Source organism: Diorhabda sublineata, chromosome X (assembly GCF_026230105.1).
Source record: "Diorhabda sublineata isolate icDioSubl1.1 chromosome X, icDioSubl1.1, whole genome shotgun sequence".
Lineage (NCBI taxonomy): Eukaryota > Metazoa > Arthropoda > Insecta > Coleoptera > Chrysomelidae > Diorhabda > Diorhabda sublineata.
Window position 1 is genome coordinate 7,251,605 of NC_079485.1, and position 144,179 is coordinate 7,395,783.

Consider the following 144,179-nt stretch of genomic DNA (forward strand, 5'->3'; position numbering starts at 1 on the left):
CTGTTCACATGTGATCGTGTTATGACTATACACGCACTAGGATAACAACAAATAAAATCCAATTCACAAAATAAATTTTCATAAAGGCTAAAAATAAATGTAAGAAGGAGTAAAAATATTATACATACGAGGTGTGATTAGTAAATATGATGAATTATTTAATTACAAAGTGAAGAGGTAATATAAAATTTGAATTAATCTCCTACAAATTAATGGATTTTTCTAACAACAAATTCATTCCAATCTCAAATACATGAATGGAAGCATTTTTGGAATGGCTCACATATGCTGGGTTGAGAATGGTGCCAAAACGTTTCCCAGTTAGCGCATTTTTTATTTTCTGAAAGAACCTAAATCTGGTGAGCAAAGTAGATGTGGACAAACAAAATTACTTTTAGCGACGAAAAAGTTGTCATTATTAGCAAACTATTGACCAATTTTCCGGATTCTTTCTTCATAAAAGTTCTAGTATCACAATTGCCTATTTGAACGAACAAGCTTGTCCACTTTTTGCACATTTATTTATGAGGTCGAAGGCCGAGGTTTCTCGTCTTCATACTCCGAACCATTTAGATCACGTCATGTTCAATTTTCGGTTGAAATTTCAAATTTTGAACATTATCTACAAGAACTTTTGATTCTTATTACTTTTTGGTGCGTTTATTCTTAGATGATATTAATTTAGTTGTATAATAGATTCTAGATATTTAATAATTGTTATTATCTAAGCAGTTTGTTTATGCTGAAATGTCGAAAACTATAAAATTCGTAAGCCTCAGTAACCTATCAGTAAATATCATGAAAATTGATAGAAGTTCAAAAAGCTATAGACAAATGAAAGAACCCGTCAAATTTACCCATTGGTTTACTAGGGTAGAAAGGATCACATCATATGACCACAACCCGATTAATTTGATTAGTTTCCAAACAACAATGAACGTAATCCAGGTCAGTTTCCGAACATTCAGATCATGATTAGGTTAATCCGATCATTGTTTCTTGAACGTCCTTAAGTGTTGTTTAGGATCCTTGATTCAAGACAAATACTACAAAAACTATTTGACTAAAGTGGTTTTTAGTTTTAGTAAAATGAAAAGCAGGAAAAAGGTAAAGCTTGTCACTGCTTGTCTCAATACTAGTTTCTGAGTAATAAGCAGTGGCTGCTAAAAACATTAATTCTATTTCATTTTTTATATTTACAAGCCCTATATGAAAATTTTTAACAATTTAAAATACCTGGGACGTGTCAAAAATAGGTTCCTAACAAAGAGAAAGATAACAAAAGAAATGAAAATATTTTTTAAAAAGAAGTCACTCCTATACTTGTTTTCGTGGCAGAAACATGAACCACAATACAAAGCCTAAGAAATAAGTTAGATATTATGGAGTTCAGATATTTAAAGAAGATAGAAGGTAAAACAAGATTGATGGACTGGATTAGAAATTAATACATACCGAAAAATCTGAGAACCATCTATAGATTCTAAGATAGAACAAGCACAGCTAACATGGTTTGGTTCTGGCAGAAAGAAAAATTGGTAGAAGAGTAAACGCTGCAAGAACAGCAAAAAGAACACTGCATGGAATCGTATAAGACTGTGAAACCTACACCCACAAGGGTAGAAAAGCTTAGGGTTCAGCGAAGTATATGAAAATTCCATTGAAATACGATATTTCGTGTGTAAGTATAAATGAAGATTTATAAACTTGATGTTCCGTTCGCTGTCCACCGTCGCACTTGCCTACAATTATTCGCCATCCGTACGTACATAGAATACTCCACTTTTTTATTTATTTTTAAATATGTACGTGTTTTGTCTTCAAAAATAAAAAGGGGAAACCTAATATTTTATTGGTGGGGGATTAACTAACTCTTAACCCCGTAAACCCCCAAAAAGAAAACACAATAATTAACTTATGGTATGTATCATTTGAGTAGTGGAAACAAAATTGTGGCAACGCTATATATGTAAGCTTCCACGCATTCCAATTATTTTGATTTTGACAGTAAACGCAATCAGCAACGCCGAGCGGAACGTCAAATTTCTATGAAAGAAAAAGAGCATTTCAATTTAAATTATTTCTTAAGTTTAAAAGAAAATAATAAATTTTGCTTTGGATATTTCTCATTTTTTATGTATCGAACCATTTTATATATAGTCTTTGTTTCTGTTATTTTATAGTGTTTAAGAATTTAATATCAAAATTACAAAAAAGTATTCAATTTTGCGTATCTAACAAAAATACCATCCCAATGCGCAATCGCGGAATTTGCGTGTCAGATGCCTCGTTGGCCTTAAGCATAGTGGCATTACGTGTTTGGTTGGTCACAATGAAGAATAACAGGTCAGTTGTTTGTTTATGTTTGTATGTATCCAGAAGACATTACAAGTGCTTTCTACGCTTTAAAAACAAAGAGACTTGTTGTTTATGTTTGTACGGATCCAGAAAACATTACAAGTGCTTTCTATGCTTAAAAAAACAAAGAGACTTGCAGACTGCAATAATAACAATTTGGCTTGATAAATGTTTGAGTTTAAATAAAATTGGCACTTCTTCCCATTACTTCTCTAGGTGATCAATTCAAATGACATAAATGTTGACCAAATTGTCTTTCACTATATTGAACCAGAATACATCTACTGACAGATTTCTTCATCAGGTAGATCTGTCGATGCAACAGCAAAGGAAATGTATTAGATGCAGAAATTGTAAATGTGATAGCATGAGCAAATAAAGGTGTAGTCGATACAAAAAATAAGCAATTTCAGTATTTTTTACTTCGAAGTCATGTCCCTTCTTCAATTATTTCTGCTGTAATAAATATTATCATTCATTTGTTCATTACAATGTTTCTATAGGAAATGAAAAATAATTTGTTTATTCTTAATGTGGTATTAATCATTTTTTCGAAATAATTATGATTTTCTCTTGATGCCGTTTTCGCTTTTTCAAAAGTTATTCATGTAGTTTCAAATTCTGAGTATCGAATGCAATTTAGAGAAAGACCGGAGGAATGTCTTAACGTTAAAAAACATGGTATTAATATGTTATTTAATGAAATATATGAATATATACATATAACATAATTTATTCATTAACATAAATTTGAAGTAGGAAAATGAAGATATTATATACGTAATATGTAATTTTTTTACTAAATTTTAGTAATTTGTATTTTGTAATGATTCTAATACTTAAAATCAAGATCTTGATGCACTAATTATAATAAACAAAATAATTTGGTATATTGCTTACGTTACAAAGATAGTAATTTATAATACTAAAATGTATTGTGAAACATCGATCATTCCACCTACATTTGAAATATAACTTTTGTAGCTTTTTTATGTACGAAAATAATCTTTTTCAAAAAAAAATTCTATTCAAACCATAAAATGACCATCGATAGCAGTCTTTTTTAGAAAAGAGATCTATGAAGAAACCAATAATTTTTAAAGTACAAAAAGGTCGCTCGTGACTATACCAGCCAATAAATAAAATATCAGTGACAATCCGAGATTCGAGGCCCTTTTGTAATGGGCATGTGTGCTGAGTAGCCAGGTGCCCCTTATTTGCCGCGTGGACACTGGTCTTTCTTTATTTTGGCACCGTTTTTTTTTATTCGTCGTTTTTGCCTGAATTGACCCCATTCTGTATTTGCAGTACTGATTGATTATTTTCTTCACTGCGGCTTATATGAATCGTCTTAACCATTGTAATCCATCGAAGAAATGAATAATATTTAACGAAAACTTTTAAATCCAAACCGTTTACGGACTAATTGATAATTTTAATAAAATAAGACCATTTCGCGTATTTAAGAATGTTTTATTAGCGTTACGGTGTTAAAATTAAATAGTATACAAAAACTAAAACACACACGCATTTTGAGATGATTAGAAATTTTTATATTAGAATGCTTTGTCAATGTTGTGAGATTAATATGTAATATAAAATTCAGGAAATGAGTGTCCTCATAAAATCATGAAGAGTCCTTTCTCTAACAAAATTTTCTTTGAAGATGGACACTTAAATTTTGTAAATTCCGTTCATTCGCCAAAGTCTAACCAGTGGTATTTTTTCAACAGTTGTGTTATATAATAAAAAGGTGGAATTACCTTTTTTAGGGCACCAAAGGAACAGATTCGCTTCCTGGACAGTGCTTACTGAGATGTACGGAAACACCCGACATGGAACAAGCTAAGGGACATATAGTTACGCTTTCTTCTTGTCTTACCAATCAACTACTCCGTTAAGACAAGCAGGAAATACGACTAATGAAACGCACACGTGCGGGACTCAAGCACATGGACAAACCTTATAGTTTGATCAGTGACGTTGAAAGGCTCAAGTCAAGGTGTCTGATAAGCTGGGACACGACGAGCCAATCAGAAGACCTATGTGCGCAACTTGACAGCACACTAGCTTAACTACGATCGACTACCTTATATATAACCCAATCTATTTTTCCAGATAATTAAAATATTACTTAAATTGCCTATTTATCTGAAACCAAAATGTGATCCTTAAATTTTTTTCCTGGAGCCAATAGATGCGGTGAAACAACTACGTGATAGCGTGTTTCAATTACAATGTAATTATTTTTTCTCCGAATCTGTTGGTTCTAAGAAAACTTTTACATATTAGTATATGGCCTTTTTTCCGTCCATCTGTCTGTAGTAGCGTATCTCCTCACAGGAAGCATGTAGCGAACTCGGGTGTTTCGCATTTAATTCCTGTATAACTGTAAAACTGAAGAAATTTTGGGAATTATTAGTAAAAAATTAATCAAATCAACCAAAATGAGATTTTTTCCATACAAAAGATCTCAACAACCACCAAATTGGAAAATTTTTTGAAAACAACATATATCATCGATCAAGTATCTTCACAGAAGCTACACAAACGCAAACATAACAACACGATGGAGTCTTTGCTAAATTAAGCACTTACAACATTTAAAATTTTATTAAACTAAGTATTATGAGAATTGACAAAAAAATAATGAGAACAAAATTATTACATAACTGAATACAATTATCATTTTAAGTTATATAGTCTAATCAATAAAAACTTTCATTTCTGCGTTATCAATAATTTTAATTTAGTGCTATAAATAGGGATTAACGTGACTGTTTATACATTGTTGCGACGCCGTTAAAGAGGGTACATCGAATAAAATAATTTTTATAGCATATAATGTTAATTTAAAAATTTGAGAAAAATATGGTATTATATAGGCACTTAAAAGAGTAAATTCTCGTTAAAAAAAATTGATATCTATTTATATACGAATAGGGTTGTCTGAAGAAATGTTCATTATAGAAAATCATAATTTATAGGAGCAATCGTATATGAATTGTCGCATTTAGAAATACCCTGTGTGTTAATAATATAAACTGAAATCAAAGTCTGAAAATCCCATTTCCACTTACTAAACTTTCTACTTGATTAAATTAATTATTAATTGAAAAAAAAGATAGTGTTTCCATGTATGGCAGGGGGTCTATTATCTTGATGTATAACTATTTTTACATTACGAAAATATGTATGACAACTTCCACTTGACCTCCAAAGATTCGTTGTTTTGATTAATGGTTGTAATAATCTCCACAAATAAATTCCTTAAAATTGTTCAAACGATCTTTATTGAATTTTACATTAATCGAATAATGCAAATATCTGAAAAACAATTCCCATTACCAATAACTGGAAATGACATTTTTTGTCCATTAATCCTCATGTATTATCAAATAATTTTGATTAACAAAAAGAAATCCTATAATAAATACGTTAACTCTATCGACAAAAGCTCTTTCTGATAAACTGAGACTTATTTACCCTTACTACTCAAGATCTTACAAGTCTGAAGTAGTCTTAAACCTCTTTGTGTGGATCTTTGTAAACTTATTCCGCCTCATGTAAGTGAATGGTAATTAGAAAGAGACAAGGAATTTAACAGATTTATTAGTTCAACGAGTTAACTTATATGCCAAAACTCTTGTAGTGTACCATGAAAAGTTTTACTTTAAAAAAGTTTTTGTAGATTGAATTGTAAATTTCAAATTTCCACCGAAAACCGAACACCGCGTTCTGAAATTGGTCAAAAGCTCGTTTTGGTTTAGGATCCGCAATCAACTGATAGGTACTCTACATGATCCCGGACCATAAGTTCCGAAGAGCCCTATAATATCGATTGGTGTAATACTAAATCTAACCAGCATCTAAACCGAAAGAAATGTTATCTAATTGACTACAAAATAAAATGAACTCTCTAATCAATAGCAACTAGTCAGAAAAATGAACGAACTTACTTACAAACAAATCATGGAATGATGACGAAGTAAAATAAGAGTAGTTAAAAACAGTATTTATTCTATTAAATATCTATTTTAGTTTAATCTCGTGAAAAATATTTTGAATGACATCAATTACAGCTGAACAATTGCTTTATTTTTTTTAACATACACTTTTGAGAAAGATTACCATGTCCAATAAATCCGCATTTATGATTAGCATCCCCATTTCTTTCAATGAATGTTTTTAATAGTACTTAAAGGTCGTTTAGCAATTGAAAATAATCAATCAAAAATGTTGAACAAATATCTATTTCGGCCCATTATTAAAAAACTATTCTTTACACCTCTCAATCTCCACAATTTTGTGTCAAATAATCTTTGAAAATTTTTTACGCAAGTCATACATTGAGGACCCACAAGATACGTTTCTTTAGAAAACTCATCAATCGCAAGTGCAGATGAATTTCGTGATTTTAATGCAACGTTTTGCTCATTCAATACATGAATAGAAGAACTAACGACATTGTGAAAAGATACGGCAAAAATCTACCTCAAGATTGTTTTTTAAGAGACAGCCAGTGATTGATTACTTTTTTGTACTTTTCCAGTTTTTATATACCTTTTACTTCAAATAGCGGGTGTTTATTTCAGTAGCGCCTCGTCGATGTGCAAGTCATTATAACAACAAAACTTTTTTGTATCATCTATTTATATACAAGAAAACACATAAATTCCAAATTGTTTGTATAAAACGGTTCCTTATACAAAAGACAGTTCTCATTTTTTAATTTTTAATTTCAACTCTTCTTTCGTTGTAAAGAAATTGTTTCGTAAAATTTGAATTTATTTGTATCTTTAGGAGTGATTTAAATAATAGATGCTGATGATGACGAAGATGAAAAAGTATATTGTCAACATATAGGTGCAGAAATTTAAACGTACGTTGATCATAGGAACCTTTATCTTATAATAATACTATAGTAATACCATAAGGTGTGGGTGTTTTAAACTGTATCCCATTGCTCCCGAACTTATATATACATCAAACTTTCACACAAACATCATACCTTATGGTATAAACATTACAACAATTTTTTTAATAATGTCAACTTTGTCACATTATGCATTAATGAATTTTAATTTTACTCAATAATGGACTTCTTAACTAATTCACGGCCATTGAGCTATTAAAGTTATTAGATTCACACTTAATTCAATTAATAATATTTAACAGTCAATAAAAAATAATTTTTTTCGTAGTTTTCATTTTTAAATATCACTTTGAAAGTAACGCTGTCTTTTGGTATAATTTTGAATCTCATTTGATTCTTGTAGTGCCTTTTTTGAGGTTAACAAGGCATGTCATAAGCAAATTAAATTGAAAAAAACAATTGAGTCATTTTACAATAAAGACTTATAAATAGATCATACATCATAAATGAATAATAAATTCCAACAGTATACCACATAAAAAAAAAGAAAAACAAAACCATAATTATGGCTTGAATGACTTCTGGCTTTGATTTTTCGCAACATCTTGACCATATTTAAAACAGGCTCTGATAACAATATCAAAGTTTTATCTTTGACCGTGTAATCAAAAAGGAACTAGTTTTTTCATAGAAACCTGTTTACAAAAAACGAAAAGTACAAATGTTGCGAGTTCATCCTCTTTAGTTAACTGCGAGAAACTAACTCAATTTCGAAAACGTCCATATTATTTTCATGTTGTACTTTTGTCATGGGTAGAATTGTGGCATATCCAAATAAAGGTTTATTCTATGGCGAAATTACCTGACGTATTAACTTAACTGTACTGCAATAATGATCATGCGTGTACGGGTAGAAGCAGATAAAAGATCACGAAGATAGAGGCAACCACTAAGCGACAAAATATTAAATTCAAACTATCTCTAAGAGACTGTTTTGCTACTACACATCAAATTGCTAGTTTAGAGAGGAAGGTAGACCTGTTACTATATCTACATTATATCGCCGCATCCGAGCGTTTGATCTCTTTTCATACCGTCCACGGTTATTACTTCCTTTGAATGCGGATCACTGCCATCAACATTTACGCTGGTGCAAAAGCCGGCAGCAGTAGGAGCTGGTGTAACGCGATTCTGTTCAGGTTCACATGACGGCTATAGAAGAGTAAGACGTCGTCATGAGGAGCTACGTAATATTAGATTTGCTATTGACAAGTATGTGGACTGGACTGTTGTAGTAACGGTTTGGGGGGTTATTAATTATAATAGCAGATCACAAATTGTGTTTATTCGAGGAAGTATGACATCTGAGCGTTATGTTGATAAAGTGCTACAAACCATAAGTCATTTTTAAGCAATACAACACACGTCGAATTATTGAGTTTCTCTAAAAGGCTGTTTTGACGTGACCAGCCCAGTAACCAGATTTGAATCACATTAAAAATAATAGGGAAGAAGCACTGTCTAATTTACATCACCCTACACAGACTCTAGAACACTTACTCTACGAAGTTAAATTTACATCCATCACTTCCTTTTGTCTATACCTAGACCATTGACTTACGGGTTGGAAATGTGGGGAGTGGTCTCGGTTTCACCCTAGAGTACCAAACTTCTTTGCGAGTGTAGTGATTACCAGACCATCGTAAATGTAACGATAACTAATATTGAAACAATTTCTTCAGTTTGAAGTAGTTTAATCAGTTTAAGTTATTGTTTTTTATTAGCTTAGACATATTGATATATTTATTGCAAAAAATCAGTCTGTCGCGCAATGCATACAACAATTAGCGCGATACTCACCGCATATGGCTCTTTACTCATTTCTAGCATAAAATTTCTACGCCAAATTGGTTTATTGTTTACCTTATGACTGTTGAAGTTATAAAATACGAAAGAGTTGATTGCAGCAAAATTTAACATATTGTAAAAAATTCTCAATGGCCAGCATCTATTCATCCTATTACAATTCATATTTGAACATAATTGGTCAAATGTGTCAACACCACTTTTGTCAGCGTTATAGGAATGTATAATCTCTGGTTTATTTGTTGTTGGATTTAATACTGCATCTTCATGCATAGTCGACAGTAGCAGTAGCAATTTATTCCTCTTCGGCATAAATGAGACAAACGTTTTACTTTTTTCAAAAAAACATAGATGTACCAGATACGATTTTTTGCATTCAACATTTCCCGAAGTATCTGCCTTTTGTTTTTCCTTATAGTGCCTAATATAGTTAAATTATAAGGCTCGTCCATCAGCTCTTCCGCTAATTCAACAGACGTAAACCAGTTGTCGATGGTTATATGTCTTTTGGTACCGTGAACAGATGTAATTACTATGTGTAAAACATTTAGAAGCATGTTATACATAGTAATTAGCTAAAGGTAGACATCCGTGATAGTTTTCTTTCCTAAATATGGCGCGATATTTATCATATATTTTGTTGAGGAATCACATTCAGAATACACATCGACCACAGAAACATAACAATTGTTCATCAATTGTAATGTAGGATGTTTGTGTGTATGGAGTTTTGCAAGTATATATCAAAATATACCAAATTTCTAAAACTGGCGCAAATGTATCGTTTTGTAATCTTTCTAGTAATTTTGCTCTCAAACCGTAAGCAATCTAAGAGAAACCGAAATCGAGAGCTACTCATTGTTGCCCTTTACAAACTTCCCGAAAGATTGCGATCAAATAACTGCTTGGCATTCATATGATTGTTTCTCATAGAATCAATAAATCCAAAAGAGCCAGAATTTCTTCTTTAGATGTTTCTGAAGTCGTTGAATCTTTTGTTTTGTTTTTGACTGCTTTATAGGAAATTCCTTTATTTGTAAATTCAATTATTTTTTCAACTATGCCATCATTTATAAAATGTATAAAACTTTCTTTAGGATGCAGTAGATTCTTAGCCGCACCCTTCGGCCCTTGGATAAAATGAATTATATATCTTTTAGATACCCTCTTTGATTGTAACGGTGGTATTGTTGACCATCTATGCTTATTTTTGCCCTTCAATTGTGTTTTGTCAGGTTTTATTATCGTAGAAACAGTGGAATATTATCCTCCTCATCTCCATTAGACTTTACAATTTCATTATTTGAATCAATAATTTCATCTACATCTTGAATAAAATCACCCACGTCCATAAGATTTGATCTAATATTATTGTCTTATAGATCATTACTATCCTCAGAATCATCATCAACCCTACCATTCATTATTTTTTCGACTTCTGTCGCAATTTCTGCATATTTTGATGTGAATGCCATTTTTTGCATCTCACTTAGAAAATAAAAATATTATACTCCTCACGCTAAAATACAAAAGAAACACTCACCTTTCACAAAACAACTAAAAAAATAGTGTTCCCTAAACACCTGACCGTCGTAATATTTACGAGGAAAAGTCAATCACCCTAAACTCAAGAAACAATTTAATAGGGGTGGGCAAAATAATCGATTAATCGAAAAATAATCGATTAATCGGGTGATCGATTAAGTTGCAGTTAATTGAACAATCCATTGGATATTTTGCGCAAATGGCGCCAGTTCACATTGGTTTTGAGCTAAATCCCTCAAAGGAACTTAAATAAGGGATAATTTTGATTGTTTCGACCAATAAATTATTTTTAACTGAGGTAAAATTAAAAAATAATTGTTGAGCATAAAAACAAAGAATACTTACATTAAAAAGGAGATGCTTGAACCATCTATATAAGGAGAAGGCAAAATTGGGGCCAACAAATAATTCTGCGTATAAATGAAATAGCTATATTATTTGATATACGAGCTACTCTAACTAATTATGGATAATAAATCAGGTATAAACCGGTATAAAATAGAATCACTAATAAATGCTTTTGTTTTTAGAATGTCAAGTTATAAAGAGGAAATGGAAGATCTTTTGTCGCCAAGCAATATGATCCAAACTACTGATGTAGACGAAATCTCAGTAGTATCGACAGAATCGACTTCTTCTTCATCATAATACAAATCCCTTCAACTTCCAAACTTATTTTATTAAAAAAAGCAAATAATTTCATAAAAAATGAAAACAATCTTAAAAGAAAAACCTACAAATGAAGTTATTTTCCATCAAACATTCTGCCTTGTCCTGTTGTGAAAGAATAAAAATAAACTACTAATCATCTAAATTATTTTTAATATTTTATGCTTATGATTATATTTCCTTGGAATATAACATAAGAGTAAATTGGCCATAAAATCAGAACATAACTCTACCAGACTGCAAAATTCTGAAAATGTTGGAAAGAAGTACTCAATATGAAATGATATGTCTAAGTATCTTTTTCCCTTCCATTATCTAAAGTTTTCATCCTCTACTAGTCCACTTCTATTATTACTTCCATATCTTTCCCTATTAGGTAAATATGATTCAGGATTTGGTTTTAGCTGAACAATCTCCTCATATTGTTCTTAAAATTTGCCATCATTTTAGTTCTATTTTCTACCTAATGAAAAAACTGTATATTAATTTAAGAAATTCCAAAAAGAAAATTATACATGTAAACAGTTCTAAGATTAAAAAATGTAGGAAAAAAGTATTTTGTGTTTTGGCATTGCCATTTTGTTTTTTATCATATAGATGCCTTCTCAATATCTTTTCCATATATAGGAATGTCTGTATATTTCTAAAATAATTATTTTATTGAGTTTCAATATATAATACAATGGGAACTTGATTATAAACATAATTTATACCTTTAAATGACAATTATAACATAGTTTAAAGCTTGATACTAAATTAAAATTACCAAATATTTTAATAAGATTAAACTATATAGTAGTACAGATATAAAAACTCTTCTCCATCCCTTTCTTCAACCTCATTTACTATTAAATGAATGCTCAACAAGGCTCTACTATAATATATATTCTCTGTTAGATAGATAGCTTGGAATAAAATGAAATAAAAGTAATTTCAGCAGATATCAATTTTAATACAAAATTCCATTGTTTACCTGTGAACTAATATTTGGAGATTGTTGCCAATCGAATTACAGCTCTCCTGCTTTCCCGATTTTCTCATTTCATCGATTAAATCTGCAGCTACATTCTTTCAATATGATTAAATAGTAGTTCTTGTATCAAATATTAATCCACAGCAAGAATTGTAGGGTTTTATAACTAGAATTAACTTTTTTATTAAGTTTTGGAACTCCTCTTTATTTTTATTTTCTTACTATTGAAGATACTTTAATATAATACACTTCTAAGTATCAAAGCTATTTTGATGTTTGGTTGATGCTTTCTTTTTCATTTTTTTCAATTTCCATTGATTATGTATTACCACCAATATTTTTAGTTAAAAAAAATTCTTGGTATTTTCTTTTTCAAGTATTCTTAATAACATTTGTTCCTACCCTTACTACAGGTTATTATTTTTGGATAGTGTTTTTCATTTTCAACTATCACCATTCGAGTATATAATCTTTGACTATCACAAGCATGAATATCTGGGGTTAAGTAACATTTTAAATGATAAATCTTCTTTTTAGGTGAATTCATTACCATATAGCATGAAAACCTGCAGCTACAAGTTTGTATTTTTTAAATATAGTAATGAGTTCGAAGTGCTGTGTGATATACTTCCATATACTGTATTTATTATTTTCCTCCAGCCATGTAGTCTTGTTGACTAATGACCCTATAACACATCGTATATAATTCATCTATTGATGTACATTAAACCAGAAGAAGAATGTATTCGAATCGAAGTATATCCAAAAATAAATAAAATTGTGTATAATACTAAGGGAATGTAATGTACGGATTTTTAAAAAAACGACACCAAATTGTAGCTTTTGTAGTATTAGCTTTCATTTTGGGCTGTATGTTTACGATAGCAATCATGCCAATAGATCGTTCGTGCAAAATAGAACAGACGGATAAGGAATTTAACATAATGAAAAATTCAAAATTCAAAAGCCCTGAAGTTATAATACTTATATTGTCAGCTCCAAATAATTATAATAAAAGAAAGACTGTAAGAGAAACTTGGCTCAAACTTGAAGATAATTCAGAAAATATCAATAAACGATTCAACTATAAACATTATTTTGTTATAGGAACACTTTTTTTGCCCACTAGAGAAAGTAAGAAAATTGAAGAAGAGCAACTCTTACACAAAGATATTTTATTGTTACCAATTCAGGATTCATATAAAAATCTAATTGAAAAGATTAAATATAGCTTCCATTGGTTAGACACACAATTTAATTATGGATTAAATTTTAAATATGTTTTGAAATGTGATGATGACAGTTTCGTAAATTTGAACAAATTAATGTTAGAACTTACACATATAGAAAACAATTATCTAAAAATTTCATCAACCATGAACGATTTAAAAACTAACATTATTTCCACAAATTATCAAATGGGTAATAAGAAACCCATTGACCTATATTGGGGATATTTTAATGGAAATGCTAGAATAAAAACCAAAGGAAAATGGAAAGAAACAAATTGGATAGCATGTGATAGATATGTGCCATATGCATTAGGTGGAGGATATATGCTTTCCAAAGGGCTTATTTCATATATTTCAAAAAACATGGAAGATTTAAAGTAAGAATACTTATTTTGAATATAAAATTATATTTATTTGCATTATACAAAGGGTTTTGGATTGCCCATTTAACTGACATGTAAAGAAAATTATTGACTGATTTAATTTCTTTTAATTCATTTTTTTCTGAATTTTTTCATTATAGTAATAACTATGGCCAACATTTAATATATAACTTAACATTTGACAGCATTTAGGATATGAATTTAGTTAAGAGATATAAATAACATTCTACATTAGGTTCGATGGATTTATAATGTTTCGTATGTTTTAAAAAATTGTATATCCAGTTGAAAAGTCTCAATTAACTATTTTGATATTACAGGTCATTTAACTCTGAAGATATAAGTGTTGGATTCTGGTTATCGCCAGTTGCTAATATTCTCAGAATACATGATATTAGATTTGATACAGAGTGGACTTCACGAGGATGCAAGAATCACCACCTTATTACTCACAATATTTCTCCTAATGAAATGAAAATATTATACAATAACTTGTTACAAACCAATCAGATGTGTATTCATGAAAGTACAAAAAGACATGATTACATTTACGATTGGAATGTACCACCTAGCCTATGTTGTAAAACCAGTCAAGAAAAAGTAATAAAACTTGAGAAAATTTGAAGCTGAGTTTACTAATACTGTGTAATCCAACATTATGTAAAATTCGATTTTTTGAAAATTGAACAGATTATATCTGTACTTGCTTAAAAATAATCAGACTTGAATTAGTTTAATCATAGAATGAATTTCTCTCTGATTATGACAAAATTCAAATCATGCATGAAAATACACGACCAAGTGATGTTTCAATTGAGTAAAAAAAATTATAGAGACCAATACCCATTTAGTAAGCATGAAAGTATGATCATCAAATTGTATAAAATCTCTTTTAAAGGACTAACATGCTCAAACTAATACTTACCATCTAAATATATGTGGAAATGAACCTGAAAGGAAACTCAGAAATATGAGATTTTTTCGTTCTGATAATAAGCAGATACAAATCCTAAATACCTTCCTTACCAGTTACTACCTCATAAAATTATCTAGCTGAAATTGAAGTATAAATTATGTGGAAAGGAATAAAAAGCTCATCATATGGTTCTAGAATGCTTCGCCATTACAAACACACAAAAAGAGTATTTGACAAGAATGTGTAAGAACAAAGATAATGGGGGCATAATAAACCTTAATGTTGTACATCTTCAAAATAATACCATGCTGGATCCCCATTTCAGTCTAATTACTCTTATAGCTGACAATTACATAAAACTGTTTTTATATAAAAAAAATGAATGAAAAAAATGAAATTATTCATCAACAATATACAAATTATCAAAGAACAAATACGATTTATTTTTTTATTTTAAAAATTAGTTTCTAACAGTGCAGCTTCATTCACTAGTCACTTGGGGAGGGTTACCATGGTCACAAATATCTGGTTATCAATTTCGATATTTGAAGACATGAATTATTAAAAAATGATAAACTTTTGTTGTTTATTTTAGAATGTAATTTTTACCATGATTATGTTATATTTTAGAATATTTCCATTTTTATTATTTTTTTATAATTCTATTGATTTTTATATTTGCATAGAAGACTAGTAGATCTATCACGCCTAGAGCTTATATAGACACTAAGTTCTAGTAATTGACTTTTTATAAAAAATTTTATTTAAATTAATTCATGTATAATACAAAACTAACACTAGTATTTTGTCAAAAAGTGAACAATAACTAATGGCTCTTCTGAAAACATAAAGTAAGTAAAGAAAAAACAACTATATTCATAGATACAATGTAGTATCTTTATTGTCCCAATCACTTTTTCTAGCCTTGGCCTTATTTTTGTCCATATGCCTTGGAGGTGTATTCTCACATTGTACTTGATCTTTAGCATTACCTTTTCTTGATTTAAACACTGGAATTTTACTAACAACGTAATCAGATCTGGGTTTGTCACTAACTTTCAACTTTTGTGTAGATTTAGCTATAAATTCATTACCATTTCTATTTTTTAAAGGTGATCTTTCCATATTTTCTCTCAATTGTACAATTCTAGGACATACAACAAAATCATCTTCATATATAAGATTTGTCAATTTTTTATCCAACTCCTTGACATCTGCAGTTATATTAATCAATGGTTTTGAAGGTTGTGACTTTATTTCTTCATGACATACACTTGAGCTTGTAAATATACCAGCTGGAGCTTCACGTACTTCTACTTTTACTGGTGCATCTTGTTCTGCTTCAGTTTCAGCGACTATTTGCATACTTTCAAAATTGGTGTTAATGTTTTCCATTATTTGTGGCATTTCATCAAGCACATCTTTTGAAGAATCAACAGAATTATATATATCAATCTTATCTTCCTTAGCTATGTATTCATCATCTAAATGTTTATATTGATCATTCTCTTCAATTCTATATTTTTCTTGCAATATTGAATCTAAATCAGTTTCTGTATAATCTATATTTGTTTCTAATAGACCTACTAAAGAACGTCTTTTGTGTGAATCTAGACGGACTCTTATGGGACTACTTTCAAGAAGTTTTGGAGGAATACTGGAAGATTGTGTATCTATTAATTCTGCTAAATTAGCTTTGTCCAAATTTTTATTGTGTAGTTTTCTACGGGAATCAGAAATTTTAGAACCTATTATAATGGGTGTTCTTTCAAAATCTGTTGTGGGAGACCTCGGATCTACTTCTAAGAGAATATTTTTATTCCTTATAGGCATTCTTGGTTCAAGAGTTTCAGTGGATGAAGTTAGTAACTACAACAAAAAAGAAAAGGTTGATGCTTTTTTCAAATCTGTCTCAAGTCTTCTAAGAATGGAAAAGAAAAAACAAAAATACAACATTATATACATCATTACATACAATACAATGAAGTACAATTAATCAACAAATGCAAGTAAAAATATCTGAAAAATTTTCTTAAACCAAACTATTCAATTCTCAATATATCTTTCATTATAGAGAGAAGTAAACTTATACTTTACGTTACTGTTGCATATTTGCTTTCATTGTGGCTACATTGCTGTAGAAATAATTTGACAAGATATTGAAAAGGTGAATGATTTACAAGTATATTAATGTATAATTGAGAGTTGCTTTACCTCTAAAGGTGTCCTAACTATATTCAAACTTGGAGAACGAGGATCTAATTCTTGAATATGGGTAATTTTGTTTGACAATTTTGGAGTAGATGGTACATTTTCTTCAAGTAATTCATCAGCAGGAATTTCCGCATCAAATTTGCTATTAAGTATACCCATTGTAATGAATTTTATCAAACAATACTTATAACAACAGGTCCATTTAAAAGTACATTTAAGTGAATTTACCAGATCAAAACCGTTAAACGACTTTGACTTTTAAAACAGAATATCATATAACAATTTTCTTAGCACGGAACTATAAAACTTAAAACCAACCATGTGAGACCTCTATGTTCTATGATATAACTGTGATAGTACGAACATAGATGATTATGATTTGTAATTGGGTAATGATCCGATAATTCAGCATCCAAAGTAATTGAAAATGCAGAAATTTGATGATGGCAGTGAAATTATTATTTCTTAATGAAAATTATTGAGCATTTATTAGTAAGACAAACTGTTTTATTTGAAAGTTAATTCGTAGTACGGGGCAGTATATGAAAGATTATATTACAATTCAATAGAATTTTAGTAGTGCGCATATAACCTATCAATATATTTATTTGTATAAGAAAAGTATATGGATGCCACTTTTCTACTAAGTAAAAAACTTCAATGAACATAAGTAAACAGAAGACTGAATAACCCTCACAGAACGTACCCTAATGTTCTGTGATAATCCTTTCATTATCTAAGCCTTGATTTTATATGAAAATACTGATTTGACATTTAAATACGTTTAAAAGAGAAAACTAATGTTTATTCTTCCCCATACCATATGACATTTATGTATTTTACACGTAATTTAAAACGTGTGTAATTAGATTTATAAAACTCTGTTATTCGCCGTGCAAATTGAATATTTTATACTTATAGGAATAAATTGTATATTAGAATTTTACGTTAAATCTTGAAATTACATTCAATTTATAAATATAATGAAAGTGAAAGTTGGTGTTATAAACCACAACTGGATCAACTAAAAAATGGATCTTGCTGCCACGTTACTTTTGGAATTAACTATATTAGTTTCAAGTTTTATCGGATTAACTGTGCCTCAAGACATATCGAGAACTATACCATGGTATGAAAATTTACCTGCTGTTGCAATGGACTATAAAGTTTATATAAATCCTGGAAAAGAAGACTGCTATTTTCAATATGTTAATCCAGGGGCAACATTTTATGTCAGTTTCCAAGTAGTTAGAGGCGGTGATGGAATGGTTGGATTTGCAGGCAAGTAACTACATATAATCCGAATCTCACTCCAAAACTGCTTTGTTAAAAAATTAGGACAGTTTTTGTTCTGCTCATAATATTTTCTACTTGCACCATAATAATTATTTATATTTCATATAATTTCCATATTATTGATACTAAGTAAAATATCAGTTAATATTTTTTGTACCTGTATAAATAACTACACAACTAACAAAAACATTGAAAACCAAACAAAAGTTCAATAAAAATTACATCTTTGAATTTGACATTATTGGTGAACATAAAACTTTTTTACTGAAAATGTATGATCGACAAATTGAACAATACTAAAAATATAAATATTAACATTAGATCTAAGGGATTTCTTCATATGCATTGGTGTAAAACTGGAACTATTGCTTAATAAACCAACTGGCAATTACAACACCTGATTTATTTAATTAAAGTCCATATAAGGGCTTTTTGGAACTCGATCATGATCTGAAAGTTCAAGAATTAATCTGGTTCATTTTTATTGTTATTGGGAAACTGAAGTAATTGGCACAATTCATATGATAAGATTCTTTCTATCTCAGAATATCAGTAGGTAAATCCAATTAGCTGATAGATTTTTAAGTTTTAAATTACCAACTCCATATCTGACTGAAGGTATTTAACACAGTAAAACTGTAGAGTTATCAACATGAATTGTGTTGGAACTATTTACTCAAGTAACTAAAATAATAAAGATCTCATTCTGGCTTAGGTGTATAATCAGCTGATACGTAATCTATTTGATTCATGATCATAGTTCCCAAAAAGTTCTATAATATGATTAGTGTTAGTTTGATATGATTATTTGATAATTTAGCAAGTATAATGAATTTTTCTAATAGTGTTTGTTTTTTTAGTTAGACACCCAAGTGGACAAATTGTTCACCCTTACCAATGGCAAGCAAATAGTGATTATCAAGATCAACACTCTGTAGGTGGATATTACTCAGTATGTATTGATAATCAGTTCTCAAGATTTGCTGGTAAACTTGTCAATATCTACATGAGTGTAGTTCGTTATGATTTGTGGGAATCATACACAAAAGAAATTGAATCCCTTAATATGAACATGGAAAATTTTACTTCCTCTATTATTCAAATTGAGATGAATATAAATAACATGCGTCAATATCAACATCATTCAAGAGCAAGAGAGTCATGGGATTATAACTTGCTCAAAGATAACAATACTTATGTTGTCAGATGGTCAATTATACAAATACTTGTTGTTTTAGTTACAACATGTGTTCAGGTTTATTTTGTACGTAAATTATTTGATATTAAGACTGGGGGAAATAGATCAAGAATTTAAAATCGCTTATTCATTTCCAAGGACAATATTTTTGGTGGCATAACACAAATTTTTTTTTAAATCTTTATTTCGGACCCCTAATAGTACAATGCTACTGGCACCAGTGCCTAAAATTTAACAAAACAACTAAAATATTTTAAATATAATAAATAAAAATCAAATTGAAAAATTTCTTATAATTTTGTAAATAAATATTCAGTCTATTTTTAGGAAACTTTTTAGGTCACAGCACATTCTATTCACAACATCTTGTTCTGTTATTGCCAGCAGTTTTAAAATTGAATTCTGTTAAAAGTATAAAGTATATATATATATATATATATATATATATATATATATATATATATATATATATAGGGGCTTCTTCAATTTTTTTGTTTTCAGCCAATATTTAATCATTTCTTTAATCTAACTCATACTTCTACTAGAATCTGAAACTATTAGCTTGTATTATTGCTACTGGCATTTTTTTAATGAAATGATCTATAACTAGTCTTTTATCTATAGCAAAATTCAGTATATATGCCAGTATTATTGGTATATGTATAACCATTACAGGAAGAAGTGATTATACATCTGATTGTGATATTCTATTTTTCTAAATTTTAATTACATTATTTACAGTGTGGTCCAAAATTATGTATGTATATTAATTCATAGAACTAAGTACTTCCAATAATGAGGGTACATTCTTTTTATACACTTTTTCTTTAAACTTAATAATAGTAGAAATGCATTTTTTTTTTCGAAGGGGGGGTGGATTGAGAATAATATTTCTTCAAATAGTTAGAATTATAAGATTCATGTTTTGGGAGTGATTATCTATATTACACATTAATATTACTCCCAAAATTAGATAATAAATGTAATATATATATATATATATATATATATATATATATATATATTTAAGAAAGATTTTTTACAATGTTTTATACATTTTTTATATAAATTAGTATGAATATGTGCAAATTTTATGTACCTAGTTTTAAAATGTTTTATAAAAATTTTAAGACTACATATTTGAAGGCATATATGTAGGTGCCTATGTCATCCAATGGTGGGCAATAACTCAATAAAATTGGTGTTTCAAATATGATTAAATCCTCATTCCTGAAGATAATCCCATTAGATAATTGTTACACAAGTTAAATCAGGTTTACATATACAAGATGGTCCAGAGTTATATCCATCAATTTCTATAGCTCGAAAATAAGAGTAATTAATAAAGAAGGTACAACTTTTGTTAACTTAATTCTTTCCCTCAAAAGGTTATGGCTGTAGGTTGATATTTGGAGAATTATTATAAAATATGGGGATAATTGATTTAATGTCCTATATAAACACGGGTATTTTCGAAGGGTATTAAAATGCGGTTGGGTAGAAGGTGACACGAAATTAATTATTATATCTGATAATCGCTTCCAAAGTATGAACTTTTGAAGAAGAGGGATTCAAAGGGATGTATTTCAGTTTTAAATAAGTTAACATAAAGCTGTACTTTTATTTTGGACGTAAACTAACAGATCTAGAAATTATTGTACATTTCTGGACCACCTTGTATATATCAACGGCTTATGCTTTTTTGTTTCTTTTATGTAAAATTTTAATGGATTCTTCTATGTACAATTTTAGAATCTATAATCTGGCTGCTATTGTTGCTTTAAAAAATATTCACTATGCCAGAAGAAATTTTTATTTCAAGTTGAGTACAACAAAAATTTACTGTGTCAATTGTACCACAGTATTCTGACATAATTAACGCACTTATGGTCAAATTATTGACTACTCAAACATACATTGTAAATCCTACATAGATCAAATTATTGCTGACCTATATATGAGCATATAACATTTTCATAAATTTATTGTTAAGTATTAAAATATGTCTAAATTATTTGATGTGATTTTATTGAAATCTCATATAAAAAGCATTTATATTCAGTAGATGGTTTATTTTTTATAAAAAATTATATACTTTTATTTTTTTAACTGTCTTCACGAACCTATTGTTCAAAAATTGTAATAAATATTTTATTAATATAATTTTGTTATTAAAAACGTTTTATATTGAAACCTCAAAATTATTGTTACACGTAGGACCTCTAGTTTCCAGAGCATACGCTAAATGGCACAGATTCCTGGCCAGTCAGAAAGAGCTCTTTCCTCGCTGATACGAACTTTAACCGAGAACGGCCAAGAAATTGAAAGATATATCGCATTTTTCCTAACTGACTTTGTTTCTAGAATTTAGTTTTTTTTGCAAATGCAATTTTTGCTTATTTTAGCCGCATAAAACGTTTATGTCATTTAATTTATGATATAATGAGTTTTTCAATCCCTTAGAAACATTTTAAAAGATTTTATTTTAATTGTTTATCCTATCATTGAGGAAGCAAAATCATGGATCTAGAGAGGTATGTAGTGGTTAAATTATTAAGAGGGTGGTAGGAACGTTTAATTATTGTAAAGAAATAATTAGGATAATACAAGGTAATAATACTTGTCTGTTTTCTTATGCTATTTTTAATAAAGGCAACTAGCTTCAAATTTTGCAAAAGAAAAGGGAAACATGGACATTCAACAAAGAATTTTTGATCACCAGTACTTGAAATAAACACTTGTTAAAAACAATGATTCGCTCAATAAGTGTAGCAAAATAATCAAAAAATCTGTTTTTCATTTTAGGAACTTCAAAGAATTGGAAACATAGAGATCACATAATCACATAGAGAATTAGAATATACATGTAAAAGGAAAAATAAATTAGGCAATGGAAATTAATTTTATACCAGTATTCCTCAAAAATTAGATCCAAAAGTTGCAGGTAGTATTTATATATATATATATATATATATATATATATATATATATATATATATATATGCATGGAACATAAAAATGAATTCAGGAGTAAGGACTCTTCAAATTAGATTAGAAAGATAAATCAAAGCAAGAAATTTCACTAAAGATACTACAATGCATGGACCAAGATTATGTGCGAATAAACAAAATAATATAAGAATCAAAATAAGAAAAGAAATGAAGACTATGATGAGAAGCATATCAAAGGAGACGAATATTAACAAATTTATGGAACTGAAAGATGATTATTTTGAATGGGTGCTTAGAAGATATATATAAGTATTAACCTACCTCTTTTAGAGATGATAACAATATACATTTTTTTAGTTTTTTAGTTGTTGTTCTTTTTATAGTGAAAAAGAAATATTATATGGACCCATTGATACAGAAATCATGCAGGAATCAATACCAATATCGCAATAAAAAAATAGATAGTAGTCAAAATATGATACATTAAGTGGAAAACTTAATTTCAGGTACTTAGGTTATTATATCAGATACGAACCATAAAAATTATTCAATTGATTTGTTTTTATAGGGTTGTTAAATGTACTGGAAGAACTTATACCAGATGTTCCGGGACTTGCTGCAAAAAATTCGGGAACGTGTAGATGTGGCATGAAAATAATGCTGTGATAAAAGAAAAAAATTTCTTATACATACAACCCCTCATTTCTGGTTAATAGGCCTTTGAAGTTGCAAAATCAGAATTTATATTTTCTAAATTATACATTCAAACATCATGAATTTTTGATGGATGATTACAAACGTCCATGTATTGTGTTTGACGGAATAAATAATTCTACACTACTATCTGAAAGCCAGGGGCGACTCATACACAATGATTAAGTCCGGTTTCCTTGGCATGTACAATGATCTAAAGACTACTTACCTTGTAAACCATAAATTTTAACGAGTTAAACATAGTACCTTCTTGTGGGAAAAAGCAATGAAAAATGTATTTTTGCTATCTTTAGATTGTACAGGTTGTCCCTGTAAAAGTTACGAATTATTAACCATTGGACTTAAGCCGCCCTTGGCCTTCAGAGATTAGTGTAGAATTATTTATTCCATCAAACACACTACATGGACGTACGTAATCATACATTAAAAATTCCTAATATTCGAATGTATACTTTAGAAAATATAAGTTCTAATTTTGCAACTTCAAAGGCCTATAATTCAGAAACGAGGTGTCGTATGAGAAAATATTTTTGTCACAGCATTATTTTCCACTCGTTCCCGAATTTTTTGCATAAAATCCCAGAACACTCTGTGGATGAAAATATGTGGAAGATTATTGATCGAAAGACCAAATACCAATATCACAGAAAAGATACTATGGAAATACAGAACAAAGTTGAAGATATTACAGATAACTAATAAATAATTGAGATGGGGAAATTTAGGGTAAAAGGTATGGTAATGTACCGACAAAGAAGATTTAAGAATAGATAAGCCTTTGAAAATTTTCACTACAAAGATTATACAGGGTGATTCATTAAGAATGTCCAATCTCTGAACTGTAGATTCTAGACCTCAAAATATGGTGATTCTGCTCAACATGCCTTATGCAAATATTGCTAGTTTCCGAGATACGGGGTGTTCAAAGTTAATTATTATAATATAATAATTAATAAAAGATCTTTACGAAAGCGGATCATAAAGTGTATTGAAGTAAACGGCGGGCATATAACAAAGCAAATAACTCTATAACAGATTGAGTTACACGAATCAAAGAAGAGTAACTTTTTTGGTAGAATTTAACGCTTTTTAATATTTTTTCATTATTTTAGTTTTTTATCCCAAAAAAAGTTTACTTTGATTTAATTAACACAAACAAATGTAACTAGCGCCATCTATTAGCAATGTTAAAATAACGTGAATTTTCCAATTTTCAAAGAGAAATTGTGAAAACATAAACAATTATTGCGAAAATCAAAACACCCCGTATCACGGAAACTAGCAATATTTGCATAAGGCATGTTGAGCAGAATCATCATATTTTGAGGTCTAGAATCTACAGTCAGAGATTGGACATTCTTAATGAATCACCCTGTATTAAATATTTCAAGAAGAAACGAGGAGTAATCATAAGAAAAGAGTTTTAATATTTTAGTAATTTCTTCATATATATTGTGATTTGTAGAAGATATGAATTAGAAACTTAGAAATGTGCAAGCCGCGAACTTTAATGGTTTTATCGAGCATATTAAAAATTTTGACTGGGGTTCCTCTAACAATACCGAACCCAGTAAAAAAAGAGAAATGTATTACCCGAATAAAAAGTTAGTAAGAGTTATAATATATTTTTTTAATTACTATATAATTAAATATATTTTTTTAGAAATCCACCTAGTATAAACATGCTAAAACACCACTCAATTTGTGTTAATTAATTTTTTAAATTCGCCAAATGAGAAAAGTGCGAAGGAAAATTAACATAAGTGTAAATTTTTAGTGTGAACTAATTAAAATTTTTATTTATTTTTAGTCTTTCATTAACCTCATAGCATAGAGAATAAATTAATTTTTATCATTATTCATTTGAATGAAAAGTGCTGCAACAGTTGAAGTTTTGTTCTCAATTCAGAAGTTTTTCACTTATATATCACAGTACACCTGCAAGAAGTAGCGACTACCCAAAATATTTTTCATTCAGGGGAAACCAAAAAAAATTACACTTGACAGTTTATTTTAAACAGCCACTACATCTGGTTATCTGTTGATATTAACTTACTAGATGGGTCATTTGAACTACTTCCAAACAAGCTGAATACTATTGATGTTGACTTATAAAGTGATTGGTATGAGCTACATTGAACCATGTTTCACGCCATAATTGATGTTGGTTTATAAAATGGTTTAATTGAACTACTGCCATCAAGTCTCATAACATAATTGATGTTAACTTAGGAGATCGTTCATTTGAACAAATTCCAAACAAGCTGAATACTATAGTTAATGTTGACTTATAAAGTGGTTGGTATGAACTACATTGTACCATGTTTTACACTATAATTGATGTTGATTTATAAAATGGTTCAATTGAACTACTTCCAACAATTCTCATACCATAATTGATGAATATATTGGTGCGACTTTCTGCTAAACCTGGAATGTGTGCCATTTAGCATGTGCTAGTTTCCAGGCTACTGTGACCGTTATTGTGGGCTCTGCATATTCAACATAGTATATTTGTCACATATATTATTCAGCCTGTGTTTCTGTCTCCAATTATCGAGTTGATCCACTAAGTCTTTATTTTATATCAAAAATGTAATTTTCTAAAATATTTCAATGTACATAATTCTATTCTGTAACAAAATTATTAAATAATTTTTCCTTTTATATTATCATATAATTCAAGATCTGATGTGATTCTTTCTATTCAATCTTAATTACAATTTTTTGTACTTTTCGATTCCAACATACATGACTTTTAGTCCACAGGAGCTAAATTTTCCAATAAGGGGGGATTTTTGTATCTTGCCTTTTTGGTGGACAAAATTAACAAATCAGTTTTGAGAAATATACTGAATATAGTGCTCATTACCACTACACCAACTTTCACCCAGGTTCATTATACCAGATATTAACCAGTGACTTATAGAAAGATCCAAGTACAAACAGTAATTTTGATCGTTAGTGCAATGGTAGTAAAAATTAAGAATATTACCAACTGTTCCTATTTGAGAAGCTTCTTTTTGTAATAGGTAATAAAAATACATTTAATTACATTTTTTATTAACAATGTTTCAAATTCATCCATATACAATAATTCAATGTGGTTATTTACTATCTAAAATTTTTACATAAAATTTATTTATTAACTACCCATCCCCTAGTAATATAAATACCACTATTTGGTCAGCTATTTATGAATTATGGAACAAATATTCGTCAGCTTAGGTCGCAAACCACGTAATTCCGTTTTTTCTTATATCAACATTTTGATACCATTAGACACATAATTTCTGAACGCATCTAACAAAAAAACTCGTGAAGGCTCAAGAAAATATACAATTTAAAAGTCGAAATAGAGAACATCAACTCAAAACCCCTATTTTGTTTAAAGCTAACTGCAATCCTTGTTAATCAACCTGTACCTTTTTCCTTCAATTATTTTATTGAAATATGATATATGACCACTATTTCTGTCCTTTATTAAGATAAAAACAGGTCAAATCTTCAAGCGATTTTTTCCATTAATAAGTTTTTATGTCTACTGTAAAATTTAATGCTATAGAGTTTCGAGATTTGTGAATTAAACAGACAATATGTTCAGTTACTTTTTCAATAGGAATTCATCCAAATTATCTAAACCTGAGTTACTAAGGGCAGCAATAGTTTCAAACATCTCAACTCAGAAATTCGTTACTGGAGTGATATTAAGTATGTTCTGGTAAATGTTGAAAACTACATCCAGAGCAATGAAGCTACCTAAGATTTTAAACCAGATTAGAGAATACCTTGAGCTGAAAAAAAATATGAAGGTTGTTACATATCTGGATATCATTTCATGTTAAAGACACCTGACTCAGAATTTAGAAAGCTAACTGAAGGAAACTTGCACCATTAAATGATAAATAAATCAACTCATTTATCAACAAATGGAGCTAAATATTCAAAATGTGAAAATTGGGTTATACTACATCTTCAAAGAACCCAAGCACAATTTTGCAAGGCACATCATAACTCATAAAATACAATTTGTAATATATTTTGTATTAAAAAACTCCGATATAGTTAGAGACTAAGATCAGAATACTTAAAGACAATTTGGAATCAATCCTGAATGTTATTTAATTGGAGGGGATAATAGATTGAAAAAATTACTTTAACCATAATCACTCTAAATAAATACAAAAATGTGCATACTTGAAATTGCATTTAGTCATCATCAGAGTCATTCTTTTTAGTATCGCTTTCTTCTTCTTGTTTGTAATGCCTATATTCAGGTTTGAGTTCCCACATATTCTTATGAGGATTCTTCAAATTATAATTGCAGACTTCTTTTAATATTTCTTTCAAATAGGTGATAGGTTGTTTCGTAATTTTTACTAAGTCTTTTATGTTGTAATACTGATGTTTCTCAAATGCCGCAAACAACATTTCAAGAACTGCATCCTTATCATCACGAGCCTTTTTGCCTTCTGCTTTTTTTCTTTCCATGTATTCAATCTAAAACCAAATTAATCATGAAGTTGCAAACATAATTTTTAAGGAAATTATAAATGTGAAACTTATTAATTAGATATATATGTATATATATACTAACATTATTTTTATGATCAGACACAGGTTTGTACGTTTGCACCACTCTGTCCAATTGTTTAACTTGCCTTGCTGGTAGTGAAGCTTTTCTTATTGACTCTAACTTTAGTTTCATGTAACAATTGTCTGCATATGGTCTACATTCCAGTTTTTGTACTATCTTGCCTTCCATATACAATTTCTCTGTTTCTGGTATAACAGCATCTGTGTTTACAGCTAAAAGTAAAACAATGAGTATTCTTTCCTCCGTACACCATTTCCCCATGTCTCTTATTCACTAAAACTGTTAATCAAATCTAATTTGATCAATTGAGTATTATAATGAATTTAAAATTATGTACTTACGTATAACATGTGAAAATACTCCCAAAGTTTGTTGTGTAACTGTGGACACATCAAGTCTGTGATCTTTGGGAATACTTTCTTGACCAGGTTCGTTGAGGTTAAGAATAGCTGAAGACAGTGTAAGGGAAACTTGTGCCTTTTGTCCAACGGGTCTAAACAAGACAATTATTTTAAAATGAGTAATTCTCTAATATAATTCATTGAAAAGAATAACCACTTTTGCCAAAAATAGATACTTTTATCGATATAAATCATCGTAATAAAACATAAATATTATTTATTTACTTAAATATACATACTTAGCAATTTTAAGTTTACCAACTTCCATATCTCCAGGGGCCTTTTCCCATCGTTCAGAAACATATTTGGGGACTTTGACAAGCCAGACACCTCTATTAGCATTAGAGAGATCTAAATCTCGATCCATATGAGTCTCTTTCGACATACTGGAAAAAATTGTAACTATTTACACGTTAAGCAAATAGAGTTTAAATAAACCTTATAAGTACAAATGTTTATATTGTAACTATTTTATTTAAATCACGAATCTATATTTTCTCACAATTCATAATAGTTTTTTTTTGATAAAAATACTACGTTTTTATTCGCATCCTAAAATTTTAAAAACTACTTATATTAAAGTTCAGGGTATCGGTATTGTCACCTATCATTCTTACTGACATTTCCATCCTTCAAAATAATCGATTGTTCCGTGAACGAAATAATGAAAGGTATAGAATGGTACCACAAAAATTTGGTACCACCACTGCTGCAGGTTACCTGTATGGTACAAAGTGCGCAGACTGGGTAATATATCTAGTTATATAGCAGTTGAAGACATTAGTTGGAAATGTAATTTAGCTTTATTGTTCAATAGTATGGTATACACTGTATAGAATAAATATGGCAAAAGAAAGCAGTTGTAAAGGTTGTAGTGGAGCTTCTAAATATCTGATTGCTTATAATAGTTTACAAACATTAGGGTAAGTATTACCTATTTCATTTTATTCAAACATTGTTATTGTAAAACTACATCAGCAAATTAATTCATGCATTCATTCAATTAATATATTTTACGCAAATAACCAATAAACTTTAGTTATGTCGATTGTGTTAGTAGCCCGAACCAGAAGCAGTATTAACATTTCATGCGGTGTACTTCTTTTTTCAAAATAATTTCTCTATTCATTCCTTGAGAATTATATGTAATATATTATTAATCCTCGTAATAATAATGCATATCTCTGTTATTCTATTGCCCCAAAGTTTTTCATTTCAGATTATGCTACATGTCTCATATTACTTGAGTATGAGTTTATATTATATTTTTTCATTCCTAGTTCTTGTCATGGTGATCTATTGACTCATATTTTTTAAGGTTCAATAATGTAATCTAATCCCTCTAATATTTTTTATGTTATGTGTTTATCTACTTTTTATAAAAATAGCACTAGTTATGTCTTCTGATCTCGAACCATAACTTTAATCTTCCCTTAGAACAATGTAGATTAAGCAGCTTCATGTAGTTTGTTTTGAGGACTAGAAGTGAACTTAATAAACTATAATATGTGTTGATACAACAAAATATTTTTGAGTGAAGCAATCACCTGAAGAAATAACAGATTAAGCAGCCACCAGACAATGTAATGGTGCAATGGGGCAAAACTATATCAAAGTCCACAGAGATGAGATGAACTATTGCAGACATGCTGCCAAAATTTTGATATTTCATAGTTAGATTAATTTTAAGAAATTATGAAATATCTAGTGATTATAGATGTATAGAAGTTATTTAGGTAGTATAGTATAGGTATGTCGAACAAAAGGCAGAATGTAAAATGTTTAATTTGACACTACAAGGATATCCAACAAAGAGATTTAAAATAAGGTTTTGAATATACAGACATCAAAGAAATTTGTAGACCAATATATTTTCTTTTGTGTGTATATTCTTAGTTTTACTAGCATTAAAAAACCTTCTGCACAAATAACTCTAGAGGACCTCACAAATGCTTAGTATTATTATTTTATTATATTATTTGTATGTTTATCAGTACATAGTGTAATGTTTTTTGATAAGATTATCATAAAAGTGCTTTATATAAAGTGATTTATTTCCGACTATGCTACTTATAATTATATACAGGGTGCGGCAGCATAACTTCCTTTTTTCAAAAGTTAATAAAACTTATTGTATGAATCAGAAAATTTTTATTCGTTTTTTATAATACAGGCACATACATAAAGTTTTGTTTTACTAAGTTTTGAAGATCAAATCAGTTAGGTGACGTCCCCCATTCTCCATACACTGAGTAAACCGATTTCTGGCGTTTGTCATGACTCTTGCCAGCATAGCAGGCGTTATGTTGGCAATTTCTTCCTGGATGTTCGTCTTCAAATCTTGTAGGGTCCTTGGACGGTTCACATACACACGGGATTTCAAAAAACCCCATAGGAAATAATCACAAGGGGTCAAATCGGGAGAGCGGGCTGGCCACTCCAAATCGCCCCTAATTGAGATAAGGCGCTCTGGGAAGTGTTCCCTCAAAACAGCCATCGATGTTCTTGAAGTGTGTGCCGTTGCTCCGTCTTGTTGGAACCAAGTGTCCCCTAAGTCCAACTCATCTAGCCGTGGGAAAAAAAATTCCTGTAACATGTTTACATACCGGTGCGAATTCACTGTCACTGTGACTTCATTTTCCTCAAAGAACCAGGGACCAATAATTCCACGTGAGTAAATTGCACACCACACTGTGACTTTAGGTGAATGCAAAGGCCGTTGATGCAATTGTCGAGGATTGGTATCAGCCCAGTAGCGCATGTTTTGTTTGTTTATGGATCCACACAAATGAAAATGGGCTTCATCACTAAAAAAAACAATAGCGTCCTCAGGAACGACTTCCAGAAAAACCTCACACGCGTTCCTCCGAGAATTGAAGTCACGTTCAGAAAGTTCCTGCACAATTGCCATCTTGTATGGATGAAAATGAAGATCATCATGAAGTATTCTCCTCACAGAACGATCGGAAAGTCCAAGGGCAGACGCATGTTTGCGCGCAGAACGCCGTGGTGATCGCAACACTGAAGTTCTAACTAACTCAATGTTCTCCGGTGATCTAATGGGCCGAGGGACTCCAGTTCTTCGTCTTGTCACACTTGCAGTTTGTCTGAACGTAGTGACCCACGTAACAATTGATTTCCGGTCCGGGACAGGGGCCAAGGGGGCTAAATTAAAGCGATTCCGAAAGGCGCGCTGGGTTGCGATCACAGAACATCCGCTCGAAAAGTAAACCTCAACGGCAAACGCACGCTCCTCACTGTTCCAACGCATGATGGCGACTGAACTGTGCCGGGACAAAACTTTATAGTCCCCCCTCTCGAACGAGACCACTAGCACTCCGTTACGACATCTACCGACTAAATGGCGAACTTTTTAAAAAAGGAAGTTATGCTGCCGCACCCTGTATTTACTTTGTATTGATTATACCTACTTTCTTATGTCCTATATCAATGTCTTTAGCACTGTGATATCACCCTGTAATTGAGCATTATAAATATTTTGTTTTATTTTTGGCATAGTTCAACAAAGCTTTGACTAAACCAGCATTAAAAATTATATAGCTATGTAAAATCTTATATTACAAACTGTAAGGGATTTAATATCAAGGAATAGTTCAAATCATTCAATCAGAAAATAAAAATAATGAAGAAATATTGGAAAATTTGTAGCTCATTAATAACGAAAGTATTGTTGACCATTGCTATAATAAAACAAGAGTGGAATGAACACTTTTTTTACACTATGATAACACCATGAGGCCCAGGGCGAAAAAAGAATTTATAATCCTTTTCAAAAATTGGTTCAAGTTAGTTTTTATCAAAAATTTTCTATGGAATTTACACTAAAAAAACAAAATCTAAAGAAAAATCTTGAACCAAGAAATTTTTCTTGGTTTGAATGAATTATTTTTAGTTTAAGTATCTTTTCTTTTTCAAAATGGTTTTTTTGGTTCAAGATTTCTCTCTTTGAATGAAGTTAACTGTTTTTCAGTGTATTACAATTTATTTCATTATTTCACTTCTTAAGATGTTAATTTTTCAATAGATGAATATGGTCTTTATCGAGTAATACTTTTTACATCTTTGATAGGATCATGTGCAGTTGCATCTGTAACAGAAGCATTTGACTTATAAAAAGTATACAATTTCTTCACTATATTCACACATCGTTGGGAGAGTTAAGAGTTTTTCTCAAACTCGTTGGTTTCCACGACTTGATGTATGTTACGCATTAGAAATAGAGTGGTCTGTAATAATTGATGCGATTTCATTGATGCTACGGGATTGCAGCGAAAATTATAACATTCAGAACTAGTAATTCTAGTCATTGTTTGGCTTGTAATTCTTTTTTGTTTTAATGCTGCTAGTAAGAAGTTTCGAGAATCTCTAGCCAAGACATTAGAGACAGACAATTTTCTGAATATGAAGAAAAAGCTAAAACACTATATGAAGTTCACGATTATTATAGTTTTGATAATTGTCGCAAAAAAAGAACAGAAAAATTCTGACAGATGACTCAGAGTAAAAGAAAGATCACCTTCCTCTGGACAAGAAAGTTTTCATACAAATGTTTATTACCCTATTCCAGACACTATGTTGAAAACACAAGTTGAAAAATCTTGCCAATAAACTAGTCATAAGTATTCTGATGATTTGGAAGAGACGTTAGGCAATGAATGTATTCATTTCCATTATCAACTCAGAGATTCCTTAGCAAAAACGAAAAATAGAGTCTTCGAGATGTTTAACTGAATGTGGAAATTGCTTTTCAAATTTTTTCTAGTATTCCACCTACAAATTGCTCAGGAGAAAGATCTTTTTCCACTGTAAAAATAGTAAAAACATATTTACGCACAAGCTTGGGCCAAGATAGACGATAGACTTAATGCATTACTGTCGGGGCCGGATCAAGATTTATAAGGCCCGGGGCTGAAGTAATGATGGGGCCCCCTTAAGGAATTCGGAAACCCGGAAAAATTCACAAAATAATATCAATACGTTAGATTTGTGGTATCAACACATCAAAAAATACAGAATGATTTCCTAATGATGGGGCCCTCTTGGACCTGGGGCCCGGGACTATAGTCCCCCCCCCCAGCCCCTGGCTTAATCCGGCACTGATTACTGTCTATTGTCGCTCAATTAGTCCAAGAAACTAATTATGACGATATAATATAATATAAATTTATCATATCCCTATCTAAGGCTTATAACTTTTATTTTGAAATAAAAATTTTAGATTAAAGTTGATGCAAACCATTTTATTAAAAAAGCGGCGCATCGAACAGGATCTAGGGCGGCAGCAAGCCTAAATCCGACTCTTATGTATGTATTGAACTAAATAAAGCATAAAACGAATGAGTGATAGCAATATGTGTTGTATAATTCGTGAATACAAAACAATTATTTACCAAATTTAGTAAAATATTGCAATCATTTGAAGCCAAAAGTTCATCAATTTGTCACTACTATATTCAACTTAATAGTAAGTGCTGTTAAGTCCAAGTGAGGTAGAATCGGCGAGAAAAACTATAGTTACTATTACAACTGAATGTTGGAAAATTTAGTTAATCATAAATGCTAATTTCGCTGTTGGTCAGTAACTTATAGAATAGATCAATATTTTTTTAATAATAAAAACTTCTCAATTTCACTAGTTATAATATATTTTTGTCCTATTTATTTCACAATAATTAGAATATACAATTTTATATGTAATATATCTATTTACTTGTGAGTAGAAATTATTGTCGGTTTGCAGGTAATAAGTCTGGTAATTTATCTGTTGGATTGAAACTTAATATCACAGAATGTTGAGTGAATAAGACAAATTTTGCAAACGTCTCAATGCAATGTTACTACTTCAATATAAACATTAATTTGAATCAATATTTGCTTTTAGATTTTTTATATTGATAGAAATGTTTTTTAGGTGGTCCTATCTTTTACTACAACTTCTGTATTACTATCTATTTGCACATAATGAGTCTCTTTATGAAACTGTGAAATGGAGTTTGATAATATTCCAAAATGCTGCAGTTTTAGAAGTATTACATGCGGCACTTAAATTAGTGAAATCCAGTCCAATTATAACAGCAGTTCAAGTTGCATCTAGAGTCATAATTGTATGCGGAGTCCTTATGGCAACAGAAACACCACGGAGTTCAATTGGATTCACTTTATGCCTTGTGGCATGGTCAATCACAGAAATTATTAGATACAGTATGTATGCTCTCTCGTTGGTAGATGCAGCACCTTATGCTTTGACGTGGTTAAGGTAAATTTGATTTGTTAATAACGAGCATTATGTGAAACTTTGAAAAATTTATAATACATATGCATTTAATTACTTACTAGAAATCAGAAATAATCTTAATTTTTTTAAATAGGTTTTTATATAAGATGTTAAACAATGAGACAAGGATTTCAAATCTCGAGTTTCACATACTATAATTTGGTAACCCCTCTCATAACAATACGTTTTAATAATAGTTAAAACTATTTTTTAAATATATATTACAACACTATCAGTATCTAATATTTTAATAGAGCAATAGCAATAGAGAAACTCATATTTACGTCTTAATAAATTGATTGATTTTAACAATTCACAAAATTTTATTTCAAATATTTACATATTTCTTTAATAAATGTGTAAAAATAAACACATCCAAAATATGTTCTGTGTAATTTATAATAGGACTTCAGAGGTAGTCAAGCCATGCATTTAATCTCGTGAAGATTGCTTCATTGCATTGCATAATAACAAAATGTAGGCCTATACTATAACAATACTCCATAATGAGTTTGATGTACTTCTTACCATTTAATCTTAAAAACTGCTACAAGATCAGTTTTTTCATCATGATTAATTCCAGCTAAACCATCACCAAATTTGCAACTATCATGATGAAATCATGATTCATTCATTATGAGTTTTGGTAATCTTAGTCAAAGCTACTAAAAACACAATGTCATGTATTTAAGAGTCAACACAAGTTTTCATAAGAATATTTTTTGCTTTAGTGTGACTTAGTTTATTCCCAACTTTCTGGTCTATTAAATGAAAATATTTATATTTGTTGCTTGGTTGAGACTAGAGAATTTTTTGTTCTAAAATTTAAAAATCTTACACCAGACATTCCAAATTTATTTTTAAGATCATAATATAAATCATTTCATGGTCTTTCGTTCCCAGATTGACAGTATTTTCAGTTCACTAAGTAATTATGTGTAGTTTTAATCATTATGTATACAGTTTATATACTAGATAGTGCCAATTATAGAAAAGAGATATTCAGACTAGCTGGTTTCAACAATACTTGTGTCATACAATAAATAATAATTGGAGTTAATTGAGTTTGTAATTACGTTTTAATTATCAATTGAAACCATTCAATATAATATTGATAATTTTCATGTGAATATTTATTACATTTCGTAAAATTCCAATGGGGTCATGATATGTACAAATAATGATTTCAAATATTGTATATTGATTAACATATCATTAGCGTTTAATGGTTTTTTGGAACAATAGGTATACATTTGGAATATTTACATACAAAGACAAATTAAGAAGTTTAACGTTTGTTTTTCAACTTTGAACTTGCAGTGAAATACAAAAGAATCATAAATTGTCAGAATATACAGTTTTCTTTAAAAAATTTAACCATAAATAAGTCTCAAGACTAAATATGTATTGAAAAACATGATTATTAAGGTAAATGTCGATCACGTGTTGAAAAACGATCAAATCTATTTATGTTAGCAAAAGGTTAAACACAAAAATACTCTGCACCAGTTAGTCCTTGGCAAATTAAAAATTTTAAATTATAATAAGTAGATTTGTCCGCCTCATGTATGAAATTTATTTTGATGTTATTATTTCATTTTTTGCTTTGTAATTCAGAAATTGATTGATTCTAGTGATCAATAATCTCCAATTGTAGTTTAACGTTTCATTCAGAGAATTATGTATCTTATTTATAGAGCCAACAGCTTGTCTAAAAATAGAGGATACTGCTTTACAACTGGAGGGGCCAATTGAGAACCTTGTTTTTTCATATTTCTGCCAAGCAGTTTTGATTATAGTGCTCACTCTTTGGGAGTAATTGTGAAAAATAAAGATAATTGATTTCATGATACCAACTACCTCATCCCACATAAATCAATATTAGTTTTCGATGCTATATTAGGGTTATAACATTACCTTTTTCTCTAATTTTTCATTTTGTAAAAAAGTTGTTAGGCTTCCCTATGCGAACAAGATTTCTTGTAATAATTTGATAGATATCACTAGTTTCAGTTCAATCATTCCTAAAATAAATAAACCTGATATATGAAACGATAAGGTTATTCAACATTTGTATTTCTTTGATTTTTGTGTGTGAACAAGAAGAAACTTGAATTATTAAACCTAATACATTTTTGGAATTCAGAAGCTGAATATAGAAAAATTTATATCATTTCAAGTAAAATGAATTCTATTACTAATGTACGATTGCCATTGTTGTTTTCTTTTGTAAAATCCAGTTTGGGCATTTTTCATTTTCAGATATTCTACATTTATTTTATTATATCCAATAGGCATTACGGGAGAGTTGTTCTGCTTGTACTGGGCTCAAAAAGAAGTTGGAGAAAATAACTTATACTCTTTCAAAATGCCAAATGAATTGAACTTTATTTTCAATTATCAACATGTTCTGGTTTTCTTGATGCTGTTATACCTACCCAGTAAGTATTTTCTTTTATATTAAGAGATGTAGAAAATGGTATAATGAAAAGTAACTAGTAGTGCTAAATACATCAAATGGACTATAAATATCAGTCAAAAATACACTGAATTATGTTAGTTTACTGTTCAAACATTATTGCACAACATGTAAAATAGGAATCATTTACAGGTTTAAACTGAATAAAAATATTTTCATTGAACTCAGATAATTGTATTTCATATTCCCTTTTTAATAGATTCCCGTATCTTCTAGGATGGCTCCAAGAGATTATATCCTTGATCCTACAAATTTTTAGTCCAAAGCATTTTTTTAGTTTGTTATAGCAGGGTAACTTGAAACTAGGTAATTTGGAGTTTCTTTCTCTTATTGCTTATATCTTTCAGTCCAGAAGGAACTTTTTGGTTATGACCAGTACTGGATTCTTCCTTTTCCCGAAACTTTCTAAAAATGCAGTCCTTTACCACAGCAGGTTTATTGTTCTCCTTGATTCCTAAAACCATAAAGACATTATTGTTGCAGAGTTAATGATTTTTCTATAACATTCCCCAATCAATTTTGAATCGATGATGTGGAGCTCAATGCTTCAATAGCAACTGAACTGCCAGAATGGATTGTTATGTTGCATTTATAATAATTTCTTTCCACTAATTTCTTAATGATAAATATTTCTGCCTGAATGGTGCTCGCATAGTACCCTAATGGTAGTTTGCATTAGGTGCCAGTTCTAATACTTCAACGTCAGCTGCCGTTGCTGCTTGAAATAACGTTCTTATTGAAGATAATATTTTTTTTTTCAAACCGCCCTTCTATTTAAGTACAGAGCATAAAATTGGTTAAAATATTTTATTTTCCATTAAATATGTTAATATAGTAAATATCAACTTTGTAATTTTTTCTTATTAATACTTGGACATTTTTCAGTCTTTCCACCACTTTATGGGCACATGTTTGAGCAAAGAAGAAAAGTTCTTGGAGGAAAGAAAAAAGAATAACTCTTTAAAGATGTTGATGTTCTTTTGATATTTCAAATATTTTCTACAATATCAATTTTGTTGGACTATAAATAAAATATAGTTTATATTCAAAGTAGTTCTATTTTTACATTACATATAATTTACAAGAAAATTAGAGCATATGTTGTTGATAATTTTTAGAACTGAGGAAAGGTTTAGAGATTAAGGAACTAGTCCATACTAGTTCCTTAATCTCTGTCATGCATCCTGGTGAGGAAATTGATGGAAACGAAAATAATATGCCACAACAGAAACAGAAGTATTATTTACTACAAAATTCAAACTTTATACCAGGTAAGCCTTCAAATATCAACTCACGCATTTCCTAGCCAATCATGAAAAGATGAAGATCCAGTAGTACATTTTGACTGAAAGTTAGGACATAGTTCACCTAGAATAAGCATTCTTTTTTCAATTTATAACCCAACGTAAACCGAAAATCTTAACAAACTACTTGATTTGAGGTCGGTTCTTAATAAGCACATTTAGTGCAAATGTCACGAACGCCATTGTGTTTTCTAGGTTATTGGATGTTAACAAACTGCTTTGTAGTATGTTTTAAGCATTTATGTAATACTCCTATATAGACAGTTGGTATGAGAAAAAACGGTGCCAACAATGTTTATTTTCGTTTTCGTTCGAGACACTTTATCTTTACTGCGCATGCTTTATGCGCGCAAAAGATGCGAACAAATAGAACACTATTTGTTTCACTTAGTCGGAACATCTTCCACTTATATAAACTGTTCATTACACATATGGTTTTAAGCAAAAGATCTATATTAGTACATTTTTTTTATCCAAAATATCATCTAATGTATATTTTAGTTTAGATTATGGCAATTATTTGTTGAGTTTTAAATTGTGCCAAAATAATGGAAAAAACGTATGCAAAATCAGTCTTTAAAATGCTAAGTTGAAAAATGGATGAATTGATACTTGTGGAATTTTGTCATTTTATCTATACAACAAATATTTTACATATTTGTAAATTTATTGTAGAAAGTACTTGTGAGACTTTGAAAAATATGCCCCGAAAACAATATAAAATTTGTTACTGTTATAAAGAATAGATTTGTTAAACTAAATTTCATACAAATACTATAGAAATACAGAAGAAAAATATCTAGATCAAGGGGTCTTTTACATTCAATAAATTAAAAAAATATTAGTGTTACTCGAAATTTGAGCTTTTCTCTCATTGTATTCTATCGAATTATTTAATTCCTGTATTCTACTAAGCGTTGAGACCACGGAATCGGATCACTTCTTACCACTGAATGAATAACCACCCTATCCTAACCCCTCTCTTGATAATGGCTTTAAAGCAGGAGTCGAGACTTGGAGAATTTTCAAATTCCAAGGCGGCTCAACCCGTGAACCTAGTCCTGTTGTTCATAATCCTGACCGCGGAAACCTATCTGGACATGGTTATGGTTGTGCACTATACTAATTAAATATAAATTCTTTTCACAAGACGAAACAGATATCTGAAATATCCATAAAATAAAGTTGGCATTATGTAAACTGGGCCATTCTGGTATAAAGAATTTCTATAAATAGATATGAACTTGAAGCAAACATTATAATAAAATCGCATAAAAATATCTAAATACAATCCAAATTTGGAATGGACACCCTGTTTACTATTGAATATTTTAGAAGATACTTTCTATCCGGTTTTATATTTATCCTCAGAAACGGCCATTCCTATGTTCTCGACTGTCGGCTTTCAACAGATGACGTTACACGTAGATCAGACGGGCCACCTACCCTCTACCAACTTTGACCACCATCCATCTATTTTATATAAGTAATCTGTTAAAATACCTGACTACATAGAACATACCCCTAAGAATACTGGCACAAAATATGGTATCCACTCAGTGGAATCGAATTAAAACTAAAGAGCACAGCAAATAATTTTCTGTATTAATCTGAACTACTAATTTTTTGTCTGGTGAACTTCGGAAATTCAAAAAATAACATACAAATTAACGAAATAATCATAAATTATATTACAAAATAATAATCAACAATTATTAATGGAACTAATTAAACTCAAAATAAAGGTATACATTCTAATATACTAAAGGAACAAAAGACTGAGAATTAATTACTTATAGTGATACTCCCAAAAAACAAGCACATGATGAGAGTTTGGATGTATTTTTAATGCAATTATTGCTAATAGAACTCAGAGAACGTAATCTTTCAGCACTCTTATTCATATCACTTTTTTAATGCTTCCACAACAATCAATGTGATAAAAATTCTATGGATTCACTCGTAATACCCTCAAGTATAAATTATTTAAATACTTTTTTAGTTTCACTTGGTCAGTCATTATAAGAATAGAATCTCACAATAATTAATAATAAATATTATATGCTATTGAACGTACTTTTCACAATCCAATATGAAATTGTCTCCTGAATCTAAATTACTGTTTGTTTTATTGAGTAATTTTTGTAATGCTGGCATTACTTGAAATGGTGATTTCTCTAAAATGTAATTCAACGACTTGGATAGTTCATTGATAATAAATTTCCCTGCGGAGATTACTTGTTCCCTGTCTGTCCTTATAGTTCTCATGTTCGAATTATTACCTGCGTTATTTTGATTAGGAACTTGATGTTTACCGTCAGCATTTATGATTATTTCATCACCATTGTGTATAATCTCCAATTTTAATACCTCTTTTCCTACAACTATTATTTCTTCAATAACTCTTGATCTGTTCTGTATGTTGTTTTCTTGATCATTTACATTATCTTTTGAAATGATTACAGACGTTTGATGTTCGGGTTCTACAGATGCTCTCTTACCAGTAGCAGTTTGATAGAAAATTTCTTTGAGATCAGCATCTTCAATTTTATTTTGAAAAGGTGGAGGTGATGGTAGGAGCCACCCAATATGATAGCAAATGTATCCAGTATTATTTTTGAGACATGTACATGATAAAATTTCTGTATTAACAGCATAATTTGTATTTCCAGCCTTAAGACTAGGAACAAAATATAAATATTCGTTTATTTGTTGTATTGTTTCTTTGTCTATATTTACTGGTATATTTCTTGACATATTTCTTAATGCGCGATCTTTTACTATATCCAGTAGTCTTCCTGTATTATAGTCAACAAATTTTGTTAAAATAAAATCAAACAATTGGATTACATTAAATGATCTCATTCTATGAAAGATAGACTGCTTTATCAAGCACGATGATGTCTCAGAATCATCCAGTGAGAGTATATTTTGATAATTATGATTCAAATAAACGTGTCGATAAGCGTTAGTCCACATATCTTTTCTCTGCCAATATGCTTTCAAAACTTTCAAATAATTATCGTACTTATCAGCAAATATAATTGCTTCTTTAAACAACTGATCACAAGTTTCTTTGGTAGGAGCAATCATGATTTGCCTGAATTGATTGAAATAAGTCAATGCTTCATCTCTGTTAATACCGTTTTTTGAACAAAGTAGGTATTTCCAAAGTGACTTCAATATATGTAACATGCAGAAAAATACTTTCGATTGAGGCCATAAAGTATTCAGAGCTGTTTCTGCTGCTTCACAGTCATCAATGACAAATAGTTGGGGGCCTTCCCTATTACCGTAAAACATTGTGTCGCCTACTAATGATTGTAATATTTTTAGACCTCTAAGAATCAAATCAGACCTCTCTAAACTAGTAATAATAACACCAAGAGGTAAATAACCGCATGCGCTATTAGTTGACATAAAAAAAGTTTTGCTGTCATCATTATCTCCAGGATTAACGGATTCCATATATACAATTTCAGATGAAACTTTTATAAATTGATGAACTCTTTTGAATAACGGAGGACATAGCCTAAAAAACATTCAAAATTAAAAAAAGATTATTTATCAAGTTAGATTTCAATTTAATAAAAATTTTCCACACAAAAAAGTTTATCGATTAGTTTATAAGGCAAAAAATTTTTCTATCTGTACACTGCAATAAAATGTATATAGATGTAACATAGAAGTAAGAAACTATGAAATATGTAATTTTCAATGTGAAATTATAAAAATTTATGAATATGCCTGTATCAAACGGTTTTTTCCAATTATTAGTTTTTCCTAAACAATATTTGGTGTGATAATTAAAATAAAAAAATATTCATTTTTCTCAAAACAGTTTGTTCTCTATTCTATACGTCAAGCTTTCGAAATTCATTTACCCAAAGATTAGATATAAGGACTAGACTAATTGAGTTCCCAATACTCTCTTCTTTATTTTCTTGTAATTTGAAATGAGAAAATTTTAAGTGAAATAATAAGAAACTAATCTACCTACAGCACTTCAAATTTAGTTAATTACCTAAAAAAGTGTAAGTTTTTAACATAAAATGAAAATTTGAGGTTTATACATGAAACGTATTCAATTAATTCAAAATACGGAAAACTTATTTTCATTATAATTAAGTATAATTAATGATAATAATACACGATAGCATTTTATGATGATAATTTCACTTTTAGTCATAATAAAACACCTAAAATACTTACACAATAACAAAAGACTCTTGATCTATTTCAATCATTGCACATTTCTCCCCCATTTCAATATTATATTGTTCCACTCTTGTGATTAAAAATGTTTTGTCAGTATAGTCAATTGAGCCATGTTCTCTTGTGAAGAAATTATACGATCTATGGCAGAAATTCCTATCAGGGCAGATACTGCGATTTACTACAAAATATTTTTATTGTAATCGCATTTGTTAATAAATTTTATGAGAAAAAATACTCATCTGAGCAGTTTGTTTGTCTACATATACATTAGACTGGGCCAAAAAACGACTATATTTTATCAGAAATATCAATTTTTTACGGTTCAAAATACTTATTTTCAAAAAAAATTGAATACTTCACGTCTACAAAAAAGGTTTCTTAGCACTTTTAGTTAAATTCTCTCCAATAAAAGTCATTCGATGTTGAGATTAAAAAGTAATTTATTCTTGTTTTTGTTGGAGCATTAAATTTTTTTATAAAATAATTTTTCAATGTATTATTTCACTTTTTAATATTTGGTTATCTACTCTTATTCATTTTTAATGCATTTAAGTAACTCCAATATTAAAAAAATTCGGCTTCTCAATTAATCAAATTATTTATTTGAGTGGGGATATACTTTTTTTTATAAACTTGCACCTTTAAACTTCCGTTTTGAGCTCTCATATTGTTCTGTCCTTCTTAATCTCAATACTGACGCAGTTTAATGTACTAGTCGAATAAATAACTTATTTTTTTACTATTGAAGTTAGTTAAATACCGTGATAATGAATTTTCCTACGACCACTTATGAAAATGATAAATTGCACACTCATTTTTACCTATTAAAGTAGCTTATTTCACCCATGTACTGAACGATAGAGGGAATACGGAGGTTGGAAATCCTCTACCGTGGCTGAGCAGTACATAGTTGACTCTGCAACTAATAGATTAATGACTGCTAATAAAATAATGAAAGCCATTAGCAACACAAGCACATCAAACAAAGAAATTGCAAATAGAAACATTGGACATAGTCTTGAACGAAATGCTGAACAACATACTGACCCTGCACAACCCAAAAAGAATGCAAATTTGTGTATTTCATCTATACAGCAACAAGAGGAAATAAACACATATGTTAGGGATATCACCAATAATGCAACATTACAAAATCCACTGCAATTTAGTACTTGTTATAATAACAACTTCACATTCAACTTTTATAACGTCTCAGAAAAAAAGTAAAACAAAATTATTGATAATTATTTAGTTCTTGTTAGGTATCTAATATAATTACAAAAAATTATTGTTCTATTGGTTCTTTTTTGTTCTTTAGTTATAAAATATTTCATAATTATTCTTTACGTTTTTGTCATCTCTACTATTACAAAAAAAAATTTTTGTAGGTTTTTTCAACTTTTCAGCACACGTGTTTATATACTTTTTAACACATGTGTAATATTGTTTAATTGACTTTCTTATTTAAAAAATAAGTTTTTTGAAGAATTTTTTACGTGGTCGTAGGGAAAATAGTGTACACAACTCGTTGGAAAGTGTATTTCGCACTAGTTATGTTTCAGAGCTCGTCGCTACGCGGCTCGGCAGTAACTAGTGCGAAATGTATCACCTTCCAAACTCGTTATGTAATATACCAGGGGTCTCCAAACTAGAGGCTAGAGGGCCACGTCCGGCCCGCGGAGAGCTAGCATACTTGAAAACTCCTTTTAGAGAACATATTTTTTATAGCAAATTAAATTTAGTTTAATAAGTATTCTAATTTTATGTTAAATAATTATTAATATGACATCTACATTGATATGGTCATGGGCTAACTACTCATAAAATTGTTGTAGGCTAGATTGTTATTGTTTTTGTGATAAATTGGATAAAGAAACACATAATTGTAATGAGTAAAGACATGTATAATATGAAGAAAATTTAACTTCAGTATATAATAACTAACAAATTATTGAAATGAATCCAACTAACATTTTATACAATTTAAATAAAAACAATAAAAATTTATAACAAGCATAATGATATATGAAATACTAATGAGATATGTAATTGAGATTTTCCACTGACAATAGTTTGTAGTTGTGGACTAATTTTACTTGTACCAATTATTAAAAGAGATTTAAGATGCTCATCAGATAATTTAGATCTGTAAACATTTTTTGTGTACTTCATTTTGGAGAAGGTCTTATTCTCACATAAATAAGTAGTACCAAAAACAGAAAACAGCCCACGAGCAAATTTATGCAAATTATCAAATTTTGTCAGTGGAAGACTCTTATAAAATTCCAACAAAGATGAGTTTTGATATTTGTTCTTAATTATATCACTGCACTGTAGATCAATCATTTCCATTTGAAGTTCCGGGGCTAGGATTTCAATGTCAGTATTAAAAGGATTCTGAAAAATCTTAATTTGATTCACTATGGCATCAAAGTCCGAGAAAAGAGTATCAAAATTTATTTTCAAAGTTCTCAAAGTTTCGATTGCAAAATCGATAGGAAACTCAGTCTCAGTGATGAGGCTGAATATTTCACATGTTTTAAAATGTGAAAAACATTTACTTCGTGGTTGTGATTGAAACAGTATCAATTTTTTCCGAAATGATTTGATATTAGTGTATAAATCAGGAAGATGCTGGTTTTCTCCTTGCAATCTCAAATTCAGTTCGTTCACATGTTTTGTCAAATCAACATAGAATGCTAACTTCCACATCCATGCTTTGTTTTGTAATTCAGTAAGAGGGCGATGCTTTTCATTCAAAAAAATTTCGATCATTGCTCGAAGTTCAAAAAAGCCCTGAAGGACTTTCCCACAACTAAGCCAACGTACGGAAGAATGATAAGGTAAGTCATTTTCTCCAATCTCTTTAATAAATTGTCGGAATTGTCGGTGATTCAGCCCAAAAGATCTGATAAAAATAATAGTTGATATGATATGGTTTCAGAACTTCAGACATATCCAAACATTTTCCGTACTGTTGATGAATGATACAATGGTTTAATGGACTAATGGTTTAGAACCAGCGTCATTTTCTACAGCCTTTGACACAAGAGCGACCACTCCTTTATCTTTCCCACTCATGTTTTTGCCTCCATCAGTTCTAATACATTTAAAATTTTTCCATCGAAGGTTCTTTTGATTAATGGCCATTTCAACTCCTTTAAAAATATCTGTACCAGTAGTTTTGCCATGAATACTATACATATCAAGATCTTCATGCACTTCATAGCTTTTATCTACTCCTCGAATATAAATCAACACCTTAGCAGTATCTGACACATCCGTTGACTCATCCAAAGCCAAAGAAAACCACTCAACATGTCCATTTTTGTCGATCAGTTGAGAGGATATATTTTCAGCGATGTTTTCTACCCTTCGAGCCAGTGTTTGCTGACATACTCACAGTTTTTAATAAATTTACCTTTTCAGGGCATATTTCTTCGGTTACTGCAATTATGCATTCTTTGATCATTTCTCCATCGGTGAATGGTTTTCCACGTTTTTCAATTTCAAGAGCCACACGAAAGCTGGCACGAGTTGCAGCCTCTTGTTCATTTTTGAGTTTTGTAAACGAAGATTGCTGCGATTTCAATCCGCGCTTTATAGCTTCGAATTTTTCTGTCCGCAAACTTCCTGTATATTTTGAGAAATTTGGAAATTTTTTTTTTCATAATGACGTTTAATGTTATATTCTTTGAGAACAGCTATGTTTTAAATGCAAATCAAACATAGCGCCTTTTTACTGGACTCAATTACGAAATACTGAATGTCCCATTGATCTTTGAATTTTCTGCATTCACTATCAATTTTTCGCTTCTTTTCCATACTACTAAATCACACACAAAAGCAACAATTCAAATCAAAATACTGTTACAAAGATGTCTTAAACTTAAACACGTAAAAAGCACGTTTTAAGGAGGTACGCACTATTTTATTTCACAACAGTGTCATAGGAACTGACTTGTGGTTGCGCCACTAACCTTCTTATATATTCCAATTACTGCCATCTAGAAGTGAGTGGAAGACACCAGAACTTTCTCGAACCAACGAGATTATTCTGTACGTGCTATTAGCAATAGAATATTTCCGCTTGTGTTCATCAGATATTGTGTCACGTTACTCTTGATGGCTCGTACTCTACGACTAATCTAGAATTTACAGATAATGGCAGGAAAATTAATAAGATGCAGTGTTGCCGTTTTGTGGACTTTAGTCCGATTTGCAGCCTTTTATAAACGTTGAGTACTTTTTCGGACTTTTTTGTTCATCAGTGGACTATTTCACTTTTTACCACCAGCAACTATGATATGGTTTTGGCCCTCGGAACTTACTGGAGTAATCAGTATGGCCCTAAGGCTGGAAACTTTGGAGACCCCTGTAATATACTATTACATCGATAACCAATCGTTGAAAAGTACAATAATACTAGGATAAATTATGTTTTTATAACAAAATTAGTGATCCAACAAAAAAAGTTATTCCCAATATTTAAGTCATAAATTTTTCAAACAAGTGGAAAAAATCATGTGTAACTACTTTTGAGTTTAACTTCAACGTTGAATAACTTTGAAACGAGTGAATTTATTCAAAAATGTTAAGAAAACTTTTTTGTATTGTATTGAGTATTGAATTTCCTTTGAGACCAAGTATTTTGAACCATAAAAATATTGATATTTCTGGTAGTTACAAAACTCCAAAATCGAAACGCAAAATTGAAAAAATAAATTAATGTTTAAGGTACGATTACAAGGAAACGGCCTGTTTTACATTAATTTACCAAAAAAACTTTTTTCTAGGAAATTTCATATAATATAAAAATTTTCTGATTGATAATTGATGATTTTTGAATAAAAAATGCAATTACTGTTAAAAAATCGTAACGATACATCCCTTAATTTTATTATTAAGGACTTAAACTATCACGATAATTTTTTATATTATGAATGATATTTTCACAGTATCCCTTAGATAACATGTTTTTTCTTGGCCCATTCTAATATGCATTAATTTAAAAGTAATCAAACAAATTCTACTTAATTGAAAATAAATCACCCAGCAAAAGATAGGTATCTATTTTAATAATCTTAAAATATATTGCAATGAATCTGAGGAAGAAATCACTTTTGTCCTACCCTGGCATCAACTAGGCATACTTCAATTTCACCTTTCTGATTTCCATTTGATTAAAAGCATTTTATCTAAAAGATAGTTCAATTGTGCAGCGGATTTAATAAAAAAAAAATAAGTGACTATCAAATATGTCCCAAAGAGGTTCTACTGGATTGAGATCAAGGGGCTAGCTGGCTTAACTATAATATAGATTTTGGCCTCTTGAAGATAATTTTGCATTATGTATGGAGATCAATTTTTCTCCTGCAAAACGAGCATATCATTACTTATCTACCACCATATGCATTCTTTGGTTATATAAAGCATTGCACAAATCTTTCATTCATTCTTCTGTATATTGGGACGCTCTAAACTATATAATATGTTCTATCTTATAGCTGGAAGTCACAAAAATACGTCTCAATTTGCATCAACTATAAGCCCATGACCCTGATCTGGTTTCTTACAGGCTTTTGAAACTTTCTAATGCTTTCAAAATCGATTAGTGTGTCATATGGAATCTTTATGTTACATGCATTTGTTAGAACCTTCTACTTTCACTCAATAGCCACAACCCATTCTTTAAAGGTTAGCAAACAGTTATCAATCTTGAAAAATAAATTTATTCCATGCAAAAATACTAGGTGATATAGAAGAAGGAAGAGCAGAAACAATATATTTTATTTAAAGTTTTAGCCAAATAACAATTTATGCATAGATTTGGGCGGGGAGTGTAGATATATGGTTGTTCCCAAGAATTTAAACAGGCCATACCTATTTGTATGATACTTAAATATGATCTTAAAATATTAAAATTTATAATATGGTACCTACCAAATAATTCCTCATAATTAAGTGGATTATTTATTTGCAATTCTATTTTAATGTACTCATGAGCTGTTGATGCATTATATCCAACAGAAAACAGGTCCCTCAACTTATTTTGCACACTCTTACTAACCCTTCTATAACGTACTGAAAGAGTTGAGGAATGATTATGGGTGATCACATAATCAATTATACAAGGCATATCTGGGTCAGGAGGGTCCTTCCCTCTATATTTTTTTTGTATTCTCATTAAAGATATTGATATCCTAGAGGGGCAATTTGTATTTCTTGTACCTGTTTTTAGATTAGGATAAGTACTTTTGTTTCCTGTTTTATGCTGACAAGTTAGACGCCTTTTAAAAATAACTTTTTCCCCAGCACATTTTCTTGTATTAGATATGGAATAACTACATTGTACTTTTTCTTCCAAGGCTTCCATCCAAGCTTCAATTTCTTTAATTGAAAATAAAGCTACTTTAATGCATATCTCTATTTTTTTAGGTGAACCATACATAACTTTTTTGAGAAGTTTGTATTTCCATTCTGATGGGAGAGCATTCTGAAATTGAAAAGAATCAAAATAAATATTTATATTATAAACAACAGATGTTATATTTTTAACAGTGAAACAAGGAACATGTAAAAAGTGGCATATATTTCTTGAAATTTTATCCTAGTAATAACTCTTAATACTTAAGCCATTTTCATTTTAAATCAACTATTATTTTGCATTAGTAAATAATTACAACAGTATATGAACTAACAAATATTGTACGAAGGATATATTGTCTATCAAACAGAAATCTAACAAAACTGTTAATAGTCAAATTAATGTTCAGTGGTATTACATCTGAAAGGTTAGTAATTAAATATAATCTTGAATATTTTTTGGAAAACATAATGGTCTTGAAATAGTAATTTAGTGGTGGATTACTTAATTCATTAATTTCATTTTTGACAAAATTTAATAATTAAATTGGTAAGGCGCCTTACATATAAATATTTTTCGGAATATATTTTGTTTTAAAATATCAAATTACCTTGATTTCGTCATTAATGGAGCTACTTGAATCTGATTCACTCATGTTCAATATTTAAAAAGTTAGAGTTTAAAAAGTTATTTTGTGTGTAATAACTTCCTTAACAGTATTTGAATTTGAAATAAGAGCATCCGACGAGATTCAATATAACTTAAACTTATGTTATGGGAAAACTAATTGACATGTAGCGACTGTGAAAACAGGAATACGAATGTCAAAATCAGTATGACCAGATAACCATGATTATGATCAATAAGAAACAGTTGAAAATCACAAACTCGTTTATGTCTACTTTATAAGAAAATATATACTCTGAAATATTCATAAAGTCAAATGGTATATTTGAAATTCTTTATTATTTTTTATTTTTATATTTGTTTTTCGGTCACCGAATATGATTATTTTGAAATTTCGAGTTCTATGGCTACGACACATGTCAAATCATCAAAACAAAATATAAATGAGAATAACAAAATATCACGTTCATGTACGTACTTATAGGTATTGTTATTATCAAATAAATATTGAATAAAGAATACCATATAAAGTAATTATTTCATAAAAATGTTAATTTCTTTAAAGAAAACCCATAAAGAACATTTACATTTTCTGACACTTCAACAAGTTAAAAGTAGGTATTTTTCATTAAGATTATATTATATTTATTTAAGTTTTTTCTAGTTGTTGAAGACTTCTGTACTTTAGCAATAGATTTTGTAGACAATGGCCCTAATTTAGAAAATTATACTGCATTATCGAAGAAATTAGAAGTGGAAACAGATGTTATACAAAATTGCATTTATGGTATTACACAGTTATTATTACTCAGTTGTAAACATAAGGTTAGAACGTATTGTATTCTCTTGAAATAAAACAAAATTAAAATGATGCAATACATAATATATAACATATTTTCAGTTGAGTGATGCAGATTTTAGAGATTCGATTCTCACATTAGGATTTTCTTCAGACCAACAGGTCGTATTAAGTAATTTGTACAGTGCAAAACAAGATGAAATACATGCAGTTCTTGAAGTTTCTATTCCAGAACCACACTATGATGACCTACGATGGAGATTTGAGGCTCAAGTATCATCAAGATCACTTCTAAATCATGTAGTGCCAGTTATAACTATTGAACTTACAACTAAAACAAATGTTGATGGAACAGTAGAAACGGAAAAGTGTAATCTTCAAACTGATCAGAATAATTTATTACATATTATTAATGAGTTAGAAAGAGCACTTTCTGAATCTAAAAGCAGACATTCTAGAAAGATTCAGAGAGCTCTGAAAAATTAATATTTTGAATTATAAAGAGCATAATAAAATCTTTGTTGTTTATTTCTAAATACTCTCTTGATTATTAGTATAAAAGATAATTTTCACTAATTATGAAAAAGTAAATGTTAGAAACTGGAAGTGAGCTCCATCTAATTTAATTCAGAAGATATTTGGAACAACTTTTATGGACATTAATAGAGGGATATGATTTAAAATGCTTTGAAAGAATTGGTAAATTGCCAAACTTCTCGACTGTCGTTAATCCATTACCAGATTTATCAAGTCATACATGAGGTTAGAGAAATATTAAATGAGTAAATTCATGTGCAAATTTTACAAAACGTCTAAATTTAAACACCATTACTAGAAACATTACCAAGTGACAATTTATAAACTGCATATTTTTGCTGAAAACTCAATAGTTTCTTTATTCCTACATATTATCATACACATACATAATTATTTTGAGTTGCTATAATATAAACTATAATATAATACAAACAAACAATATTTGACATCAGATTAAATGAAATTTTTCCTACCAGAAATTAGGAGCATGCTATTTGTAAATTATTACATATTAAACCTAGGTAAGTAGAACTATCTGGAAACCAGTAATAATATTTTAATCTTCTATTTCTAATTTATTTAAAATACCCCACACCTGACACCAATGCAATGTTTTTCTTCTTATACTTTAAACTATTTCCAGCAGTGAGGTGGATTTCTACACACTTTACTTACTCAATTTAAACAGTTGAAACAATAAAATACATACTGAACACTAGACTACTCACTATTTATAATAATTATACACTAATATTTAACTATTCACAACTTATAATTTATTTAAATTCACTGGTTACTTTTTACTATTTCCATCCGTTCAATATGACATTCAATAATTTACTTACTTCCTCGCTAATAAATAAGCCAGTATTTATACCAAAAGAATTTCACGAATAATTCGATTCTGAAAAGTAAACAAACAAATAAAAAGGCCTTCCTTGAAATTGATTTTTTCAAAACAATATATTATAAACAAATTAATTAAAAAAATGGATGCTGCGAATAAAAATATGTGAAAAAAAATATCAACCGCTCCATCGCCAAACTTTGGACTATTCCTTTGTAACCGAACAGGACTGGCTTCATAGCCCATGTAGTTGACGAGTTCGTAACAATATGTTTATCAATTTTGCTATATCGGCTAATGTTGAATTACCTAAAACGATACGAACGACACAACTGACATACAAATTATTTTCGACCATACTACAACCATTAACAGAAAAATTACTAGTAGAAAAACTTTATACTAATAGTAATAGCATTGCATAAAGAATAGGATAGTAGGTTAACCTTATGGGGATATCATTTGACGAGGTAGACGCCACCAATAGATGGCAGTGGAGAGTTGGCGTCCATAGCACGTCTTTTCTTACTGTACGTCTAGCTTGAATTACCTGTTTTCTTAGCTTTGGATGCCGAATTACCCCAATAACAGATGGCGCCAAAATTATTTACAATATTATATTCAACCCTTAGCTGTGTTGTAAAGTTTCTTATTTTGGATGCCTATAGCAAAGTTGCAATGTGAGTTCATTATTGTATTGTGTTCATTGTGTAATTGTTGAGTTTCGTTGGTTGTGCATTTGGATTATTTTTTTATTTGAGAATCTGTGAACTTGGATATATATTTCATTGTTAAGGTAAGTGGATATTATTGCAATTAATATACACCACTACTCTCTTAGTTAATATATTCAAATTATAAGAAGCGCTAAATGTATAAATGCTACAGCTTAAAATTTCGAAAAAAATCTGTATATTTATCGAACTACCTACTAAAATGTATTTATATAACAAATAATCACTTCTTCTTTTAAATTTTTTAGAAATGGCTGGAAATAAGTGTGTTTACTTCAAGTGTGGACTAAGTAAGAGATCAGATCCTACAATTAATTAAAATGTACCAATTTCCTGTGAATGACCTTACCAGATGTCAAAAATGGCTAAGCACATAATAATTAAGGCTGGGCAATTATCAAAAAATATAATCGATAAATCGGAAATAATCGATTAATCGAAAATAATCAATTTTCGATTATTCCGAAATCGGAAATAAAGCTTCAAAAGAACGATTGTGGTTTGATTCCTACAAAAAACAAGATAAAGAGCGAGTATACCACTAGAAACATACAGAAGACATTATGGTTTGATTCCCAATAAAAACAAACCAAATAATTAATCTACAGATGATATTTGGAAGTAAGATTCTGATATTGAATTATGTTGGAATAATTATTCAGAAAATTAATTTTTTAATCGTTAAAATGATTATTATATTATTTGATTATTTTAACGATTGTACAAAAAATAGTGTGTATGCCATAGCCGCGAAACTTTTTAACGACCTCAAGATTATCTTGCCTCGGCCGTAAGCGGTCTCGGCGATAACTGTTCTTTCGATACGTTAAAAAGATATTTCGCGGTCTAAATATACAAATAACTATTCCAGTCTTCCACTTTGTAATAAAGCCACTTAAAAACTCTCTTTTAAATTCAATTAAACTGTACCAAAACCATTATGCATTTTAACATTGTATTTTATAAAACCAAATTCTCACAGGATGTTGTTCACAAGCTCCACCTTACACAACAATCTCTTTTGTATATTAATAATTAAAAGTTATAATTTGTCACTAGCTCTTAATGGGCTTGTTTCAAAATAAACTCTTTAGTCTTAGATTTAGGCTTGCAACTAAAAGCAAAACAAAAAATTATTGTCTTCAAAGATGTTTATTATAAATTTTTAGGAATGTTAACGTCTTATTCATATATATATATATATATATATATATATATATATATATATATATATATATATATATATATATATATATATACATTGGGAAAGAAAAGGAAATACATATGCGTTATATTTCCACCATATCAGTGGATCTTCTTCAACATCAATGACTGGTATATTCATATATTGTTCGATTTCATTTTTAATTTTTACATTTAAACTCACAGCAATACTACGTTCAACTTCTTTCATAGATTTAAAAATTGATGAAAGTTCGCTTTTCTTTTTTCTTGATGACGTAGCTCTATTCTCAGAAACTGGAATTATTTCTAATTCGCTACTAAGTTGTAATATTATATCTTCAATTATCTGGTTTTCTGCAAAACTAAAAAAGGATCCTTTAAAACGTGGGTCCATGAAGGTGGCAGTCTGCAATAGTTTATGAGTTTTCTCGTTGCTTTCATATCTGTTTTTAAAAGTGTGTTTAAAATTAATGAAGCTATTTCTCTTTTTAGTTCTACAATGTCTTCATCAATTTCAGTTTCATCGTATTCATCTACCAATGTTTTACCTAATTCCAAAGAAATAGGTAGAATGGTAGATCCTGTTACATAATTTTCTCCAGACAGAGTTTCTGAAATGTTTTGAATTGGAGTTAGTAATTCCAGGATATCATTCAGGAGTTTCAAATCATCAACGTTTAGTATCAGCTTTTTGTAATGTCCATTATTATAGGTTTGTAAAAAATTTAAGAGATTTCCTGTCGAACAATTATCTTGATTAAATTTAAAAGATACCACCATCCCGTTTTAGAAAAGGAAGGAATTTTTGTTTCCTTAGTGTTGTATTTTTTCCAACAGCTTTCAAACTATGTGCAAAAATATTCTGAATTTTTTTAATTTTACCTATAGTTTCGCTTAATTTTGCATTTTCAAAACATTTATTTACTGCAATAATAATTACATGTCCAAAACAACATATATGGGCTATTCCCATATCCTTAATAGCTTTTAATACATTACTTCCGAAATCTGTGGTAAACGATGTATTTGCTTTTTCTTCAATACTCCACTCGTTTAAAATAAGATTTATATTATTACATAAATTTTCAGCAGTATGATCTTCATCCAACTTTTTCTACTATATTATAAGGCATCATTTCTGTACCTACGAAAAAAGCCAAAGCCATGTCGGTTTTGGTTTGTAACTTTTTTGTCATTTTAAAGCTTGTTACGGACTGCTTAGATTTCGTCTACATCAGTAGTTTGGATCACGATATTGCTTCACGACAAAAGATCTTCCATTTCCTCTTTATAACTCGATATTATAAAAACAAAAGCATTTACTAGTGATTTTATTTTATACCGGTTTACACCTGATTTATTATCCATAATTAGTTAGATTAGCTCGTATATCAAATAATATAGCTATTTCGTTTATACGCAGAATTATTTGTTGGCCTCAATTTTGCCTTCTTCTTATATAGATGGTTCAAGCATCTCCTTTTTAATGTAAGTATTCTTTGTTTTTATGCTCAACAATTATTTTTTAATTTTACCTCAGTATTGGCTGAAAAAATCAAAATTATCCCTTATTTTCCTTCCCCTGAGGGATTTTGCTCAAAATCAATGCAGGTTTCATCTTTCGCCGACACCTATATTAAATAAAATAAAAAACTTAGAAAGACGCGGCCCGCTGGACACTATCTAACATCAAAGAAAATAATGATATTTTCTATTTTTTTTAAGGTAAATGCCATTTGTAAAGAGCTTTTTAAGAATAATTTTTGTACCTAGTCAACTAAATAAGTTTAAATTTTATATCTCTAATTATAAATATGTAGGTATTTGTATTTGGTTGAAGCAATTAATTAAATGGGAGTGTGCTCTTACTTAATTTTATGTAATTGATTAATATAATCAATAATTGTGATACATTTAATACAATGTGGGCCAAAGAGATCGAAAACTCAAAACAAATATTTCTTGATTACAGCAGCTATAAAGTTGAATAATAACATTGTCATTTGATTCCCACCAAAATAAAATTGAACAATAGAAATATTTCTTATTATTCATTTCTACGAGAGAAGATTTTATTCTTAATAGGTAAGTTTTTGCAAAGAAAAAAAAAAAGAAGTTGACGATGTCAAGTTTTGGATCCAGTATACCTACAGAACAGAATATTGAGTTACAGGTTACAGGACCACAAAAAAGTACAAAAGTGTGAAAATTATGAAACAGAATCCATCTTTGATAAATTGATTATTTTCGATTATCGAGTATTTCCGAATATTCGATTTTTTCGATTAATCGATATTTTTCGATTATTTGATTATTACCGATTATTTTTAAAAATATATATTGATTAATCGATCACCCGATTATTTTTCGATTAATCGATTATTTTGCCCACTTCTAATACTATTAAGGTTATTGTTATTTTTTTATGTTTATGAACTAAGCACATAATAATAATGTAGTGTGTCTGTGTGTTTATATTTGGAAATTATCCTATCAATGAGGCAAAAATTTCACCTGTTCAAATGTATATGTATATGTTTTTTATCACATATTATAATATGGTTATAATACTATATTGTATGCCATAACAGATTGACAAAATAGTAACAATTAGTGAGAAAATTATAATTTCCTCCATTCTCAAGTTATACATGAAAAGTATGCTTTTGTTTTATCCAACATAGAATGTTTGAATGAAATAATATCAAATACTAGTTTTATTTGAATACAAATTTACTATAGATATGTACCAACAAATCTTCGATACGACGTTTCGTGCCTTCACGAGGCAAACATATAGGTTTTTAATGAGAATATGGTTATTTATTATAATTATTAGTCAATTTAAGCGATACCGCACACTGTTATCTCGAATAATTAACATCACTAATGATTATGCTTAAATACGTTTCTGTCGTAGATACTCGTTTTGATTTTGTCAAAAAATGTACTGAGAGCTTTACTTTAAACATTACCTGGTGTTTTCGATATAAAAAACAACTTTTTTAACCAATGTAATGTCCCTCCATAATATAACCACCATTTTTGTCCATTGTTCATTTTTGTTCTTCTATCTATTAAGGGTAAGAATATAGTAATGCCATATACCATCTTATGATTGTTGAATACTTTCAATAAAAACAAATTTGAGTTTCAATTTTATTATATATATTGCAAAAAACACATTTAACAAGAGATAATTTTATTTGTTAGTAAGTACCCGCTTTTATGACCATACTTACTTGGTTTAGACAATTAGACCTTTTGCATGCTTATATTATACCATTAAACAAACAGATGGTTTTGTAAGCATTTATGGTCTAATTGTAAAATATAATTTCTGAAACTTGAAGGTAGCAACAAGCTCCTCAAGTACATTTTTCCAGTCGCACATTATGAATGAATTTATCATCCCAACAATAGAAGCCTATTTAAAACTATAGAACAAATTAATTATTTTAAAAAAATGTTACGTATAAAAAATCCTGGAGGAGAGCGATTTATATTTTCAATTGTAGTAGTTGGTGTCTTTTTTGTAACTTTATAACTATATTAAATATGACGCCTTGGATATATTTTATATATTTTGGTATTGCACTTTAATGGCTATAATTTCAAAAATATATGACTCATGCTTGATTTACCTATAACAGATTTGTGAATAAAATCATTTTGTTAAATTAGTACCAGTAGTAATATAAATATATTTAACTCAACAAGGAGCTCAGTTTTAACATTTCTATATTATTTTGTGGTCAATTCAAAAAGTATAAATAGATAATACAATAAATAATATTTTCGATTATTATAACTTTTGGCTCTCCAATGTGAAACCAAGACCGGTCCTGGGTTAGTTGGTACACTTATCGGTAAGGATAAGGCCATTGTATAAATATCTTAACACCATGATAAAACTGACAAAATGATTATAAGTAGGTATTTTAGTAGTCGTTGATAGGAGAAATTTTTTTTCTTTATTAGAAAGAGTTTTTTTATTTATTGGTCTTATCCAAATTTTCGCATTGATCCTTAACTTTCAATACAAAGCCAATGAATATAATATTTATATTAAAAACAGATTATTTAAATATCTTTGGTACGTATATACTTATTTGTATATTTTTTATTTCTGTTTTTGTTACAATTCTTTTGAATGGTCTTTTTTGTTTGATTTTAAAAACCATTATTAAAGATAAGTATGAGAGTGTTTTTACCGTTGTTTTGAGCATACCAAGAAATTTCAATGATGTGTAGTTGTTTTTGAGAATGATACACAGGTATGGAATTATCTTAACACAATTCGGGAAAATTCTGTCATTCCGACGATGATATAAGATAGAATTAGGGAAATTCCAAATAAGAGTACTACTAGTCGTTATTCCATTTATGCCCGTTAAAAAAATACTACTTTACCATAACCATTACAATAAATATGAATGTCAACATTGATGTTCCTTATTTCAGGTAATGCTGTTTTGGCAAACCTAAGCCAGAAATCACTAAGCAATAAGCTGATCTGCAGCAAACATTTCAGTAAAAATATTAGTCAATCTGAAACATTAACTACTATTGCTGTACCATTCCGTTACAAAAATGATGAAGGTTCAGAAAGTGAATCGGATAGGGAAAATTTGGATGAACAAATAATCCAATTGAATGTTTCCTCACATCCACAAACATATTCAAATAGTGATTTTATTACCCCGATTCATTCCAAAAACATTGACATGATAGATAGTTCTATCAGTAACCACGAAGATGAAGAGTTGAAAGAGTTACAAAACCTTTCATCTTGTTCTTTGGGAATTGGAGGTAGGAAGCAGTCATTGCAAGAAAATGAACGGTTGAGAAAGAAACTAACCAATGCTAGGAAAAAAGTCAATAACCTGAATACTCAATTGAGAGCTAAGAAAAAAGGATTATGAAAACGCAACTCTCTGCGAACGTTTTGTAAGGAGAAGAAACTCTCACGAATTTTACAAAATCTCTTGTGAATATGCAATTACGATATAAGATGAAATTCCCATGGTTATTATCTGAAAAGAAAACTGCCCTGTCATTATTTTATAAAGGACCTAAGACATACAGATATTTGCGACAAAAAGGGTTTATTTTTCCAGCAATATCAAGAGTAATATCATGGGTTGCCAATTTCTGTTGCAAACCTGGATTCAATAAAAAAAATTTTATTCACCTTACTTTAAAGGCGGATACGATGCTGCCTTACGAGAAGAAATGTATTCTGATGTTCGACAAAATGTCTATTAAGAGGAATCTTGAGTACAACATGAAAACAGATTTAATTGAGGGTTTCGAAGATCTGGGCGAGTTTGGAAGAAAGCCTTTCCCTGCCAATGAAGCTCTAGTTCTCATGATCAGAGGAATCTATAGCAACTGGAAAATTCCTATTGCATACTTTGTATCGAATGATGGGGTGTCATATGCTTCTTTATGGTGTATAATTACCAAGGCATTGGAAAAACTTAGTGAGACAAAACTAGACACTATAGGCATAGTAAGTGATTTATCAACTACCAATCAGAAACTCATAAAGCATTTGGGGGTTAACAAAAACCAACCTTATTTTTTTCATAATGAGAAAAGATATTATGCTTTTTTTGATGCTCCCCATCTGTTGAAATGAGTTAGGAACAATATTTTTATATTTAATAGGCAGTTCATATGTTTTTCGTACATTCGAAAAGTTTATGATCTTGATAAAAGGAGCAAAACAGGAAAAACCTTATTGAAACTGAATGATAAGCACATCAATCCGAATTTTTTCGAAAAAATGAAGGTTAAATTAGCTGCCCAATTGTTGAGTCACAGTGTTTATTCTGCCATAATGACATCTTCGGAAACTGGTGAACTTAATTCAAGTACAGCTAAAAAGAAGGCTAACTTTGTTCTAACCATGAACAACTTATTTGATGCCCTGAATAGTACACGTTTACATTCAACAAAACCCTATAATCATGTTCTGAGCGATACGAATCCAGAAGTGCCAGCAGCTTTAAGCTCAGGATATGATTTATTGGAAAATCTATACAAAGTTGAAAAAAAGGGGAATTTGACCAGACCTGATAGCTTTGATGGTTTTCTTCTCACCATTAACTCCGTTAAACAATTTGTAAGTGATAAAAAAATTATAATAATAATTCAGCATAACTGAACAACCAATATATTTTGTATGTTTCTTATGGTATATTCTTTCTGTTTTTTTTTTGGTAAATCAATACACAACCTTTTTTATTATGTCAACGTTTCGGTAACGATGATCCAGCTACCGTTATGAAGAATAATGTTTTATAAAATTGTTGGCCCCTAGCTGACATTAATGAAAAAATTCGAAAACTAGAACATCAATAATATTATATATAATAAGATGGTTTAAGACTGATGCAAAAAATTGTACATTTTTCAAGGTCCATTCACATTAGATTATATTTTCGATAAAAGGTGAATATTGAAATATTTGTGTGGATTGTGGTTTAATTTCCAATATTCAACAACAAAAAGAATAATGAATAACCAATCATAATCAATGTTTTTATTTATAGTAGGTGTTTCAATAGTAAATGTGTTTACTTGACCCAAGAATATCTAGAGGTCATCGCGAGTAGATTCTACATGTACTACATTTTTGGGGTTTTACATTTTTCTTAACGGAGATTCAGGTTGTTTAGTGGATTTTGTCCATTTCTTTCTGTGGTCAAAATTAAGAGCTACTTTGTATATATTGTCTTGATAACACATAGTCCAAATGGATCGGGTACTGGTTATAAAAAATAATTTCCAGAAAACAAAAATATTAGAATTTGAATAATGTTCCGAAGCAACAGTATCATACTTTTTAACAAACATTTTTGAAATTTGAAAAAGTTTTAAAATTACAATAAATTTACTCAAATTGTTGGTCATTCGATTTTCCCACTAATAGGAATATATACAGGACCGTACTACTTGTAGTTTCTGATAATTTTTTCAAACGCTCTGTCTATGATTATAATTTTATATGAACAATTTCATAAAAAGTGTAGTTATTATTGTTACTTAATTAAATATTTCTTTTCGATATTTTCTAATAAATTCATTTACTAAAACTTTGAGTGTTTTATTTAGTTATCTAATATGAAGGATGCAATTACCTCAGAGCAAAAATCCGTGATTCCTGACGTTTATGCCAAAATCTAACTTTTTTTTAATTTATATTCATTTATTTCAATTTATTCATAATGTACTTCATAGCTTCACATTGTATTGAACATACAAAATTTTAACTCATCCTATTCTATTTATATTGAAATCCGTCTGTTTACAATTTAACTGAAAGTCCAAGCATTAGGTAATGCCATAAGATGTTTATTGTCCAACCGACCTCTGACCTGTTAGAACCTTCATGCTAAAAAATTATCATCTAGGTATCTTTAGAATTATAAGCAACAAATAGATTTAGTAAGTTCAGAATATCGACGACGGAATTCACATTTAGTTGGGATCTTTCCAAAAAAATTTAGTTGTTGAAAATAGTGATGTTTATTTCATATGGCACTAAGCTACGGGTCATTTTTGTGAAGAACTAGCGTAAAAGTAACTAGATGGCGTGCAAAATTGCCTCAAATGGTTTGATCATTGTCACTGTTCTACTATCCTATTCGTTATACAATGGTAATAGTGTCAATAATCGTAATAATAATTTGACGATATTAAAATGTACTGCTTGGAAAAGGTGACATAACACAGACAATATTACTGATAGCTTTGGATAGATCGGTTGATTGAAAAGACGTATTCATTTACTGTTGATGTTTACAAAAAAAAAAAAAGAAAATAGATACATTTCCAAAAGTTATATTAATGATTTCAATTTATATTCAATACTTTAATCAATTCTTATATATTCTTATATACCACTTCTTTTCTCCACAGTTCAGTATCTTAAGAAATTTCTTGACTTTAAAAATAAATTCCATAATTCTGAGCTTATTTTTTTCTGGTTCACGGACTCAATCTGTGTTACCCCTAACACAATTCAACACTAATCGAGACCTGACCACTATAAAATTTAGTAAATATCCAACACCACTCCCCATATTGATATTACATTTAAAAAACATTCGAGATTAATATCAGTTTTCATTCTATTCATATTCATCGTTGATCCCTAATAATACCTATTTTCAATATTGTCCAATACCTATTTACTTATTACGTTCAACCTATCTAAGATGAGCTGAGGTAAATCCACGTGCAATAATATGACACATCTTTTTGGTGAACGTTGTCTAACATGAGTTAGGCTTTTCAGTATTGTTATCTTCATACGCATGGTCTAAAAAACCAATTCTACACAATCCTTTACATTTTTGTTTATAACAGGAGTTCCCAACCAGGGGGGCGTAGAGAGAAGTCAATGAGGGCGGAAGGCGATTGTAATTCCTTTTTTTATACCAATGAGGTGGCAAGCAGATGTAAAATTTCGGTAAGAGGATAATTGTATCGTTTCATTGCGAAGTTCCTAATGTCACCTTCTAGCTCCATCATCAGATCAGTACCGTGGTGATAAGTCATCATAATATTGCATTGTCACGCGATTGACACATAAAAAACACCATGGTTGTTGTTATGCAATGTTGTGACTACAAGGTGTGCTATAGCGCACCGGCTGGGAAGCAGCCAATGAGAATTCGCGAAGAGATGCGCAGAACGAGTCGAAAATGAGCCTTTGGGAAGAACACACCTTGTAGTTTTTACATCATATTGTGATGCCCTTTCTCAAGCTTTGTACTACGCATGCGCGCACAAACATATTAACACACATTTTACTGTCGCTTGTTTCATCGATCACAACCATGCACAAACCAGTTTTCATTTCAAAAAATGAACAAATAACATTTCAATGTAATGTTTGTGACAAAAAAATAATTTGAATTGTGTTATTCATAGGCAAGTTTTGACTTCCAAAACTTTGCTACAGAAATTACGCCAGACTTTGGACTCAGCTATAAAAATTGTCAACTACATCAAGAACAGCGCTTTGAACATTCTGTTATTTACATTACTCTGCGAGAATTTCGATTCTGATCACAAAGTTCTTTTGTTCCTTCCTTTCCAAAGGCAACATGTTTGCTCGCCTTTATGAATTGAAAGAAGAGATAATTATTTTTCTCGAGTTCAAAGAAAAACACGATTTCCTTACAATGTTCAAAGATGACATATTTCAATGGAAGTTGGCGTATTTAACTGACATATTTTGTGCCTTGAATGAGCTAAACTTGAAACGGCAGAAAGAAAGGGCAGAAACAGTACTATAATAAACAATTATGATTCTATTCAGGGGTTCATAGCAAAGCTTCAATTTTGGAATCAAAAATTATCTTCTGAAAATGTTATATCTTTTTCTCGGCTGTTCGAAGCAACTAAAAATAACACACTGAACGCAAATTTGAAAGCTGACATAAAAGCTTATTTGCAAGCGCAGGAAGACGAATTTTGCCGATTCCGAGCCACTAATATGGCACATGACAAGAAATCCATTTGTTGTCGATGTGTTACAGTTACTAGAAGAATTTTTAGAAATGAATGCTGATTCGTTCATGAAAGATGACTTCCATCTTTTTACACTGAAGCAATTTTGGATCAAAAGATTGCCTGTTAATTCGAAACTTGCCTTTTTTGCTTAACGAGTACTAGTTCCTTTTTCTTCAACTTACTTGTGTGAGACAGGCTAGCAGTATTAATAAAATAAACAGCGAAATCGTTTTGATGTCGATAGCGACCTAATGATAGTTCGGACAAAAACAGAACCTAAAATTAACCAACTGGTTCTGAACATGCAATCTCAAGTGTCTCATTAGTACCTACTTTTATTTTATTTTTTTGATGAAACACTTATTATTTTAACTTCAAATTTTAAAAATTTTTATTATAATGAAAATAAAAGGCTTTTAAGTACATAATGTACGTTTTTTTGTATTTATTGAAAATGTAAAGGGAGTGGGGCATGAAAAAATTATTCTGAGGAGCCTCAACAAAACAAAGGTTTATAAGGACAAGTATTAAATAATAAATTCTAACAAGGCTTTGCTGTCAAAGTTGAAATGGGATTTATTAATAATTAATATTCGGGGCCATTTTTCTTTCTAAACGAAAGATATCTTCATTTCCTAGTTTCTATACATGTACCTTTTATAACGTAGTTTATTCACGAATTACTATTCTAAATGGGTTGTAAAAATTCCAGATACTAGCATCTTTTAAATTACAATACTTAAAAATTTTCTGTGAATAGTTAATTATTGTATGACGACCACCAAGTTAAATGTAATATATAAAATAGATAACCGTTGTTACATAACTCTCAGTTCCTATCTCTAGTTTTCATTGAAAGTTTGAAGTCATTTGTGTTATGTTTCCTCCATGACATCACGTGGTCTCCTACTCCACGGTTAGTTTTGTTCTTGAACAAAATCGATTCGGTCGTAATTATTATACTGTGTTTATCTGATTTTCCTTTTGTATTTCTCTAACATAATTCAGTTATGAATACAACTTTAGTATTTATAGAATCAGTCCTGTTTCGTAGGCACCTAAGGAAGCATCGTAAGTTTATTGGAAGCTTCATAACCTAAAAATTTCTAGTATGAATAATGTGGGTAGTTACCATGTCGATGGTGTGCCGGATTTAAGCGAGGATCTTGAAAACTGGATGTCTAGGTTACCACACGAACTGAAACAGACACCGATTATTTATTTGGCTATACCAGGTTGGTGATAATGATATTATTAACCATTAATATTTATTAAGTTTGTAGAATTGATTGATGTGTGCCGCGAATTATTTTGCTTATTTGAAACATGATTCACACGTTGTGAACAAAATGAAAGAAATTATGATTTTTGTCAAATATATATATATATATATATATATATATATATATATATATATATAATTTTTCAAAATAGAGATCATAAAATATTATGGTCTATATTATCTAAGAACCTTGAAGATAAACCAGTGTTACTATTTAGTTAGTTATTTGTAATATTTGAAAATTACCATAACCAGAAGCTAAATTTTGAGACCTTATTCTTCAACAATGTACCTTCCTTTGGAGCAATGCGAATTGCTCATCAACCAAAAAATGTATCAATGTAATCTAATATTATACCTACAAAACAGTTGAATTCATATCTGATTGGGGCGTTTTCTTCTCTAGTTATCGGATCTCGAAAGCACGTCAAGAGTTAGAACCAGTTATGGGAGATAGGTGGATTGACATAAAATTTATCAGCGTATTCCTCTCAAAAGTAATGAGCAAAGAATCAAATGATTCCAGTTCTCGTAAAAAAAGGAGAAAACCTCTTTGTTTCTTGCATAATATGATAGAGATACCGGCAAATCTAATTTCAGATATATCTTTAATTTAAAAATTCAATGGCAAAAATAAGATTTAGTTAATTTTGGCGCTGTTATTACGCTCAAGATTTAACTATACTACTAATTTTCTTACTAAAGTGAAATTATACAAATCTTTTTTAAAAAGTGATATGATAAATCTACAAGTTATTATTAGTTTACTTATAATATTAGACATATAATGTGAAGACATTAATTGAGTGTTGTAATATCCAGCAGTCATGCTGTAAAACGTCGCATTTCACGGTGATTGACAATGACACATTATTTATTCAAAGGTATTCTCGAAAGTTGAACAAACTTTAATTGAGGGAATGTCCTACCAACTTAATTTATATTTAAGCTGATATGACTATCTAGATCTCTTAAAGAAGCAATTCACGTGAACCCTCTATAAAATTGTTGCTTGTGTTTATAAAGCTATGCTTCTATTATCTTCAATACTCACGGTCGGTTTCATAATCCCCCTCTAACTGACACTTTAAAGGTTCTATTAGATTGAAGGGCCTTTTAACTTGTTAAAGTGAAATGGTCCCATAATCGATTTGTAAGGGTCTCTTAATTAAAGGGTATAGGCCAAGCACCAAAGCAAAAACATAATGCAAAGTTCTAGAGAACGAATTTTTTTGCAATATGTTCAGGAGTGCCCCCTGAATGTGAATCCAAGTGCGCGTCATAGGGGGACGCCCGCTACCTTTTATACACGTTTTAGCGAATATCTCGCGAACCGCGCATCATACGATAAAAATAGTGGAGATCATTTTGTTTGTAGCGCTATAACTAAAAACCTATGCGTAATGCAAAAAAAAGATTCCAATAAAAAATATAGCAAAAATTATTATCTATAAAAATGATCTAAACTATTTTTGTCGTACTATGCGCGGTTCGCAAGATATTTCATAAAACATGTTTCTCACGCGGCTGACGCTGGCTGTCTACTTGGATTTACATTCAGGGGACACCCCAGAACATAAAAAAGTACCCGGCGCTTGACGTTTAAGACGTTAAAAGGAGATTAACAATACTCTATAATCTTCCAATATGCGTCGTTAGAAAAAGAAACAAAATTAAACGTAGTGTTACGAGTATATTGTCGCTAACATTTCTTTCGTCTTGATCTTTGGTGGCATGGTGTTGTGTTTTGTATTTCCCAATTTAATTCTTCAATTCATTTTTTCATTTCAATTATTCTTTCAATCATTACTGTTATCACTTTCAATCTTAAGTGTTGAAGGTTTTACATGATTGATACACAATTTTTATTTCTACGGCGTTCTTTGTTCTTATTTTATCTTCTATCTATAAATCTTCTGATTTATTACATAAATTTTTAGCGTTTGTATTCACGTTTTCCAATTTAATCATGAGGTATCTCTAAATTTAATATCCGCTGTCACCCACTAAAAGATGTCTTCCAAAGTGTCCTACCTCCAGCTGTCTTCTCAAAGCAGTTATTGAATATTGTCTGGTCGTGAACGGAACCTTGCCAACGAGCTACAAAGTTACAAATCTGAAGCCGAGCATATCGCATACAATTTGTACGCTTAATCTAAAAAAGTCTTTTCGGCTCCTAAAAATTTCTGTGTCTCCACCCCCTGGTGATTGTAGAGAAATTGGGTATTCGATGCATCCCAAATTTGATTTAATAATTCCGCAAATGGGGGTGTAATAATTTAAAATCGTTAGAAAAAATCCAAGTTGTTATATATTTCCAAATAGTTTTTTCTATGTCGATATATTTTTGTTCTTCGCTTGAGCTTGAACTAAATGTAGCGCAATATCTAGCATTGTGTCATAAACCTTTTATTTCTTTAAATTTATTCAAAAGACGCCGGGGTCAGCTTAGAATTCAAACATATCCTATGTTTGCATTTGATGTTTGCTGCTGAAGGAGACTTTAATGTGGTAATCGGTACATCCACTAAGCGTTTACTTTTTTCGGCGTTCCACATCGCGACTACGATCGTTGTAATCGCGGAGAGAACGTCACTCATGACGTCATGACTAACGTTCACGACGACCCTTGTCAAGAGGTGGGTCGAAGAGAGAGTTGAAAGAATTAGCGGAATTTTCAAAACTCAAGCAAGGGAGATTGCAATTATGAGAATATATAGTACTTTTGAATCATTCTTGTGACGCACCATCAAATATTTTACTATCGCCGCAGAAGATAATTTGATTTTACTTCAATTTAAATCAGTTAAGCACTCCACTTAAAAATTCAATAGCTTACAAATTTTAACATAACTCCTTAAAGCTTTCGCTTTATTTTTTCTGTTTTGCTATTTGTAAATATTTATCTTAAAGCTCAGAACGCCTTGTAAGCCAATCCTCTTGGGTTTACGATTATAACGCTCTGCACTAAGTGGAACGGGAAAAATCTTAGTCGTAAACATGATTGTCTTGAGTATTTAGTGGAATGCATCCAAAATGAAACATTTCTGAATTTACTTTGAAGTTCAGATTAATAGAACATATAAGCTAAATGACAATTATAAAACGCGCGACTTAATTTAATGGGAACTTGATTGACAAAATATAAAATATTCAAGCAACGTTATGTTTTTAATAATCTGCGTTATCCTAACAACTTTCAGACAAAGAAAGTCTATACAAATCGATATAATATGTACATAGGGCTGCAATTACGGATTGTAATCCTGTTTTTGCAAGTTTGATAGTACAATTATTCAGAACTTCTTGAGTGAGAGTTGAAATTTTAATCTCGAGCAAAAAATGTAATAATCTCTCGAAATGAATAGTCTGAAATACTTGAATCAAGAGTTTGTGAGTATGTAAGCGTGCACAAAATGATCGTGAAGATGTAAGATGCTTATGAAAGCCATTCGAGTGAAGAAGTCTGCAAAATCGCCCGAATTTTACCACGATGATGCGTCTGCTCACATTTCAATACTTTTTCTGAAATTCTAGCCAGAACAATAATTTAACGATTTCCTGGCTTTTATATTTGCTAGACCCAGATAACACAGGATATAACATGTATATACATGTAGCATTTCTAATATGCCAAGAAGTTTATGGTGCTGATTGCTTAACAGAGCGCACGTATCAGAATTGGTATAAAAAATTCCGTTCCTTCGAGAGGTTGCGAAGAGGCTACATGTATCGCACACAGCAATTGAAAAAAACTCAAAATGTCTTGGGATAGTCAAGAAGTTTGATATTTGAGTACCACACGAACTGAAAGAAATTCATTTATCACAAAGAATCAACATTTCGAGATATGCACCTTAAACGAAATGAAACCGACCCTTTCTTAAAAAGAATCATCACTGATGATAAAAAATGGGTCCTGTATAGTAACATAGTTCGAAAAAGATCATAGAGCAAACACGATGAACCAGCACAAACTACATCGAAAGCTGAAAAACAACAAAAAAGCTCATGCTGTCAGTTTGGTGGGATTACAAAGGTTTGTGTTTTTTGAGCTGCTTCCAAGGAACCAAACGATCAATTCTGAAGTAATCAAGGTTTAGTGTTCCACCATGCAAGGCCTACACATCTTTGGCAACTCGTGAGAAACTATTGGAGCTTCTTTATTTGTTATTTATTCTTTATTTGTTGATACCCACCGGAATATCCATGGTATAAAACGAAATTTGAGTAGAAGGTACATTCCTCCGTGTATATACCTGTGCTATACAAAGAAAATAAATAAATAAATTTTGATACATTCCCTTATTTTTAATTAAAGTTAGTGACTTTTGGAAATTATAATAAATATATATTTGAAATACCATGTAGATATACATGGGATGAATTGGGGAGGTGGGATGTATACCTAAAATATGCCCTGAATATTTGAGTATATATATACTAAGTAGATATGTGTTTGTGCTGCCATTTTTAAAATAATACAAACGTCAAATGGTCATTGTCTTACAAGCACAGATTGAGAGAAGCGCCAGCACAAATGCATTATATATTCTGGGAACTACTGTAATGATGATAAAATTAATGTAAACAAAATAAATTGATTTGAAATAACAAAATTCATCACATTATGAAATTGATCAAAAATATTATCTCTGCTCTTTTACCTATTAACTATAAAATTCTTTTCTAAAAAATTATACATTGTAGCATTGTAATTATATACAATATTAAACAAGATTAGTCATATTATTTGTAAACAATTATATTCTATCTTTAAGATAATCTCTCGAATATGGTAAGAAACATTTCATACTTTATTCAAGTTACGCAATGTTTCTTGTTTTCATACGTCCAACACTGCTAGATAATTAATGTGATAGCCTTGAAAAATCAACATAATATAATTCCAAGAATACAAACATAATTGTTCTCATCTCTGTGTATATAAAAATCTCGTAAAACTAAGTGTCCGTGATATTAATTCGAGACATAATACCGTGTATTTGTTCGTAGTTACGTATCAAGCAAACGCATTATAATTGTAATTTTAAATTAGCAAATTTTAAAAAAGTTGCTATGACCTTGTTGCTCTATTTGAAGTTAGTCCAAAAAGCCTAAGTTTTATATTCTAGTATATCTGTCCAATGTTTATAATATAATCAACATTATCGCCAGAAAATAACTTTACTTACTTTTTTATTGTAAAATTACCCGGAGCGCTTGTTTGAGCGGTTGCAGTTGTCAGGACATAAATAATTTTTAATGGTAATTTTTGTAATCAACACGTATTTGTGTGGTTGCCAGTGTGGCGTGAAGATTTTAACAATTTTTTTTAGTTGTTTTCATTCTATTTTTTTGAGTTTGTATTATAGTCACTTGTTTAATTATAATTATGGCAGCTTTGAGATCCTTTGAATAAACTGTAGTTTATAAAGCTAAAGATTTTTTCTGAATATTTTTGACTTGCCTTGCAGCTGAAATGGCGGAGATAAGTGCCAATATAAAAATATTTGACTAAATGACGATACTAATATATCCAGTATTAGTAAAGAGAGTGCAACAGATCATTGTTTGAAAAGGAAAAAGGCAAATACCCAGTTACGATTGATGAAGATATCAGAGAATTTATACGCCGACAGTTTTTTTATTCGAATAAACAGAATCAAGTGTAGTAGGAATTCTCTAGGTACAATTTTAAATTCAAAGTAACTAGAATCGCAATGGAAAAATATGCTTGATAAATCCAAGCTTGGAGTAAAGAGGATTGTAGTTTAAAATAGGCTATTCCTAGAAATTTGTTACGTAAAATTAAATAAAAGATATATTTATACAGTTGAATAACTATACTATTTAACTTTTTTATAAGGTCCTTTCATATAGAATTAATTGCTTAATAATCTATATTCGTCATTGATCGACTCGGCACCTTGTATCAAAAGATTGTTTTTTCTTCTACTTTATTCAACAAACTATAATTTTGATAAAATTACTTGGTAACTTTGATCATATAGAAATAGTTGCAACTCTTAATAATTAATAATGCATTTAATTTCGACTAAAACAGACAAAAGCACAAGTTTCGAATATAATACAATCGGTTGCCGCCAATTATTTAAATAGAAATCAATTAATTTAAGTGAATACAAGCAATATATTTTCAAATATTTCAAAATTTATTTTGGAAGTGAATATAAAAAATAAAAGACAGTTACCAGTTTGCTAGGTTGACAGGTGTAAATAGATATGTTATTGTTAATTATTTACACTTTTTAAAACAATTGTGTGCTTAAACTGTAGAAACTGCGTCATAGACATCAAAGAAATTGTTAATATCAAGGAGCTGATACACAAATATTTCACATTTGTAAAGCTGTTCCCAAAATGAAAAATTTCGGTTGAAGCTAATTATACTTGTATTCTGTTGGGCAAAATGGAAATTTGATTGTTTGGTACAACGTCAAAAAAAATATTAATTAGTGTCATAGTTGGGTGTTACGTGATATTTTGCTTTCTGCATTTAGATGTGTATTGATTACACAGCCGTGTTCTATAAGGAAGCCAAAGTCGGATTTATCAAAGTATTTTTGAAAACTTTCTCTATTAAGGAAAAAAATATTATTGTAAAGAAGGAATGAAAAATTTCCGGAAAAAGTAACCAGCTCTAACTCCAGATTGATTATACCATGTTGATAAATTCGTATCTGGTAATTTTAAAAGTCAGCAATTATTTTTGGCTGATTCCCAATTTTGTTAATTCCGACTACTTGTTTGGTACATTTTCCTTTTTGATAAGTAACAAAAAATTTTTCTATATTTGGTGGTCTAAGCAGAATATATTTTTTGGAAACCTCGTAAAACATACCCGGAATTACAAAGGATCGGTATGTTTTTGTATCAATTAATTTAACTTGAAATTCATTTTCTAAATCTTTAATTTGATTTATATCTAATTTTTTTTATTCTTGACGACGTGTTTTTACTGGATTTTTTGACTTCGTTTACCAGAGTCCAAACCATGAACTCTTTATAACAAAATTCATATTTTTTTTAATGTTTGAGGTAATAATGCATTATACGTCTCCTTTGCGGCTAAGCGAATATCTGGTGATTCTTTATTGATTCATCACTGGAATCACTCATTTTCACTAATATTTTTCTTAAAAAATACAACATATTATTTTAACGTTACTTTAAAATTGAAAAAAGAAGAGTTGACGGGTACTAAACGCAAATGCTAATTAGTGGATTTCGTATATCATATCCGTTCAGTTAACCGAAATGGCCTACACTTCTATTCTATAAATTGCATAAAATGGATAAAATACATGTGGGTGTAGAAAAAAGTGTTTTGAATATTATATTTATTTTCAGGCTCCCATGATAGTTTCACTTCGAAAATAACATCAGATTCGGAACTAGCCCCAGATGCGGAGGACTCCATAAAAAAACTTAGTTTTTTAGGTTCATTATTAAAAGTTTTTTTGGTAAAATGGTCACGAACACAAACTTACATGGCTCATGATCAGTTAATAAGAGGAATTAGATATTTTGATCTGAGAATCGGAACGAGAAGCGGAAATCAAGACCTGTTCATAGTACACGCATTATATTCTGCTGCTGTACAATCTTGTTTAGATGAAATCAGTGCTTTCTTGGATACTCATACACAAGAGGTTAGGCCACGTTATAAGAATCCACTTATTCTACTTATGGATGTTCAATTATGACTTGTTTTTGTCAAATCTACCCTCAAAATTTTTTAAACACCTCGAATTACTTTGTTTTTGATCATTTGAAGGTATATATCAAGGCGTAGTTTACTACGTTAAGAGAAGTACTTATCTAAAGTTATGGCATCATGAATAGTTACATTGTTAAAAAAATCCAAATAATTTTTGCTATAAATGCGGGTAATATGTTCTTAAATATTGTACAAAAGTTATAGAGTTGGTTGAAAATACCTAGTATTTTGGGTTTGCTTTTGGATAAAAATGAGAAGTCTGGAGCTCCTAATTGTGTTTGTAAATGATGTGTGGGACATTTAACATGGTAAAAGAAGTGCCTTTCAATTTGAAACACCGATTATTTGGCGAGAACTACAAAATCATTTCGAAGACTGTTATTTTGTAGCGTGACGACTGAAAAATTACGAAAAACGACTGGCGTTTATTCGTAATTTGTATTCTATTATATAATGGAAATAAATACGCTGGGGTGCAAATTGACCATAGTACAAAGTTAAAGTAAGATTATTGTAACATTTCGCTTATCTTGAACAAAATAAAATACAATAACCATAAGTGGCAAAATTTTGTCAATTTAAAAATTATGAACATTCTTCTAGATTTACAAAGTGGTTTCTCTAAATTTCCCTATTTTATATGTCTTTCAGACAGTAGAGCTAAACAAGAGCATTGGGCAAGAAGAAACTGGCCCTGAAAAGAAAATATGGAAAGAAAAATCTAGTCCAGAAATCCACCATTACAAATAAAACTGGGCATTTGTTAAATCACTAGATAAAAACGTGAACTGCTTTTCTCACATTTCCCAAAAATTTCCTCAGCTTACTATGGAAAAATTTCAAGCTGGTATTTTTGATAGTCTCCAAATTGGATAACTCACTAAAGATACACAATTAAGAAATTCTGTGACTGACTTAGAATTAAATGGTTGGTCTCTGTGATGCAGAATTTCATCGGAAAATTATATTGATGACCTTATCATGAGATAACTAATGATTCTTCATTCAAAACATTTTTTAGAAAAAAAAAAACAATAGACCAGAGCCACATTAGTACCAGTTGTTCGATAAAATATTTTAGAGTTTTTGGTCAGAAAACTATGAAAAATATTTATATTTTTTTCCAGGTAGTTATTTTGGACTTCCAACATTTTTATGGCTTTACACAAAATGAGCATGATAGACTGATGCAAATGATCAATAAAACATTTGGTACTAAGCTCTTGCCTTATAATCAACATATGAATTATGTTACTTTAGAATATATGACTATACAATATCGATACCAGGTAAAATATTTTTTGTGCTCATATGCTCTTATCTAGTTTCATTCTTATTTAGAAAAGTTTCATTTGATATTGTTTAATTACCAGTCATACATAAAGATGTTACTTTTTTAATTCATTAATTAATTATCGCAAGTTTTCATATTTCAAAATTTTTGGCGTTGCACACCTGTTCCAACTTTGCATTTCCTCTGGAAATGGAAATTGGATCATAATTTTTAGTTTCGTTTTCTATAAATATTTAACTAATTATTCATTTATATTTATATTTGTATACTTTAACTACATTCCAGTTTTTTCGGGTCAATTACCGTTTATTTATTATTATTTTTTTTTTATTTTTAGGTAATATGTATTTATAGATCTGATGCGGCTCGATTCGGTCAACCTTTATTGTGGCCATCGCGTAGTTTTCCAAATCCCTGGCCAAATACAGTTTCAAAAACGTATTTATACGAGTATTTACATAACGGTTTGAAAAATAGGCCAGCGAAACTTGGTTACATCACGCAATGTATTCTGACACCTCCTGGGTGGTACATTTTTAAAAACCTTTACAGTGAGTATTATATAATCAAATAAAGTTTATCATTTCTATAAAACACAGAAGATAGTTTCAGTTTCAATAGGTCATTCTTCAATTTACAACGTTAGTTACAAAATGGTGTTTTACCTCACTACTTAATTATATATTTTAATAGATTCTGGAATTTTTTGCATTATTTTCATAACTTAGTATTACCTTCCAATTCTTTCACGCAATTATTCTGTTGATGATTTACCTATCTTGAAAGATTAGTCCTGTTATGACGGAAAACTTAGTAAAGAGCGCGTTACAATACTTCTCCTAACATGCCAGGAACTGAAAAGCTGTGCTTTTCCTATTAATCGGAAAATCTAAACCTCTAAGATCTTTCAAAGATGTTAAAACTACCGTTGATTTATCAAAATGATAAAACAGCATGTATTACATCTACTATTCTTGAAGAAGTTGAACCAAGTAATGAAAACCCAGAAGCGACAGTTGAGATTTGTACTCACAATAATATGCCTAGGCTAAGCCATATTAAACTAGTATATCTCCCTGCGAATACGACAAGTGAATCGAGGTATCATCAACAATTTCAAACTTTATCACAGGAAAGAAGTTGTTGTAAATCTATAGAGGACAAACGGTGCCTACAAATCAATGTTCTTTAGGCGAAGAGGTTTGCTAGGAAAGCTTGGTTTTCTGTGACCAAATCTGTTTTGAAAAATCTGAATCCAAAAGCTTAGAAGAGGACGAAAATTTAGAAGTTGATTCTGAAGATTGGAACCTAGTCATCAGCAACAACAATAATCACAGGTCAACATTCAAAAATTTCATAGAAATCGACGACGATGTAATAGTTTCAGAAGAACTTGCTGAAAGCGACATTGTTCATATGCGTTCTCGTTGTAGATATATTGGATAATGAAGAAGATAACGATGAAATGGACGCGGTGTAAATATTTCTAAACTCGGAGCAGTAAAAGCACTAGAAACATTGTACAATTATTTTGAAATTACATCAATTAGTGACTAAAGCATATAAATATAAAATTTATAAATCGAAAATAACTGATGGCTGATATCTCCAAAAAACAAACTGAAATGACAAATTTTTATATATAACTTTTGTTTATTAATGTATATGATTACCTTTATTAATTTTTTTTTGATAAAAATTCATTTAGTATGTTTATATAGCAAGTTATTTTATTTAATAATCGCACCTCTATAATTGAATTAATCCGGATTCTAACCTGTATTAATGGAATTCATTTTTAAATGAGACAGATATTTATTTATCCCTGGATATCTCAGAGACTGGTTAAGTGGAATAGCTCTATAAGTGAAACCAATTGATGTCTCATTCAAGTAGGTTCCACTGTATTATCAACTTCTGACGTCATACGTACCAACTTTGTCCTTCTGTACTTATTTTTTACTTTCTATTGCACTTTTAAACGTTTAAAAAGTGTCGTTTTAAAAAAAGTTTTTTTTTATATATTATTAATGTATATTTTTGTATCTAAAAAGAATTTTGGATTAAAATATACATATGTATTATAATATAAAAAAAATTTTCACATATACAAGTAATTTCAGGCACGACAGAAAAGGAAAAACTTTCGGGAGCTTAATTTTGACTGCAAAAACAAAAGAAAAAGGTACAGATAGACAAAATGGCGGGTTCTTTAATAAGTTATTTTAAGAAAGCCAGAAAATGAGGAGACGGAATTTCAAGAAGAAATTGAGATAATTGTACCAAGCACGGTCTCAGATAAGAAGCTTTGCTTGTAACTTCTTCAGAAGGAGAGTCAATTGGAACGAAAGAAGGTACTATTCAAGAACCTGCGATCACTTCATCGTCCGTCATAAATAAGTTGAATGATAAGTCTACAAATATCGCACGGGTGAACACAAATAGTGTTAACAGAAGCTTCCAAAGTAGCTCACGAACTTAACATCGAAACAGATTTCCCATCAATAAGTAAAATTCATCCAGAAAAAATCAGCACAATTTCAATATTACTAAATTGTTTTACCATTAAATTAATCTCCACATTCCCACATACTGCAATAGCGATAATATAAGAATATTACTTACACTACCGGTTTCAGTTACATCTTGAGAAATTAAGCATAACTTTTCAAGATCAACAGGGATCCCGTAAAGTCATTTAGCTGTAGTTTTTATTCAACATATAGTTTTCGACAGATTTGGATACAAGAACGTTAATAGAAGATTTCGCAATTATAAAGACAGTAACAGTTTTTCTCTTCACTAAACAAAAATAAGAAATCCCTCATTATTATTAAATATTTTATCTTCACTAAGATGTTTTACTGTTTGACAAAACTAAGAGAGTAAGGAGTCGTAGGGCGGCATAATCGGTAATGCACGCGTGTGATGAAATAACTAGCGGCGAGCCTGATATTGAAAAGTCCAAAAGTTTCATATCTTTTATGTCACTCGTCCAAAACTGTACCTGTAACATTGAAGGATGAGTTTAAAATATTTTCAGATCAAAGCTATTCAGCTATAAGTATGGATTCACATATCATGAATTATTTAATAAAAAGTTCGGGGATTTGAAGTTATCTGGTCATTTCCTTGGTTTGCAACACTAATGTATTTGGCACTCCTTTTGTACAACGAACTCACTCCGTTTTTGGTTATATGAAGGTTTCAGACACTTGTTTTTGATTTTGAGGAAAAACTGTTACAGTATTTCTATGTTTGTTCTGGACAAAAACAATTGTGGGGAGAAATTTTTATGTTAGAACCATAAAGGAACCTCGTAATAATGGTACATACGGTATAAGTAGTTATTTTAGTCTTAATGCAAATTGAATGAACGTCAAACGAGGACGTGGCACATAGCTATGTCTGATCTATGTACTTTAATTCAAACAATGGACTTCAGTCGAGGAAAGTGTTCACAAGAAAACAAAAATCGTTTTTTTAATCACATTGTTTTGGAATTCCAAAAGTATAATGTTTAGTTATTATTTAAAAAAGGATAAATGATAACCAGCCAATAATATGCTGATTTGCATAATTAATTTGAAAAATTAAACATTTTTTAGTAAAGTAAGTTTTCCATTCCAAAGTCATTCCTTAACCACCCTAGAATAATTAATTAAAAGTGATTATCGAAAAAGTAGTTTCATTAGTGTACTGTGTTTTTTATAGAAAAGTTTTAAATTTTAAACCAGCCTCGTATAATGAACTAAAACTGTGTGTCACCAAATAATTTCATTTTATTATTTTACTGTGTTTGTAGGTTCTCTTAAGAAAAAATGTGCAATAAAATTAGAAGAATCCAGATCAAACTGGATAGAAAATCAATCACCCGGTGAAGGAGGAATGAATATTATAATAGCAGATTTTATTGAATTATCTGATTGTAAATATGTAAAAGAAGTGGTTAATGTAAACCAAAAGTTGATTCTTAATAATAAAAGATATTAATGTGTTAATAATGTTTTTATTATGTTTATTCATAAACAATTCATTCATTTGAAGAATCCACAGTCTTTGAAAGATTTAATGTAATTCTGAATTTCACTTCTACTAAATCCACCATATTAGCTTTTTTTCTTCCAACATTTTTCTTGCGTTTTCTGAACTGTTTTTCTTCAATTACTTTACTTTAAAATTTTCATTTCATTTAAATACATTTCTTCCTTAATCACTCCAGTGTTCATTCTATAAGCTTTTAATTCAACACCAATTCTGCAGACACTTTCTTTCAATATTTCTACATGCCCTAGGCACGCTATTCTTTGTGCTATGACAACTGTTACGTTGGTCAGGTACATAGTGGATACTTTCGATGGAAATCTATCGAGTCAAGTGAATCAAATCTTCTACCACATATGGGCAATGATATTCAAACAATAATAAAACAAAGATAATAATTCTCGATGTAGAATTCAAATGAAATACTTCATCAAATCTCCAAGCGATAGAATTATTCATACACAAAGACCTATCGACAATTTCCAATATTCCTAGTATAGATAAAATTCAGATTTACAGCCAATTGGAAACAATTTTTACGTTTCTTTCCCACATAACTTTGATTAATAATTAAATTTTAGGAATGCTATAATTTCTAATAACCAAGTAACCAGCTATTTATATTCGATTTAGTTAATACATTTCAACGAAATTCCCTAATATTACAAATGTTTCAAGGTTGCCATTTCTCAAAATAAAATATCGGTCACGCAAATCTAAGATTCATGCTAATATGAACATCGATAGAGATGGTAGAATTACATAACATACATTATTTTACATAAGAGAATTTTCTGTAGTACAATTCATATATTGGTAGAATTAGAAATAGAAAAAAATACCTAAAATTACGGTATAATGAATAATATAATACAGTAAATAAAAAACTATCTTCATGGTGAGAGCTGGCAGTTGATAAATTATCTTGATTTTCGGTCTCTATCAAAAAAACATACATTCAATTATAAAAACTCAAAAACTCTTGAAACGAAATCAAAAACAGGGAAAGAGAATTTTTACAAGTGGTTCAAATACATAAAAACAAAATAAATATCAATGATAAAAAATACCTGAATAATTTAAGTAAAATTCATAATCCTATTTTGAGATATATATATATATATATATATATATATATATATATATATATATATATATATATTCAATATCTATATGAAGATATTTGTTATATATCAAAGAAGTTGTGAAAACTTAAAACTTCGTTTGCTAGAATCATGTTTGAGCTCATAATTTAAAAATGTCTCAACCTATCAGTGCGTTAACAAGCTGCCGCAGAACACCTTCATAAATTACACAATCAAATGATTTTTCTTATAGTATTCGCGATGATTATTCATGCACTATTAGTCAAGTTAAGCAGCCTCTCACTTTTCAAGAGCAACCTCTTTACTCTATAGATTCAATTCAACACATTCATTTTGATTATTATTTTTATTTGCAGATTTTTAAATATTTTGATACTATTGAATTATATTATTAAATTTTGGAATAAAAGTATTCATTTTATGAAGCTTTTGTAAGTTCGTTCATTTATAGAGGCAATTTTGAGCGCAATATTATTTAGGTTTAGGTCAGAGGTTAAAGAGAATGTTTTTACAAACAAATTTACCAGACGTATTTGTACAATTCTTAAGCTTAATAAAACAAACTTATGGTTCAATTGACCAGGCTAAACAATCATTACCCCAAACGCTCCCAAATGCACTTTTGGCTTCAGGAACTTTTATTTTGGGCTGGTTTCCCTGAAAAATTTCGCCAAGCCAACCCCAAATTCAAGTTCCTGGTACCAATCGGCAACGCTTGGGGTGATTTTTCGATTATTTAGCATAATTGATTGGGCTATAATATGAATCTCCCTACATTATCCTTTGAAACTCTTACTTTCATCCACAATCTTGGTAAAACGGGACTACTTCAACTTGTCTTAAAAATCCAGTCTCAGATCTTTGCATAAGTGAAGAACCGATTCCACGGCTAATAAGGTGTCCAAAATAATTTAAAAATATAACCTACTTTTCAAGAATTGAACATTTTGATTGTTATCAATTTGGTTTTCGATTCAATCAGACCCATATGAAGTTTTATTTTACTTTAATATATTGTAATGAGTTAAATATATTAGATGTTATTTATGAGAATCTCTGATCTGTAACGGTTTTTGACCTAGGAGGTTGTTGAAAAAAATTATAGGCTACGATAAATCAAAAACGTGTAATTCGAGTCGATTAAAATACACGTACCGTTAGAAAAAAGGCGCTAAAATATAAAAAACCTTGTATCTATAACTGTTATTAAATGTGTAAGTTGAAAATATACCAGTGATTTTAAAAGTTTTATTAAATTCCCATTAATTGGAAACTACTCATCTTCAATCAACACAGACCTAAGATTCAGTCCTCAGATATACCATATTTGAAACCAGAAAATATCTACTAGCTTCCTTCTTCTATTAAAATTCAATTATTCATTCACTATTGTATTGAGTTTATTATTACATATAAGTATAGTAAGCCGCCCTAAAGTATATGTTTATACCTCAATAAATAATAGGGATACTTGATCCCCATTTTAGTTTTTAATATTCAATTCACAGCATAGAAGCTATATCTGATTTCTTTTGAATTCATCCTATACCAATAACTTCACTCTAGCCCGTAACACCCAAGTTCTAGTAAACAATTGTATTTGTACTATATAAAAATTGGTTATTGGTTATGAGGAAAAAGGGATCAACTATCCCTATAACAGGAAGAATTAATCTCTATAGTAGGGAGAGCTGATCACGATGAGATCATTTCTCCCTATTTATTGATAAAGTATTATTTAATACGAAAATTAATAAAAAAAATCACATTGATGAAGTATGTGATAATTTTTATTAAAGTTTTAACCAATACAAATATTATGATGAAATGTTATTTCAAAGTATGTTCACGTATAATCTGCGGTTCCGGTAAAATTTTTTATGGTCTCTTGTAAGAGACTAATTATGGAAAAATGGAAATTTCTCTATTTTTTTTTTAAATTTACTATTCTCTCCGAAGCATTTGAAATAGTTTCAATGAACTTGTCCTACAAAATATTTTATGCTTTTCTTTTTCAAACTCAACTAACACGAAGTCGGCAACTTTAGGAGTGAATTTCTGTAAGAAACTTGGTGCTGCCGCTATCTGAAACTGAAAATGGGTCAACTCGTCAAATTATAATAACTGCTTACCCAAATTTCTTCATAAAATTTTTTTCACACTTGGAGCTTTCATCTCGTAATCTCCTTGTTCTGCTTCCGATTCTAGTTTCTTAGGTGTATCGGTTAAAATTCAACATCGACCTCGTTCGAGGGTTTTTGTTATTTAGTTATTTAGAAAATAAAATTTGTAGCTCTATAGGCTTGATCCCCTAATCATATCTCTTAACAGATGAGATCAACACGAGACCACACCAAATTATTAGATTGAAAATAAACCAAAATATAACGTAAGAATAATGCGTAAATAACAAAAAAAATGTAATACACTACATAACACCACTATGGTACATAAAACTAGATTCAATATACTTAGACTACGAAATAAAATCTTACCGTAAAAGATCTTCGAGGACCAGAAAAACAAAAAACTGTCTTAAAATCAAAGCAAGCAATATCTAATACACTTAATATATATTAGACTGAATAGGACGCAACCAGTGTAACCAACGAAACACAATGTAGTATATTATAGCGGTAAAGTTAAACAGGGATGATGTATCAAGGATCAAATATTCCCGCTTTCCCCTATAACAGACTTTATCTTTCACTTATAATTCCTTGCGAATGGTAATGGTTATATCGTGATGATAGTAAAAATTGTGAGCTACATTTATCATATAATTACCACTTCTTATTTATCGATAAGGCGGATAAGTAATAATTAAAAGACATCTAGTTTACTCCAGCAACACTAACGTTGATAAGTTGGAATTTCTGTTGTGGAGAAAAATTTAAACGTTTAACTGTGTTATTTCCTAGATCTTTTTTCGGACTAAAAACAAAACTACAACTTCAAAAAGGTGAGAAACCGTTCTAATTTACTAAATTAATGTCATAGTGATATAAGGATTTTTTATTAAACAAAAACAAAAAATTTTTTATAAAACATAAGAAACAAAATTTAATATAGTAAATATATTTTACGATTATTATATATTTTTTAATCCAATTGCTCTTTACTAAAAATCAATGTTATTCGAGTACATTTATGCAATTATTATTCAAAACCTTTTATCATTTTTTGGATAGTTTCATATTTTCATAGATATAAAGATTCGATGGTTCAGTGATTCAGATTATTTTTGACGTAGATTTTTTATAGAAGAAGTTTTGCAAACACCGAGACAAATGATGGTCATGCAATATCCGGGTTATACTATGGTTGCTTAAAATTTTCTAACCAAGTTCTGTCAATTATTGGCGAATCAAAGATGTGTGTGTGTGTGTGCTTGTGTGTTAGCGTTATCGTTGTGGTTGGGACACGACGCCCAACTCTGAATGCGTCTTCTCAATTTCTTACTGTAACTAACCATTCTAACGGTGAATTTCCTTTGTAACTTCAAATTCCGCCTGTGGAGATTGCATCATGTTCCAGGTTGGCTTAATCGGACTAGTAGTGTTCGATATACTGTTAACAACCAAGGACTCTTCCACAAAGAACAGGACAATCTACCTAATCAAATCTTTCAGACGTCTTCTGACATCACGACATTACCTTGCTTTATAGTAAAATGTATACAAACAATATAATGTGGCTTTTTCCATACAAACTCATTTTGTTAGGTGAATAACATGTGATTAGCTTCTCAAGTTAGAAAAAAGTTATAAGCACATCATGAAAACCTATTCTTTGTGGAATTCAGCAACATTTACTGTAAAAATCGAGAAATAGTTCATATCAAATCAACCCCTTCTGCCAATCCAAAGCCCTGGAAAACGTTTGTTCAAAAACTGTCTTAAGCGTATTTCATAATTGTTGTTGTTATTTAATAAGTCACCAAATTCTTCACAAAATTAAAATGGTCGATCATGATCATCTTCGATGAACACTAGATGCTGATACACCAAAGATAATTGTCCTATAAAATCTTCATTTGTAAATGTCCCAATGCCGCCACACAGTTTCACTACGACTGAATGTTTTACTTCGCTTTTTTAACTGAACTGTGACTTGAAACTCAACTATCAATTGCTTATTGTTTTGGTAGCTTACTTGTTTCTGGGTGGTTGATATTAAATCTTCTTGTCGTAGCCTTAGCACAGGAATTCCTAGTCTGGCCTCACTACAATATACCATTTTCGTGAGCGTAGATAATAATGTGTCTGATTAATCAGTCGTTGACAATTCTCAACTAAGTTGGAATTTCTGGAACCGTTGCCGTTGGTGATATTCATAATGATTATACTGTTTACACTACCCCTACACCATCACTCACAAGTACAATGTCTAACGCGCGCTCCGATAACCAAGTTGTCGCCTTCAGAGAATGAAGGTATACTAACTAGTCTTTAGGAAAGGTAAACTTGCAACTTGAAATTGGTACTTGATAAGATAATCATAATTTTTTTTATATTTAATTTCAAACATAGCAAAATGCGATATTTCTGAAAAAAAGTAGTTTCTTTCTATTGACGAATGATAATGGTTAAGGGGTAGATTGTATTATTGAATGGAGGTCAGTGGATGTCATTTTGAACAATTAATTCATTAAGAGTCAGCGGAGGTCATTTCGAATTAATTTGGTGAAATTTTAAGCTTTTTGTATTATTTCTTATACAGTTGTTCCAAAAACTTGAAAAACTGTGTAAAGAAATAATTTGTCGGTCGACCACTCTTGAATTTCTGAGCGATCATGTTTTCGTTGAAACGGCATATATGTTATTTAATTTTTAGGTTTCCATGTGCAACTTGCTACAATATTTGAAATGCTAACATTATTTTTCTTGTTCACACCCCATATGTCAATTTCCCGGATTAAAGCCATAATCAAACCAAATCTTCTTCATATATAAGACCCTTTACTATGCCCATGACTTTTTTATAAATCAAAGCAGTAATTATTTCTCATCATGTCACATTGTAACCTATTATGTATAGACGCTAGACAAACGAGGGAAATTGCGCAAAAGTGCTCTCTTGCATCAGTCACGGATTCGGTATATCAACAACCGCTAAAGCTCACGCAGGCATTGAATTAGTTGAGCGCCCACCATATTCTCCAGATTTACCTCCCAGCGATTACCAGCTGTCTTACAGACTTGAAGAAAAGTTTGTAAAGGGATAACAAAGCCATATGTGCGGTAAATCAGTGGTTTGTGGAGGTTGAACAGTTTTTTCTTAAAACACATTAGAAATGTTAGAGCGTCAGTTGGGAAAATATGTTAACTTTAATGAAATGACTATATTGACTATATTGAAAAATAAGATTATCCAATTTTTTATTTTAAGTGGGTCAGTGGAGGACTAAAATGCTTCAAGAATCGATCATCCAAATCAGTTGTAACAAAACTATTGTGAATCCTAAATGAAACAGCTAAAGCTATACTTGATGTTTAAAAGAAGTTATCACATTATGAAAAAATAAATAGGGTACAATTATTTTAGTAATTAGACACGCTATATATCGATTACAATAGGTTATTTGGAATCTGTAAGAGTTGACGTTTTTACAACCTGCACTTAAGCTCGAACACGAGTTTGTCAAAAATTTTTATAGACCAACATCAACTTTTGTTTATACCGTAATATAATGTATTTATTTATTATTTATTGATTAACCGAATATTAAAACTAAGTACTTTTTTTAATACAATAAGAGTTACACCCTGAAAATACCAATTGTATTTAATTCCTTGTAATATACAGTATAGGTGTGTCGAGTAACCTGATAATAATTTCAGTTAAACTACAAATTCTTAGTAAAGTTGTATATAATGGATAAAATTCTCCTTGAAAAATTCCACATTTATATGCTTGAGCAGTTTTTTTTAATTATTGTCCGAGTACTAATCAATTATCAAAAAGTTCCAAAGTATGAATCAATTTCATGCTTGATCGTAGGAATAATATTGTATGACTCCCTCTCAATTATTAACTGTTTCATTGAATAAATCAATTAATTTTATTAATGTATTATATAGTATTGTAACCGATGTCGAGTTAAACGAAAGAAATTTCGAAAAATAATTTCGAGGATGGAGTACATATGGAGTTTCTATATATTTCTTCTGTTTGTGGTTAAAGTTTGTGAGATGACCCAAGAAAAGCCGAATATAATTGTTATCATTGCAGATGACATGGTAAGATATTTTTTCATTCATAAAAAATTGCATCCTATATGTTTGGGATATTGTGAACTTTTTTAAATTTAATTGTTATGTTAGAAAAAAGTAGAAAGTTTTGAAAAGTTACATGAACAGGAGCACTGCATTTTAAATGTTTTTTCAACAAATGAATTCTCAATATACATCGACAAAATTACTTTGTCGGCCAAGTTATCGTCTTCAGATAACGAGGGTATACATGATAATGCAATTATATTAGAATAAAAATGTCTTCTCTGTTATATTGTTTCGTATCTTATATCAACATTCAAATTCAAGGGCTTCAATGATGTAGGGTTCCACGGAAGCGATGAAATACCAACACCAAATGTAGACGCTCTTGCTTACAACGGTGTTATCTTGAATAGTCACTATACTCAAGCACTATGCACCCCTTCTCGAGCTTCGTTTCTTACTGGAAAATATCCAATTCACATAGGTAAGTAAATTTTCTTTAAATAATTGACACAATGAAAAATGTATATAATTATTTGTATGACTGGTGAATTTATGCATACAACAATTTGAAAGTTTTAAAAAAGAAATTAAGGGATTTTTTTTATTTATATTAACAACGTTGAACTGAGGTATTTTATTTCACTCACTGACTGTATGTCGATATTACTTATTTTGAGTACGGGGACAGGTGGATCCGACTTTCTCGAGAAATGAATGCATTCTGTTTTTTGAATATTAAGTTTTCAACCTGTGTTTTTGAGCCAGTTCTCGATATTGTTTATGGCTTGCTGTATGTTTTGTTGCATGGTGCTGAAGTTCTTGCCTCTGGTGTATATAACTGGATCATCCGCATAGAGCCTGGCCTGTACAGGGGAGTGACTATTCAGTACGATGTCGTTTATTGCTATTAAAAACAATGTGGGGTTCCATTTTCCTGTTGGTATGTGTCTGGCTCTTATTCGAAATGCTCTTTCTTTCAAAAAATTGTGTATGAACTGCAACCTGTATCCATTTATGCCCCAGAGTTCTAGTTTCTTTATTATATCTAGTCTCCATACCGTATCATATGCTTTTCTCACATTAAAAAAGGAAGCAATGCTTGTTTGTTTATTGGCATATCCTTCGTTTATATAATTTTCGATATTTACTAGGTTATCTACTGTTGAGCGTTGTTTTCTAAATCCACTAGATGAGTCTTTGCATTAAGTGGTAAGTTCTGAATGAAAATGATAAGTACATCATCTGGTCCTGGGCTTGTATTTTTGAATGTTTGGAGGGCATCGTCGAGTTCTTCCATGGTAATGGGGACATTCATTGGATCATTTTCATTCATCACTATTGCAATGGGTTTGGCTTCTTCTGTAGCTTAAAATATTTGAAATTCTTCGTATAATTTTGGTTGTTTGCGTATTCTTGGTAGGACTTTGCAAATATGTTGGATATCTCTTCTATGTTGGATATTTCTTCTCCCTGTTGTATAATACATTTTATGCCAATGTCTGTATTTCTGCCCATTACTCGTTGGCTTTTCTTCCAGACTTCATTAATTGGGGTTGAACAATTTATAGTCGATACGTAATTCTTCCAAGACTCTCTTCTGCTGTTTTCCATTGTCCATCTCATTTTAGCTCTAAGCTCTTTGAATGCTACAAGGTTTTCTGCTGTTCTATGTCTCTTGTATCTATTGAATGCTTTTTTGGATGCTCTCATTGTACTCTCACACTCTGTATTCCACCATGGTACAGGGGTTTTGCGCCTATGGTTTTTTTTCCCATTGCCACTTCAGCTGCATCAATTATTATTTTTGTGAATACCTTCACTGATTCATTCAAATCATCGAATATTTGGAGAGATAACCTTAGACTGTATTTCGTTCTCAAACAAGTTCCAGTTGGCTTTCTGAGATTCCACTTTGGGAGAGGCTTCGAATTTTCTCTTGTCTTCTCTATATTTATTATTCAAGATCACAAGATGATGGTCTTCTAGGATTTGTTCTAAGATTCTACCCTTTACATTTGTTGCCTGACATGCCCACATCACATTGTGACAATTGAGATTCCCGACAATTATTCTGGGTTTTGTGATTTGTTGAATGAGGTCATTAAGCTCATTGTAATTAATGTCTCGGTTTGGCGGGATATAGATATTGCAAATGTACAATTTCTCCGGCATACTTATCTCTATGACTTTTGCTTCAAGCATGGTATCAATTGTGATTTCTTTCGCGAGTTGTGTACATATGTGGCAACGCCTCCGCTAGCCCTGTTTTGTTCTATTCTGTTTTTGTAAAACGAGGTATTGACGGCATATTACAATGGGTTGATATTCAGTAGTTGGAGTAATTTCAGCATTCCAATTGAGTATGGAATCCATTTAGGTTCCATTGTAAAATAAACATGTCTTCGAGAAAGAGGGAAGGGAAAAGGAAGAATATAGAAATTGGTAAATAGTAAGGTCTAGAATGTATCCTGGGATGAGATATCACTATCTGTATCCAAAAGAGTGGATAATGGAGGATTCTGAATCATTAGTAGTTGTCTCATCACTCGTTTTTTCAATTTGGTGCATTTCGTCTTGATTCTTCTTTCTGTAAAGTACGGGTAGACCTTGGTAATCATATTGATGAGTGCATGTGTGTCAACTGTATATTGTGTCAACTGTATATTGTTTTGATACACTCAGAGGATCGCTGGATCCTTGTACATTTGCCAGAAAGTCTCAATTTTTGGTATGTGAGTACCATCGATTCTCTACTTTCCTCAATAAATTCTTTAGTCGGAAGCATTACTTTCTCTATGGATGATAGGTCTTCTCTCGACTCACTTGCTCGAGGTTCTTTTTGTGTTGGTGTTTTCGTTTTTGCGGAAATCATCAAACTTTAATTGGCAGTCATCTTCATTGTTTGGTGGAGGAGTTTGGATTTCTGCTAAACTTCTTTTGTTTGACTGTTGTGGAATTTCAATTTCGATAGTGGCACTACTGTTCTGTAGGTTGGAATGAGCCTGGTCATTAGGAGCTAAGACTTCTTGACTTGGAATGTTATTATCTTCTCGTGGGCGTAATTCAGTTTGAACCGTTGGGCATTGCGATGCTATGTGGCCCAGTTGTTTGCATCCGTGACAGGAATATGCGTTACTGGTTATTATCATGTGTTACCAGCATCGAATCAGGAATTGTAATTTGATCTGTAGGTGATACATAACCTTATCTACGAAACTAAGGATTTGGGAGTATTGGGGATCTGGTATATTTATCCGAAGGATCAGCTTGAATATTTGGGCTAGCATTCGACATAACTAGTCGCTTGGAAGGAGTTATTAATTTTCGTGCTCCCAGAATTTCATTATTGACAATGATATGCCCATGTTCATTCAGAAACAGATCGACAATTTCTGGACTTGATAGGTACAAGCACACTCTGTTGTTGGATATTTTTCAGCAGAAGATGACATTTTTGGGCCGATAAGTGAACTAATAGCTAGAATAGAATATTAATAGCATTGAATATTATGGCTTTTTTCTGGAAAAGATGTTGTGGCTGGTTGGTTTAATACTGCTGAGTATTGCTTCTTCAACATATTCTGATTGAGATTATGTCTGTGGATGCTGAGATTGGTGAGAGCTTTGGGGGTTCCTTTAGTCAGAAACCCCCTGGTTTGAGGTAGACATTGTTATGGATTAATACAAAATATAGGTAAGTTGTCCTGAATGCGGTCCTGCCTCCATTTGTTTTGGCGATAAGACCGCTCACTTGAACCGGTTTTTATTTTGACCTATCAGTTTTTGCTCGTATCAGATTTAATTGATGAATTTTACAATTGGTAATTGATGTAAACAAATTTTCAACTTACTACTTTTGGGTTTGGATTGTCTCGTCTTTTACCTCTCTAATGGTACAAATTTCAAAAATAACTTTTGCTTCGGTAGTAACTTTTGACTTCAATAATACCGAGCTGGAAGAACAGTGTGAATACGTCCAGAGCCGGACTCGATATAATTACTTATTAATTATTGATTTTAAACAGACAAATAGATTGTTTTACAGTTATCCTTACTTCAGGTATGCAGCATCTAGTAATCTTGGAACCAGAGCCATGGGGAATGCCTTTAAATGAAACAATTATTCCACAACTTTTGAAAAAAAATGGATACTCTACTCATGCTATTGGAAAATGGCATTTGGGCTTCTTCGAAAAAGAGTATACCCCTACATTCAGAGGTTTTGATACTCACTATGGATATTATCAAGGACTTCATGATTATTATACCCACATGACATATGGAACTGTAAGTATATACTTATTCATTATCATAACAACTAATTCCAGTTATTTCTAACCACATTCTTTTAGTACTCTCATAAAATGGTTGGTTATGATATGAGAAGAAATTTGGAAGTGGATTACAATACCAAAGGCAAATATAGTACAACTTTATTCACACAGGAAGCAGTAAGGTTAATACACGAACATGATACCACAAACCCCATGTTTATGTACATGGCTCACTTGGCTCCTCACTCAGGAAACGCTGATAATCCGTTACAAGCACCTGATGAAGAAATTGCTCAATTTGCACACATCAAAGATCCAGAAAGACGTATTTACGCAGGTGATAAAATAATTTTTTTTCCGGTAATTTACACCAGTCAGTTTTTATGGATGAAAGGTTTAAATTTATAATAACGCAAAATGTTTTCGAATTTTTTTAATACAAAGTAGAATTGTTACCACAATATTTCAAGAAGTTCATAACATCTTTTCCGACACATAGTTAGGTATGTCTCCTTTTAAATGTTTTTCACAGAAAATTGCGTAGCCCGGGAATAAAGTCATATAGTCGGAAAAACTGTTTTGTCTTCCGAGAAACGGTCAAAATTTAGTTTGAATATGTAGACTTCAAAACGTATAAATATTTCCAATAGAAACATTTGTTTAAATTGGAAAAAACTGCATAATATATCAGAATAATAAAATAATCATGAAAGTCGAAATGATTATTTTTAATCATATTAATTGGGTTAAGATAACCACCACAATATTTATTGACATAAATAATACAAAAACATTATTGTTATATTACCATGACAAAGGATTGGCGAGAATAGGTCAATGAACCATAACAAAATCTTTTACAACTATGTCAAACAATAATTCATTCATTTTTTTAATAATCGACTACTTGATAATTTTTAAAAGTTTTACTGAATTGGAGGTAGCATCTTCAGAGACCGAAGGTAAACGTCGATAGACTTTTTGTCCTGTCATTGATATTTTTGAGAATAATGGAGAATAATAGAGAACGCCATCCGTATTCAAGATAGAGGGCGTTTAAAAAAAATATATATACACATTTTTTACGATTTTGCCGCAACTACTGGCTACATTGTATTGAAATTTTATACGAATATATTTGGAAAGCTGATACATCCAATGAATTTGTTTTAATGTCCAACGCTCATAGAGGGTGCTTATTACACGCTTCGTGCCAAATAGTAGTGAACACAACTTTTTCAATATTAGATTTATTATACATATAAATTTCAATACAATGTTGCCAGATGTTGCGGAAAAATCTTTTTTTCTTCAACACCCTTTATCTTGAATACGGATGGCGTTACGAAAATTTTTTAATGAGCAAAACCGAAATATTTTTCAGTTTTCTATCTATCCTTAAGACAGGATAACCTTTTTTGGAAACACCCTGTATGCTGCTTTGCTGACACGTTTTAATAACGAAAAACAACCGCATTTGTTAAAGTAACGTATTTTGCTCCAGTAAATGTTGCAGAATTAGGTTATGATTTATATTTATATTACCTAATCCACCATATCCACCAAACTAAAAAAATAGCTTTGTTGCAAGCCATTTCAGACAATAGGTAATGGCAGAAACAAACGTGTATTTTGCATAGTATTTAGAGTTAAAAAATAATATATTATTTCTTACTGTAAAGTAACTTCTTGATTGAACAATCACGCTCCCGTCAAACCGCCATTGTATTTATTCTTATCAAACAAGGAACATCAATACGGAACAATAATCAATTGTGGAAAATTAAAAATTCACACACTGAAAAAAATATCTTCGGCATCGGTTGGAGGTTACATTTGTCAATTGATTCTATTGAAATGCCAAACAAGTGAAATTGATAGTTTTACTTGGATTTACTTCATGAACATTTCAATTATATACTACTCGTCTTATCATATTTTTGTAATATTCTGTAATTGAGTGCATTAGAATACATTTTGTAATTTTTCTAGACATTAAATATTTTAATTGGTAAATTTATTTAAGCAATGGTATCAATGTTAGACAAAAGCGTTGGCGCTATAGTAGGAGCTCTTCGTGACAAACAAATGCTACAAAATTCCGTAATCCTTTTCATATCTGATAATGGTGCTCAACCAATGGGTATTCATGCAAACCACGGATCTAATTATCCATTTAGAGGGGTAAGCTCAATTTGTTTACCATGTTAGTTATTAAATTAATTATTATATGAGACAATGAGAATGGTATAAACAAAAGCTCGATACCAGGACAAATTTTGCAGTAGTTGTAATATCTCTAAACGACATTCCGCCAATTGTTTTATTCTAAGTATGTAGTTGAAATGGAATTATGAACTTTAGCAACACGCTCTAATCGAACATAAATTCTAAATCTTTTCTAGTTGTTGAGAACCAAAAGATTTATGTGATTTATATATATTTAATGGTACAATTTTCGAATTACTGAAACCCAAAGTTGACAATTTTGTAGACCAAGAACTCAATATGGGAAGGTGGTCATAGAAACATAGCTGCCATATGGAGCCCGCTTATTAAAAAACCTCAACGAGTTTCTAATCAACTAATGCATATTTCAGATTGGCTCCCAACATTTTGTTCAATTGCAGGTAAATTGAATTGTGAATAATATTGTAGTAATCTATTTATGTAATCTATTTATATTTGATTTCAAACGATAGTTTCGGAGATATATCGGAGAATTTATGGTTTTTGGATTTTTTATTGGACAAAAAAATGTTGAAATTTTGATATAAAATTGATCATGTTTTTCATAAATGCGCCAAAAAAATTAAAAAAATATATATATTGAAAATATTAATTTTCCGATATTTTATGACCAAAAATAGGATGGACTCCACTACCAAATAATAATCGAGATTAGTGTTTATATGGGTACACCGAATGGGCTTTTACAAACTAGAAATAAAGTATATTTTAACAATTTTCCATAAAACGGAAAAATATTATGATCGTCTGAATACTACAAACATTCTGTATAATGACATATGTCTACAATAATAAAATACTTTATGAGCAGTGGCGTATCTAAGTATGGATAATTTGGGCTCTCGTCTACGGCCTAGTGCTTGAAGGAGCCATCAGACTTAGAATCCCAGTTTATTTTTAATTAAATAAAATTCTAAATAATATTGGTCATGGTAAAATAATGGTATTGGTAAAATAGCAAAATATAAATATCGTTTTGTATTTACCTAAAATAGATAACAAAACATAACTTCCATTTTACACGGTGGCCTTTCGGTTATTCAAACTTGGCGCGGTGACTGAATACGTGAGTCGTTTATAAAAAAGTTTGTCTATGAATTATTCGTTCTCTGATGCTTGTTCGAATCTTGCTCACATTTATCATAGTTTCATTGTAAATGCTATAGTTTACTTCTATTTAATTTTACTACTTTCATTAAATTGGTACTACGTATACCAATTTCATATTAAATGTACAGATCATACAAAAGTCATTGAAAGTAGTGTGTATTGAATATTTCTGTACTAATTTATGGCTAAACATATATAATTTATAAATGTCAAAAACAATCTATTAGAGCACTTAAATGATTTGTGGGTAGTACTTCCAGATGGAGAAAGTAAAAACATAAAACCTTATGAGTTTTACGAAGAGTTCCAATTTTTAGTGCTTAATCTAAATACATAATTAGTAATAAACTGGGAGAAGTCTATCCTAATATTCATATTACTATTAGACTTACGCTTCCACAGGTACATATTAAAAACTACTTACGAAACAATACGAATCAGAATCAACTGTCCGGTTGAGCAATACTCGCAATCGAAATAGATTTAGCTGCAATGCTTTGTAACAAATCCTAATTAAACAACTTGAGCAAAGCAAAAAGCCTAAGAATATTACTTTTTGTAGAAAATTGAATCACATTATAAAATAAAATCTAAATGATTTAGATATTTTTGTTATTCTCTCACTGCGCATTCATATTTTTTGAGACTAAAGATGTAATATTAGAGCATGATAGATATACTGGGTACAAAGAAAAGAGTACTCGCTGATGAGACTTCGACCACGTTTATATTTGTACACGCTATGCCACTGTTCTTAAAATATTATGTTATGACCGTTTGCCAGAATATTTCATTGCAAATAAAGGAATAAACCTACTTATTTATTATTGTTCAACCTAAATTATACTCAGTAAGAAGACACTTTTTTTCTTTTAGGGTTAAATATGACTACCCTTCCCAAAAATTTAGATGGTATGGATATGTGGGATTCTATTTCAATGGGTACAGAAAGTCCAAGAACTGAATTTGTTTACAACATTGACGACATATTTAAATATGGAGGGGTTAGGCAAGGAGATTGGAAATATATATACGGCTCTGCTACTCAAGGACAAATGGATATATGGTATGGAAACAACGGGACATCCGTGGACTATTTCTACGATATAGAACAGATTTTGACATCTAAAACCGCAACAGCACTTACAGGTATCTAAATCCTTAGTAACATTTCAAATATAAAGTATAATGATTAATTGCACCTCAATTGTAAGACTTAATTTATAATTGATAAGCTGGATATAACTTTGAATAATATTTATTTTCTAGGGCTAATAACCTATGAACAAATACAAGATAAATATTCGAAAAATCCTACCAGAAACTTGAAACCAGTAGACAAAACTCTGATAAAAAAATTGAGAAAGGATGCTACGATCAAATGTGCACCGCCAGATCCTGACCAACTTGAAGAAACGAAATGTAATCCTCTTCAATCTCCATGTTTATTCAACATCAGGGATGACCCTTGTGAAAGGATTAACTTAGCTTCAACCAGGCCTAATGTGCTTAGAAATTTAGAATACCTTAATCTAGAATACAGAAAAACTGCTTTGCCTCCTGGGAACAAACCAGCAGATCCAAATGCTGATCCATTATTATGGAACAACACTTGGGTGAGCTGGAGAAGCTGTGACAGTATTCTCAAAATAAAATTAATGGAAGTGTCTTCGTTATCCTCAATGGGTATTATACTGATTGTTGGGGCTTGTTTATTGATAATTGTTATGATAGCTATTTTAGCGAAAGTAAATAAAAGTAAACGGAAAACTGAATGTATACCGAGGGATCTATTAGTTCAGGAAAATGTGTAACATATTAGGGTCATTTCAAGTTCAATCCAACTTCTCTGAATTTGACGAAACTTACTCGATAGCTCTTTAAAAACCACAGAAACTTTTAATCTACGAGAATTTTAAAATAATCACATATAATTCTATAATATACCTATTGTACTAAAAACGAGCGTGAGGCAGCAATGCCTATGTAAACATATTATCTTTCATAAGATTATCTAAGGATCATGTTAGTAAAAAGTTTTTATCTATTCTATAAATTGAAACGTTTATATGAAAACTGATTATCAGAATATATTCAGAGTCTTAGTCTTTTTTAGTTTTTAACTAGAAACTTCATTTTGATTTATCGACATCCATTGGATGGAATTGCCAGAGAGGTGACTTTAAATTAGTACAAAAAGAAAGTGTGAATGTTAAAATTTTAAGCAATCGCTTAAAATTACGGGAACATCTAGTTCGTGCAACAAACTCAACAAATTTTTTGGAAACATTCAATCCCTCTATTCTTTCTTTATTATAGATCTTTTCATTATGCTTTCCTAAAGACTTCGCCTCAAATTCTGAGCAGGCATAACAAACTTCATGTTGAAGCTATAACATAATTTGGAAGCTTGCATTTAATGCTGATAATTTCAATTATTTCAATTTAATAATAATTTTCAACACAACACTTAATTAGATCTATTATTTTGTTTATTTTTTATTTTTAAATCTAATTTTGACTCATTAAAAGCTCTGACTGTTCGAGGACATCAGAAATATTATAAAATCGTAACAATTATATCATCTAAACTAATGGTACACAATACTTTGATTAACATGTGAAATGTAGTCAATAATAATGTGATTAATATGAGAAATTCAGGAAACTCTGTCTCAATAAATTATATTAGGAGCCATTAGAAAGGCGTATTTGTAATTGAGAGAACGTCATGTTAAAATTATGAGCTCATTTCACATCCATCGACTAGAATTAGCAAAAGTGCGAAATTCTGAATTGATTCTAAAACGTAGCATACAAGACGATCCGAGTAAAAATTTGAGAATTTTGGCAATGTCGTTGAGTCTCCCCAGCAAATCACAATGCTTTAAGGTTATAATTTTTTCTATTGGGCTTCTTGCAGAATATACTATTTACTGAGTACAAAATCGGAAAGGCTCGACATTCTTGGATTTCGTACTATATACTTACAATGACTTTGTAAAACACGACACTTAGGTATTCAACTTCTGTTAAATAATTATATATTTTATGTTCATACAAAAAGTACATTTAAAATATGTAAGTATTCATGTGTTTTTACTGTTTTGAAAAAACATCACTGAATACATAAAACCTATTTATTCATAGTTGAGATATTTTTCAGAATGAAAAATTTTCTTAAAACTGACTGTACATAATTAAGTGGATAATCATTAAATGTTTATTACTGTTATTTTGAAGTTTTTATTCTTAACACATATGCAGCAGTAGCAAACACCTATTTAGAATTATCCATATTTTTATTTATTGAAGTATTGGTAAGCATTTGGTATAGCCATTCAACAAATTAATTTCACCAATACCCTAATAGAGACGCAATCCTCTTTTGATACAGAAGTTAAAGTTACAATTCTCGATAACAGGAAAATAGTCTATTTCCATGCCTCAAAAAGCAGCTAAGTTCATTTTCAGTAAATATCTTTCATCCTAAAATAAAAAAATAAACGTGTACCAAATATATAATTGTGGCAACTTTCTTCCCAAATATCATTCTCAAAAAAACTTCACAATACTTTAACTATACCACAACTATAATTTTTATTGAGAAAAGTGGAAACACGAAAGAAACAGGAAGGCACAGATATCAATTGAAAATAATGAATATGGAAGTGAATTTGGAAAAGCCAAAGTAAAAGTACAAACATGTGAAAATGTGAGGTTAAGAAATATATCTATATATGATTAAATGCAAATATTCAGTTGCTCTCTCTTTTTAGTATTTTTTGATTGTATTTTAATGTAATTTGACATCCTCTACTATGTTGATTCAATTTTTCTCCTCATTTAAGAACTCATTTTAACACATATTTATCTTCACCAGAATATTTTCCATAATGATACAAGAACCAAATAAACTATTAAATATTTATCTTTATAACTGGAAATCAAAATCCATCGATAACTCCAACAAAATTTATTACTATAGATTAAATTTGCTAAATGCAGCATGTTATGAATATATCTACAAACTTGAATTATTAAGACAATTATTTAAAACTCAATAATACTATGATGGAATATACATTTTCTGTTAAAAATAAGATTATTTTTCACAAGTAACTCCATAAAAAAGTAGTTTGATCAAAATCATAAAGTTTAATGTCAACAGGTTACAGGTTAAATGCGAAAAATAACTATTACAGACTGCATCTAAAAGATGTAAATAAAATATTTACTCATATATATATATATATATATATATATATATATATATATATATATATATATATATATATATATATATATATATATATATATATATATATATTATTAAAGTTGTATTAAAGCTAAAGGAGTTTAAAAAAGTAGATCCTCGTCCCCTTCATCCAACAAGTTGCCAGGTTGCGATTCTTTGAGTAATCCAGCTTCCAGAAGTGCTTGTTTCTGTTTCTCTACTTTAGCTTTATGAATTTTCTTTTTATCTTGAATTTTCTTCAGCCTGTAAAACTCTTCTCTTTCCAATTCGTCAAGTTCGGAAATTATATAGGCCAAAGTGCGTTCAATTCTTGGAATGATAACTGGAATAGAAACACACAAAATTATTATAAAATTAGGGGGAATCACTTGACATAAAACATTAATCACTAATCAAAAGAAGGAACTAGAGAAAATAATAAACTACAAAATTATAACAAATAAAGCTGAAATTTTCTTTAGGTCTAACAAATATATTAAATAAAGATGGAATATTTCCAAATACAATACAAAATAACTAAAGTAACTTCAGTATACTATTAGATATTATCAACATAAAACAAGGTACTAGCCAGATATGCTCAAAATTATCAGGACCTCCCCATCCTAAATCGAATAATTAGAGGCCAATTTGCCTTTTACATAATTAAGCTAAATTGTTAACTAAAATAAACAATTTTACTATGGAATGAAATAATTCTGTTGAACCTCAATATTGTTGAGTATATTTGAATAGTCCTTTTAGATAAACTATGATATGTAGCAGCTAAACAGTTTGGAATAAAAATTCGTCTTGTTTTGTTATATAGATACTAAATTAAGTTAAATATATTTAAATGATTATGTCACAGTATGCAATAAATTAGTATTTTAAGTGTTAATACACACCATGCTCAATAGCATTTACTCTTCTATTGGTGATTTTAATTACTTCATCCAAAGTTACAAAAGAAGTTTGCAAAGAAGCTAATTCAACCAAAAGTTTCACAGCACTTTGATAGTTCTTTTTTAATTTGGTCAGCTGTTGACCACCTCTAGCCAAACCAGCAAGTTCATAAGTATCAGTACCATCTTGATAACATTCAAATACTGGTAAAGTAACACCTGAAACAGATTGTTAATGTATATAGTGAAAAATTTCGTAATTATATATTTACATTAATTCATTATCATGCTTATGCAATGCTAGTCAGTTGACCTTTTACAATTTATAACAGTAATCAAAATAGAAACTTTCCTCTAGTACTGTACCTAAGCAAAATATGAATTTTGAAATGTTGTAACAACAAGTATTTCAAAAATTATTACATTCAATATATTGAACATATAAATTAAAATGTTCTTACCTGCTACATTGTCTTTTTTAGTTCTTATTTTGATCTGAGCCTTGGTAACATTCTGAAGGACAACTTGATTGAAATCACCTGTTGCAAACTTTGCCTCGGCCAGGGAAAACGCTGCTTCTTTCATAACTTCTCCCATAAGAGTTTTGGTCTGTTCATTAGAAAAAAAAATTAGTAAACAAATTTTTCCTTTGCAATAAACTGATAGAAAGTTCAACTTGTTCTTAATTATTTTATTCATTTTGGGAAAAATGAGTTTGTGAACTTGATTCAGAAATTACTTGTAGTACCTTCATTAGATTCAAATTGTTTTGAAAGACATTTATAATTGTCAAAACTCAAGATATCTGCAATATTAAACTTACCTCAATGATTTTATTCAAAATCATTCTAAATCGCATCTGCAAAGCATCTGCTTTTTTCTTTAATAAACTGTGGCCTTTCTGGGCACCCTTTAGACGCCCCTTCATTAACATTTGAGCTCTGTAAATTAGAGAAAAAAATGGTCACTCCCAAAAGGCAAAAATAGTTCAATACATTTTGTTTTTTAATGAAAAATGGAATGCGTATATATATATACTTACCCTCTTGAAGGGAAGATTAATAACCTATCCTTTGAAGCCATGTTTTAGAAGTAAATTACAAAATATATGCTCCAGATGTAATAATATATGAATGGACCAAAAAGTCAGCTGACACTAACAGCACCTGATATTGACATAATACAACTGTCATGGTGACATATGATAGATCTCTAATGTTCATCACAAAACATACCCAATTAGGGTATATTCTGTGATGACCACTGTAAAATTGCATTGCAATGGTAATGTCCGCAATAGGTGGAGCCCACATCTTTGGTAGTCTAGGCTTACATTACGGCGACTTGGTGAAAAAGTCTAATTAAAAAAAATATTTCAACTGAAGTCTGCTGAAATTTACTCAAAAATGTCACATTAGAAAATCCACCAATGTAAATTCAATAATCTAACGATTGTTGAAAGAATTATTAGTATAGTGGCTAAGTACTCTAAAAGTGGAGGGAAAAAAAGAAGAAGAAAGAGCCCCTTTAGAGGTTTACTATAAATGAAATATATATAGTGTTTATTGACTAGTTTTTAGTCTTTATGATGATAAATGGATTTATTGTACTGTTGTTCTCTCAGATAGATATGTATATTTCAAAATATCAAATTCAATTGAAGTAATTTCTATTCTACTGTCAATAAATACATTATTTAGAGACACCTGGTTGGAGTATAGTCGATAGCAAAGATTATATACTAGATAGCTCTGTTAGTTAGTCATCTAATAATGTGCTGTTATTTTCCTAAAGCGTATATTAAAATGTCAGTGGTCGCGCACGGACTCTTAGTCTTTTTTAATGTATTTAAATATTTTTATTAGGTCTTTTGATTCTTTGAACTGTCTTACAATATAAAAAATACGATGGTTTTTTATGCAGACTGGGAGTCCGCCGCGATCATTGGTGTTCTAAATTTTAGCGCGACTACTGAAAGGTTGAGATCATGGCGGATTTCCAGACTATTTTATATGCATGCGTAGATAATCAATGATAGTGATGATTCAATAATTTCATTTCATCAACCTCGGCTTGGAAACAGAGGTGCAAAGAAATCATTTGCTAATAGATTTACAAGAATCTACCAAAAATAACAGATAGATTCACTAGTACAAAATATTTCCCGAATTTGAATTTCTTAGGATGTCACTTTCCTTTTGTACATTCTAATATATATTGGACTGCCACACTTTTGAGGCATCTGGGAGTACTTCCACAGTTGGATGCAATGTACCAATAAAGTTAACATTATGGTATTTATTTAGTCAATAGTGTAACTGGTTTATTGAGCGAATTTAGTGAGTTTGGGGTCTATTTGCACTAAGTAAACTTTCTGAATATTGTATTCATTTTCTCATATTTTTCTGTGTATGTTTCTTAAATTATTTAATCTATTCTAGCCTTATGGCTGAAAATACTACCATTAATTACAGGCACTGTATGTCTTAGCTATAGACTTTGCTGGTACTCCCTCTACTTGGAATTGGTATTTCTCATCCTTGGATTTTCTAGTTGAGAATGGTTTAATACCACCATCAATGGATAGTTTTATTTGATTGATATTTTTGTTAGTTAATACCAAATTCCATTCTTTATCCTGATATCATTAAACAATTTTAACAAATTAATAAATGAATTTTCATTATTTCAATTCTTGAACTTTCATCCCATGAAAACTGCACATAATTCACTAAAATTTAACCCTAAATCATTTGAAACATGTATGTATGTCAATGAAGGTGAAAATCATGAAGGCATTCTCTTTTTTATATTTTATTGAAAACGAAATATAAAAAAAATTGGAAAAGAAAAAGCACAGCCTGAAATTTACAAAAATGATCTAGTGACATATTTTTAAATCGCAAAATATGAAAAAAGAATTCAGCATGCATAGGAAGAGGAAGAAAAACAATGTAGTATCAACTGTTGAAAGATGCTCTCAAATATGAACTAAAAATGGACCAAACTTTTAATCTGGCAGAGAATAATTAAAAATATTTTTTATACTAATTTCATAAGGAAATCTTATTGTTACATTTAAATGGAAAACTAAAACATAGAAGATACATTGTTTACTCAAATCAATTTTTTTTTCCAATAGAAAAGTAAATTTGAAATAGTGAGTGGAGTTCTAATGTTAAACATTGGAAAAGAATTTTCTTATCTACTTATAAAACTTCTCACTTTCATATAGAAGCCTATGTCAGTTTCATCTAGTAATATGTATAAACCAACAATTGGGTCATTTCTATAGAAAGTTTAAAATTATATTGCATATGATACATTCACGTCAATTGTAGAAAATAAACAAATAAAATAATTTATAGAATTTAGTAACATTAAAATAATATTTCAAATAAATACACACCAGACTTCAACTAGATTTATTATTAGTATAATAATAAGTAACAAATATAAGAAAATAAAATATTAGTTACTTCAAAACTATTTATGGAAAGTCAAAGTGAAATTTTGAAACTACTTAGTTTTTAACAAAGATTAAAAATATTCTTATCCTTAGCAGTTCCATAAGGTTATTCAAATTGTTTCTCACATATTTTTATTTTGAGATTCATCTAACTCTTGCTGCTTTTTCTAGACAGAAATAATTATTGGTGTAACAGAAAGAAATGTTATACAAAAATTTTCGTATGAATAATAATTTTTTATGAAATTTTGTCACACAGGCTTTTACATCAATTTTTCAAATGAATTTCAAATTTTAATGGAAGTCTTCTGTTCCAAACCCCTGGAATACAAAATAATTGATAATATTTGAAACTTGCAACATTATTATATGGAACTGAGAAGTTTCTCAGTGCATAAAATCTTGTTTGAACAGTCATTCTTATAGAAATGTAATTAGGAGCAAACAGAAATCTGTAAAGGTATTGATATATTAGCATAAGTTTCTTATCAAATATCTTATTATTAAAAATGTGATTGATTAACTCAAGAAAAACAACACTTTTAACAGTACTTTTTTTATATATAAAATTATTAAATGACGCATGTCATAAACATAGGTGCCTATCATGACACCTTACACAAGAATCATTACATGATAAATATGTCAACACATTTTAAGTTAGAAACAATTTACTATAATTACCTTACTCCAATTTGCTCAAAAATAATTAGTCCTTTTTTAGTTGAATCGAAGTATACAAAAAGTAGTTACTTATAAAACTGTTTCTAATGAACAATCTCTGATTTATTATCTAAACTAATTTATGCGTATATTATGTTCGTTGTACACACCCATTGTATAATATAAAAATGGACTGACTGCAGCAAAAAATAAACTAGCTCCTAGCATAGGCCTGTACATAATCCATGCTGTAGCAATAACACAAAGGGCAAGTGAAAATGCTAAAACTATGTTTCCAAATGACAATGAATCTCCACTGAAGAAGTTGAATAAAGGAACTTGAAAAACTGAAAAAAAATAAATTTGTTACAATTATTCTAAAGTCAATATAATTTCTATCAAATTAGATGCAAAAATAAGTTTTATAATAATCAACACGTGAATAAATGTCCAATTCCACAGAAACAGCTGAAAATTATCTAAAAGTATTACTAAATTGAAACAAACAGAGAACTGGTATTTAATCTGAAAAAAAAAATTCAAAAATATTGAACTCTACTATACTAACACTCACAACTACAATGTCCAGCGAGCGTCAATGTTTTAAGTATGAATCAGAAATTATAGAACAGCTGTTATGCTACCACTTAGTAAACTTTTAACAAGCTAAAAGAATACAAAGCTAATTCTGTTTACATATTCTACCTTTACCTTTACTCTTATGCATTTGTTGATTTGGTAGTCTTTCAACAATAGACTTCGTTTAAAAAGTCGCTTAATGTATTCTTGATTTGGAATAGTTTGGTTAGAAACTTTTAGTTATAAGTGGATCCTTTTTACTGACATATTGTATTTACGATTTATTTTGTCTTTTGTATGCATCCCATCCAAGTCCAATTTGTCAGGCAAATTCAATTTTTTGCTTCTGTTATTGGGAGTTATTGTATGTATGGATTTTGGGGTATATATACTGCAACCCAAAGGATCTATTGTGTCCCACCTCTGACCACGACACTAAAGAACCCAGTGTTTACAGCTGATGCGTTAATCTCAGTGCTTTCAAAAAGTCTAGAATGTGGGGTGTGGGTGTAATTGCCAGAATCTGGAGTTCCTTAGTGTTCCATTCTTCGAGAAAATCTGCACGCCGCATTTTCTGCAAGTCTAGCATCTTTAAGTGTTTGTTGAGGCGACAGTGCCCCGATAGGACTCCTGTTAGTGTTCGTAGATTGTTCTAAGTTAGGTTGTTACAATCAGCAGATCTTATCTAGTTATAGTTTCCCAGAAGCATCTTTGCTTGTCTCAGCCCCGTAAGTTGTCCCAATAATTGGTGTTGTTCTTATCTACCTTATTTTCCCGTGTTTTTTCCATTATTCTGTAGCATTTCCAATTGATTTTGGATTTTATTATATTGGAGCTTAGAGTTCTAATGGCTGCTTGACTATCAGACAGGATGATGATCTCCTGTTTGCAATAGTTCTTATCTAGAATGAACAGAACATATTTTTCAATTGCATAGATTTCTGCTTAATGACTGCTTGGTGCGCTGCCCCGGTTTTCAAAGTGTTCGATTCTGGGCCCCTACACTCCTATTCTGTGTGCTGTTTTTTATCCATCTGCATACCATTTAATTTCTGCATTTCTGTTCGTTTCTTGTATGTTGTTGTAATCCAACTTGCTGGAAGTTATTGATTACTTAGTTTATATTTTGTTGTTCATCCAAAATCCAAAACTTCACATAACCCTTATATTTCATGATCTTGAATAGGTTAGACTAGGTTATTATATATATCTTTTTGTGAATGATGATGTGAAATGACATATAAGTGAAAACACTTTATAAAAGTTTAAAAATTATCTTCACTTTAATTAAATATTTGCTACCATTTTTTGTGCAACTGATAGAAGTACATATCTGACTATAAAGTTGATTTAATCAAGCATTTATCCATAAAGTATAGAGTACAATTACCTGGAATAATGTACAGGGTGCGGCAGCATAACTTCCTTTTTTAAAAAGTTCGCCATTTAGTCGGTAGATGTCGTAACGGAGTGCTAGTGGTCTCGTTCGAGAGGGGGGACTATAAAGTTTTGTCCCGGCACAGTTCAGTCGCCATCATGCGTTGGAACAGTGAGGAGCGTGCGTTTGCCGTTGAGGTTTACTTTTCGAGCGGATGTTCTGTGATCGCAACCCAGCGCGCCTTTCGGAATCGCTTTAATTTAGCCCCCTTGGCCCCTGTCCCGGACCGGAAATCAATTGTTACGTGGGTCACTACGTTCAGACAAACTGCAAGTGTGACAAGACGAAGAACTGGAGTCCCTCGGCCCATTAGATCACCGGAGAACATTGAGTTAGTTAGAACTTCAGTGTTGCGATCACCACGGCGTTCTGCGCGCAAACATGCGTCTGCCCTTGGACTTTCCGATCGTTCTGTGAGGAGAATACTTCATGATGATCTTCATTTTCATCCATACAAGATGGCAATTGTGCAGGAACTTTCTGAACGTGACTTCAATTCTCGGAGGAACGCGTGTGAGGTTTTTCTGGAAGTCGTTCCTGAGGACGCTATTGTTTTTTTTAGTGATGAAGCCCATTTTCATTTGTGTGGATCCGTAAACAAACAAAACATGCGCTACTGGGCTGATACCAATCCTCGACAATTGCATCAACGGCCTTTGCATTCACCTAAAGTCACAGTGTGGTGTGCAATTTACTCACGTGGAATTATTGGTCCCTGGTTCTTTGAGGAAAATGAAGTCACAGTGACAGTGAATTCGCACCGGTATGTAAACATGTTACAGGAATTTTTTTTCCCACGGCTAGATGAGTTGGACTTAGGGGACACTTGGTTCCAACAAGACGGAGCAACGGCACACACTTCAAGAACATCGATGGCTGTTTTGAGGGAACACTTCCCAGAGCGCCTTATCTCAATTAGGGGCGATTTGGAGTGGCCAGCCCGCTCTCCCGATTTGACCCCTTGTGATTATTTCCTATGGGGTTTTTTGAAATCCCGTGTGTATGTGAACCGTCCAAGGACCCTACAAGATTTGAAGACGAACATCCAGGAAGAAATTGCCAACATAACGCCTGCTATGCTGGCAAGAGTCATGACAAACGCCAGAAATCGGTTTACTCAGTGTATGGAGAATGGGGGACGTCACCTAACTGATTTGATCTTCAAAACTCAGTAAAACAAAACTTTATGTATGTGCCTGTATTATAAAAAACGAATAAAAATTTTCTGATTCATACAATAAGTTTTATTAACTTTTGAAAAAAGGAAGTTATGCTGCCGCACCCTGTATAATACTTCATTATAAAAAATGAGTGATAGTGATTGTTATTACCTACATCACATTTTCCATTTCAATGGAATAAACATGCTTTGGTTTTAAATAAATAGTAAAAACAATCTTCAAACAAATTTGTTTAAACTATTATAAATTTTATAAAAATGTGACATAACTCTCTAAGCCTGTATTTCTATGGAATTGGATAGAAGGTGAAAGAGAATTAATTATCCTAATGTGTATTAATCATACAGTATGGCACATATTTCATAAAAAATTCATCCCTCCAAAGGTTGTATCTCCCTTATTATTCTTGAATTTAGACAAATCTGTATAATCAATACCCATACTTTTGGATTAACTATTCGCTCTAGAAATACATGTACATAACTTCGGACCAGCTTGTATTTAAACCATGTTATCTGATGTTATTCAAGAGAACTCTAAATAAATTTCATAATTTATTATAGACAGATAATTAGACATACCCATTATTTTTATCAACTTTGACATGCAGACAGTTGAAGCATACAAAATGAAAAATCCGAATCCTCTTAATTTCCAAGTCTCCAATCTAGCATCAAAATGCTCTTCTGAAAACATTTGATTTAAATTCAAGTTTCCTAGTCTCAAAAGGGCTATTCGATGACCTTTCGATGTTTCATAAGGAACTAATACCCCATTATTATGTTTAGCTATTATTGTCACCTAAAATTTAAGTTCAGTAATTATTTGAGATTAGATTAAGAAAAATATGAAAACATACTGGTTCCCCAGAGCCTCCCGCATAATAAAATTGTACCCTAATGTCCCCAACTTGTGGATTCCAAACATCATCACAATGGTAATAAATTCCCATGTGTAATTTCACATCTTTTCTATCTGGATGTTCATCACTTGCAACTTCAACAAAATCATCAAATTTATCTTTGATTTCATTACCCACCAATAAATGTCCCAATTTTACTATAGGTGATATATAAGTAACAGTTTTTAGAGGAATTTCTCTAAAATATATGAAAAGTGTTTGAATTAGTGCATATTTGGTTATGCCAAACTCACTTTGGATTCACATGACCATGTCTTATATAAAAATTGCTACTGTCTATCAATTTATCTCTCCATTCAGTGACATAATAATAATCATGGGTCATTGTGGCCATAGTGTCAATATTATTGTCTTCATCATTTCTTGGTCTAAACATGGATAATGCAACATTTATATATCATCACAGATTTATTCATTCGTAATAAACTTAGATAAAATTGTTACAAAAATCTATTATATATAAAAACATTTTACAAATATTGCTCATATCAATATAAATAGATATCAAATACATATATTCAATCATTTGAATTATCATTCATATGATATTCATATTAACTCAAAATTTGTACAGGCAAAATAATTTGATAAATGATTATATAATAGATCTTTGTTCTCTTTGTATAAGTATTTACGTTCTTTCTTCCACCCATTGGTACATCTGTACTCTTCTTTTTAGCTTTACTGCCTGAATTGCAATGCCATATCCAAATTCTGTAAGGGGTTCATCAATTTGTATATTTCCACTAGCATGCACAACTTTGCCATTATGTTCTTCAGATGGTTTTTCATACGTATTTAAAATTATTGCATTGTTATAAGTTTCGTCCAATGAATGGGCATGATGAACTGCTCTACCCTATAAAAAATTATTTGAAAATAAATACAACCATCATGATAAATTCTAACCTCATTCCAAGTCAACATCCAAACACCAAAACATAACAAAAAAAATCCTATCAAGGAAGTAACCCAATGTCTTTCGAATTCTTCCGCTAAAGTATTCATTTAAACTAAAATGAAAATTATTGAAACTATGGATTTTTAGCCAGAATAGAAATTATACAACACTTTTTGTTTATTTAGATCATTTTTTCATCACGCATGCTTATAGGTTACTATAAGTTCCAGGGGTATTTGTTTGTGTTGTAGTGTACTGACTTATTTAATCATGGATATTTACAAGGAATGTAAATCTGTAAGTAAATTTGATGTGTTAATATTATTAGCACTTATATACCATAAACCTTGAAATGGATTATCAACATTCCAATAGCTATATTACCCTTTATTGATTTTTTAATTAAACCTTAATACCACCAATTCTTCTTTTTGTTATATTTAGTAGCCCACTTCATATAAGTAGCAGTGTGATATAATGGCATAACCAGAAATTTCAGTGATATGAAAATTAGAGGATTTTAAAACATTAGACTTAATTTCTTTCTATTTGATACTACTACTGATTAAAATTAATTATATAAAAAAATATTGGCAATTGTTTATTATAAAACTATATATCCGAAAAAATACAAAAATGTTATAATTATAATATTTACTATTTTATTACCGTATCGAATGTAATTTTTGTAATAACAAAAACAATATTCACAATAGGTAGAGTCGTTAATCTACATAATAATAATTTAAGGGATGAGGAGAATGATTTTATTGAAAGCAGGTAGGTATCTACGTTGTTTGAAAACTATTTAATTTACATTCCCTAAATGTTGTTACTCTTTAATATGTAATAGATTTCTACTAGTTTATATATTTTCATTGAGATCTTGTTTGATTTTCCATAATAAAGTCAATCGTTACATTAGGTAGGTATTATTTTATCCAGGCCTATATAAATTTCTTCAATTTCTAATTATATACGTTTTTTACTTTCAATTTAACCTTGTAGCTTTGAAGTGAAATGCGTGCATTAGTAGTATCAATATGGGTTTTCATAAACCTTGTGTTTTTTGGAATGTGTGGCTATATGTATTTACTTTGGTCACAATATTGGTTGTATATGGAAAGACAAGCCGAGACATCAACATCAACTTACGATCAACAAATTTACTTCTACAATAGAGGTTATTACCCAAATAATAGGTATGTATAGGCACATGGTGTTTTTAGATAAAATGTTGAAAATATACTTTTCTTAAAACAGAGAAGCTGTAACGTTATTTTCTGTCGTCACTATATCCTTAGACTCGTTTGATAAACAAAATTAGGTAGTAGTAAATTAGGTGTAGGTGAAAAGAATTGAATGGTTAGTATGATGAATGATGCCATTGGTTTTGACTCCTAGTACTAGCAATTTTTCCAGTTTCTATTGAGACTTGGACTTGATTTATACCTGTTTAGGTTCCTAAATATTTATGGACTTATTCCAATTAATTTAAATTACGAGAAATTATAGATATCTAACGATTCTCGAATAATAGTAACAAAAATAATGCAGCGAACATCCGGAAAAACCAATTATGTTCGTAATCATGAAACGTTGTTTTACAATAAAAATGATAAATTCACATTAATCATTCCGCTAGTATACGAGCTAAAGAATCCGATAGAGTCTCACTGAAAAAACTTGGTGTAGCGGTGGTGTAAACAGTGTGTTCGGTATGAATATCACCAACGGTTCCAGAAATTCCAACATAATGGAGTCTCATTTGAGAAATACTCTAGGTCTAAAACAATCTGAAAGATTCATAATCATACCAGCTCGTGATGACCAGAAACGACATCAAAACTGTGGAGCAAGCCACGAAAACACCAGATCATCTATCTTGTTCATTTCATTAAAATTCTTGAGTACCTCAAAGGAATAGTACTAACAACTTTGAAAGAAGGAAACGAAAACTCCAGGAAAAGTCTCCTTCGAGTACTAGTGAGACCACATCAATAACCAACTGAAGGGACGACTAAAGAATCAGATGGTGCCTCACTGGAGAAATTCTCCAGGTCTAAAACAATCTAAAAGATTCATAACCTCACTAGCTCGTGATGCCCAGAAACGGCCAGGTCAAAGAAGATAGGCGTGGTAGGGGGTGACAAGTGCAGATTTTGCGAGCAATCCATGGGGTAGTACTGACATCTAGGGAAGTAGGGAACGAAAACTCCAGGAAAATAGCCGCCTTTAGAAGCGGAACGATAAGATGTAGAGTCTTGTATAACTATAGGTTAGGTGCACTACCCGAACAATCTCCACGACGATTTTCGAAGGGATGTTTGCGATCTTTAGAAAATACTCACCATAGTGAAATAATCTCCGCTTTGGATACTTTGTGACGCTTCTCTTCTTTGGGCTACCGGCATTATTTGGAGACTCAACTTGTTCACTCAAATTTAACTTGAAATTTAAAATAAAAAAGGGTCGTTATTGTTATTTTCAAGGATTCTCAGATTCCCTTGGCATAAAAGAACCACAGGTTCATTTATTACAGTGTACCTCAAAGAAACCGACATTTTTTACTAAAGCTGGTTTAAGAGTTTGTAGATTAATTTTATGGTCTACTTTTTTGCAAACACCAGGCAACACTTGTGAATTATTATTTACTTCTATTTTTAATGAAATAGAAGTAAATAATAAAATAGAATAGAAGTTTCGCAATAAAAACTAACAAACATTAACTTTTTTCAATATAATAATAAAATTGTGAGGTGAATATGTCATTAGATAAATACTGATTAATGTGATTATAACAACTTTTATCCAGATTCATTTTGACGGAATTTTGAACGTGGCGTATACCAGTGCCAGACTAAGGCTTGTTTATGTGAAACTCCCTGTTTTTTTTATTGAACTAGACATAGGTCCTCTTCTATTTCAGTTCAAAGCATAATAAACAACAATGGGAAAACGAAAAGAACTATGACATGGCAGTAAATGAATTGATTAATCAGTGTCAAATTATGAATTATGAATATATTATACGTTAAATATATAAAATTTAAGGAATTGATAGGAGTATACTGTACCCCTTCGTATACATATAGCATGTACTGCAAATAGTTCAATATAGACAAATCAATGCGCATTTTATTTTTGGTTGTTTCCGTGTATTTGTTTAAAATGGATCATTTAGAGGACTTACAAGGATGTATTGATATCTAGTTAGCCTAGACCAGTTCCATGCATAAACAAAATATTGCGTTACCATAGCAACGAACAATAATTTATTAGAAGTGTCAGAGTAAAGTTTGACGTCAAGAAAGTAAACCAGAGTTACGCAATAAATTAAAAGAAAAAAGATTTCCACCGAAATTGTGAAAATCCAAAAATTGGAGTATCGATCCATCATCAAGTACCTGTATTTAAAAGGGTTAAGAGGTAAGCAGATTCACTGAGATATGCTTAATACCCTTGGTGATCAATGTCCTTCGTATGCGACCGTGAAAAATTGGACTGCAAGCTTCAAAAGAGGTAAATTTTCCATTGAAGATAATGACCGATCGGGAACGCCACTTTCTGTGTTAGTCCTCGAAAATATCGATGCAGTCATGATCTGATTTTATCAGACCGACGAATTGGTCTAAAACGGATATCTGAAGCACTGAACATTTCATACGAACGCGTTTATCATATAGTTCACGTCAATTAGGACATTTGTAGAAAAATTGCTGCATAATGGATCCCCAAATGTTTGAATGTTGACCAAAAGCGTGCAAGGGTAGAAGCATCGCGTTGGATCTGTGCTCGATTTGAAATCGATGTAGACTTCTTAAACCGATTTGTTACTATGGATGAGACTTGGGTTCATTTCTACGATCCAGAAACAAAGCAACAATAGATGGAATGGCGACAATTTGATTCTACAAGACCTAAGAAGTTTCGTGTCCAAAAATCTGCTGGAAAAGTTATTGCTTCAGTTTTTTGGGATTACTATGGATAATGGTAGAACAATAACTGGAGATTACTTTTCGACATTACTGACCACTCTACGGGAAAAATTAAAGAGAACGCGGAAAGCTATCCAAAGGTGTTTTGTTTTTACAGGACAACGCCCCTGCACACAAATCTCATGTTGCCATGCAAAAAATTCGTGATTTTAGGGTTTGAATTACTAGAACATCCCCTTTATTCACAAGATTTGGCTCCGTCCGACTATCATCTCTTTCCTCAACTGAACAAAAGTTTAAAAGGTCGTAAATTTCCTTCCAACGAAGAGGTAATAAAATCTGCGGAGGTCTGGTTTACAGAGCAAGAAGAAACATTTTTTTTGAAAGGTCTAGAGACGTTGCAAGTTCGTTGTAATAAATGTATCCAATTAAGAGGCGAATATGTTGAGTAATAAAATATTTTGACATTGAAATTTGATTTGGTTCTATAGTAGGCTAAGAATTTTTCAATATATCCTCGTATATAATATCATATAGCCACGGGGAGCGGAGGTTTCTACTGCAATAAGAATTATCTAATGCTAGAAAATCACCTAGATGGTGGAGAACTACGTTATATGATTGCTTTTAGATTTAAATTCACTCGAGTTGAGCGATCAATAATATATTTTTTTTTCGAATTTGTAGTACACATTTTGAAATTTTGTTACAAATAACTGGTCGCAGAGTGGCAACTTTATCAATAAAACTGTGTTTTCTCCGTCTTATTAGTTAACTAGATAACTTTTAAGTACAAGGCGCAAGATTATTTGTTCATATACATTACAAATAAACATCCCTTTGTTGAAGTGCTAAAGATCAACTGTCTCACCACGCAAACAATTCAACGTCACGTCACCGCAATCGCGTAACGTCCGTCCACACCACTGCATTACATGTTAATTGTATACGAAGCTTTAGAGTAGATAATTAATACATTGTAAATTGGTATAAAGCAGAAATAATTCAATTTTTTCAATTTATTGAAAATATTTTGTTCAAAAAGCTTCTTTTTATCGATCGCTTGGTGGAGACGATAATTAATGATATTGCAATATTACGTCAATGTTTAAATATTAGAATATTTATATACAGTGTGGAAACTACTATGGAATAAAATGGTGTTTGTCTTCATTTTAGAAAATTATAAAATGCTGTCAAATGTTTTATTCAGTATTATAGTCAGTATATTTTATGTATTTTTATTTGAAGGACTATATAAACTATCAAAGTATTTCGACCGCAAAACTGATATACACGACAAAAGTAGAGAATTGTACTAAATTAATTCTCTCAGTAACCTCCGTAAGAAATCAAAATATTACCAAAGAACACGTGCTTTCTTTGGTAGTCGTCAAATTATTTCAAAAGAGACGTCCCATTATTTGAAATAAGTAAAAGATATAATTTGGTTGGGAAAAAAGTTTTAGTACCGAATTCAGTGAAGCATCCGTTTCCGTATATCGCGTTTAGAGGTGTACGAGACCTGGCTATTAAATAACGAGACTGCGCGCCTAGAGGGCGCCCTAGACGGGTTGGGTAAAAAACGAGTAGTGCGTTGGGTATCTAGATATCTTGTCTATGCATGTTCCAAAACACGTTTCCGTCACTATTATAGTATTTGTGCAGTAGAGGTTTGAAACTAACGTGTTTTTTTCTCGTGCCGAAAACCATGTGTGACGAAAAATAGGAGCAATGTATCAATCTCCAATTTCTCGTTAAATTGAAAAAATCTCCAACTGAGTGCTATAAATTGTTGCAAGAGTCCTATGGGGACAATTTTCTATTTCGTGCGCGTGTTTTTGAGTGGTGTAAGTGCTTTAGTGATGACCGAGAGAGCACTGAAGATGACCAGCGCCTAGGTCGCCCTATGACTCTTTCAACTGTGGCCAAAATCAACCAAATTGTGCGTGTAGATCGTAGAATGAGCATCCGAATGATTGCCAAGCCTATAAACGCCGTTAAAGAAACGCTTAGAAACATTTTACACGAGGAATTACACATGATAAAAGTCTGTGGCTGCCAAAAAATTTGACTTCTTACCAAAAGTTCTTGCGTCAACGGGTCTGCCCAGATTTCCTTGGAAGATTAGAAAAAGATCTGCTTTGAAAGGGACCCGATGGAAACGGTAGCGCAAAAAACGGCAGAGCTTCTAAAGGCGCTCCAAAGAAGACTTCCAGCATTGCTTCGATCGATGGAAAAAACGTATGGAAAGGTGTGTGTCGAGGGAAGGGGAGTATATTGAAGGTAAGAATTCCAACGTAGAATAATTTTTATAATAAAACCCTTTTCGTAACCAGTCTCTTTACTTAATACCCAGACCTCGTAGATTAAAAACTCGACCAAAATAAAGTTGATCGAAAACTGATAAAAATGGACGATGCAACCACAGATGTTATTCGACTGTTAGTGTGCCAACAATGGACATGATTCCGAACAAACTGCGTACGTACCCTAGTTATGACTATACACTATACGTCATGTTTAGAGACACTTTGGCGTGTTTTAATAGAGTGTGGTTGTAAACATAAATGAATTGTTAAGATATATCGAGACTCAAACAGAAATGTCATATAAATTATTCTTCATCATGCTGGCAGTAAAGATGGTTTTATACCAAACCAATTTATACTCCACTTTATCATTCCCGAATATTCCCAGTTTCAAAAAAAGATTAAATATTAACATTTATGATGTTGAGAATGTGAATATTCCCAGTTCTGAAGAGTTTTGCTTTTCAGAATAATACTCGTATTTAGTAATAATTAATGTTTTATGAAAGCCTACGTTATGGATTTAAAACAATGAGTGATAATCTACATTTACTTAATTCATTGGTGTAAAAAGGTTGATGGTAAAAAAACATTTAAATTAAAATCAGAGCCAGTTGTCTTATGAAAACTAAATCATTTCATCTCAATAACCCAAGTGAGCTGTGGACAAAAAGCATGTTTTTTCTTAATTTATACAGTAACTTCTATAATGTATTTTCATAGAATTGCATTTTGAAAATTCTATTGGGTATATTATTATTGTCTATTATAATACATTTTATTTATAAGTTAACAATCGGACGTCGCTAAAGACGGCAGAATGCTTTGATATTTTTTCTTTTTCCGTATTTTTTTGCTTCAAGTGAGAATAGATAAAGTTTACTCCTTTTGTTAGTAATACGTTTTTATATTTTTTAAAGCTCAGTAAGTTTCCAATTTTTAACATTCAGTTTATTATGTGACACAGGATATTAATTTATTACTTAGATACCAATAATGATATTTAATTGATACCGAATGGAAATTTTATTTATTATCGATAATGGAGATTATTGCAGAAGTTGAATGTGACTAATTTTATCATTATATGTACCTTCATTCGCAATGCAGGAAACTTAGATTCTGTCAAAAATTAAGAAAGAAACCATAATTAGATGGATACCAAGTAACTAAAAGAATCCAAAGTCAAGTGTACATTGAATTGATTTTGAAAAACGTGAGTCATACAATGTTTCCAAGGTGTTTCCATGAAGAAATACTTCTGCAGGAGATAACAGAATGCCGATTTAGGTCATATAATGGATTTATGTGACACAATAATGAATCAGCTAAATTGATATGGCATACCTATAGGTATCATTTTTTTTTCTCATGAAGCAATATTCACATCTGATGGACAGGTAAACCGCAAAAACTGGATTTTGGTCAGTGAGTGATTCTAATTGAACACGTCGGACAGTAACCTCAAAAATTGATCGTTTGGGAAACTATAATAGGATCTATATTATTCATATTTTCAGAATTTCTCCATTGAAAAATAGAATTTCTGTTTCATTTTGCGAATAGAATCTAGTATACAGTAATAATTCAAATTAGAACCAATAAATAAATCGGACAGCAATTTTAGACGAAATACACATTGCTTCGTTTACGTAGATAAAAAGTAGATAGGGTGAGAGGTGACATAGATCTTTACAAATTCATAAAAAAACGTTTTTTTCTCCGAAATTTTGTTATGGTTGTCGCGTGAAAGAATTTGTGCTTTTGTTTTTGATGCTATAAGTAAGGTCCCTCTACTTTTTTGTTGGGTTCATGATTTTTCATAAAAAATTATAAAAAATAATATTTCTACATATAATTTTATTTTACATAATATCATAATATCTCATTCGTTATATCAATATATTTTATTCCCCATTCCTGTGGTCTACTGCCCATTTCAATATATTTTTGTTTTGTGTTAAGGTCAATGAAGTTCTGGCTAAGAAGTTTGTTTGTGATATGTGGATCTTGATTCCAGTCTTCCCATAGCATCACTCCAAAAATAACTAATTCCTAGGTTTTTTCTATAATTTTCCAGAATAAGGTTGCAAACAATTTTATTCAATACATGGTTTCCACACAAAAGATAACAATCAGTGCTAAAATTCGTATTGTTTTTTAATTCTTGTAGTGTTGCTACTTTGAGTTCAAAAACAAGGCAAAAACATTCTGTATTGAAAGAAAATTCATCTGTTACATTGATAAAGAATAGTAAACCACGATTCCCAAACCTCCAACCAAAGGATTTTGAATTGGATTCTAAAAAAAATATGTGCTTGAAAAATGATAGCTTATATATCTGTGAACGAAAAACTGCGGCATTTAAAGAAGACATAATTAACGAATTACGTAAAGTATTTATCGAAGAAGGTAATGTATTAAGAGTGGGAAAAGACAATCCTTACAATGTTCAATATAGGGGCAAGAAAGGTAATTTTTTGGATAAATCTCCAAAGAAAGTATTATGTCAGTTATATGATGTTCCATTAAAAACGATTAAACGTGATGATGTGGAAAATCATTTACTGAAAGATTATATTCCCAAAAGAGCTTTGTTTCAAAATAAACGCTTCCATAGTTGTGCTGTAGTAGCTAGCGCAGGATCGCTTAAGGATTCGAAACTTGGTTCTCTTATAGGTAAGTCTAAATTGTATTTTTAGAATTCATTTCTAAATTCGAAAAAAAAGTTTTTCTATTTCCATTTCTTCTGAATTCATTAATTAGTGTTATCAGCTATTTTCGTAGTCATATTATAGTTTTACCAGGCAGATTAACAAAACAGTTACTTTTCAGACGTTGACATTTCTTCTCTACGGTGATTATATTTTTAGTTTCCGTCATTTGTCAAAATATTACATAAATCTGACAAATAGAAAGTTTCGATACTCATATTTATATTAATGAAGAAAAAAAGCTTATTCTGTACATGGAATGTGGAAATATTATCCTAAAAGTGCTCCCTCCCATGAAATGATTGTGAATGGCTCTTTGCTTTTTCATATCATATTAATACAGAGGATGTTACTCATCATAATTCAAAAGAATATATCTGTCGATATCATTGTATAAACAATAGGGTAGTAGGTTAACCTTATGTGGATATCATATGACGAGGTAGACGCCACCAATAGATGGCAGTGGAGAGTTGGCGTCCACAGCACGTCTTTTCTTACTGTACGTCTAGCTTGAATTACCTGTTTTCTTAGCTTTGGTTGCTGAATTACCCTAATAACAGATGACGCCAAAATTATTTAAAATATTATATTCAACCCTTAAGCTGTGTTGTAAAGTTTCTTGTTTTGTGTGACCATAACAAAGTTGTAATTTGAGTTCATTATTGTATTGTGTTCATTGTGTAATTGTTGAGTTTCGTTGGTTGTGCATTTGGATTATTTTTTTATTTGAGAATCTTTGAACTTGGATATATATATCATTGTTAAGGTAAGTGGATATTATTGCAATTAATATACATCACTACTCTCTTAGTTAATATATTCAAATTATAAGAGGCGCTAGATGTGTAAATGCTACAGCTTAAAATTTCGAAAAAAACTGTATATTTAGCGAACTACTTACTAAAATTTATTTATATAACAAATAATCACTTCTTTTAAATTTTTTAGAAATGGCTGGAAATAAGTGTGTTTATTTCAAGTGTGGATCAAGTAAGAGATCAGATCCTACAATTAAAATGTACCGATTTCCTGTGAATCCTACCAGATGTCAAAAATGGATCATACACTCGGGTGAGTTATTCTTAAGACAATTATTTTTCATAAAGAAATAAAAAATAGTGAATGTGAATAAATGACTGTTTACAAATGCTCAAAATAAAAGATTATTCGCCCAATAGTTTTTTCTGATAATGAGTTTATTTTTATTATGGTCGCATTGCATATTATACGAGTACAATGATTTACTACAAATTCCAAATCCATTCAATCTTATAAACTTATCAAAAGTACTTGAATCATACCTAAATTTAAACTTAGACACCACCTTTATAGTAAAGACAAACAGAATAGAATAAAACCTTTTTGAAAATATTTCAAACTTATACATAAACACAACTAACTGAATACAAAGGACTGAACTTTAATATTTCACAAAAATTGAAATAGTATTTTTTGTTATTTTTTTATGTTTATGCATTAAGCACATAATAATAAGGTCAATGTCAATAAGGCAAAAATTTCACCTGTTCAAATGTATATAGACTGTTTTTTTATCACATATTATAATATGGTTATAATACTATATTGTATGCCATAACAGATTGACAAAATAGTAACAATTAGTGAGAAAATTATAATTTCCTCCATTCTCAAGTTATACATGAAAAGTATGCTTTTGTTTTATCCAACATAGAATGTTTGAATGAAATAATATCAAATACTAGTTTTATTTGAATACAAATTTACTATAGACATGTACCAACAAATCTTCGATACGACGTTTCGTGCCTTCACGAGGCAAACATATAGGTTTTTAATGAGAATATTATTCTTAAATACGTTTCTGTCGTAGATACTCGTTTTGATTTTGTCAAAAAATGTACTGAGACTTTACTTTAAACATTACCTGGTGTTTTCGATATAAAAAACAACTTTTTTAACCAATGTAATGTCCCTCCATAATATAACCACCATTTTTGTCCATTGTTCATTTTTGTTCTTCTATCTATTAAGGGTAAGAATATAGTAATGCCATATACCATCTTATGATTGTTGAATACTTTCAATAAAAACAAATTTGAGTTTCAATTTTATTATATATATTGCAAAAAACACATTTAACAAGAGATAATTTTATTTGTTAGTAAGTACCCGCTTTTATGACCATACTTACTTGGTTTAGACAATTAGACCTTTAGCATGCTTATATTATACCATTAAACAAACAGATGGTTTTGTAAGCATTTATGGTCTAATTGTGAAATATAATTTCAGAAAGTTGAAGGTAGCAACAATTTTACCTATCCATAACTTCCTACAGTGATAATAGAAACAGCCTATTTAAAACTAGAACAAATTCAGTATTTTTAAAAAATGTTAGGTATAAAAAATCCTGGAGAAGAGCAATTTATATTTTCAACTGTAGTAGTTGGTGTCTTTTTTGTAACGTTATAACTATATTAAATATGACTCCTTGGATATATTTTTTAATGGTATATATTTTTTGTATTGCACTTTAATAGGTTCTAATTTCAAAAATATATGACTCATGCTTGATTTACCTATAACAGATTTGTGAATAAAATCATTTTGTTAAATTAGTACCAGTAGTAATATAAATATATTTAACTCAACAATGAGCTTAGTTTTAACATTTCTACATTATTTTGTGGTCAATCCAAAAAGTATAAATAGATAATACGATAAATAATATTTTCGATTATTATAACTTTTGGCTCATCAAACCAAGACCGGTCCTGGATTAGTTGGTACACTTATCGGTAAGGATGAGGCCATTGTGTAAATATCTTTACACCATATCTACATATATCTTTAATAGTTGATAGGAGAAATTTTTTTTCTTTATTACAAAGAGTTTTTTTTATTTATTGGTCTTATCCAAATTTTCGCATTGATCCTTAACTTTCAATACAAAGCCAATGAATATAATATTTATATTAAAATCAGATTATTTAAATATCTTTGGTACGTATATACTTATTTGTATATTTTTTATTTCTGTTTTTGTTACAATTATTTTGAATGGTCTTTTTTGTTTGATTTTAAAAACCATTATTAAAGATAAGTATGAGAGTGTTTTTACCGTTGTTTTGAGCATACCAAGAAATTTCAATGATGTGTAGTTGTTTTTGAGAATGATACACAGGTGTGGAATTATCTTAACACAATTCGGGAAAATTCTGTCATTCCGACGATGATATAGGATACAATTAGGGAAATTCCAAATAAGGGTACTACTAGTCGTTATTCAATTTATGCCCGTTATTGAAATGGAAAAATTCAAAGTTTTTGAACATAAAAAAATACTACTTCACCATAACCATTACAATAAATATGTATGTTAACTTGATGTTCCTTATTTCAGATAATGCTGTTTTGGCAAACCTAAGCCAGAAATCACTAAGAAATAAGATGATCTGCAGCAAACATTTCAGTGAAAATATTAGTCAATTTAAAAGATTGCCTACTACTGCTGTACCATTCCGCTACAAAAATGATGAAGGTTCAGAAAGTGAATCGGATAGGGAAAATTTGGATGAACAAATAATCCAATTGAATGTTTCCTCACATCCACAAACATATTCAAATAGTGATTTTATTGCCCCGATTAATTTCAGAAATATTGAAACCATGAAGATGAAGAGTGGTTGAAAAAGTTACATAACCTTCTATCTTGTTCTATGGGAATTGGAGGTAGGCAGCAGTCATTGCAAGAAGAAAGGAACTAACCAATGCTAGGAAAAAAGTGAATAATCTGAATACTCAATTGAGATCTACAAAGAAAAAGGATTATGAAAACGCAACTCTCTGCGAACGTTTTGTATGGAGAAGGAACTCTCACGAATTTTACAAAATCTCTTGTGAATATGCAATTACGACATAAGATGAAATTCCCATGGTTATTATCTGAAAAGAAAACTGCCCTGTCATTATTTTATAAAGGACCTAAGACATACAGATATTTGCGACAAAAAGGGTTTATTTTACCAGCAATATCAACAGTGAAATCATGGGCTCCCAATTTCCGTTGTAAACCTGGATTTTTATGCACCTTACTTTGAAGGCGGATACGATGCTGCCTTACGAGAAGAAATGTATTCTGATGTTCGACGAAATATCTATTATGAGGAATCTTGAGTACAACATGAAAACAGATTTAATTGAGGGTTTCGAAGATCTGGGCGAGTTTGGAAGAAAGCCTTTCCTTGTCAGTGAAGCTCTAGTTCTCATGATCAGAGAAATCTATAGCAACTGGAAAATTCCTGGTGGGGTGTCATATGCTTCTTTATGGTGTATAATTACCATGGCATTGGAAAAACTAAAAAAGAATATTATGCTTTTTTTGATGCTCCCCATCTGTTGAAATGAGTTAGAAACAATTTTTTGAACAATAGTTTTATATTTAATGGGCAGTTCATATGTTTTTCGTACATTCGAAAAGTTTATGATCTTGATAAAAGGAGCAAAACAGGAAAAACCTTATTGAAACTGAATGATAAGCACATCAATCCGAATTCTTTCGAAAAAATGAAGGTTAAATTGGCTGTCCAATTGTTGAGTCGCAGTGTTTATTCTGCCATAACTATCTTTGGAAACTGGTGAACTTATTTCAAGTACAGCTAAAAACACGGTTAACTTTGTTCTAACCATGAACAATTTATTTGATGCCCTGAATAGTACACGTTTACATTCAACAAAACCCTGTAATCGCATTGCAACAATTTGCAAGTGATCAAAAAAATGAAGGTTTCAATTATTTATTCACGGGCAGACTCATTCAAGATCCACTTGAAAATCAATTTTCTGTTTATCGTCAAAGAGGAGGATATAACAGAAACCCAACAGTAAAAGCATTTTGAACTGCATTTAAAATAAATATTGTCGCCAATTTAATGAGGCCACCTAGGAGGCCATTAAATGTTGAAGAAGAATCATCATCCGAACAAACGAATTCATCCACTAATTCAATTTCTTCCTAGGTACATTCAAATGATATTGCAGCGTTGGAAAATTGTTCTGTAGTATATTTTGGGGGTTATTTAATTAAAAAATGTTTAAATCGCTTCAATTGCAAAAACTGTGAAGTCAGTTTAGAAGCTTCTGATGACATAAACAGTGGACATGAGCTTCTTATATTCTATAAGAATTATAATTTAAATGATAAGTGTGCATTGAAAACTCCAACAACATTATTGAAAAATTTCACCATTATAGTACTTAATAGCTAGACAAAAATATAGGCAAAATTTTAGATAATAAAATAATATTAAATTTGAAAAAGAAAATTGTTGGGAAAATAGAAAAAATTCTTCCCGAGTGGTATGCAACAAACTCAGATTTTCAAATATTGTAAAACTTTTTCAGTTCATTAAAAACTAGACAAACTAAAAAAAAATATAATAATAATTCAGCATAACTGAACAACCAATATATTTTGTATGTTTCTTATGGTATATTCTTTCTGTTTTTTTTTGGTAAATCAATACACAACCTTTTTTATTATGTCAACGTTTCGGTAACGATGATCCAGCTACCGTTATGAAGAATAATGTTTTATAAAATTGTTGGCCCCTAGCTGACATTAATGAAAAAATTCGAAAACTAGAATATCAATAATATTATATATTATTATATATAATAAGATGGTTTAAGACTAATGCAAAAAATTGTCGTACATTTTTCAAGGTCCATTCACATTAGATTATATTTTCGATAAAAGGTGAATATTGAAATATTTGTGTGGATTGTGGTTTAATTTCCAATATTCAACAACAAAAAGAATAATGAATAACCAATAATAATCAATGTTTTTATTTATAGTAGGTGTTTCAATAGTAAATGTGATTACTTGACCCAAGAATATCTAGAGGTCATTGCGAGTAGATTCTACATGTACTACATTTTTGGGGTTTTACAGTCTTCTTAACGGAGATTCAGGTTGTTTAGTGGATTTTGTCCATTTCTTTCTGTGGTCAAAATTAAGAGCTACTTTGTATATGTTTTCTTGATAACACATAGTCCAAATGGATCGGGTACTGGTTATAAAAAAAATAATGTCCAGAAAACAAAAATATTAGAATGTGAATAATGTTCCGAAGTAACACTATCATATTTTTTAACAAACATTTTGAGAATTTTCAAAAGTTTTAAAATTACAATAAATTTACTCAATTTGTTGGCCATTTTCCACTAACAATGTTGTAGCTGTAAAATGCACAAGGAATATATACAGGACCGTACTACTTGTACTTTCTGATAATTTTTTCAAACCCTCAGTCTATAATTATTATAATTTTATATCAACAATTTCATAAAAAGTGTAGTTATTATTGTTACTTAATTAAATATTTCTTTTCGATATTTTCTAATAAATTCATTTACTAAAACTTTGAGTGTTTTATTTAGTTATGTAATATGAAGAATGCAATTACCTCAGAGCAAAAATCCGTGATTCCTGACGTTTATGCCAAAATCTAACTTTTTTTTAATTTATATTCATTTATTTCAATTTATTCAGAATGTACTTCATAACTTCACATTGAAAATACAAAATTTTAACTCATCCTACTTTATTTATATTGAAATCCGTTTGTTTACAATTTAACTGAAAGTCCAAGCATTAGGTAATGCCATAAGATGTTTATTGCCCAACCGACCTCTGACCTGTTAGAACCTTCGGCAACAAATAAGCAACAAATAGATTTAGTAAGTTTCGAATATCGACGACGGCAATTCTTCAAGAAAGGACATATTGAACAATTGAAGAATTCTACAATGTCATTAATTGAATTATTACTACGATATTTAGTATAGTTAGAACTTTTTATTAGTTAGTTTTATTATTTTTTTATTATTAGTTTTATAAGTTATTGTTTTTGATTTTATCAAATATATTAATACAGTACGAAAGCTGAACAAAATCAAAAATATTTTCCAGGAAGAAAGGGGAAAATGGATAAATCACATAAATTAACTGAAAGTTGACTTATTTTTTCGCCTCTTTAAAATATCATTAAAATATGAATGTTTCAAAAATACATTCATTTCCGAGGTTCTGAAATCGCAAATTCATGTTATTTCAGTCACCAAAGGAAAGTATATATATTTTATATACCTTTGTGCAAGGATCCTTATTTCTATCCCAAATTTAAGTGATTAACAGATTAATGAAAAATTATTTGTTTCATTTGCTAGTGCTACACGAACTCATTACAAAAATCTTTTTTTTATACATTGAAATTGGTGACAAATAATTAGTTTATTTTCGGTTCGAGATGAATACATGCTATAACATTATTAGAAACATGATATTTCAAAATACGCCCTATCTATCTATTTTGTGAAGATTCAAAATCGAATAGGTAATTTGTGTCACTTTTGTAATAAAAAGGAAAATCGGCAACAATGAACTGTTGGTTCGAATTTCGAAGATACAGAAAACTTCACATTTAGTTGGGATTTTTCCAAAAAAATTTAGTTGTTGGAAATAGTGATGTTTATTTCATATGGCACTAAGCTACGGCTCATTTTTGTGAAGAACGAGCGTAAAAGTAACTAGATGGCGTGCAAAATTGCCTCAAATGGTTTTAACATTGTCACTGTTCTATTATCCTATTCTTTATACAATGGTCGACATGTTACAATACATGAAACTTCATCTGAGGAAATTCCAAGAAAGCAATAATGTCAAGGCCACAGTGTTTTGGGATTCCACATTCAAAGATGTTTGTGAAAAAGGGAAAACGATAACTGATGATTTGCTGACACATTTTAATACCCAATTTAATGCAAAACGAATGCATTTGTTAAAGAAAATAGTTTTGTTTATAGAGGATATTTATCGTGAACAATTATATACTTGTTATATAAAAAAATTCATTACTCTTGTATCACAGTATTTGTAGTTCATGTTGACAAAAGTACATATATGTAATTGAAAAATCACTCATCCGTCAAATTTTCTCCCTAATCATATTGAATTGAAAATGTATTATATATTAGGAATGTACACCAAACATTCATCTATTAATTGAAATAGTGCTATATACTTTATGGGTTTTTGCTACGAAGAATCACGAATTTCTATTACTAGGATTAACGCTTTCTATCAAAAGACAAAATTATGGCAATGTTTCAGCACATATTACTTACTTATCTACTTATCGATCATCAACCTCTTCTACCAGAAGTGTAGAAGTAATATTTTTCTCCGTTTGTTTCCTGTTTAGCCCGTCTCCAGTTTAGTCTTCTTTTTTCAGGACTTTTGCTATTTCCGTATTCCATTTACTTCTGGGCCTGCATATTCCTTTTTTTGTTTGTTTCGGTTTCCATACCATCTTAACTGTTCTGCCCCCTTTCAATCTCATTATGTGGCAAATCATTTTAACTGTTATTGTTCGATTTCTTGCACTGCTCTCACTACGCCTTATTGTGTTCTTACTTATTTTATCTAGTCCTTCCCCCCTGCTATTTGCAAACATTGCGTTTTGGTTGAGCATAAAGCTATGTAAGCAATTTCTTTAATTAAAAAACTAGTAAATGCAATTGAATAATATTTCGAGATACCAAATGTAAAAGCTTATACTCAATATATTGACATCCTATACTGATCTTAAACTGTCGATTAGCCCGAAATTTATTAATAGAAAGATTAACCAAAATTATATCAAAAATGAGATACTTTTTTAGTAGCATCTCACTTAAGAAAACTCGTACCATAATAATTATTTTTATACAAAATAATTGCTGACATTATGTTATGGAGTTAAACTACATTTACATATTTTGTAATTTTAGATTCTCATGATTTGGTTTTAAGATTTAACAATGCACCAACCGAAGGCTTCGAAGAGGACGTAGGGGCGAAAACAACAATTCGCCTTCTTAACTCTCAGGTTGTAACAAAATCTCAATTTAATTTTTTAAATTGGAAACTCTTCAAAAATGTGACTTTAGTAGCATGGGATCCCTCTAATTATTCATCTACCATCGAAGAATGGTTGGAGAAACCAGAATTTAACCTTTTCCCAAATTATATAGCATTTAGAAAAAATGATCTCAAATCAAGAGCGTTCATTTTAAATCCTCAGAGCGTTTGGGATATTTGGGATTTTCTCCAGGATAATTCTCCGAGTATGTTAAGAAGGAATCCCCCATCCTCAGGATTTCTTGGTAAGAATATATGTATTTGTAGTAATTGGACTGATCTCTTTGCGCGGCTGAGACACTTACTATAAAAAATTTACCAAGATTTATTTTTTTTAATAAAGTATCCATTGAAATTACCTCGTAGATTTCTAATGCGTTTGTACAACCTTTGACAACAATAGGTAATTGCTGGGTGCCAAATCTGGAGTATATGATGGGTGTTCAACTAATTTGACGCCTACCTGAGCTATCCTGTTAACAATTCAGTTCGTTAGTAAGTATATTATGTAGAACGAGGTATCAGAGAACTAACATTTTCAATTATTTTTCTCAAAGCAACACGAGATGGAATGGAATTTTTAACATATGTGTGGTAGGAGTAAGGGATGCTCCACCTGCATTTTCGGGTGTACACAACTCTCTACCACATGTAAACGGTTGTATAACAAAACCACCTTTTCACTATATCAAACGATACTAAAGATGTATCAACCAAATCGTAGCGAATTTGTGCTGGGGAAAACAAAACGCAAATATCTAATCACCACGCGTCCCTTATTACGATCAATGTGACTCTTTAGAGTTCGGGCTTCTATTCTAAGAACATTTCTATAGGTTCGTCAGTTTATCCGTTTCTACTGGGAGTTTATAAATATGAGGATGTATTAATATATAGTTAGCCTAGACAAAATAATGCATAAACAAAATATTGCGTTACCATAGCAACGAACAATAACTTATTAGAAGTGTCAGTGTCAAGTTTGACTGCAAAAAAATAAACCAGAGATACGCAATAAATTAAAAGAAAAAAGATGTCCACTGAAATTGTAAAAATCGAAAAATTGGAGTATCGAGCCATCATCAAGTACCTGTATTTAAGAGGGTTAAGAGACAAGCAGATTTACGAAGATATGCTTAATACCCTTGGTGATTAATGTCGAATCATACGAACGCGTTCATCATATAGTTCACGTCAATTTGGGCATGAGAAAAATGCTGCAAAATGGATCCCCAAATGTTTGAATGTTGACAAAAAGCGTGCAAGGGTAGAAACATCGCGTTGGATCTGTGCTCGATTTGAAAACGATGTAGACTTCTTAAACCGAATTGTTACTATAAATGAGATTGGGTACATTTCTACGATCCAGAAATAAAGCAACAATCGATGAAATGGCGACAATCTAATTCTACAAGACCTAAGAAGTTTCGTGTCCAAAAATCTGCTGGAAAAGTTCTTGCTTCAGTTTTTTGGGATTACTATGGAGTAATCATGATTGATTTTTTGGATAATGGTAAAACAATAACTGGAGATTACTATTCGACATTACTGACCACTCTACGGAAAAAAATTAAGGAGAAAAGATGCGGAAAGCTATCCAAAGGAGCAAGAAGAAACATTTTTTTTGAAAGGTCTAGAGACGTTACAGGTTTGCTGTGATAAATGTATCGAATTAAGAGGAGAATATGTTGAGTAATAAATATTTGAAATTGAAATTTTGTTTGCTTCTATAGTAGGCTAAGAATTTTTCAATATTACCTCGTAATATAGGTACTTGACAGCTAGAGGAACGAAACTCACAAATAAAAAATTTATAGGAAACTCCAGAACCCTTAGAACACACTTTATCCTTAGAACTCACAACAGAAATATACAACACGGTGGACAGTGGTCTTATTTAATAGTTTGATTTACATTGTGCTCATTGATCACAATTATCAAAAATACGATTTCCTTAAAAAATTGAGATTGAGAAATATTGGACTCACGTCATAGTTTGAAATCAAAACTCAACATACTTACATAATTACCAATTTGATGTCTCAAAAAATTTTTTTAATCATTATAAACTTTTAATTCTCATAAATGAAGAATATAGCAAGATTTTCTTCAATTCGTTAAAGTTTTCAACTCAGACAAGCTAGGATTGTATTCATCTGATTGGAGTGGTAGCATGAGATTTCACATTTATTACTACTAATTTTCTTGTAAAAATTTGAATGGGAGCAATGGCCGGGGCATGGAAATGAGTCCGTTTCCTCGTGGTAGTTGAATTCAACAAATGACTTTCTATGATCCTGTATTGTGCGTCACTAAAAACTCAATTTGACTTCGTTCCTCTATCTTTGAGGTACAGATATGGTGCCCATTGTGACGATAATATGTCAGAGATCATCTCACGTAATTATTTTTTTGAGTTCTCGGTAACTGAATGTATTAACAGTATTTCTTATTATTTTTTGACACCTTCTTGTTTTCATTATTTTTGTCAATACAAATTCATTTATCAACTAAAATGTAAAATAATATATTTGGTTGAATATTGGATATCCCGAAATATTCAACCAAATACATATTTTATTTCACTTTAAAGGGAAACGTTGAATTTTGTAATAATTATGAAGTTACTCTAATTTTCTGTTCAAAATTTTTCAGTATACGATATTACTTTTATCATATAATCAAATCTTTGACAAGAAGTAACAACTTGAATTCAATAAAACCACTGTATCTGACAACAAAATGGCCGAATGAATCAGCTTCATATTTTAGATTACAAAGGGTGCTCGGTGTTGTTGGCATGTTCTATTTTTGTTTGTCTGTCCACTAATTTAAGAGTGGTGACCTTTCAAAAAATTATTTAAATTATAAAACCAAGCATGTCTCCACCTGTTTCAAATTCAATAATACATTAATAGTAATCGTTAGGATAAAAAATCTCAAGAATGATTTCAGTTCTCTTCTGTTTTAAAATTAGTTTTTTAAATAATTTTTAAAAGAAAGATAAAAATTGACGTTTCGACTTATTTCAGTCTTTTTCAAAATATCAACAAAAAAATTATTCATTTATTCATATACATTCGCCAAGCCGAATTTTTCGATTCGGTAGGCGACTCAATTGGCGTTCCTGCACAAGGGATGTGATCTAGTTCATCCATATCTGAGTCAGTGTTGCCGAATGGCTCTTCTGTTGCCAGATATGTTGTGTCGTTCACTATATCAGCGTACTCCCATAGTTGACGTAGTTTTTTGTTGTGCTTCGTAATTTCCTCTCTAAAAGAGTTCAAAAAATAGTTGTATAATATAATTTTTATGTCAAAAAACTGGAAACATTTTATTGAAAAAGTCGCTAAATACAAAACATCATATCTAAAACAGCAAGTTCGCCTGTGTAAAATTTCCCTTGCGAATTTGGTATACTGGGGTATGGCATACCCCAAATTTCAGTGCTACGTGCTCGTTTCAAGGACGACCGCTCGGTTCGAAAGACACTGCAGGGGCAACTACGAGCTATTGTTGATAGGTATGTAGAGTGGCAGGAATCATAGATTACTTCAAACAGATCTTGTAAAGACAGAGACAGTAGCTTGGACATACCTGTGTACCAACGCAGGGTTAGACCCACTGGGTTTTCTGTTCATTCTGATTTTTTATTTGAAAAATTTGTAAATTTGATTTTTTTTTATTTTTAGGCAATGATTAAATATAATTTTCTAGAATTCGACAAATTTTTGAAGAATGATGGGTATATCAAGTATGTTGAGTTATGTTTTCAAAGTTATCGATACTTCAGGATATAACTTTCTATTTCATCAAATGCTTTTGACTCTTGTTCACTACTCTGAAATGAATATCTGGAAGCTCTAATTATAACGTATACCTATTTGAAAATTGTCATATCTTTTAATTTAATTAATCTACTTTATATAATGAAGAATCACCTGTTTTCACTGTCATGCCGAGCATAATATATCCTCAAGTAGTCTCCGACCTAAAAAAGCTTTACATTTCATAGTATTAAAAAATTAGGGATATACTTACTAATTATTATTTATTATAATTGTTATGATTGTATACATTTTAAGTTAGCAATTCCATGTTTTGCCTTAGTATCATAAATTTTTTTTTGTAGGAATTCGATTACTTCTACCCTTTTGTAGTTTTATAGATGTATTTGAATACGTACCTTCAACAAGAGTGAGCAGAAGGTGCCATTATTATGACCCAGAAGATAACCCGTCTTGTACATTTGGCGTATGGCATCCTTTAGCAGCAGAGAAGTTGCTAACTTATTATATAAATACTGTTGATGATAGAACGGTATTTCAAACGGGATATGTTCGAATTCCTGGCTTAAGAAGCGTTGATTGTGCTTGAAATATGCACAATTTTATTAAAAGTACAATTTCCATGTAAATTCACCTAATTAGTAGTTAAATTATTTTGTAGATATAAAACCGAACGAACTAATTACTGATAATACAAATTCAAATAAATACAAATACAATAGAGGATGATCATAAGCAATTTTCAGATTGTAACTACATGTTCAGAAAATAAAAATAATGTTTAAATAAAAATATTCGGATAATTGAACAACTATTTTCCGAGATAATGACTTTAAAATTGAGTACGACCTAGTTTCCATTAGGACAAATAAGAGTTTATGAGAGGATTTAAGTTAATTAGTAGATGGAGCCATTTGTGCAATATGAATTAGATGAAGTTATCTTCTTAGACGAAATTATCCCTCAAAATATTGGCCATGTTACCCATGGTAGAGGGAAGGAGTACCATCTCATATGGAAGTTTAAAAACTGTCCGCTTGTAGACGGTAAATTATAATTCAAAATTTGACCAGAATGGCGCTCCTGTCGGACGAGATATAATATGATCGTTCAGTTCGTCTTATTTGAATATGCAGTGTTAAAAAATGTTAAATTACTAGAGCTTTATTTAAAATTTACACTCATGCGATAGTAGCGCCTCCATAACGTCAAGAATTTGATGGACACTTTCTGTAGCACAGAGATGGTTCTCCTTACCTCTACCCGCCATAATTCACATTCTCCAGAGTTAACAGTTACTAAATCGCCGCATTGACGATCCAACTATGCCCCTTGAAGATATTGCCTCCCAAACCGTCACTTTTGAGGGATGTAAATGTTTTTGGTGTTTTAATGCAAAATCTGCAATTTTTTTGTTGACGTGTCCATTTAAGTAAAAGTGGAAATTGCAATTTCAAATTAATATTCGTGTCGTTTGCTTCAAATGTTTGAAGCCAATGACTTAATAAAATTTACGTTTGGATATTGATAAATATTGTATAATTGGTCATAGGAACGAACTAAATGGCGAGTAATGACATAAGAATCATTCTTTTTGTAAAATTGTTTCACACAGAACGCGCGTTGTTTTCTCGTGAAGTGATCCATTGTGACTACGTTTCCAAGAAGTCGGTTTCGCGGCTTCAGTTATAAAAGTGCAAAAATTCATGGCCCATCCTATATTACTATTTTACTGCATGTAACAAGGTTTTATCAATATCAGGGAAATTTTGTTTCAAAATTTCAAATTCAATGTTTTCTAACTAGATTTGTATAATAACGAGAAAGCTGTTGTATTTTGTCTATGATAGTACCAATAATCTTTTTTGGATTTTTTTATATTACAACGTGTCCATTCCACAACTGTAGATACTATGAATTTTTATAGTGTTATAGTTGGTTATAGTGTGAATCAAACATAAGCTGGTAATTAGGTACACGTCTTGTTTATTGATGGATGCTAACAAATAGTCAATATCTCGGAAGTTTTTATTCGAGTATGTTTAATATTTTTCAACATGTTGCAGATTTTTGCCAAAAAATTGATAATATGCGTTTATAGTGAAAGTATGTGGAAAGGTATCATGTGTTTTCCTTTCAAGGTTTAAGAGCAATATTACTTTTCAAATTAATGGTTTTCCGAAAATCCAGTTTTCATGAGTTTCCCATTCATAATTTTTTTCACAACCTATATCTTTCCCAAAATACTCTTATCAATAAACCCCTTTGTGCAAAATTTCACAAAAATAATTTTTTTTCAATTTTCCAACCAAACCGAAAATTTTTACAAAAGTTCATTTTTTGATAATCGCTAAAAAGCTGTTGAATTTTTTCTATAGTAATACCAACGTTGCTCTTGAATTTTCTGATATAATAACGTTTCCATTCCAAAACTGCGAATTTTTAGTGTTATTATTCAAATTGAAAGGTTCACGTTGAGTCTTCTACACAAAAATTTCAAAAATAATACTAATCAATATTGAAATAGAACAGCTAAATCGTTTAAGTGTTGACTTGTTACAGATTCCGGTACTCCATGTAAACAAATTTAAGTTAACATTACACTTTGAAGTTGTTTTACATTCTGTTGTTTCGATTAGAAATTGCGTTATTATATATTACAAAAACAAATCTTTCGAAATTGTTAATATATAATAATCACAATAAAATAAAATGAGTGACTAAACTTATTAACAATAGTTTTAAAGAAATATGGCATTATACGTTTTCAAGTGAAGAGCAATAATGAATGTGCCTAGATTAGTTGATGTTTTTGTGTAAATTTTCTTACCGAGTAGAATTTAAGAACTATGTTTTAAATTTAACGTTAATTACTTGCTCATATTATAGTCATCCAAATTCCATTGCTGTTTTATATGTATCTTGTTACACTTATTGCTTTTTAGCGGATAATACGTTAAATCTATAATAATCCTAAAAATTAAATACCAATATACGAGTGACGCTACATATTTTGAGACACAAGAAAGCTGCAAGTCGTTTTAGGAAAATGATTTTATTTATGTTGAAATTAATCACCACATACATCAATGCACTTTATAAACGAAGCTACTGAAACTTAAAAGCTTAAAGCCAGTCATCTGTCGGAGAACTTTTAAAAAAAATGCTGAATTGTTTCATCTACCTCATCCTCCGTCGTGAAACGTCGACAACGTAAATATTTCTTTAGGTTGAAGAATAAGCAGAAATAACACATGGCCAAATCGGGCGAATAAGGTGAAAATTCAATTACTGTTACATTATTTTGACGTAAAAATTCAACGGTCTGCTGCAACATTAAAACTTGATTATTGACGGACTCAAGAACTGCAGGTGAACATTTTGTGGTGTACTAGTTCGCTGTAACTGTACATTGATCTTTAAGCTCAATTGATTTCACTAATCCTCTAGTATGAAAGAGAATTGCGTGCAAACTTTCTTGACAGACCTTTTTCCCCATTGTTGATGTTGGTTAATCTCCGTGAATCCACATAAGGCTCTATTGGCAAGTAGAAATGTTATAAAATGGTATATATGTTTCATCAATAACCTATTAATCTTTGCCAGTATGCCTGTATTGCCAGCTTCTAGTTATAATATACAGAGTGGCTCTGGTAGATATGAGAATGTTCAAATGAAAAAGAAAAAATAATCAAATCGGTTATAATTTGAATATGAGGCTTTGAATGTAGTAGTGAGACATATAGGGACGCAAATGTAGTTGTCTGGCCTGGTTATGCGCATGTCTGACGCAGAAGCAGGTAGTGATTCCCATCGTCTTTTATAATGTCCCAGGTGCGATACTAGTCGAATGCCTCGACTATGCCACGGAAAAGCCATTAACAGTGAGACATTCCTTAGACTACGCTAACAAGATAAAACGGCTCAGGCTGCTAACGGAAGGAGTGATTCCGCGCGTACGCACGTCTCCACGGTCACACAAAGGGTAATGACCAAGTTCAAGTGGGATAAGGTTAAATACCGAACCTTAAACTTCGAATATCGCCTTGTAACTTCCATCTTTATTAAAAAATAACATGTGCGACAAACTGAGTGACACAGTACAAGAGTGGTTATTGTCACAGCCACAGGAGTTTTGGAATAAGGGCATCCTTCGACTCGTTAAACAGTAAGATGCTTATGTAATTACTTTTGAATAAAGACTTACATTATACCCACAGTGTCTTTTCGTACCTTCTCATATAAACACCCTTCGTATAAAGTATGGTTTTAATTGGCATGCTAAGCTTTCGAACACATTAATAAAAAATGTATCATAATACCGTTTCTTAAACGAATAAAAGTGAAATCACCGCAAAAACAAAAACTCTTGAGGTAAGCTAATAAGTATATGTCAAGTTGTGAACTGATTAAACTTTTTATAATAAACGTGAGCTTTTGCTCCTTATTTAGTGTTGTAGCTAGCGGAATAAAGAAGTCACAAAAAATGTAGATACTCATTAAATTAAAATTGTTAAAAGTGTTTTCGAAAAACATAATATTGAAATAATTCGAAACATTTGTTTTATTTATAAGGATACATAATAATATGGTGTAAGATACCCAATATATGGTAACAAAACATTTGAAACATTGAAAAATATATAGGGTGTGGTAGTGAAATAAAGATATTTCAATCTTCTATTGTAACTGAACATACAAGAAACATTTCTTTCCTCTATTTTCCAATACATAATCAGGTTCAATATTGAAAAAATCATTTTGCATTTATATAATGAAATAAAAAAATCAACGATGAAGGAAAAATACATTTTTTGTGGATTTGACATTTACCAAACAACTTTAAGGTCTTTGTGAAGCGAATTTCCCTGCTAAAATTGTGATGTTTAAGAATTGAAAAAAAAATAGAATTAGTAATATATTTTATATTTATTGTATGTATGCTTAAAACTTTATTGTACATTTTGATTACGGAAGTAGATATCTTCATTGAAATAAATACTTTCTTTTAAATACTTTTTCTTTACCTTCAGTTCGTTGTAATACCCATTAACATTGTACAGACAGTAAAGTACAAAACCTAAAAAAATGTGTTATAATAAGCATGAAATAAAAATGGTTTAAATTGAAACAATGTTAATATAATTTTTTATGTATTGCTTTTTTATATCAAGATATATTATTCACTAGATTGATGATGGATGTTTGATATTAAATTGCTTCATTTGGGCGTGTTAAATGTGGTGCTAGACTATTACAGACTACCAAAAATTGTTCGCACAACGTGCATAGTCTCCAAAACGCCTGTTTTGCAGGGTAGCACTGGAACTATTTTCGGAATAACATGCCTGATTTCAAAGGAATGTTGGATTATGTTAGCACAATTTTTAGACAACCCTCGTTATAGATATTTCAATCATTTTTTGACATAATATGATTTATGTACAATTAGATTTCATTTGGTATGAGAAAAATGAGACAACTAGAGATTTCTTAATTTGGAAAATGAGTAGTTTCCTTTAAACCATTTAAACGTGATGACTTTCTGAAATACGAATTTAAGTTTTGTTTGTTTTTAAAAGTAAATTGCGTAGTGGCAAAAAGCAGGTTTGCACGTTATACAATTACGTCGCTTCTTCGCTACTGTTGCATCTAGGGTAGGCTCCAATTCTTCAGATACCTCTGAATGATGCAGTGCTGCTGACATTCATCGCAGATGAATGCAGTGCCTGCTGAACACAGCTGTGAGAGAATGGTATAAGAGCATTTGCCAAACATTATGAATGAAGTGAAGGACGCAAGATTGGTCGAGCGAGCTAATCAAGGTTTACGATTAGTGAACTTTCCACAGAATTTCCAGAAATCACCCGGTCTTTCCTCTGTAAAATTGTATCCTTCGAGCTAGTAAATCATGAATTGTGGGTCCGTTGGCTCCCAAATGTTGAGCAAGACTGTAAATTGAAGCGAATTCCGCCACCTCTAACGTTTCTCACAATGTATAACAATGATGAGAACAGTTTATTAAAAACTTCGATTACTGGAAAATTGGTTCCTGTGCGGCAATACAGAGATCAAAACAATGGATGCACACACTAAAAATTTGCTTAAAAGGAAAACCATGAGTATCGTGTATGAGAATGAAAAATAGTGCTTTTTGTTCCCTGTCATAGCGATACAATACAAACAAAGAGGCATGATCCATGGCAATGAGCGACTGCATAGTTCCAGTTTGGCTCAAGAACTTTTACAACCACCCACCTTAGAGTCCTGGTCTAGTATCCTATCACCAGTATTTCTTTTGCTAGGTAAGGACATTACTAGACCTGTAGTTGTACAAATCTATTGGTAATTAAAATCATCTTGCTATTTTAAAACGTATCTTATTGATGGCCTATTCACACAAATTTTTCTTAGGTTTAACTCGAGAAAAAAAAACAATTCTCGTGTTTCAACCCATACAAAAATGACGGTCGAACACAACTGAAGAAATATTATTTATTGGTATTAAACTCTAGTAATATAAGAATTAATATTGCCATGTGTCGAATTCTTGGCGAAATATTGAAGAATATATTGTTGGGATATAATAGACTTACATGATGAAACACATATTGCGCAGAAGATCTTTCCAACAGGTATAAAGATAAATGTATGGGTAAGGAAAGCTACAACTGTAGACAGATGAATCACTTCATATAACAGAACAACTAAAGGTTCTTCCTAAAATAAAAAATATATTTATTAATTCCTCTAATAAAGGAAACCAACAAGAATTGCGCATTAAATCTACATTACATTATCAAATATATGTACAAAAAAACAAATATTTGACGTCACATCAATATTAAATTCTTCCTATTCGTTGTCGTTCATTGCGACCATAATCGAAAGATAATAGTGGTCCTAATAGATACAAACTATAGATATTTTTCAGATAATTCAAAAAATGTACAAGTGTTATATTTTCATAAAATAATAATGTTGAGTACATTTTAATAAACATTTTCATCGTTATTATTCAATAACCAGTTTTATGAATGAAGATTATTCTGAAAGATTATTGAAAAATAATCTAATATCATGCCAAATTCTTGTTTATACATGATGGCGGTCCAGCTCATTAAACGAAAGTATTGAAACTTCACGACTATAGTTCAGACTAGAACAAGTAAGTTTTTTAGTTCCTTGTTTTTGTTTTCTAATATTTATACACATAAATCTATATATTTATATAACTATACTAAAAATTTATTGAATAAGTTGAATACTAATGTTGTATTTTGCCTTAATATCTTTAATTTTATATTAATTTTTTAGGTTGTTTCTTGTGGAGGTATGTTCTGAAAGAGCCAGAGTGTAATATATGGAAAAATCCAGCTTTCAAAGCTGATTTTTTCTTAATAATTTCAAAAAATTTGAGCTTTAATAGTAGTAGAAACTGTTATGATTTGGTCGAGAATGGGCAGTCGGTTGGTAAAACTGTCCTTGTTGTTAACGTATAAAGTAAAGAGTTTACTTAGCTAAATAGTTTAGGAAATAAGGTCTTCTGACGGGTCATCATACAAACATAACCGTAATATAGGTAAAAAACTACTATTACTAATAAATTAGAGGATATACTCGCAGATTATTTAGAATCTACATTTAAATTGTGCTATGAACTCACAAGAAAGCAAATCAAAGAAGTGGCATTTGATATGCAAAAAAATGGCATTTAATAAGCCAAAACAAATTCTATCAAGCTATCTATCGTCCAAATAAATGGGAGGACTCTTAAAGTGCTAGTAATGATCGAATGGAAGGTTTTATAAGTCGTTACAAAGAAATCAGTCGAAACCCCTAGAAGGAGTTCACTATAAAGAGCAACCATGAAAAGCAGAAAAAAAATGTGAAGAAAATGATAGAAAAAAATCAAGTAACATCAAATTCGGATGATAACACAACTTTTTCGCAAATAATTAAGGTAACATTAATTAAGGATGAAAATCAAAACATATAAGAACATGATAATTGTAAAATTTGTGAATTATTCATATAACAGCAATCATTTATGGTATCAATGCAAAGTGTATAGCGGTTGGTCACATCTGTGGCGGGAAAAGAAAACTGCATTATTTTTGCCAAAAATGCTTTTAAATTCTTCCTATTACTTATTTTCATTTCCAATTTTTCTGTTTTATCTTTTTATTAATATTATTCTATTATTAATTAAACGTCTAATTGTATAAGTTTCTTAGATTTCAGTGATTATTTTATCCAGAGAATATGCAAAATAATTTGAGTCATTTTCGAAATTAGCCAAAAATGAATCTAATAGTGCCATAATGATAATTTTACTATAATATACAATTTTCATTAGAGTATATAAGAGTCCAACAAGACAAGTTCAAGACAATTCAAATGACCGACAAAATTTATTACAATTAATAATTTGTTAAAATATATACCCAGTATTTGACAAATTTCATTATAACTCTAATTGAAGCATAGCATTGGTTGATTTTAATAACGCAAATTATAACTCGGTTAATTAATGGCACTGTGGGAAACGTTGTGCAGAGCCGTTAGTCGCGGCATGGGAAAATTGTTTGATTCTATTGATTGGGAGAAATGGGAGTATTGGTTTTGGGAACCTTTCCTACGTATAGGGAAGTGTATTGAAAGTGGTGCAAATTATTTCGTTTAACAATGAATACTTTTTTCATACGACAAGTTTTGTGCCGAGACCGGGTATATCTTTCATCGAAATTTCGTTGGCGCAATTCAAATGTGAATAATGTCAAATTGTAGTGATGTAATTAAGACCGTTATATTCGAATTTTACTGTTTAAAATCAATGGCAAACCAAATTTTTGTCGCAAGTTGAAAATTGGCGTTTTCAATAAGAATAAGTATGTACTTAAATTATAAATCTTACCCAAATAATTCCAGAAATGAGACACAAACTGGTGATTAAATGAAATATAGAAAATGTCAGATAGTCTTCGCATAACCGTTGAAGCGCCAGACAATTTTTATAATACATTCTTCCGATGAAAACAGTAATCCCTAAAGTTGCGGTGATCTATGAGAAACATTACAAATAAGGAAAGTAAATATGTGATAATTTATAGGGCATTCCATACATTTGATAATTATAACTTTATAATTTTCAAGAAAAGTCAATAGCTGGGAGAAGTTTTGTATGTTATACGAAGAAGCAGTTCTTCAGACACACAACCAAAAAATATATCTTTGCCAAACGCAATTAGTTAGCTTTAGAAATTAAATAAATTCGTACTTGCTAAGTAATTAGAAACTCAAACGGTCACAAATGAGTTACTGATTCACGGGCTATTGAGACCTGTAGAATTCCAGTGTGAGCTTTAAGTTGAATCTTCTTGAAATAGAAACTTTGTTTCATTTCTACAAATAGACTCAGTTAATGTTACCATCCGCGGATACAAACTATAGTGTTGCAAAGGCTTTGGTGTTAAGTGATATCCTCACTTCAATTTTTAATTTCAACCAACACTTTAAAATAAGTGAATAACAAAAAAATGTCATTTAATCTATTTAACTAAGGTAAAGCATTAGATATGAACTTTATAAAAAACTTCATCATTACTTACTAAGTTAAATGCCCCCATGAAAATAGCGGCTGTTTTGTGTTTGAAATAAAAACAGAACATGTAATTTCAGATGTTAAAATGTAGTTCGGAAAGAGAATATTAGACTGAAAGGTGTATTTAGCTTTTAAGAAGTTTGTTTATATTATATAAACATGCGCATTCCTTTCGAATTCTGTAATTCATGTAAATGTTCTATTTATTATAAAATTATTTTCTGATAGCGATTTAATAGGTGATGATATAAATTATGATGTGGTAAGTAGCATGGAAGTAGTTCCTAATTCCATGGTAAGTAATTATTTTTATTGACCATACTTACTAAAGCTAAAAGTATAATAGCTCAATTAGTCTTCCCGTGAGAGGTACACACACTCCAGGAATCGCTACATAATATATTTATGAAGCTTTGCAGTCAATGACTTTGTCAAACGGAATTTTCCTTTCCCCTTTAAAATTTTTTTGCGGAAATGGTATGGTACTCCATAGATTTATTCCAACCTGCTAATTAGAATCGTTCTTGGAAGGGTTTTAATGATATTTTATCGTTCGTACAACGGTAACTGCCTTGTTAGAACCTAACTTTCTCAAATTGTTATTCGCATGTTATTCTAAATTAGGAGCTGTCAATTAGGGAAGATGCCCTGGATTTACCTATATAAACCAAATGCAACCCAAATTATTTATACTGAAACCTTCCCAGATGTTTGCTTTTACAACGGACAATACAATCGGTTAACTATAAAACATTTCACTACAACGATACAAAAGTGTGGGTGCTGCAGACACTACAGAAAAAATAGTAGGATTGGCAATGTATTGATTGCCAACTTTCACACATTGAAGCCATAAATGCTCATAGGGTATAAAATATCCGAAGAATCTAACCCTATATAAGATAAAAAATATTTATTATTTCAGCTAGTAGAACATTGTTACATTGTTTCGTTTGAACGAATTTCTAGGAAGGTCTATTTGCTTATTTGTTTTGTTTATTTACTTTCTAGACTTTTTGAGAATTGCGTTTTGCATATATTAACGAGTTTTTTCAGCGCAGTTAGTTAGTTTATAATAAATAGTTACAGCGAACGGAACGAAATAGAAAAGTGACAGAAGAATTTTAAAAAGTTAGTTAAGAATTAGTGATAAGTGTAGTGTAGAATCTTTCAATAAATTAAGAATGTAAGAGACAGTGTTTATAAATTCACCCTACCGATAGTAATAGTGTAATGAATAAAATAATCATTACAATAATAATGAAAAACTTATTAAGTAACAAAGGTATCATTGTTACTATGTGGTGTAAATATATAGCAGGTGAATTATCAATTATTATTTGAGTTGGGCAAAATAATCGATTAATCGAAAAATAATCGATATATATTTTCAAAAATAATCGGTAAACGATTAATCAATCAATCAAAAATAATCGAAAAATATCGATTGATCGGAAAATATAAAAATATCGAATAATCGGAAAAATCGAATATTCGGAAATAATCGGTAAATCGAAAATAATCGATTAATCGGAAATACTCGATTAATCGAAAATAATCAATTTATCGAAGATTGATTCTTTTTCATAATTTTCACACTTTTGTACTTTTTTGTGGTCATGTAACCTGTAACTCAATATTCTGTTCTGTAGATATACTGGATCCAAAACTTGACATCGTCAACTTCTTTTTTTTTCTTTGCATAGACTTACCTATTAAGAATAAAAGAAATGAATAAAAAGAAATATTTCTATTGTTTAGTTTTATTTTGGTGGGAATCAAATGACAATGTTATTTTTCAACTTTATAGCTGCTATAATCAAGAAATATTTGTTTTGAGTTCTAGATCTCTTTGGCCCACATTGTATTAAATGGATCACAATTATTGATTATATTAATCAATTACATAAAATTAAGTTAGAGCACACTCCCTTTTAATTAATCGCTTTAACCAAATACAAATACCTACATATTGATAATTAGATATATAACATTTAAACTCATTTAGTTGGGGACCGGACTAATGCCGAACTCTGTATATTATAGTGCTGTCAAATCTTTTGAGGGCTGCTAGTTTAAAGTTTATTCTTGCAGTCGGTAATAAAAATAATGTGAATGAGGTGCAGATGCAGTATTTTTTGTCTGAATTATGCTTTTTTTAAGAATATGGAAGAAAATAGAGAAGAAGAGAAGAAGCTTACTTTGATATTACTTCAATAAATCTGGAACTGGAGACACCTCAGTTTGTAGAAAATGTAAAAAAAAACATTAAGTCATGTGGTAACACTACCAATTTAAGGAATCACTTGAAGGTGAAGCATCCACTTCTTTATGCTGAGATGCAAAATATTCAGCCAACAGATAAATCTGCGAGTACTGAAATAAGCGAAGATGAATCAAGGTAAATATTATTTCATAGTACAAACTACTCATCTTATTATTGTATTAATTGTAAAAGGATATAGTGGGTTTTTTGGAACGAAGTTCCTCATCGCTCGTTACGCTCTAGGCATTTACCGAATGCAAGCTAGGCCAAAAAAGTGTCGGACGACACCCGAAACCGACACTTTTGCAGTTAGTTGGACAATCCATTGGAAATTGGAAATAAATTATTTCTAACTGAGGTAAAATTAAAAAATAATTGTTGAGCTTAAAAACAAAGAATACTTACATTAAAAAGGAGATGCTTGAACCATCTATATAAGGAGAAGGCAAAATTGGGGCCAACAAATAATTCTGCGTATTTATCAGGAGTATAATAATACCGATTATAACGTACGCCTCGGTTGCTTGGGGACACACGTGCAAAACAAACAGGAAGAAACTACAGGCTCAACAAAACATAACGCTAAGACAAGCACTAAATGTTCACTGGACAACAAGTAGCGAGAAAATATACGGAGAAACGGGACCTGGAAAAGTATTGGACATCATGGACCATAGCGCAGTAAAGCTATTCTCATAAGCTACACTAAAGAAGACTATAAGAAACACAAGAGGCCCAGAAGGTTAAGTAAAGTAAGTAAAGGTTAAGTTAGGTTAGTATAGAAAAAACCCAAAAAATAACAAAAAAAAAATACAAAAACAAAAAAAAACTCAAAAACATAAACCCCTCCCCCCCAAAAAAAAATTCTATCCACGATCCTAGGTTTTCAGGTTTTCTGAGTCAACCCCGACACGGTAACTCCGCATTTCATGAGCAAGTGTAGTGTTATACATCGGGGACAGCTGTAGAGAAGGCAATGGACCACTCGGATTATTTTTTTTGCCGAAGAAGGTTGGAAAGGTTTACCCGAGGCAGCGAAACACACATTAAGACGTCCAGAACAAGGAGCCAAGAGTGTATAGCCAATAGGCTAATCTCTTAACAAAAAGATAGACATTCCAGAATCTCCCATATAACTCAGGAGAGAGGAAGGAGTCTACGCGCGAAACTGCGACGCGAAAGAGGTTGAGGACCGGTCGAAATGACAGGGGGTGGTGGAATGTCCTTCTTCGCACCCAATCATGGATTTATCCGGGGGTAGATGCTTGGAGGGACGGGCTTTCTCACGCGCAAGTGTGTGTGTGTGGAATATTTCGAAATTCAACACGTATACGAAATCAAAGATATATCGGCGAATAACTCGGAAACTAATGGACGGATTTTCACACGATATAATCCAATCGAAAAATTGAATCAAAAGGAAGATGTTCACATCTCAGATTGAATATGAAAGATATAAGCTACTTCTGCCATTTTGTATATCGGTGATTAACTCGCAAACTAGTAGACGGTTCTCCACACGGTTTAAACCAATCGAAAGAGTGGATTAAAAGGAAGACTTTGATATATCATTTTTTGAAGTTGGGTGGAATATATCGGGATTAAATACGTATACAAAATCTAAGATATATCGGCGATATATCAGCATTATTTGGTTTTCTTGAGATTCTATTTTCTTCAACTAATACCGACTGACTCAATGTACCCTACATCCAAAAAGGTACAGTCAATCATCAAAGTTCATCTCCTACTTCTAATCTAGTAACTTTTGGACCAATTCCTGTAGAATCTCTCCCAAGGATGATGGGTAAATTTATGCAAACTTCCTTTTACGATATGATTCCAATATTAATAAAAATTAAGAAAAGAATATTTACAGTATAACCGTAAAATGAAATCCTCAATTATAACTAGATAATATATCTAGTAATTATTCTACCTTTATAGCTTATAGTCGTTTCTGTGAAACTATTAATAAACAAAGAGGTAACATCAGTTTTTTGTCATTTAAAACTTTAAAAATAACATAACAATAACAATCACAATTAAATTTGTACTATCGGTGTGCCTGCCAAGGCATTAATATAGCTACAAATCTTAATATTATTTGAAATAATTTCATTTATATTTAGTTTATTATTCCATAGAGGTTATTTGATATTTGACAGATGAACATCTAACCTTTGTTTTATTTAAAAAAGAATACTATATTATAGAATATGTAAAAGGTCTCATTTCAAAAAATATTTTTATTTTATCTATGCGTATAACGGGTTGCGGATATGAGAGGCGCTACAAAACACATGCGTCCTCTCTGCCAGAATGTCCGAACCACACTATGAATTCCACACAGTTCTCACGGTAAAGTAGAGAGAAAAGTTCGTGTCTTGTCGGACAGATGGCAATGGGGGAATTAAGTGGAGAAAATTGGTTAAGTTTTATTGGGTATTTTTTTGATTTAATAAAGATACAAAAATAAACAATAAATTTCTTCTCCAGAAACACTACTTCAGATTATTTAAAATCAAAATGCGAATTATGACAATTCGACCTAGTGCGTATGTGTTATATATGGCACGAAATGCAATATTTTGTACCTTGCAACCCCTGTGGACTGTATCAACACGGTTTTTAGCCTTGAATCGCATTAGACATGCTAATATTGTTTCTCGTATGACAAGCATGGGTGTCGTGTCTCCACTTCGCATTAGAAATGTACCTTAAAGTTCTACTTATTTCAGCAGTGAATCAATCATAATTTATCTATGGGAGATTCCCGAATGAACGCACCTTAATAGGTAATTAAGCTATAATGGTTGTTGATGTCAACGACGTCAATGTCAAGTATTTTATATGCAATATTTTTGTTTATTTTTTAGATGTTTAGGTAATCTACGGATTACAAGTACAAAGTTAAAAGTGTAATTTAAAGTGAATGTAATGTGTATTAAGTGTAAACCAAAAGTTATTGTTGATGTTTTCCGTTAAAGTTGTGACGTTACACTTTCAGAGTGTCAATCAGCTTTATTAAATTATGTTTATATTTCTTTAAAGTATGTCAACAAATATGATGGAAAAGTTTTTAGAGGAAAGAACACAAAAATACCAATTTCTGAAATGTTTATATACAATGCAAATATTATTATAAGCCGAGTTTTAAAAATTAATTGTGCCTATGAAATTGTTAAAATTCATTTATTATGAGTCACACAAAGGAACACAACCCCCTTTCCCAACCTTTAAGAGTTGAAACTGATGGTACACTACACCCCGGAGAAGATACATACTTCGGTGATGTAAATAACCATAATGATAATTTGGATTCCTTGGGCCCTCTACCTCCCAAATGGGAAAAAGCTTATACTGAGAGTGGAGAAGTATATTTTATAGAGTGAGTTCTCTTACAAAATTTCTGCTAAAATATAAAAAAGTAGTAAAATTTTCCAAAAATGGGCTTTTTATTAGTTGCAAGTGCAAATAAGAAAATAATTTATATTCAGAAAGTATTAGTATAGATTTGATAGTCTCAATTTTGAAAATATGATTAAGAATCATGTAAATTATTATATTATGACTATAGTAGCAATTCATAAATATAAAAGTATCAGTCAGTTTTTGAATGGAAAGAAATATCTATATGTTATGTGAATTTTTAAGTTTTAATATCGAAATTAAAGGAATAAAAGTACAAATAAATATATTATGTATATGAAAATTATTTATATATATATATATATATATATATATATATATATATATATATATATATAAATAATTTTCATATAATATATATATAACTAAAATCAAAATGTGATATTAGGTTGCTTATTGTTCAAATGGTTTTTTTATTTCAGTCATTCTACTGGTACAT

At 30.5% G+C, this 144,179-nt stretch overlaps 14 protein-coding genes and 2 long non-coding RNA genes across 28 annotated transcripts in view; 10 read left to right on the plus strand and 6 right to left on the minus strand.

The window, feature by feature from the left end:
* Window positions 1-12,717: 12,717 nt before the first annotated feature.
* LOC130451471 (beta-1,3-galactosyltransferase 6) lies at window positions 12,718-14,527 on the plus strand. The gene is made up of 2 exons (XM_056790500.1): window positions 12,718-13,896; window positions 14,223-14,527. The coding sequence occupies exons 1-2, from the start codon at window positions 13,091-13,093 to the stop codon at window positions 14,524-14,526; spliced, it is 1,110 nt and encodes a 369-aa protein (XP_056646478.1). The 5' UTR covers window positions 12,718-13,090; the 3' UTR covers window position 14,527.
* On the minus strand, window positions 14,511-17,333 carry LOC130451470 (uncharacterized). The gene is made up of 2 exons (XM_056790499.1): window positions 17,033-17,333; window positions 14,511-16,687 (listed from the first exon to the last, which is right to left on the minus strand). Exons 1-2 carry the CDS (start codon window positions 17,189-17,191, stop codon window positions 15,695-15,697), a joined length of 1,152 nt encoding a protein of 383 aa, XP_056646477.1. The 5' UTR covers window positions 17,192-17,333; the 3' UTR covers window positions 14,511-15,694.
* A 491-nt stretch (window positions 17,334-17,824) lies between these two features.
* Window positions 17,825-21,704, plus strand: LOC130450581 (transmembrane emp24 domain-containing protein 5). Its single transcript, XM_056789041.1, has 2 exons — window positions 17,825-18,313; window positions 19,189-21,704. Exons 1-2 carry the CDS (start codon window positions 18,064-18,066, stop codon window positions 19,641-19,643), a joined length of 705 nt encoding a protein of 234 aa, XP_056645019.1. The 5' UTR covers window positions 17,825-18,063; the 3' UTR covers window positions 19,644-21,704.
* An 801-nt stretch (window positions 21,705-22,505) lies between these two features.
* On the plus strand, window positions 22,506-24,997 carry LOC130450585 (uncharacterized). Of its 3 annotated transcripts, XR_008910599.1 has the most exons (4): window positions 22,506-22,787; window positions 22,836-22,984; window positions 23,047-24,796; window positions 24,856-24,997. It is a non-coding gene; the product is annotated as an uncharacterized LOC130450585 (long non-coding RNA). The 3 variants fall into 3 exon arrangements; XR_008910598.1 differs by having other exon boundaries at window positions 23,047-24,997; XR_008910600.1 differs by having other exon boundaries at window positions 22,844-22,984; window positions 23,047-24,997.
* Window positions 24,986-28,848, minus strand: LOC130450583 (general transcription factor IIF subunit 2). Of its 3 annotated transcripts, XM_056789046.1 has the most exons (6): window positions 28,812-28,848; window positions 28,430-28,576; window positions 28,131-28,282; window positions 27,790-28,001; window positions 27,390-27,692; window positions 26,239-26,986 (listed from the first exon to the last, which is right to left on the minus strand). In XM_056789046.1, exons 1-5 carry the CDS (start codon window positions 28,817-28,819, stop codon window positions 27,402-27,404), a joined length of 810 nt encoding a protein of 269 aa, XP_056645024.1. In that variant the 5' UTR covers window positions 28,820-28,848; the 3' UTR covers window positions 26,239-26,986; window positions 27,390-27,401. The 3 variants fall into 3 exon arrangements, with proteins under 3 accessions (XP_056645021.1, XP_056645024.1, XP_056645025.1); XM_056789043.1 differs by having other exon boundaries at window positions 24,986-27,692; XM_056789047.1 differs by lacking the exon at window positions 28,812-28,848 and adding an exon at window positions 28,629-28,799 and having other exon boundaries at window positions 26,254-27,692.
* LOC130450584 (very-long-chain (3R)-3-hydroxyacyl-CoA dehydratase hpo-8) lies at window positions 28,806-38,014 on the plus strand. The gene is made up of 4 exons (XM_056789048.1): window positions 28,806-29,113; window positions 34,123-34,467; window positions 36,748-36,926; window positions 37,850-38,014. Exons 1-4 carry the CDS (start codon window positions 29,034-29,036, stop codon window positions 37,918-37,920), a joined length of 675 nt encoding a protein of 224 aa, XP_056645026.1. The 5' UTR covers window positions 28,806-29,033; the 3' UTR covers window positions 37,921-38,014.
* Window positions 38,015-38,189: 175 nt separating this feature from the next.
* On the minus strand, window positions 38,190-49,801 carry LOC130450582 (uncharacterized). The gene is made up of 4 exons (XM_056789042.1): window positions 49,464-49,801; window positions 48,430-48,982; window positions 42,481-42,664; window positions 38,190-41,800 (listed from the first exon to the last, which is right to left on the minus strand). The coding sequence occupies exons 1-4, from the start codon at window positions 49,506-49,508 to the stop codon at window positions 40,333-40,335; spliced, it is 2,250 nt and encodes a 749-aa protein (XP_056645020.1). The 5' UTR covers window positions 49,509-49,801; the 3' UTR covers window positions 38,190-40,332.
* A 93-nt stretch (window positions 49,802-49,894) lies between these two features.
* LOC130450996 (COMM domain-containing protein 2-like) lies at window positions 49,895-50,815 on the plus strand. The gene is made up of 3 exons (XM_056789770.1): window positions 49,895-50,094; window positions 50,145-50,305; window positions 50,382-50,815. The coding sequence occupies exons 1-3, from the start codon at window positions 50,028-50,030 to the stop codon at window positions 50,763-50,765; spliced, it is 612 nt and encodes a 203-aa protein (XP_056645748.1). The 5' UTR covers window positions 49,895-50,027; the 3' UTR covers window positions 50,766-50,815.
* Window positions 50,816-54,238: 3,423 nt separating this feature from the next.
* Window positions 54,239-60,685, plus strand: LOC130451485 (uncharacterized). Of its 2 annotated transcripts, none has more exons than XM_056790523.1 (2): window positions 54,239-54,294; window positions 58,047-58,604. In XM_056790523.1, exons 1-2 carry the CDS (start codon window positions 54,279-54,281, stop codon window positions 58,505-58,507), a joined length of 477 nt encoding a protein of 158 aa, XP_056646501.1. In that variant the 5' UTR covers window positions 54,239-54,278; the 3' UTR covers window positions 58,508-58,604. The 2 variants fall into 2 exon arrangements, with proteins under 2 accessions (XP_056646501.1, XP_056646499.1); XM_056790521.1 differs by lacking the exon at window positions 54,239-54,294 and adding an exon at window positions 57,507-57,678 and having other exon boundaries at window positions 58,047-60,685.
* Window positions 60,686-63,943: 3,258 nt separating this feature from the next.
* LOC130451486 (PI-PLC X domain-containing protein 3-like) lies at window positions 63,944-77,434 on the plus strand. Of its 2 annotated transcripts, none has more exons than XM_056790524.1 (6): window positions 63,944-64,029; window positions 64,149-64,348; window positions 71,770-72,071; window positions 73,267-73,428; window positions 73,771-73,984; window positions 77,239-77,434. In XM_056790524.1, exons 2-6 carry the CDS (start codon window positions 64,225-64,227, stop codon window positions 77,424-77,426), a joined length of 990 nt encoding a protein of 329 aa, XP_056646502.1. In that variant the 5' UTR covers window positions 63,944-64,029; window positions 64,149-64,224; the 3' UTR covers window positions 77,427-77,434. The 2 variants fall into 2 exon arrangements, with proteins under 2 accessions (XP_056646502.1, XP_056646503.1); XM_056790525.1 differs by having other exon boundaries at window positions 63,945-64,029; window positions 64,168-64,348.
* Window positions 77,435-84,664: 7,230 nt separating this feature from the next.
* On the plus strand, window positions 84,665-95,676 carry LOC130451315 (arylsulfatase B-like). Its single transcript, XM_056790262.1, has 8 exons — window positions 84,665-84,825; window positions 85,129-85,288; window positions 88,868-89,094; window positions 89,160-89,418; window positions 91,108-91,265; window positions 91,576-91,711; window positions 93,318-93,590; window positions 93,711-95,676. Exons 1-8 carry the CDS (start codon window positions 84,721-84,723, stop codon window positions 94,253-94,255), a joined length of 1,863 nt encoding a protein of 620 aa, XP_056646240.1. The 5' UTR covers window positions 84,665-84,720; the 3' UTR covers window positions 94,256-95,676.
* A 719-nt stretch (window positions 95,677-96,395) lies between these two features.
* LOC130451316 (V-type proton ATPase subunit D) lies at window positions 96,396-98,776 on the minus strand. The gene is made up of 5 exons (XM_056790263.1): window positions 98,626-98,776; window positions 98,407-98,524; window positions 98,045-98,192; window positions 97,587-97,802; window positions 96,396-97,021 (listed from the first exon to the last, which is right to left on the minus strand). Exons 1-5 carry the CDS (start codon window positions 98,664-98,666, stop codon window positions 96,801-96,803), a joined length of 744 nt encoding a protein of 247 aa, XP_056646241.1. The 5' UTR covers window positions 98,667-98,776; the 3' UTR covers window positions 96,396-96,800.
* Window positions 98,777-100,387: 1,611 nt separating this feature from the next.
* On the minus strand, window positions 100,388-107,169 carry LOC130450823 (transmembrane protein 43 homolog). Of its 4 annotated transcripts, none has more exons than XM_056789471.1 (8): window positions 107,121-107,169; window positions 106,905-107,031; window positions 106,745-106,848; window positions 106,471-106,694; window positions 106,069-106,203; window positions 105,773-106,013; window positions 105,495-105,714; window positions 100,388-102,062 (listed from the first exon to the last, which is right to left on the minus strand). In XM_056789471.1, the coding sequence occupies exons 3-8, from the start codon at window positions 106,841-106,843 to the stop codon at window positions 101,851-101,853; spliced, it is 1,131 nt and encodes a 376-aa protein (XP_056645449.1). In that variant the 5' UTR covers window positions 106,844-106,848; window positions 106,905-107,031; window positions 107,121-107,169; the 3' UTR covers window positions 100,388-101,850. The 4 variants fall into 4 exon arrangements, with proteins under 4 accessions (XP_056645449.1, XP_056645447.1, XP_056645446.1 ...); XM_056789469.1 differs by lacking the exon at window positions 106,905-107,031 and having other exon boundaries at window positions 100,388-101,373; window positions 101,886-102,062; window positions 107,076-107,153; XM_056789468.1 differs by having other exon boundaries at window positions 100,388-101,373; window positions 101,886-102,062; window positions 106,907-107,153.
* LOC130450822 (beta-galactoside alpha-2,6-sialyltransferase 1) lies at window positions 106,951-129,230 on the plus strand. Of its 4 annotated transcripts, XM_056789466.1 has the most exons (6): window positions 106,961-107,033; window positions 107,745-107,938; window positions 115,160-115,665; window positions 124,521-124,895; window positions 125,054-125,145; window positions 128,783-128,914. In XM_056789466.1, exons 2-5 carry the CDS (start codon window positions 107,757-107,759, stop codon window positions 125,104-125,106), a joined length of 1,116 nt encoding a protein of 371 aa, XP_056645444.1. In that variant the 5' UTR covers window positions 106,961-107,033; window positions 107,745-107,756; the 3' UTR covers window positions 125,107-125,145; window positions 128,783-128,914. The 4 variants fall into 4 exon arrangements, with proteins under 4 accessions (XP_056645443.1, XP_056645444.1, XP_056645445.1 ...); XM_056789465.1 differs by lacking the exon at window positions 125,054-125,145 and having other exon boundaries at window positions 106,951-107,033; window positions 128,783-129,230; XM_056789467.1 differs by lacking the exon at window positions 128,783-128,914 and having other exon boundaries at window positions 106,963-107,033; window positions 125,017-125,145.
* Window positions 129,231-129,354: 124 nt separating this feature from the next.
* Window positions 129,355-137,384, minus strand: LOC130450825 (uncharacterized). The gene is made up of 3 exons (XR_008910627.1): window positions 137,356-137,384; window positions 135,035-135,158; window positions 129,355-133,518 (listed from the first exon to the last, which is right to left on the minus strand). It is a non-coding gene; the product is annotated as an uncharacterized LOC130450825 (long non-coding RNA).
* Window positions 137,385-143,079: 5,695 nt separating this feature from the next.
* The window catches only part of LOC130450891 (membrane-associated guanylate kinase, WW and PDZ domain-containing protein 1), a 7,122-nt gene continuing 6,022 nt past the window's right edge, over window positions 143,080-144,179 (plus strand). Inside the window, exons 1-2 of the mRNA XM_056789594.1 lie at window positions 143,080-143,699; window positions 144,163-144,179. The exon at window positions 144,163-144,179 is cut by the window's right edge and continues 1,571 nt beyond it. Of these exons, the coding sequence (XP_056645572.1) occupies window positions 143,509-143,699; window positions 144,163-144,179 (208 nt within the window). The 5' untranslated portion in view covers window positions 143,080-143,508. The remainder of the gene's footprint in view (window positions 143,700-144,162) is intronic.

Bases quoted from the DNA above. Each gene is read 5' to 3' on its own strand.
- LOC130451471 (XM_056790500.1), top strand. From the start codon at position 13,091: ATGTACGGATTTTTAAAAAAACGACACCAAATTGTAGCTTTTGTAGTA. The intron at 13,897-14,222 runs GTAAGAATACTT...TTGATATTACAG, and splicing joins AAAAACATGGAAGATTTAAA to GTCATTTAACTCTGAAGATA.
- LOC130451470 (XM_056790499.1), bottom strand. From the start codon at position 17,191: ATGGGTATACTTAATAGCAAATTTGATGCGGAAATTCCTGCTGATGAA. The intron at 16,688-17,032 runs GTAAAGCAACTC...TTTTTGTTGTAG, and splicing joins TAGTTAGGACACCTTTAGAG to TTACTAACTTCATCCACTGA.
- LOC130450581 (XM_056789041.1), top strand. From the start codon at position 18,064: ATGGATCTTGCTGCCACGTTACTTTTGGAATTAACTATATTAGTTTCA. The intron at 18,314-19,188 runs GCAAGTAACTAC...TTGTTTTTTTAG, and splicing joins TGGAATGGTTGGATTTGCAG to TTAGACACCCAAGTGGACAA.
- LOC130450583 (XM_056789043.1), bottom strand. The intron at 28,283-28,429 runs GTATGTATATTT...TGTCTTGTTTAG, and splicing joins GGTAAACTTAAAATTGCTAA to ACCCGTTGGACAAAAGGCAC. The intron at 28,002-28,130 runs GTAAGTACATAA...TTTTACTTTTAG, and splicing joins AGTATTTTCACATGTTATAC to CTGTAAACACAGATGCTGTT.
- LOC130450584 (XM_056789048.1), top strand. From the start codon at position 29,034: ATGGCAAAAGAAAGCAGTTGTAAAGGTTGTAGTGGAGCTTCTAAATAT. The intron at 29,114-34,122 runs GTAAGTATTACC...AATGTTTTTTAG, and splicing joins AATAGTTTACAAACATTAGG to GTGGTCCTATCTTTTACTAC. The intron at 34,468-36,747 runs GTAAATTTGATT...TTTCATTTTCAG, and splicing joins TATGCTTTGACGTGGTTAAG to ATATTCTACATTTATTTTAT.
- LOC130450582 (XM_056789042.1), bottom strand. From the start codon at position 49,508: ATGAGTGAATCAGATTCAAGTAGCTCCATTAATGACGAAATCAAG. The intron at 48,983-49,463 runs GTAATTTGATAT...TTTCAATTTCAG, and splicing joins CCATTAATGACGAAATCAAG to AATGCTCTCCCATCAGAATG. The intron at 41,801-42,480 runs GTAAGTATTTTA...AATGTTTTTTAG, and splicing joins CAAGAGTCTTTTGTTATTGT to GCTATGTCCTCCGTTATTCA.
- LOC130450996 (XM_056789770.1), top strand. From the start codon at position 50,028: ATGTTAATTTCTTTAAAGAAAACCCATAAAGAACATTTACATTTTCTG. The intron at 50,095-50,144 runs GTAGGTATTTTT...AGTTTTTTCTAG, and splicing joins GACACTTCAACAAGTTAAAA to TTGTTGAAGACTTCTGTACT. The intron at 50,306-50,381 runs GTTAGAACGTAT...ACATATTTTCAG, and splicing joins TACTCAGTTGTAAACATAAG to TTGAGTGATGCAGATTTTAG.
- LOC130451485 (XM_056790521.1), top strand. From the start codon at position 57,633: ATGAATATAATATTTATATTAAAAACAGATTATTTAAATATCTTTG. The intron at 57,679-58,046 runs GTACGTATATAC...TCCTTATTTCAG, and splicing joins AGATTATTTAAATATCTTTG to GTAATGCTGTTTTGGCAAAC.
- LOC130451486 (XM_056790524.1), top strand. From the start codon at position 64,225: ATGAATAATGTGGGTAGTTACCATGTCGATGGTGTGCCGGATTTAAGC. The intron at 72,072-73,266 runs GTTAGGCCACGT...ATTTTTTTCCAG, and splicing joins TGGATACTCATACACAAGAG to GTAGTTATTTTGGACTTCCA. The intron at 73,985-77,238 runs GTGAGTATTATA...CTGTGTTTGTAG, and splicing joins CATTTTTAAAAACCTTTACA to GTTCTCTTAAGAAAAAATGT.
- LOC130451315 (XM_056790262.1), top strand. From the start codon at position 84,721: ATGGAGTACATATGGAGTTTCTATATATTTCTTCTGTTTGTGGTTAAA. The intron at 91,266-91,575 runs GTAAGCTCAATT...ACAATTTTGTAG, and splicing joins CTAATTATCCATTTAGAGGG to ACCAAGAACTCAATATGGGA. The intron at 91,712-93,317 runs GTAAATTGAATT...TTTTTCTTTTAG, and splicing joins AACATTTTGTTCAATTGCAG to GGTTAAATATGACTACCCTT.
- LOC130451316 (XM_056790263.1), bottom strand. From the start codon at position 98,666: ATGGCTTCAAAGGATAGGTTATTAATCTTCCCTTCAAGAGG. The intron at 98,525-98,625 runs GTAAGTATATAT...TCTAATTTACAG, and splicing joins TTAATCTTCCCTTCAAGAGG to AGCTCAAATGTTAATGAAGG. The intron at 98,193-98,406 runs GTAAGTTTAATA...TCTAATGAACAG, and splicing joins TTTTGAATAAAATCATTGAG to ACCAAAACTCTTATGGGAGA.
- LOC130450823 (XM_056789469.1), bottom strand. From the start codon at position 106,843: ATGAATACTTTAGCGGAAGAATTCGAAAGACATTGGGTTACTTCCTTG. The intron at 106,204-106,470 runs GTAAATACTTAT...ATCCATGTTTAG, and splicing joins CAATGGGTGGAAGAAAGAAC to ACCAAGAAATGATGAAGACA. The intron at 106,014-106,068 runs GTGAGTTTGGCA...CATATATTTTAG, and splicing joins CATGGTCATGTGAATCCAAA to AGAAATTCCTCTAAAAACTG.
- LOC130450822 (XM_056789465.1), top strand. From the start codon at position 107,757: ATGCGTGCATTAGTAGTATCAATATGGGTTTTCATAAACCTTGTGTTT. The intron at 107,939-115,159 runs GTATGTATAGGC...TAATTCTTGTAG, and splicing joins GGTTATTACCCAAATAATAG to TGTTGCTACTTTGAGTTCAA. The intron at 124,896-128,782 runs GTAAGAATATAT...TTTTTTTTGTAG, and splicing joins CCCATCCTCAGGATTTCTTG to GAATTCGATTACTTCTACCC.